At 45.6% G+C, this 112,904-nt stretch overlaps 1 protein-coding gene across 1 annotated transcript; it reads left to right on the forward strand.

Moving 5' to 3' along the window:
• Window positions 1-13,695: 13,695 nt before the first annotated feature.
• NID1 (nidogen 1) lies at window positions 13,696-88,705 on the forward strand. The gene is made up of 20 exons (XM_040968091.1): window positions 13,696-13,899; window positions 30,475-30,774; window positions 34,232-34,458; window positions 37,121-37,506; window positions 39,620-39,769; window positions 44,181-44,432; window positions 46,469-46,669; window positions 48,791-49,036; window positions 50,003-50,146; window positions 55,132-55,257; window positions 61,675-61,824; window positions 62,638-62,760; window positions 72,718-72,945; window positions 74,923-75,095; window positions 78,201-78,327; window positions 83,274-83,445; window positions 84,330-84,487; window positions 85,618-85,741; window positions 86,363-86,475; window positions 87,201-88,705. Exons 1-20 carry the CDS (start codon window positions 13,696-13,698, stop codon window positions 87,320-87,322), a joined length of 3,726 nt encoding a protein of 1,241 aa, XP_040824025.1. The 3' UTR covers window positions 87,323-88,705.
• Window positions 88,706-112,904: the final 24,199 nt, after the last annotated feature.

Raw genomic sequence — 112,904 nt, forward strand, 5'->3', positions numbered from 1 at the left:
AAGAGAGGCCCAGACACAGGTAGGGAACCACAGTCCCTGGACAGCCCCAGAAGGGCTCCAGTGCGATATGGATTTAATTAGACCTCAAAGACCCAAGGCGTCTTCAACAAAACTGAGAGAAGGTTGGATCAGCGTTCCAAGTCGTTATTAGTATCAGATGGCTGGAGAATGGGGTAGAGTAAGTGGGTCAAACAGGAGTCACACAATTGGCAGGACTTCCAGCTGGGGTTTGTGTGGCTTAGCGTCAAAGCCTTCAAGGCCATGCAAGCTTGAGGACTCTGTTTCTAGACCTCCATTCTCCCCCCCCACCTCGCATTCCTTCTTAAAAATGATCTGCCTACTTACTTTTTGCTGCATTTTAAACTATGGCAAAATGAAAAGTCATTTTTAAAAGTGGGGAAAGTCACACAACTATGTTTCAGACTTTTTAAACAGAGAAGATAAAATACATTTCTAACTCAACTATCCTAGCACATAAATTATTAACATGTGGCTGTGTTGCCTTCCAGTCTTTTCCTCCATTTGTGTGTGTGTGTGTCCTTACGTAGTCATGAACATAAGGCACAGACTGAAAAAAAAATGGGACTAGCCTTAGACCGCTAGGAACCTGGAGCCTTCTTGCATTGTTTGGTGGGAGTTGCCAGAATAAAGCACTCTAACTTTGCTGGCTTCAATAACAGGAATTCATTTCCCTAGGTTCTGGAAGCTGGGAGTCTGAGACCGAGGCCTTTGAATGATGGCTTTCAATTAAGATGTCCCTTCTTTTTTTTTTTTTTTAAAGATTTATTTTATTTTTATTGGAAAGGCGGATATATAGAGAGGAGAGACAGAGAGGAAGATCTTCCATCTGATGATTCACTCCCCAAACAGCTGCAGTGGCTGGAGCTGAGCCAATCCGAAGCCAGGAGCCTGGAGCCTCTTCTGGATCTCCCATGTGGGTACAGGGACCCAAGGCTTTGGGCCATCCTCTACTGCTTTCCCAGGCCACAAGCCAGGAGCTCGATGGGAAGTAGGGCTGCTGGGATTAGAACCAGTGCCCATATGGGATCCTGGTGAGTATAATGTGAGAACTTTAGCCACTAGGCTAACATGCCAGGCCTAAGACTTCCCTTCTTGCCTTGTAAATGACTGCCCTCTTGCCTGCTGTTCTGGTGGTTGTTTGCTGGGGTGTGTGTGTGTGTGTGTGTGTGTGTGTGTGTGTGTGTGTGTGTGTACGTGCATGCAGTCATGTATTTATGATCAAATCTACTCTTATAAGCACATCAGTCAATCATCTTACATTTTGGGCCCATGTGCGAACAACTCATCCTAGGGTATTAAGGATTAGGGCTTCAGTGGGGGCTGTGCAGGGATACCAGTCAGCCCCCAAAGCTACCAGCATTTCCCTTTCCTCATAGTCTTTTCCCATGCTTGCCACTGTTCATTGGCATGGGGTTGGGGGTAGGGCAGACATCTTCTAGGCTATCATGTAAAGGGACAGTTCTGAGCACTGGGCAGCATGGAGAGTGCCTGAGTTCTGCAGGCAGGTGGTAAATTCACATGAGCAGTCCGTGGGGCTTCAGGCAACATGATCAGGAGTGGAGGAAGCTTATCACAGTCCTTCCAGGCTTTTCAGTGACATGCACATTTGTACTTTCCCTGAACAAGCAGAACACCTCTGTCCCTAGCCTAAGAGGCGTCCTGAGAGGTAGGAGGGAGATCTGGGAAGTCAGGTTCACCGAATGTTTGCCAACCAATCATGCCCCAAGGAGTTCTCTTCTGTGCTTGCTTCTGGGAACTCTCACTTCCTTAAGAGCTCTGAGCCCAAACCCTCACTTCATTACCCTGCCCTCCACAGGTCCTTGTGGACTTTCAGGGCTTGGAGAGTCCATTCCTCATTTCCCCATTCTAAGTGACCTCCTCACTGCCACTTCCAGCTGCCCACCCTGTAATGCGTCCCTAGGCTCTGTGGTCAGCATCTGAAGGGGAGCTGTGCTTCCGGCCAGAAGACAGTCTGTTTTCGCAGAAGGCAAGAAGGCATGGGCCAGAGTGCCTCAGTAATGGAATGTGGAGCAGGCTAGCACCGCCCCATGAGAGAGGCCTGGGAGAGGTCTTTGGGGCTTCCTCAGCGACCCCAAGGTAGCTCTATGGGAAGTCCTTCGGTGCCTTTTCTGTCAAGAGTGGCTTGGGCAGATACTTTTCTCCTAGCTCAGATGACATCAGTGAGCCACACGCAGACCTGAGCCCTGCTGAGCCTCCCTACCCCACTGTGCTGTGTTCTGCTGGATCATGACACGACATTCCTGAAAAGTCACCACAGAAATGAAACCTCCGGGCTCATGGGGAAAACAGGAGCTCAACACTCGAAGAACTTGCTCAGTGACCTTCAGAACAACAACAAAGGAATCTGAGAAAAATGGCAGCGCAGGACTGGGCGTTTGACCTGGGTATTAAAATGAGAATGTTCATATGTGAAATCTCTGGGTTTAATACCCAGCTCTGGCTCCTGTCTCTAGCTTCCTGCTAATGCAGACCCTGCGAGGCAGCAGTGATGGTTTGAGGGAGTTCCTGCCACCCACATGGGGGACCTGGATTGAGTTCTCACTTCCTGGCTTTGAACTAGGCCCGGCCTGAGTTGTGGCATGCATTTGAAGAGTGACCCTGCAAAGAGTGTGCCTGTTTATCTCTCTCTGAAATAATAAATGGAAAAGATTTCATCAGTGGTGGCACAGTTTAATATGTGTTCATTGATGACGAAGTACACATTGTACTACAATTCTGGTTCTTTAGCTGAGAAGAGAGCTGAAGTTCTCGTACGGAAGTGCTTGCACATTGCCCCGACCCAGTGGTCTGTCAGCTTCCAGGTGCCAAACAGTACAAAACAGGGAGACACCACTGCAGGAGGAGGAGAGAGCTTGAGGCCACACAGCCAGGGTGGCCTTTGGATGGATGACTGCTGGTGTGCTCTGGTGAAAGGGTGGGAGGAGGAACATGTGAAATCACAGGGGCAGTTGAGACTCCTGGGGATGGCTATAACAACCCACCCCCAATTCTACCCAGGGCTGTGTGTGTATGCATTTTGTGCATTCCTTCCCAGCTCACGTCAGCCTGGTGCAGTTTTCTGTGCCTATGTAGCACTTCTCCAAGACAAGGTCTCTCTCTCTCCCTGATACACTGCTCCAGAGGAATCCATTTGCATTTCCAAAACAAGCCTGGGAGCACAACAGACTACTTAAAGTCAGCAAGAAGACCGCTGCAGGTTGTACCTCTCCCCTGCCCACTGACCAGCCCCTGTGGCGTCTCACATGTGAAGGAGACTTTTGGTTGTCTCCTGTGTGGGGTGTACTGCCTTCAGTGCTTCCCATCAAACCCAGTCATGAAAACACTAGTACGTGTTCTGGTAACTTAGTGGATTTCCTTCTGCACTTCACTGTGCCCATTGAAGTGTCTACTAGCTGCTCAGGGTTTGCACACACAGTGACCCGCCAGATTACAACTCACTTCCCCCAACTTGTCCCTCCAGCCATCCTTGAACATCCTTAAACAATGCTTGAACATTTTTTCTTAGGAATTTTGCACCCGCAGTCCCCAGGCCTGAACACAGCCCTGTGCACGACTCGGCCTGGCTTACCCCCTGGCCAGGCCTGGGACCTGGCTCACTCCCTCACTTCCCACTTCTCTGCTCCAAACAGGTGTCTTTGAAGAGGATTTCCCTGACATTCTTAAATAAAATTGCACCCCTCATGCCCATCCATGTCACTCATCAACTTCCACTGTAATTCGTTTTTACTCCTAGCACTTTTCTTCTTTGTCACATGACAGATACATTGCATGTTCATTCGTTGTTATCCATCTTCTCCCCAATGTCCTATTACCTCAGATTCCAAAATCCAAGTTATCAGGGATTATATTTTGTTCTCAGATGTGTCTACAAGGCCTAGTAGAGTGCCAGGTGCATAGTATATATAGTAAATATTAATTAGTGAAAGTGATCAGTATCATTTAGCTTAGTTTTATATAAGTTGATTAAAGTATCATAAAGAAGCCTGTTGTGGGTCTGGTACAGTAGTCTGGCAACTAAAGTCCTCACCTTATACTCTCTGGGTCCCATATGGGTTCCAGTTGTAATCCCAGCAGCCCTGCATTCCATCCAGCTCCCTGCTTGTGGCCTGGGAAAGCAGTAGATGTGGCCCAAAGCCTTGGGTCCCTGTACCCACATGGGAGACCCAGAAGAATCTCTTGCTTCCTGGCTTTGGATTGGCTCAACTTCAGCCGTTGCAGTCACTTGGGGAGTGAATCAGCAGATGGAAGATCTCCCTGTCTGTATCTCCTCCTCTCTGTATATCTAACTTTGCAATAAAAATAAATAAATCTTAAAAAAAAAAGAAATTTCTTGCTAAATAGAGAAGCCATCAATGTAAGTTTTTAAATTCCCTGGTAATTTCTTATAAGTTTGTTTTGGAAAATAACACATTTATTAAAAATATTCTGTTTTGCAAATGGTTTTGGAATGAATGAATACAGAAGAAAGCCAATGTTAAATTTAAAAATTGGAAAAAAACCAGATTTGAAGTATAATAAGCAATAAGCAAATGTATTAAAACTCTAAGAAAGTGAAAGAGAATGTCTTTGTTGTCAGTAATGGCAGTAATAATTCTTGAAAGAAACATTACTAAGTAAATTTACTTTCTAAAAAAGTCCAAATAGGCAAATCTGAAATGTATCATTTTATCTTTTTTCCATTTTTTATTATATTTTTGACAATCTTTACATAGTTAATTAGAGTACAAAGGTTCAAGGGCTACAGGAAAGTGGGTAAGACTATAATTTCCACACATTTTTTTTTTTATATATATCTGGGTTAAGGGGGGAGATAAAGGGAGAAGCCACACCCAGCCTCCCACCCATCCCAGGGTCCCTGACATGCAGTATGCTCTGAGGGTCTTGCTCAAGTGGTTTTGATAGTTCACCAGTTCTGAATTGCTGTCAATCTTGTCATTCCAAGCACGATGAGGTCACTGCAGAATCCACTGGTTGACATAGTCCATCTTAGAGTCTCCGTTTGCCCTGTTTTTCACTGCCAACATATGGCTGAGGTAGTTGATTGACTTGTTTTGTCCTCTGTCTTTTCAGGGTTAGGGTTCTGAGTCCGGCAATTTGATTGGGGAGATCCCAAAGAAACTTTATCTGAGGTGAACCCAGACCAGATTCTTGTGTGTACTTGGAAGTACAGGACCCCGTACAGTCCATTGTCCTGATCAGCTGGTGGTTGCAATTGCTGGGTTGGTTCTGTTTCCAGCCCTGTCTTCCACTGGAACCAATAGGTGTTGCAGTCCATCCTGGTTCTGCCTAGCACATACTCAGCCCTCACATAAACCAGTGGGAGCTGCAGCCTAGTCAGAGCGACCCACAATAACCCCCACCAGGTCCGTTCTCTATCCTGGTTTGCCAATATGTGCAGCAGACTAGTCCAGTCTGTCCCACATCCCATTCAGCTCTCATACATGTCAATGAACATTGAAGCCTAGTTCAACCCAATGGGCCCGACTATCCAGCCCACATACATGCTATTGGGTGCCTTTCTGTCTAGCCACCCCTGCCACTGTCCTGGTTTTTGTGCTCTCCATTGGGGGTGGTAATCCAAGAGGAAGGAGCCCACTATTTCCCTTCTAGGCCACTCCCACTCCTTGATTATGCACTCTCCAGGTGGTTCTGCAGTTTAACTTGACAGAATTAGCCCCCTGTGCCAGTATCTGCCAGTTGATAATGCGGCAAAGCCCAACCAACCTTCACCCACTGATTTTATGCTTGCACCAGGAGGAACCATCAGCCCAGCCTGGCTTTTCCCTGATCTAATGCACATGAGGCCAACAGGTGTTGTAGCCCTTCCTAGTTTGGTCTGCCCCCATCCCAGCTTGCTCTCTCTCCAGTGGGAATAGCCATCCAGCAGGGGAGCCCCTGTTATTTCTCCTGCCGGCTCCGTCCTCTTCCTGCTGGTTCTCACGTGTGCTGTTGGGTGCTGTGGCCACATCTGGTACAGGTTACCTCACCTTGACATTCCGTATTGTGCACTGGTTTTTGTCGCGACCGAACCTGACTCGACCCACGCTCTGTTCTGGTGCTCAGATTCACCGTGGATGACGTGAACTGATTCAGCCTGTTCTGCCCATACCAAATGTATGCCAGTGGGAAACTTTCCATGGCCTGTTCTGGGCTGTTTCCTATCATGCTTCTTGTGCTTACCTGCAGGGACTGTGTCCTGCCAGAGGAGTTATCCAGGTTCCTCCGTCAGAACTTCTCCCATTGCCAGATTTTGCACATACCAGGGGGTCCATGAGCCAGCCCTACTCAGTTCACCTCCTGTCCTAGTAGGAACAGTGGCCTTTCCTGACTGGCCTTCAACCCAATCTGGTTCTTACTGTTGGATGTTTCAGCCCAGCCATGGCTTGTCCATACCCACATACAGCTCACACATGGCTCAGTAGGGGCTGAGACCTAGCCTAATCCATCCCACATCTATCCTGGTCCTCCAGAGCACCAAGCGGTATTGGAATCTAGTCCGGTTTGGTGCATCCAGTCCTAGTCCACACTTGTGCCAAGGGAGACTACAACCTTATCCTGATCAGAACACAGCCCCCATTCCAGCCCCCACGTTCCTCGGTGGGAATCTCAACCCAGCTAGGGTGTCCCCTTAGCTCCCCAACTGGGCCTGTTCCCAGTCATAGATTGCGCACATGCCAGTTATTACTCTGACTCAACTTGTCTCAGCCCCTCACCTGTCCTGGCTCCTGCCTTACACACTGTGGCTTAGCGTCCCTGGCTCACGCAGACCGATGGATGCAAGAGCCTAGCTTGGCATGACCTGTGCTCCATCCTGATTTCTTATTTTGCTTGTGGGCTAAGATTTGCTCAGTCCTGCCCAGTCTACCCCATTCCATTACCAACCCACACATTAGCCACCCATTGGAGCTACTTTGCCCAGCTTCTCCGATCCCCAGACCTGAACCATGTGTTCACCAGCAGAAGCTTTGACCCGCCAGGGGAGTTTCCTAAGTTCCTCCACTTGACCCACTCCCTGACCTAGTTCTCATACCTGGCAGTGTGTTTTAGGCCAGTGCCCAGCATAGTCTAGCATTCTGTCTGGCCTTGTATGAGCTGGTGAATGTTGCAGCCCAACCCACCCCACACCCTATTCAGGATGCACATTCGGGTCCTGCAGCCTTGACCAGTCCAGACTGTTGTGGGTTCCTTTACCCAAAAGTGATGGCAGGATCCTTGGTCACAGCTAGCTTAGTTCATCACCACCCCAACTTTTGAGCTAACCATTGGGGTTAGTATTTCCACAGGTTTTGGCCCACATATCCCCTACAGAACCTACCCCTGGATATGGTTCTCTCGTGTGTGCTAGTTAATGTCATAGTCCTGCCTAATGTGACCTGTCTCCTGATCCATCATCATGTCAGGTAATAGGATATGATCCTTCTGGACAATCCCAGAGCCTTAGCTTTTGCATGGACTGGTGTTCGGTGGTCAGCATTGTTCAGTGATTACAAGTTCTACACAGGATTTAAAGGAGTTTGGTATATCAGTCTTATCCATAAAGATCATCTGGTCCTTCTCCAACCTCCCAGGTTTTATTACCCTCCCTTACCTTCAAAGGGAAAGCTACTTTGTCATTGGGAGTCTTTAGGATTGATTCACATCCCAGAAGCACAGTGGGCTCAACATGGAGCTACCTAAGCAGCAATTCTACGAACCAAAGCTCCAGAGCTGGCCGCCAGGCAGCCAGCAGGCAGAGCCTGGCGCCAAATGGCACACTGGTCCCCTGGGGACGGCTCAGCGAGTGTACATGGTGGCTGGAATCAGGGCTCCGAGCATGGAGACGGCCCCAGCCTGGCACCCACCGCAGCCAGCAGGCTGCTAGAAGTTTTAACCCCCAGGTCCCAAGGTCACCCCCTCCTCAGTCCTGAAATGTACCGTTTTAATCAGTTGATCAAAATTATCTTCACCAGTATTGGGATAATATTGGTGGGTCTCTGGCAAGCACATTAGATGTCAGTTTTGTGGTATTCCTGTGAAACTCAATTAATCTTCAACTAATCACAAGAAAACAGTGAATCATACCTAAGTTGAAAGATACTATACAAAATAATTTTTCATTCTCTTAACCTGTGTCAATAACATGAAAGAGAAAGCCTGGGGAACTATCCCAGATTAAAGAAAATTGATGAGACAGAACAATCAAAAAATGCAAGGCGTGATTTTAGATTAGATCAAGGATGACAAACCACTGTTACTACAAAGAGGATTTTTGGAACAGTTGGTAAAATTTGAATATGGGTTGTATGTTAGACCTCCAAAATGAGGCTCATACATACAATGGAATTTTTTTCAGTCTTGAAAAGGAAGGAAATTCTGATATGTGTTTCAATGTGAGTGAAACTTAGGAACATTGCGCCAAGTCAAATAAGCCAGGCACTACAGCAGCCAGGGACTGAGAGAGGGAGGAAGGAGGAGCTGTTGCTGAATTGGGACAGAGTTCATGTTTTGTTAGATGAAAGGAATTCCAGAGATGGATGGTGGTGATGGGTACCCAACATATGTATGTACTTAATGCCACTGCATGTGGACTAAGAAATGGTAAATATTATAATATGAATTTTACTACAGTAATAAATCTTTAATGACCAGGGAAGAAAAAAAAATGTTTGGCAATAACGATTGAATTTTGGCAAGGTCATTAAAGAGGTTAAAACTAGAGGATCAACACTTAGTGAAGAGAAAGATATAAATAGTGTGAAATTATCTTTGTCCAATTATTTAGTTATTAATTATAGAAGAAAATCCAGAAACTTTAAAGCGGAGAAGGCTAGGAGATGTGGATGTCCTAAATAATTAAAGTTAACACCAACATTAAAATGTTCTAACATCATGTACTTCCTAGTATGTTACCCCCGGAAGGACACAACATCACTTCCGTGGGACGCCTGCCAAAATGTACAGAAAACTCTGACCTAATTGTAAAGGAAACATCAGACAAACCCAAGTGGAGGGTCAGCCTACAAAATAAGTGGTCAGTCCTCTTGAAATATGTTGTTGGGCCCGGCGCGGTGGCGCAAGTGGTTAAAGGTCCTCGCCTTGCACTCCCGGGATCCCATATGGGCGCCGGTTCTAATCCCGGCAGCCCCGCTTCCCTTCCAGCTCCCTGCCTGTGGCCCGGGAAAGCAGTGGAGGACGGCCCAAAGCTTTGGGAACCTGCACCCGCGTGGGAGACCCAGAAGAGGCTCCTGGCTTCGGATCGGCATAGTATTGGCCGTTGCGCTCACTTGGGGAGTGAATCATCGGACGGAAGATCTTCCTCTCTGTCTCTCCTCTCTGTATATCCGCCTTTCCAATGAAAAAAAATAATAAAAATAAATCTTTTAAAAAAAAAAGATGTTGTTGCCTTGGAAGATGAAGGATGATTGAGGAACTCTTGTAAGTTAAAGAAGGGACACATCAAAATCGAATGCAACTTTATTTTGCAATTGATTGGCTTTTGGTAAATTAGGGATAAGATCTGTAAATTAGGTCATAGTATTACATCAGTATTAATTTCTTGACCGTATTGACTGTGAAAGAGTGTGCTTCAGTTTTTAGGATGCATACACCAAAATATGCAGAGTGAAAGGAATATCATGCTTGCATGGCCCAGATAAATCTGTGTGTGTGCATGGGTGGAGAAAGAGAGAAATTATGCAAATATTGTAGCATTGCAAACATTTGGGGAAAACTGGATGAAGGATATATGGAAATTTTTTCTGTTATTCTTGAAACTTTTATGTATGTCTCAAAATTACATGAATCAAGATTAAAAATTAAAACAGTAAAAAAGGCAAGTGGGACCCAGGAAAGTTTACAGCAGAGGTCTGCTGATAATGAATTAGCAAAATGTCCAGAGGAAAACAGCGTGTAGAAACAAAGATTAAACTTTATCCTGAAACCTGGGCATCTTCCAAATCAAACATGCAAACATAACTGCTTGCCCAAAGTACCTTTCTTTCAAACCTCCTTGGAAAATGCAATACTTGAACATCAAATCCTGCTTGAATATCATCCTTTGTCAGGGTGTGGTTAATTTGTTTCTCCTTATCTGAGATCAGAGCTGAGCTTAGGTTGGAGTCATGAGTTCAGTGGGTTCTCCTTGAATTAAAACAGTGACACCTTTAATTCTACATGGTATCTGGAAAATACCAGAAGCCCCCGGAACCATGTGTGCTCAGTGGCCCAAACTAGCTTACAACGCAGTGAAAGACCAGCTGAGCTATTTTCCTACTCACTTGCCTAGATTTTTGTCTTAATAATGAGATGATATCAGACATAGCTTGTAACCTAAACGTTGTTCTCTTACCTCATCAGGACGTCATAAGTCAAAGGAAGTACAACTCTCAAAAGAGCAGTTTTATTTAAAACACACAACCACACATTATGAAAATATAGGTACAGTTGGTACTGCAGAAATCAAATGATTTTACAAGTATCGCTGAGTTCTTAGATGGGCAACCTTTATTAAAGAGCATGCAACATTGGACTTAACTGAAAATTCAGAAAAACAAATAGAAGACATGGTCCTTTTCCCAAGAGCTTGTTTCTGGGGAAAAACCCCACATGAAACAACTAGAGAAAAAGATCAAATTATTATGCATGCTTAGAAATCAATCTAAAGCACAGTGTGGAGTATTCTGTGATACACACTAAACTTGTTTTGAACTGTGAATTCAGTGGAGTGACAGGGACACAACACACAGTCCTGGGAGTAGACAACAGCCTCAATATCATGCCCCATCAGTTTTGTGCAGTGTGAATTGAGTACAGGGTTATAAATAGTAACAGTAGAGAATCCACAGTACATACTAGGCTTATGCAGGCCAGACGGTACTGATGGAAAATGAGAACATAAGCAGACATAAATAGAGCATGGACATTCTGTATAAACAATGGAGCAAATATATCTCATGGGTGGAGATGGAGGGGGAAAGAGTTTCTCCCATAGAAAGGCAAAATTATGTGGCAGAAGAGCTTTGGTGTCAGAGAAACTAAGATTCTTCTGGCCCTGCTTCTGCCTTTGTTCCCTAAATTCTGCAACCTTCATTTCCTCTCTGTCTATATTGGGGAGGCTACTAGCTTGCCCTCTTGCCAGTAATAAGTTCAGTGCTACCACAAGCATCAAGCACCAAGCAGAAGCAAGTGAACCTCTGGCTGCTTTCCCCCAATCTAGCAAAGCACTAGATCATGTTAGCACTGTGTTTGTCTCCCCTAAGAGACTGAACTTCTCAGAGAAGGGCTTCTGCCTTAGTGGTCTTGGTCTTTGCAAGACCTAACAGTATCTGACTCTGTGGTACATTCTCAGGAAATGCTGACATAATAAGAATCATCAAAACTATACTTACTGATAATGATGGTTTAATCTTAACTATTTACTTGATGTCTAGCTCTATGCTAGAATCTTCTCATGAATATAATCTTCCCAACAAAACCTTGATTGTCAGCATGCAAACCTGGACACATGAGATGACTGTAGTTTCAAAACAGGTAGAGAGCTAACAAACAGGGAGTCCAGGCTCAGCCGGGCTGGACTCCCAGGGCTGTGCTGAACCAACATGCACCAGGAAATTCCGCGGACCAATAGGAATGTCAGCAGCTGTCTGAGTACCAAAAAGGGAGAGAATTTGTGAGAGGGGCGAGGACATTGTAGGCATAGATGACACAGCTTCGGAGAGAACTGTAACTCTGATGGGGAACAGAGGGTAGGTGGAGGTTGTGAACAGGGAGCATGTGATGGGCTGGCAGGGAAAGGCTCAGTGAGCCTGGTTCTGTCACATCCACCAGGCACAGAGGACTTGTGGAGTTACACCGAGTGCTGCCGAACACCAAAAAAGCTTCCATGTGGGTTCTTAGGACGGTGCTGGGGCACAGAAGTGCAGACAGGCACGGGACAGCATTTGGGGCTGCTCCAGCTGGCATGCACTAGGGCCAGGAAGTGCTTCTAGGCAGGGGGAAGGGCCTGTGAGTTTTGCAGAAGAAGATGGAAGAAAAGCCCTGCGAGTTGACAACAGACTGCAGACAGCATTAGTCACTCCTAAACAACGGGGATGTGGGGGTGGAGGGAGGTAGAGGCCACTTAATGTAAGGGTTGAAAGTGGGACCCCTGTGAAGTGGCACTCCCCTGTACCACAGGGAGGGTGTCTGCATCCTAGAGTTATGGCACACAGGTGACATTCTCTCTAATGGCCAAGGAATTTAAAAGAGGACAGGTGCTATGAGTAGATCAGAAAACTCATGCTCAAGCATTTCATTTTTTTCTTCATTGTGTTCAGCTGGAGCAAGACTCACATCCACAAAACACTATATAAAATTTGGCTCTTTACTGGGGAAATTACTACAAGATAGGCTCCAGGTCCTTAATTTCAGCTGCCGACAGCAACAGGGATGTCCCATTGACATCAAACACATGGCCCACTCCAGCTGGCCCAGTTCCTGGTCCCAGCCATCAAAGGCAGCTTTAGTTTTTCAGTCCTCCAAGCACAAAAACTTGAGTCCAATTTTAATGGCATTCATTCTCCTCCAAACACAGGTCTTGCTCCTTCTTTCATTTGAAATACTTTCCGGATTCCTTTCTTCTGCGTTGGCCTCTCCTCCTTTCTTGTCCGTGCCCCGCTACCTTTCTAAAGACTTACACCTGTCCTTAACTTTCAACCTTTTGCCAAACTAATCGTCAACCGATATTTAGGTTTACCTCTTAAATCGCTTATCTTGCCTTTCCTCAAGGATTTTCTATAGTTTTTCTGAGCGCTAGGGCGAGTTTAAATTCCTGGATTTATCATTCAAGGCTTGGCTTTGCGCAATCCTCCCCAGATTCTTTGCCGGGGGCGGGGCAGGCAGGGGTTTGCCTTGCACCCACCCAGCGTCCGCGCTCCACCTCCCGCTGCTGCTGCTGCTGGAACGCCGGCTTTGAGTTCACCATCAGTCTTCCCTGACCCATTATTCCAACCCTGCTGAGTTTTACCACTTGGGATCCCACCCAAGCCAGCACTGAACGTGTCACACACTCATGATTTGGTCTCAAAACGTGAGACCTTGATTCGTGCTGAACCTGCCCATCCGAGAGGCTGGATCAGGCACCCCCAAACTGTTGAATGGACGGGTGGATTGATGTGCGAAGGAACATGCTCCTGGCCCAGGCTCTTCTCTGCTAATTCGCAACGCCCCACTTGGTACTGAGGCTCGCGAGGCTAATCCCCGGCCCACCGGCTGCCCTGTGGTGCGCTCAGGGTTCTGACTTCAGAGCGCGCCCTGACCGGAGGACGGCGGTGCAGAGTCCGACCCTTTGCTCCCACTGTGGCTCCACTCAGTGGGAACCGAGTGGGTGCCCGGTATCACGCATTCCAACGACCACTCCCGGCTGCGTGGAGCGAGGGCGCCGCGACCGGACGCTGGGATTCGGGGTCGCCCCTCGCCCTCCCCCTCGCAGCCATTGGGCCGCTCGGCGCAGCACGGGTGCTTGGGGCGGGGCCCTCCCCATCTCCCCTCGGCTCCCCTCCCCTATTTCCCGGGGTGGGGACGGCTGGAGGCGGAGGCGTGCAGGGGCTGCCGAGGGGCGTCCGGTTACATCTCCGCCTTCTGCAGCGGCCGGCCGCCTTCTGCAGCGCCGGGTTTGCGGGAATTGCAGTTGGGACCATGCGGGCTTCGTGGATGCGGGCGCTGCTGCTGCAGCTGCTGCTGGCGGGACTCGGAGGCTGCTTGAGCCGCCAAGAGCTCTTCCCTTTCGGGCCGGGCCAGGGAGACCTGGAGCTGGAGGATGGGGATGACCTCGTCTCCCCTGCCCTGGAGCTCACCGAGGCGCTCCGATTCTACGACAGATCCGACATCGAATCGGTCTATGTGAGTGCGACCCAGGGCGGTCAGGCACAGGGAGGGGTGGCAGGTCGGCATCGGAAGGAAGGCGGGCACGTCGGGGACACCCGGGGAGTTGCACGGGCGTGGGTGTCGAGGGCGCAATCCCTGACCGCTGGCCTCACGCCCACTGGGTTCCCGCCTCTCCCCGGCCCGCCGAAGGCTACGCGGCGTCGGGTGTCCGTCACCCAGGGGTCACTCGCCAAGTCAGCCCGGCCTCGCGCGCCCTGCTGGAACGCTGGGTCGCTAACAGCCCCAGAATCCAGGGCGGAGTTTCCTCCCCGAGGACTGTACAAGTCGGGTCCCCTCCTCGCCTGTGGCCGGTGCCTTTTGGTGGCCAGGACCCGGCCCAAGTCGGGACTAGGTGCGGGCGCAAAACCTCCGCGGGAGAACGTCCCAAGTTACAGAGCCAGGAAGGACAGCCGAAGTTGGCTCTCTGCTCGCAGAATTTAGCCGACAGCCCCCGCAAATGCGTGTGTGTGTGTATACACATGCCGGATGTGCCTTGGCAGTGATTCTGTTCTCCAGTCCAGCTGGTTCCAGAGTCCAGAGTTCAGGGCTGGGACTGCAGGGCGCCCTGGGGATTCAATTTCCTGTCACCATGGGGTGGGTGGGGGGGAGATGCGCAGATGATGGGGGAGCCTGGAGACCTTTAACTCTCTGGAACCTCCCTAGACCTGGGCGCCTTCACCCCGGTGAAATCCGTTCGTGCCTCTGCCTTCCGCAGCCGCCCACCATGTGGCTTTCATATAAAGTGTGTGTGCATTCCAGAAGTGGGGGAGGCTGCCCTGCCTCAGAAATGGCCGTGCTCCCGGCCCGCCTGGCACACCGCCTCTTGAACAACCCTCACGTAGAGCCCCCAGCTTAGCCTGACCAACAAAGAGCTTTTAAAACCTACAGACCCTGTTTCACCTTAATGCGATTTGATGCATCAAATAAAATCCACAAGATTGCCAGAGAAGCTATAGATGTTGAAAAATCCGGTAAGCGGAGTTAGGACATCCATGTGCTGCAGTGTGTTGCCTGGATTCAATACCCAGTTGTGGTTCCTAACTGCATCTCTCTGCTAAGGCAGATCCTGAGCGGCAGCTGGGATCATTCAAGTGATTGGGTCCCTGCCACCCATATGGGAGACCTTGATTGAGTACCTGGCTGCTGGCCATGATTGGTGTCATTTAGAAAATAAACCAGCTGGTGGCAGTTCTGTCTCTCAAATATATTGTTTAAAACCACATATTTTATAGAGTAGTATGTATGCTTCCTTTCAACTTCATTAAATAGCAAGGTATAACTGTGAATCAGGAAACTATTGACCTTTGAAGGTCATAAGGCCTATGAAATTAGGAAACACTTGCAGCAATTGCAGTGTGATATCAAAATACCTGTAAATTGTGCTGGTGACAAAATCAAGATAGCTTCTGGTATGGCTTTGTTACCATATTCATAATTGAAGAAAAATCTAAATAGTAAGTATGAAAAAGTGAAATTTCTAGAGTTGGCACTAGGATATAGTAGGTAAAGCCATTGTCAACATCCCATATGGTTGCTGGTTTGAATCCTAACTGCTCACTTCTGATCTGGCTCCTTGATAAGGCCGGGGAAAAGCAGAAGAAGATGGCCCAAGTGTTTGGGTTCCTGCCACCTATTTGAGAGATCCCAAGGAAGCTCCTGGTTTCTGCTGGGCGCAGCCCTGACTGTTGCAGCCATTTGAGGAATGAACCAGAGGATGGAAAATCGGTGTCATTCCCTCTCTATATAACTCTGACTTTCAAATAAAATAAACAGTCTTAAAAATCCTGAAATTTCTTTTTCCCATCTGAATTAAGAGAATCATGAAATTCTACTCATGAACCCTTATGAAGGTCACACTGACCCCATCATTAATAAAGATTAAGAACCCCTTTATTAATTTTGAGACCTTCTGGTTGCCTTTACTTGGAGCTTCAACTAACCATGCTACATTTTCAAGACCTAGACAATCTGTCCCTAAAAAAAAGAAGATTCTTTCAAAGTACTCTTCCAGTCTATTCAAATTTCATTTGCGTTTGGGAATCCCAGAGTACCTCTCAGATTTTGTATCTGTGCTGCCAGTTGAGTTTTCCAGGAGACTGATCCTGAGATGGAGGCTAGAAGGAGATTATTTCATTAGGGTGAGCTTGCCAGATGTGCATCCGTGGAAGGAGGACAAGAGGAAAGATTGAGCAAAGGGAGAAAACTCTGGTACAGTATGGTCCCAACAAGGCACCCAGCCAGCTCCCAGGAGCCCTGCAGCTGTCTCAGTTCTCTTGTGTGGATTAATGAATCAGAGAATCCCCCAGTATGGAGGAGTTCACTGAAGTGAGGCAGTCATGGGGTTTGACTAAAAACTGAGGGCTACAATCCCAGGAGCTGAAGGGGCTTCTGTTGACAGTACTGTGTCCACCCCTACGTGTTGCTGTGTAGATGCTCCTTTGAACTGATGGAAGCCTTCATATAACCCTGCATGGGAAGGTGCATTGGTAGGGAGTGTGGTCAAACATTGGATGTTCTGTGCAGTCCAGTTGTTGGCCCAGCGAATGGGATACCCACCAAAGGAAGAAAGCAGTTACTGGTTGGGTAGGCTTATATGTGTCAGGTCCTTTTTCAGATGAAGGCATCATGACCATCTCCATTCCATTATGGGATGCCCAAAGCTGTCCCACCAGCTAAATTCCAAAGCTTGGATTTCAATCCTGATCTGTGTCTTGACTCTTGGCTCTTTCCAGTATTGAGGCTAACATGTGGTAATGGACATGAAGGGTTGTTGGCAATCATAACAGTGAGGGAGGACTTCACTTGGGACCCCTTTTCAGTAGGCAGAGAGGAAAAGGTACAAAGTGCATCGGCAATAATTTCCTCTGGGAATGAGCCTGGCCTATGCTGAGAAAGTTGGTAGTCTGAACTGACCACGACAAGGGCTATTCAGGTAAGGCCAGAAGATAGAATGTATCAGTTAGATTGTGTAATTTAACAATCTGGAAACCATATAGTGGGAATAGCTGGTAGTGGGCTGCTCCAAGGTGGCTATGGTAGAGGCAGTTATGATGATTTGGCTCCTGGCACTCAACCTCTACAGCTCTTCCTTCTAATTCAGTAGCCACCAACCAAACGCAGGTACCTTAATTTAAATAAGTACAATTAAAGATATGGAATTTTCAACTTTTCAGTCACACTAGCCATGTGTCAAGTGCTCAGTAATCTCCTGTGGCTCATGGTTAGACTAAAGAAGTAGTGCTTGCTGCTATAGGACATTTCCATCACTGCTACAAATTTTATTGCCTTCTAGGGTCAGCTTAGAAGGGTCCTTCTCAGGAATATGGGAAAGCCAGCAGCATACCTCTGAGCTTTCACAAACCTCTACTTGATTCATGTCTGCTACTATCTCACATGCTAAAGCAAGTTGTTTGGCTAAGCCCAGAGTCAGTGGTAAGGTAGAGGAAAGGATCGGGTCCAAGTGATGCCATGCACCACATGGAAGGTCAGGAAAGGCTAATGGTGGACTAAGCTACCTGTGTGTGCTCACAAAACCTTCTCATCTCTGATAAGGTGAGTCTAGCAGTTGTTTGCAAAAATTATAAGGATAAGGGAGCCGTTGAAAGCAGGGAAACAGTTTCATAAGTTACTGGATTTTCCAGATAGAAAGCTATTGGGGCCTACTGAAAGAGGGCAAGAGAGAAAAGATCTGAGAGGTGATCAGATATATCGACAGAATCTTGGTCGCTTGTGGGACATCAAGGAGAAGGTGGGCAGCAGTGGGATTGCTGAAAGACTGATTCAAGTCATGAGCTCAGATTTGACCTTGACATTGGGACCCAAAAAGACCAGAAGTAGGGGATGATGTGTAGCCAATAAATCCTCCAGTAAACAGAACAGTCAGTCTTGGGAGGAAAGCGGAAGCCTGGAGGCATAGGTTTACAAGAGGAAACAGGATAGGTAAATGAACATCCGGATTTGGGGTCCTGGAAGATGCGTGCTCTATTGATGCTCAAAATGAGGCAGTTTTCAAAGTGTGCTCCAAAGAACCCTGGGTGTCCTAGAACTCAGGAATCTACAAAGTCAAAACTTTTTCATCACTACCATGATGCTTGCTTTTTAGACTCCCATGCTCTCTCACACTCTGTGAGACTCATTTGAGTTTACATGATGTGTGTGATGCTAATAAAAACAGGTTGAATGCAGAAGCAGGTAAGAGAGTCTAGCTGTGTTCTATTAAGCTAGACAGCAAACTGATTTGCTAAAATGTAAAACAGTGGCAATTCTGTTCTCACCCTGAATAGTCTTAGCTTGGAGAATATGTTTGTTTTCATTTTTAAAAGTTATTTATGTTAACATGTAGTGAGTTATTTAAATAATAGGAATATTACAGTATCTCTCAGCTTTAACTTCTCATATGACAAATGTCAATTGAGATAGCCTTCATAAAGACAAGCAGGGTAAGCACTAGGCATGGCAACTAAAGATACTAGTTTGGACATTCATATGCTATGTCAATATGCTCCAGGCTAGCCTGACTTTCCTCTGGGCTCAGCTTCCTGCTGTCACACTTTGGAATGCTGCAGTGATCACTCCAGTAGTCAGGTCCTTACCACTATTATAGGAGACCTGGATTGAGTTCCTGGCACATTCATGTACTTGCTCACATTCTCCTCCTCCCTCCTGCTCCCTCCCTTCATCAAGTAATAAGTCAATATTACAATCACAAACATTTGGGGATCTTTAATAATTTTTAAAGCGTAGAGAGTGACCCAGTGTTGTGGTGCAATGGGTTAAGCCACTGTTTGCAACGCCAACATCCCATTTGGGTGCCAGTTCAAGTTCTGGGGGTTTTATTTCGATCCAGTTCCCTCCCTGCATTAGAGCCTGGGAAAGTAACAGAAGATAATCCAAGTCCCTGGTCCCCTAAACTCACACAGGAGACTCAAATGGAATTCCTGGCTTTGACCTGCCTTTGTGGCTATTTGGGGAGTGAACTAGCAGATGGAAGATTCAGTCTCTCTCTCTTTCTTTCTCTCTCTCTCTCTTTCTCTAACTGTGCCTTTCAGATCCATAAAACCAATCTTGAAAAGTATAGAGAAGGTCCTGAGACCAAAACCTTGGAGAGCTGCTGGTCAGGTACCATCCAAATATCACAAACTGCAGACTCAGTTTGACAGATGTGCACAGGTAGACAAGGGCACAGTGAAAGTATCCCCTGGGTTACCAGATTTCCCTCTTATGGGCTGCAGTGGACTCCCTATATGATAAGGTCTGAGTCCCCCATAGAATATCCTCTTTTTTGTTTTTTGAGTGGTAAATCAGTGTAGTTCCACCAGTAAAACCAGCTGTAGCATGGCCTCCATAGCAGGACTGATTGGCCAACTCTATAAGCCACTGGACATTTCATGTGAGAAGTCTGTTGCCTTGACCAGTGTACTTTGAACTCCCTCATTGTGGTTCTTCAAAATTGTGATGAGGTAGCCCAGAATATTAAACAGTGTGGTCTCCCTTTGGAATTTTATCATCTCAGTGTATTAATGTGGGTTGGCTCACACTGACGACTGGAAATCTCTGGGTGAGTAGATCAACTGAAAAATTTCTGGGACATGCTTCTGTTGCATAGAAAATTATTTGTCTTTGATTCATAAAAATAGAATAATGGTTATTTAACAAGTTCTGTGTGTTCTTCCATGCCATGGGAAAATAATAAAAGGATATCCTTGCTAGCAAAAAGATTGAATACCCTTATCTTGACTCATCTCCCTGCCGCTGGTCTCTTTTCCTTCCTCTTTCTTCCTCTCTCTGGTTCCCAGCATCCTATAAATGTTCATTCATAGAACTGCTACAGTTGGGGTGGAAATCTGGCACAGAGCTTAAATCACTATTTGGGATGCCTGTATCCTGTACCAGATTGCTTATATTTAAGACCTAGTTCCACACTGCACTCCAGCTTCCTGTTAATGTGTTCCCTGGGAGGCAACAGGTGATGGCTCATGCACTTGGGTTCCTGACAATCATTGGAGGACTTGGATTGAATTCCTAGCTCCTGACTCCAGCCTGAGCCATCCTTAACTATTTTTTTTTTATAAAGATTTATTTATTTATTGGAAAGGCAGATATACAGAGAGGAGGAGAGTCAGAGAGGAAGATCTCCCGGCCAATGATTCACTCCCCAAGTGAGTGCAACGGCCAATGCTATGCCTGGATCCGAAGCCAGGATCCAGGAACTTCTTCCGGGTATCCCACATGGGTGCAGGGTCCCAAGGCTTTGGGCTGTCCTCGACTGCTTTCCCAGGCCACAAGCAGGGAGCTGGATGGGAAGTGGAGCTGCTGGGATGAGAACCGGCACCCATATGGGATCCCAGGGCGTTCAAGGCGAGGACTTAAGCTGCTAGGCCATTGTGCCAGGCCCCCATCCTAACTATTGAGGGCTTTGGAAGAATGAACCAGTGAATGGAAGATCTGCCTCTTTCAATCTGTCTCTGCCTTTCAAATAAATAGTCATGTTTAGCAACTCCAGTAATCCTCTTAAAATGTTATTAGTTAAAAGGCAGAGTTAGCGGAGATTTTCCATCCACTGGCTCATTCCTCAAATGGCCTCAAAAGTCCAAGTTAGGATAGGCCAAAGCCAGGAGCCGGGAACTCCATTTAGGTCTCCTACGTAGGTAACAGGGCTGCTAGTACTTGGGATGTCTTCCAGGTACTAGTACCTCGAAGCACGTGGATGCACTACACAGTGCAAAAACAGGAAACCGAATGGGCGACAGAGCAGTCAGGGCTTGAACTGGTTCTCAGATGGAATGCTGGATTCACAGGCAGTGATTTAACATGCTGTACCACAAGGCCAGTCCCCTCTTCTAATAAGAAGAACAAAAAAGAAATGGCACAAGGGAAATTTGCGAATTTGCTGGTGGAGCTCACAGCCATCCTCTGTGGCTATGCAGCCTGTTCCCAGCACAAAAGCTCTGATCCTGGAGACAAAGGGTGGTGACACCTAGCCCCCATTCCCCTCCCTAAACCCTGAGCCTCAGCATGGGGCTGGGACAGCAGCTTCCAGTTTGCCCAAATTGCCCTGTGGTCTTGCCGTGACCCTGGTGGAATCACAGAATGTGTGATATTATTGATTCCCCATGGAGGCTACAATGGAATCCACTAATCATGATGCCCAAGTGATAATCCAGGTAAAATGATTTCATTTTCAGTCTACTGTTACTTTGGCCCTTTATTTACAAAATGAAGATAATCTACAGCATTATCTCTTAAGGTCCATCATATACTAGAGTGACTAGATGATGGGTAAATCTCATTGACTTTTCCAGGGCACTAAATGTCAGGTGCTTTTTTTTTTCTTTTTAAGATTTATTTTTATTGGAAAGGCAGATCAGAGTTACAGAGAAAAGGAGAAACAGAAAGCTCTTGCACCTGATGGTTCACTCCCCAGTGGCTACAATGGTCTGGAAGCTGAGCTGATCTGAAGCCAGAAGCCAGGAGCTTCTTCTAGGTCTTCCACACAGGTGCAGGGTTCCCAGGTTTTGGCCATCTTCTACTGCTTTCCCAGGCTGTAATCAGGGAGCTAGATGGGAAGTGGAGCAGCTGGGACATGAACCCGTATGAGTTCCTGGTGTTTGCAAGGTGCTTGCTATCGCACCAGTTCCAAGTATCACTTTTTTTTTTAAAGATTTATTTTTATTATTTTTTCATTGGAAAGGTGGATATACAGAGAGGAGAGACAGAGAGGAAGTTCTTCCGTCCGATGATTCACTCCTCAAGTGACCGCAATGGCCGATACTATGCCGATCCGAAGCCAGGAGCCTCTTCCGGGTCTCCCACGCGGGTGCAGGTTCCCAAAGCTTTGGGCCGTCCTCGACTGCCTTCCCAGGCCACAAGCAGGGAGCTGGAAGGGAAGCGGGGCTGCCGGGATTAGAACTGGCGCCCATATGGGATCCCGGGAGTGCAAGGCGAGGACCTTTAACCACTTGCGCCACCGCGCCGGGCCCCCAAGTATCACTTTTTGTAAAATGCAGTCCAGTGTGGAAATCCATCATTTATTCACTCCATAGGTATTTAATGTGTTACCTGGTATGCCAGGTACAGTGTTAGGCTTTGGAGATTAGAGCTTGAAAATCAGATCAGTGTGGTTTCTGCCCTTACCGGGTATGTGGTCTAGTGAGGAACATGGACAGTAAGCCAATGATTATACCAGCTGCCCTTGCGGTGTGCCCTGAAGAAGAGACCCAGAGAGAGCATATATTGTGGTGGAAAGGGTCTGGAGAACCTTCTTCAACAGAGCTGGAGCAATGTGATGACTCCAGATTAGCTGTGTGGGAAGAGGAGGAGGCATAGCTGTGTGTGAGACCCTGTGGAGTGTAAATAGCAGGAACTTGGCCTATGCTAGGGTAGGTAAGCCAAGGGGAACATAAGCCAGATGAACTTGGTGAGCTACACAGTGCTGGAAATAACTTGTAACTCAGATCTCATCTGCCAGCCTGCAACCTTCCAAGGGTTTTCCTTGGTGCTTAATGGATTCCCAACTCCTCTGCAAATCCTAATGTGACCCAGTCCCTCCACCCTCATGTCTTGCTGCACAACTACCTGGCTTCAGCTCCCTAAGTCCCAGCCAGCATGTCCTTCCAGGTCTTGGTGCTTCTCTTGCCTCTGCCAGGGTTGCACACCCCATCTTCCCAGGGCTGTGACTTCATCAGGCCTCTGTGCTCTGCCAGCCTCTTGAGTTGCACAGTGACTCCTTTGCATCGCAGAGTTGACAAAACCCTGCTGCTGCTTTGCTCCTTTGTTTATGTGTTTGTTGCCTCTCTTCCTCTGAGGAGTCTGAGCCCATAAGAGTTGGTCACACTCAGGGAAGTGCCTGTGGACATGCTGGGTGCTTTCGTTGAGCAAAGGAAGACTGCCAGGGTTTTTAACTTGATTCTGTGAAACAGTGGGTAGCCATTAAGAGATTCTTAATATCTCACCTGAGTCATGCAGCAGCCCTGGGAAGTAGTTCAGGTGGGAGATATGATGAGCCTTGTTACAGGGAAGGGAACTGACACTGAGCTGAGAGGCTTGTCAGAATCCTTTCATGGAAGGGCATTGTGGCACAGCAGCTTGAGTAACTGCTTTGTGAGACCCACATCCCATACTGGGGTGCCTAAGTTTGAGTTCCACTTCCCCCCCCTCAGCTTCTGCTAATGCATGTCCTGGGAGGCAGCAAATGATGGCTTAAGCACCCTGCCACTACACCGGAGGCCTGGATGGAGCTCCTGGCTTTGACCTGGCATTTGGAGAGTGAGCCAGTAGATGGGAGATGCCTCTGTCACTCTCACTTTTGCACATCTTTCACATGGGTGAAAGTAAATAACTAAAACTTTTTTATATATATACACTCAGCATCAGTGCTATTACAGCCATGTGCGGAGTGAATTAGCAGATAGAAAAATTCTCTCTGTAATTCTGCCTTTGAAATAAATAAATCTTAAAAAAGAAAAAAAAAACAAGGCCAAGGTTTGAGGGTAAAGGAAAAAGTTAAGTCTTTGAGAAGATGAGGAGGCAGAAGTCTCACATCTACAAAGCTGCTGTCCTGTGGAATGAGGCTGCTGTCAAGTTTTTCAGGAGGGTGTAGCTGTGATAAGTTGGAAGATGGCCAGGTGCTGAAGCTTGTCACTAAGTTGGTACATTCCTTCTCTGTTTAGTCATGGTGGTCATTGAGGTCCACGGGTGATGAGATTAGTCCTAGCCTGACCAGGTCATCCCACCGTGATAAGGGACAAGGCCAAGTGCACTCTAGGACTTGGGCAAGCAAGAGGTATCCCTGAGATGCTGTGCATAAGCTGCCTGCAGAGCATCCCCTGGTTGGAATCTGATCTTTAAAAGCAGAGTAGCCTCCCTGCTTTTACATTTAATGACAATAAGAACCATTCATTTCTATGAACTCAATATGTAATTAAAATTGTTTTGTTATCTTACACCTGGTTATAAAAGTAGGTCTTGCTTATGATTCTTGAAATCTTGCAGAGAGATTCTCAAGTATGCAGACATGTATTTCTCTTTCTTATTTACCTGTTTTAATTCCCTGATTCTTAAGTAAAAGCTTTATTGAGCAGTAATTTCTACATCATAAAATTCACTCTTTTAAAGATCATAACTTGGTGATTATTAATCTGTTCAGAGCTGTGAAATTATCATCACTACTAATTCCAGAAAATTTTTATTACATCCAATACAAATCCCAGATCCATTCCCTCTCAACTTCCCACGCCTCCCTCCTCACCTCAGGCTCACTAGCTTATTTGTGTCTAGCTGTGCCCATTCTGCACATTTCATATGTCTGGCATTATATAACATGTGATCTTTTGGGACTAGACATGTGATCCACCTTGTAGCACACATCAGGACTTCATTCTTTTATGGCTGAATAATATTCCATTGTGGCTAGTCCCATTTTGTTCGTTGGTAAGTTAATGATCATCTGGGCTGTTTCTACTTTTTGACTGTTACAGAAAATGCTGCTGTGAACACTTTACATACAAGCTGCTGTGTGGACATTTGCTTTTAGTTATTTTGTACTGTTTATATCTAGAGGTGGAATTGCTAGGCCAACAGTAACTCTGTGTTTAGCATTTTGAGGAACTGTCTGGCTGTTTTCCAAAGTGACTGTGCCTTCCTAACTCATGCCAACAATGTGTGAGGATCCCAATTTCTCTACATCTTTACAAACACTTGTTATTTCCCACTTTTTAGAAGTATCATGGTGAATGTGGAGTAGCGTCTTATAGCTTTGATTTGAATTCTTTAGTGTGGCTATTGATGTTGAATATCTTCAAATGGATTCTTTGTATATTTTCTTTCAAGACATGTCTATTCAAATCCTTGTTTTCTTTTTAATTGACCCATTTGTCCTTTCATATTTTAATAGGTTATGCACTCACTAATAAGGATACTTCATGATGTAAACATGAGGAGGCAAGTGATGTCTGTTTACTGCTTTGTCTATTAACCATGCTGTGATTAATAATTGGTGTTAAGATGTTGGCAGCCAGATTGTGTCTGTTAAGCTGTTTTTTCCCCTTATTTTGCTCAACATGCAAGCATTGGAGTTGTACTTGGCTCTATCAACGATTTCCTTGCCTACCAACCTTTCATCAAATGGTTTTAGCATCCATTGATGACCTTTGTCCAAATCAATGATGAATTTAAGTGTTGCAAAATGATGTTTCCTTTTGTTTGTGTGATTGCTTATTTCATTCTACGGTCATTAGCTGGTGTATTCCTTAAACAAAAGCCTGTCATCTGTGGCTTTTAGGTTACAAGGAGCTGTGGTTCCTTCTGGAAAGGAAGATACATGCTTGATTTTTCTGTGATTTCTGATACTGACCAGTTCCCTAGGAACTGGTGTGCTTTTGGGTTCTGGCTGCCAGAGCTAACTTCTGAAATCTACACCTAAGCTGTTCTGAGGCAGCATGTCTTTCCCAGAGGTTGAGGGTTGGGATAAAGTCCTTTTCCTCTCTTTCCTGATCTCAAAGTGTGGAACACTCAAGGATACTTTTACCTTTTCTTTGATAGACACACTGGTAATTAAAATTCAAAGACCTCAGTAATTTTCAAATGTTAGGAGGTAATATCAAGTAGATGTTTCATGCAGAAGAGATGGGTAACTAATCCAGTCTCTCACTAAACATTAACTAGATTAAGGTGAAAATGTTGACTTATTTCTAATTATTATCCTGAGGTCATTCTAACATCTTTATTTGCTAATTCCTTTGTATCTATTTCTAATTCAAGTCAGCTACTTCTCAGACATTGTGGGGTTAAAACATTTGCAGTGTGGATTTGGGGTTTGTTCTGGCACTTAATCTTAGTGATATAAACTGAAATTCTTTTTCTGAAAGAATGAAGATGGTATCAGTGCACACTCTGCCAGGTTTAGTGAGATAACTGGAGTTAAAATGCTTTTCAAGTCCCATGCAAGTAGATTGGATCCCACCTCCACATTTGGGATCTAAGCTGAAGTTAATCAATTCCCACTTTGATTGTGTCGTGGATTCAGCTATTAACTAGATTTCTTTTTCAAGTTTCCCTTTTCTTAACTCCTTTTTTTTTTTTCCATGTGTCTAATTACCTACCATGAAGAAGTTGCATAGAAGTTTGCAGCTTTCATGACTACCTCACTCCTTTTCCTAAAGTTATATAATCAAATAGAACATAAAGAGTCTGGCCCACTGCTGACAATGTGACATTAAGCTAAACTAAGTTTCTTGTCATGTCCTTGTCTGTTTCATGTATGTGAGCTGGGGGATGATTGTGTTAAGTGTCTGTCGCATTAAATTTAAAAAAAATGCAAACAGCCTCAGTAAATCATCTTAAGCTTAGCCAAAGCGGAGTAAATGTTTGTTGCTTTTCCATTGTTTACTCTAAATTACTTTACAGTAAGTTCCCACTGCTCCCACCCATGGAGTCTGCTTTTTAAGTTTCATTGTCTTCTCAGCACAGCTGTTTATGTTTCTTAAGCCCTGCTTGTTTCTTATTTGTGTGTGCCTCCAGCGTTCTCCAGCCGCATGCGTTTTGGAGGAATGCTTTCTCCGACTATTGCAGACTGCTTTCTGCTTATTTCTGCCTTCGAAAAAGAGACGGCTGCTGCTTGACTTTTTTGGTGTGCTTTGGAATATCAGAGATGCTAACGGAAGTTTTAATTCACTGCATATCTGTGTTTAGACAGTAATTCAGGTTGTCGTGAGTTCCCACTACAGATGAAACGGAGACACAAGTGATTTCTGTGGAGAAACACCCCTCCATTGTGAGTTAGCTGCTCTGTTCATCTCCGGCTTGTCAGCTGGGTTGAAACAATCGTGCCTAAGTGGTTCCAGCTGTTGACCACGTGGTGCTTGGCATTTTCACCCCTGTCTTTTGTGATATAATTGACATGTTCTGCCCTAAGGCAGCCAGATGAAAAGCTGAATTGTTTACTGTCGTGCCTGGGGTGAGTGGGTGGACATGTTCGGTGTTCGGTAGAAAAGCTTTAAGTCATACTAGTAACAGACTGAACTGAAGTTTAACTTTGCCAAATGAACTTTTTCCACTGGCGTTGTACATGAGCTTTCAATATTTGCATTGATTGACAGGGTGGAATTAGCTGCTCCTCAAAAAAGAGGTTTTGATTGCCTATGCGGAATCAACGAGAACCTCACAAAGGCAATAAGTAGTTAGTGTGTGTCATGGTAAAATGATTAGGGTTAGTTCTCTTAACAAATTATTCTCCTAACTAATTATTATCCTTAGGTCATTCATGAAGAAGATGGACTTCTTCATGAGCACATTCAGTCCAGGATGGGTTTTGCAAAATGACTTATAGCAAGGAACATACTGACACCCTTGGGATTTAGGGTTCTAAGATGCTAACTCTAAAAGTTGGAGAGAAGGACAGATGTAAAGGAATGAGCGATAAATATCCCATAGGAAATCAGGAGGACATCACAAGGAGAAATGAAACTTTGCCAAGGGTTGAAGCCAATAAATTGTTTTCAAAGCAGTGTGCACCGTAGTATCAAGAGCATGTAACAATTTCATAAGTGAAACACCGTGATAAAGCTGGAGACATTTGTTCTAGTGCACGTGGTTCTGCTCTAGCCTTACCAACATTCATATAAAAATTAAAGGTTGGCCAATTGTGACATTCCTTAACCAGCACAAGTGTGGGGATCACTGGTGATCGCTGTGCAATCCTTATGAATACACATTGGTTCTTTCTGGACCCTTGACACTGTAAGGGGGCAGGCACCTCAAGGCTCTGTAATTTTTGATAAGTTGTTAAATCTGTGTTTGCCAGCATCCTCCGCTCATCAATGCAGCCAAGTGTGGCCTGTGCAGCTGATGGCCTTGGATCCTCACAAAGGGCGTGGCAAGGATGGAGCAAGGAGCAGTGGGCGAGTCTGAGGAAGGAGGGGGGATGCAAAAACAACCATGGAGCCTTGCTGGTTTGTTGTTGCTTTTGTTGCCTGGGTGTTTGATGTTGTGTCCAAAGCATCATTGCCAAGACCAGTGCTGAGGAACTTTCTCCCTATGCCTTCTTCTGTGAGCATTATGGTTTCAGAGCTTACATTTAAGTCTTTAAGCCATTTTGTGGTTAATTTTTGTGGGTGCTATGCAATAGCAGTCTGTCTTCAGATACTTTCAGAAAATGGAGACAAGGAGCAAGGCTCATCAGGAGCATCATGCACTTGAGAGGTCTTACAAATGAATCTCAAATGCAAGGGGATGTTCTTCATTAAGTTTGATATTTTTGGTTCACCTGGGGTGGAGAGGGGAGAGTTTGTCAAGGAAAAGTTTAAAGCTAAGAATCCAGCAGAACTGGTGACTATTCTGCTATGTATTACTTTTATCCAAGTAGTTCTGTTTCTTTGTGACCACATGCAATCAGTTATTGTGTAGTGAAATTGGCTGAGAAGTTTTTCCCAGCAATTCTACTACCACTGTGGGTTGCAAGATCTTTGTCCAAAGCATGGGGTGGATGGGGAGGCAGGGGGGCGGGGCGGTGTCATGATGCCTGTCAAAACTTGGTTCTTACGGCCTTCCCTGTGAAAACAGAAGCATTTCAGTGCCCAGATCTTAAAGCCTAGCAGACACTGGGAGCATGTTCAAATTTGTTGGACCAATTTAAGTTTCACTGACAAATGGCTATTAGGCTCAGTCGTCTCTACGTGGCCTCTGTGTGCTCGCTTCCCGCTAGCAGCCACTTGCTGCCAACACCACAGGCTTGAGAAAGTGAGCCGTTCCCACGCTCCCACACACCAGCCCGGTTGGGATGTTTGGCACTAAGACCAGCTCCGTGAAGCTCCTTGCCTGCCTCCCGTCTCTGTAGCCTGTCCCAGGAAGTCTTACTGGTGTGAGGTGATGATGGAAAAATCTGCCACCTAAACAGTTAACAGCCCCTGAAGTTTGGTCAAGAGATTTTTGTTGAGTACATGTTTGATTCTCAAAGCTTGGTTTCTTTTCCTGTGCCCTCCTCCCACCAATCTCCAACCTCACTGGACCATTTTGCCAGGTTCTCTTAAAGTCACCAAATGGTGTCCTGACCCATCCTTTGGTAATGAGGTGTGAAGTGACTGAAGGGTTGAAGGCTGTGGGAGGAGGAGAGGCAAAAATCATGGGACTGGAAAACCCACAGCCCTTTTCATCAACTCTGGATAGCTGAGTGAAGAGTCACTCTCAGCTCTTTGTGTTTCCAGGTTACAGCCTTTCAAAGAGTAGCATTAGGTGCCATTCCATTTGATTAGGGCCTTTTTTTCCTTCAACTTCATGAATTCTCTAAGTGTTAAGGATCACTGCAGTGAAATCTGGGTCATCAGTGGATTGCACAGTAACAAGAAAGTGGGGCTGGGGTCAAGCTTCACTCATTAACATGAACTTGTTGCAGGTCCAAGGGCCCTGACAGCTATGGGGCCACCATCCTTCAATGGCCCCTTTCTTCAGGAGGCATGGGTTTTAGCTGAGTAACAGCAGTAGCACTAATTTTTTTGTAGGCATTTGTAACTGATTTCTAGAAAGTTGTCCAAGCAGTAAATAAGCCAACTTTGGGGTCAGGCTCTCTGGTCTCAATGACCTGTGTTGTCACATTTTAATTAGATAAGTTAGGCCAAAATTAATGATTTAATCAATTTTCCCCATCATAAAAAATGTGTATATTAACAGTCCCTAGTCTTTTTCTTTTTTAAAGATTTATTTATTTATTTTGGAAAGTCAGATATACAGAGAGGAGGAGAGACAGGAAAAACATCTTCCATCGTGATTCACTCCCCACATGGTCACAGTGGCTGGGGGTAGGCCAGTCTGAAGCCAGGAGCTTGGAACGTCACCCAGGTCTTTCACGTGGGTTCAGGGGCCCAAGTACCTGGGCCGTCCTTTGCAGCTTTCCCAAGCATACTAATAGGGAGATGGTTTGAAAGTGGATTTACTGGGAATCATACCGTGCCCATGTGAGATGTTGACATTGCAGATGGCTGCTTAACTGGCTGTGCCATAACACTGGCCCCACCTTTGTTTCTTGACATTTCTTTGTATCATCATTTGTGTGAGCCTTTCTCCTTACCTGGATTGTGGGTTCTTTAAAGAAAGGAACTGAGTTCGACATGTTTTTGTACCTTTAGTACCTAGCATATTCCCTGATATGGAATGATTGATTCCTTCTGTTTATAATGTAAATTAATTAAGGCTTTTATAATGACTTATGTTTTAATAATGCATGGCAACAAACAAAGCACTCTTATTCTTACTATTTTATTTTACCATTTTATTTATTTTATTTTATTTGAGGTTAGGAGGGCAGAGATGAAGAAATGTGATGTGAGTACTAGCTCAAGGTTTCCCCAACCAGCACATGTCCAAATGACATTGTCTTGCTTCTTCAACCAGCCCATCTTGCATAGACAAAGACTGGTTTTGCAGTGTGGGCCCCAAGACTGTCTGATCCCACTGTACTTTGCATCCATGGGCACCTGTGGCAGCACCTGCAAGTGGGTGCCCAGGACTTCTGAGAAAGAAGTTATTTCTGCATTGTCTTTAACCACACTTGGTTTCGTACAGGTCACCACAAATGGCATCATCGCCATGAGTGAACCCCCAACCAAGGAATCCCAGCCTGGGCTCTTCCCACCAACCTTTGGCGCAGTTGCACCCTTCCTGGCAGACTTGGACACTACAGATGGCCTCGGGAAGGTTTATTATCGTGAAGACTTATCCCCCTCCGTCATTCAGCTGGCAGCGGAATGTATCCAGAGAGGGTTCCCAGAGGTTGTTTTCCAGCCCAATAGTGTGGTGGTTGTCACCTGGGAATCTGTGGCTGCCTACCAAGGGCCCAACAAAGACCCTATCCAAGAAGGCAAGGTAAGCACTTGCTCAGGTTCAAGTTCCTCTGAACTTGAACTGGCGTTGTACTCTTTTTTCTTTTGGTTTGATGTATTCTTGTGTACTTTATGCCTGAATTATTGATTAACACAGGAAGCCCAAAGCAAAATCTAGCAGGATGGTCATTACAGGTCTATAGCTTCCAAAAGCTTTTTGGCAAGGCTGTAGAAATCTGAGTTTCCATGATAGAAAAAAAAAAATTCCCCATAGTCAGAATGGTGTTAGTAAATGTGGCATCTCTGACTGTCCTTACTTGAGATGGCAGTTAGTGAAAAGATAGCTTCTAAATAAATAGAGAAATTCTTACTATTAAATGATGGGTTAAAAATGAGGTACTCTGAAAGAGTGGGGACATAAAGACAAGGTCCAGAATGTATTAAGGAGACTAGAGCAGGTTTGTATTATGTGAGTGGTTCAAAACACAAGCATTAACATGGCCCAGGGGTAAGGACCTCTGGGGGACACATGGTCAGGAAAGGCCTGACAGACCAGGCTGTAGAGCTTGAACTTGCCCTTAAAGAAAAGAGGACAGTCATATACCACATAGCAGTGTTTCAGTCAGTTGTGGACCACACACACACCACTTGACCCACGAGCTTAAATCACCTCATGAAATCACTGTGATGTTTACACAATGGCAGAATTACTTGACATACTTACTAAAATGTATCCTTCTTGTTAGGTGATGCGTGATTGTATTTGGGTACGTCAGGAAGCCATCATCAGATCTGACATGGGTTTTTAGGATAGGCCTTAATCTTTCCTTGGCAAAGTACTTTCTCTCCAACATTTGATGTTTGTAGTATATAAAGTAGAGAAACTTGAAAGATCCCAAAGCACCCCACATAAATAGGGAATGTTCCAGACTGGTGGCTCCCCAAAGAGTGTGCCACAGAGCATAGTACTATAAGACAGATCTTAGGGAAAGGCTTCCCTGGCCAAATGAGTCTGGAAAATGCTAAGACCTCCCCCTGACACCACAAATAGGACACCTCCTGTCCCACAGAACGTATTTTGGGAAGGTCTGTTATAGACCAGTGTCAAACATTTTGTTTTGTCCTCTGTTAATTGGCTGAGCACTTTAATAGAAAAACTGTTTCATTTCTTATTTTTCTTGAATGCCTTTTTGTCTTGTGAGTGTGGTGGCAGGAGAAGAGGGAGTTAATCTGTTACACTTCTGCATACCCGTTTCTTCTTTTTTTTCTTTTTCCATTTTTTAAATTATATTTTTGACAATCTTTACATAGCTAATTAGAGTACAAAGGTTCAAGGGCTACAGGAAAGTGGGTAAGACTATTATTTCCACATTGTTTCCTTCGTGTATCTGAGGGAAAGGGGGAGATAAAGGGAGAAGCCACACCCAGTTTCCCACTCACCCCAGGTCTCCAATGTGGGGCATGCTCCAAGGGTCTTGCTCAAGTGGTTTTGATAGTTCACCAGTTCTGAATTGCTGTCAGTCTCGTCATTCCAAGCACGATGAGGTCACTGCAGAATTCACTGGTTGACATAGTCCATCTTAGAGTCTCCGTTTGCCCTGTTTTTCACTGCCAACATATGGCTGAGGTAGTTGATTGACTTGTTTTGTCCTCTGTCTTTTCAGGGTTAGGGTTCTGAGTCTGGCAATTTGATTGGGGAGATCCCCAAAGAAACTTTATCTGAGGTGAACCCAGACCAGATTCTTGTGTGTACTTGGAAGTACAGGACCCCATACAGTCAGCTGGTGGTTGCAATTGCTGGGTTGGTTCTGTTTCCAGCCCTGTCTTCCACTGGAACCAATAGGTGTTGCAGTCCATCCTGGTTCTGCCTAGCACATACTCAGCCCTCACATAAACCAGTGGGAGCTGCAGCCTAGTCAGAGCGACCCACAATAACCCCCACCAGGTCCGTTCCCTATCCTGGTTTGCCGGTGTGTGCAGCAGACTAGTCCAGTCTGTCCCACATCCCATTCAGTTCTCATACATGTCAATGGACATTGAAGCCTAGTTCAACCCAATGGGCCCGACTATCCAGCCCACATACATGCTATTGGGTGCCTTTCTGTCTAGCCACCCCTGCCACTGTCCTGGTTTTTGTGCTCTCCATTGGGGGTGGTAATCCAAGAGGAAGGAGCCCACTATTTCCCTTCTAGGCCACTCCCACTCCTTGATTATGCACTCTCCAGGTGGTTCTGCAGTTTAACTTGACAGAATTAGCCCCCTGTGCCAGTATCTGCCAGTTGATAATGCGGCAAAGCCCAACCAACCCTCACCCACTGATTTAGTGCATACCCTTTTCAACCACTGTATAGAATTATTTGCAGTGCCCTGATGGTACCTTTTTGTGTGTAGCCAGCCATATGTTATACTTGCCGTCCATTCTCCTTGGGCATTCCTCTCCCTGACTCTGCAGGTGACAGACTCCTGCCTGTTCCTTCATCCTCACCCTTCTGTGAGGGCTGGATCCACTGGCTTCACTCCTGTGGCTCCTATATCACTTTGCACATAACTGCTGTAGAGTTGTGCAGTTTGTTCATATGTCAATCTTCCATCCTGGACTATAGGTTCTCCAGGGCAGGGACCATGGGTTTTTCATATTCATATCCACAGAACTCAGAGCAATGCATGGTATGTAGTAAAGATACTGCCATTTGAGGAATATGTCTTTGTGCCTAGCGCCTTGCGTATTAACTTTTCATGGTCTTCCCAACATTACTACTAAGTAGGTGATTTTATCTCTATTTCACAAAGAGAAAAACTTAAGATTGGCGAGTTCAGTGGCATGCCCAGGGCCACCTGTGTAGAACACAGGTGTGAACTCTGCTCTGTTTTCTCTCAGTCTCATTTGGGGGCGGGGAGGTTGTGTTTTGGTGGTACTCAATAAATATTTGCTTTATGGTGAATGTGGATATATGTATCTAATGGCCATGGAAACAGATTCTATTGGTTAGAATTTTCCGAGTTGCATGAGAGTTAGGCTACCATCTAGAAGGGATGAAGAACATCCAGCTCATGGACCATATAAGGCATGCATGTAAAGTGAGACTCCACCCAGGCAATCGCAGGTGGCTCAAAATTCAGCAATCTGTAGCAGGCTAATTTTAAGTTGATAATTTTGTGTGGCCTCTGAATGATATTATAAATATCCACATTTCTCTTGGCAGAAAAAAGATTCCCCATCCATGGGAGGAGCCATCTGTATTATTTTTGGTTAACCATAGTTCCAGTTATGCAGAGGATTTTCATTCATTAATCAGCAAATTTCATGTTGACCTAGCTTTAAGGGACTTAAGTGGGCGCTGTCCTGGAGCATATTAGCCATGCTGCACAGGTGTTTCTTTTAGAGCTGGGTGAGACTTGCTGTGTCTGTAGAGCACTTCCAGGAGGTAGTGTGCTGTGCAACACAGTTTAGGATCTGCAGCTGTTTTCCTTAGTAATTGACTTTTAACTCATCTTCACAGAGAAACACGTTCCAGGCTGTTCTGGCCTCCTCCGAATCTAGTTCCTACGCCATTTTCCTTTATCCTGAAGACGGCCTGCAGTTCTATACGACATTCTCAAAGAAGGAAGAGAACCAAGTCCCTGCAGTGGTGGCATTCAGTCAAGGTTTAGTGGGATTCTTGTGGAAGAGCAATGGAACATATAATATATTTGCTAATGACAGAGAATCAATTGAGAATTTGGTCAAGTATGCTTCTTTTTAAATAATTTTAATAGTGTCTCCTCTTAATGTTATTCTTTTGTTATCAAGGATTATGTAATAGATTTTATAGATCATGTCTTAAGTGTTCCTATAGATTTAAATCTTATATATAGCTGTTGTAATTATGAAGTACTTTTTTTTTTCTGATGTGTTTAAGGCTATATATTCCTAGAATGAACAGGTATGCTATTTTTTAGATATCCTCATTTAAGACTATCTAATATACATAAGAGATAAAGGTTAGTGAATTATCTCTCCTGCTTGTGAACCCAAGGCTAAGGAAGCCATTTCGCCCTGCACTAAGTATTGACTAGTGTTCAATCAAACAGTGCTAACAGGCTATTCTGTAGATTTTGTCAAAAGGGGAAACAGCTAAATCTAGGGTTTTTTTTAAAAACCTTTCATCTCTCATTCTTTTCAAAATAAGGAATTAAATCTACCCTCCCAATTTCCTATCAGCAAATCTAGCATAAGGCTTCCTCTGTCAGTTGCTTATTGATGTATAGATAAACTTTTAATGAGTAGTTTTACAGAGCCCTGATGTATAACATTTGCCTATTTCTACTCTTACTGTGGTCATGTTAGTCAGTGAAGAGTAAAGAAAAGATGCCCCAGTATATACATTCTCACTATAAAGGTACAGTAACCTTCAAGGATATGATAGTGAAATATTTCGGACATGGTGAATTTTATTTCTCACCCTTGAAAATATAATTGATTTGCTTATGTTTAATAACATAACTATGTTTAACTCTGACTTTTAAATTTCCTAAAAATGTAATAACTAACTCTGATGAACTGGTCCAGTTTCCCATGCCACAGTACCTGAGTTCTTGAGAGACAGATTTCCTGTCTCCTAGACCACTGTAGATTTTGACCCAGCAGCTTCCACGGAGTGGTGACCCCATCATTGTACATAACTGTGTGACAACACTTCCAGCCACATACTCATGAAAACAGTAAAAATGATACAGGAAGAAGTAGAGATCAGGAGTATTGTGATTTTGTTGTTGTGAATTTTTTTCATTTTGCTTTAGAATTTGCTTTTTGCCATTCTCTTTTGTCACAATAAGGTAAACTGAGACCTAGCCAAGATTCTGCAGTCCTTGGCGATGGGATTTCTAATAAGCCATGTTTGCACTGGTCACAAAGCATTTCTGAAACCAAAGATGTGGTTTCTTATGCTTACACACACAAATTTTCCAACTTGAATTCAGCTGGGTGTCTGACTACTCCCTTAGTCCTGGCACTGACTTCTGGACTTAGTGCAGACCCCACAGATCAAGGACTCAGCCCTACAAGCCCAACTCTATTTCACGTGCCAGTTGCAAGCTCTGTAGTTCAACCTGTGTTTCAGACTAACCAGTTACAAACCCTGGGGGTTTCCATGACCCAGTCCTCCTATTTGATAATTTGCTAAGACAGCTCACCAAACTCAGGAACGTGCCTTACATGCTGTTGCCAACTCAATATAAAGATATAACTCAGGAACAACTGACAGACAGGGTGACTAGGGCAAAGTATGAGGGGAAGAGTAGCACTTCCATGCCAGTCCAGAGGCTCCATCCTCTCAGTTGTTTTTTATGGATTTATTTTTATTTATTTGAAAGGCACAGTTACAGAGAAAGGGAGAGAGAGATGTTCCATCTGCTGATTCACTCTCGAAAATGACTGCAATAGCTGAGGCTGTAGCTAGTAATCCAGAGCTTGTCCCAGGTCTCCCACATGTGTGCAGGGCTCCATGCACACGGGCCATCTTCTGATGCTTCTCCAGGTACCTTAGCAGGGACTGGATCGCCTGGGATCATATAGAACTCTGATTTTATACAGAACTCTGATGTCTCAGGTGGTGGCTTTACCGGCTACACCATGATGCCCACCCCACAGATCCTCCCTCTTAGTGCCTCTATGTGTTCACCGTCCTAGCAGCTCTTGAAGCCCTGTCATTTGTGGTGTTTATGGAGATCTCATTACACAGAATCATTGGCATTAGGGATGGCCTCCATCTTCATTCAGCACCTCTTTCCTCCTTGGAGGTGGGAGGTAGAGGTCTTGAACCATGTAACTTTACAATCCTGGCTTGGTCTATCTGTCCAACAGGCTTTATCCTGAAGCTTTCCAGGGGCTCCCAGTCACCAGCCAAATCATTAGTATACAAAAGTCACTCTGATCAGTTTGCAAATTGCAAGGGTTTAAGGAGTACTTGGAATGCTTTGTCAGGAACCTGGACAAAATCATTGTATTGTTTCTCACATCACATCTTGTCATGGAAAGAATAGTGGAGAACATAAATGACTTCAGTCCAAAGTCACCTTCAGTCCTGTGAGCTACCTTAACTCCTAAGATGGAGAATATAACCAGTGATCAGTGCAAGTAACATTTTAAGTTCTGACGTGGCCCTCGAGCAGAGCTCTGGAGTGGTTGTAGGTGAACCCTTGCTGGTGTTGTGCCCATTGAACACTGCCCCTCCTCCTCCTCCCCCAAAAAAGCCTTGAACCAACTTTCCCAGTCTCCAGCCCTTGCTACATTTAGAAGCAGGTGATGGCTTTCAGATCAGTGTGAATTTCCCAGGGCTGACTTTATCTTGGTTAACTGTGGCCATTTGTGACTGCTGGCCTGTTTCTAAAAAGCCTACTCTTCTCCCTAGGAGCAGCAACTCTGGGCAGAAGGGTATCTGGGTGTTTGAGATTGGGAGTCCTGCAACGGCCAATGGCGTGGTCCCTGCAGATGTGAACCTCGGACCCAGCAATGGAGAAGAGTATGATGAGGAGGAGGATGAAGATTATGACCTAGTCACCACTCATCTGGGCTTGGAGGATGCTACCACCCAATCCTTCCCTTATGAGACTGCGAGAAGGGGAGACAGTGATGCGCACAGTGTGCCCAGTGTCCTCTCCCCACGTCATGTGGTTACTGAGAGATCCCCTGGGCCTCCCACAGAGAGGACCAGATCTTTCCAGTTGCCAGTGGAGAAGTTTTCCCAGCAGCACCCACAGGTCATAGACGTGGATGAAGTCGAGGAAACAGGAGTCGGTAAGACCATGGATCTGGTAAGGTTCTCAGGCACTTGGGTGTTAAGGTGCAGGAGTACTGCGAGGGGCTGTCAGTTGTGTGCATCATATGGTGGTTGGTAAGGACGAGAACTTGGGAAGTAGAGGCTGACCTCTCGCAGTCAGCCAACATTGGTGTGTCAGCCTGATGATTTCAGAGAAACAGTGATGTTTGGGGAGCTGGCCTGTGGTTGTCCATTTTCCGGTTTCTCAGTTCTCCATTCTGACTGTCTGAAACAGAATTGTGCTTCAAAGTTATTGTGGAAGTCAGATTTCTTATTTGAAACATCTAAGATCAGAAACATGGTCACCCACCTGAAACAACACATTAGAAGTTCTTTTGGCTCCTAACACAGCTTATCTTTGGCATTTATTTCCCTTTGTTTGGGAACAAGACTGGTTGATTATTTTTCCTCCCAGGCTAGGTCAGTTTTAGAGTTTGTTTCTAAAGCCTCAAAAATACAAAATAAGCAGTTCCCCTTTTCTGAAAGATAGCTTTTGAGTGTATCTTCTAAGATAATCATATCCTATTATTTGAACTCCAGCATACTTTAATTGTCCTTATAAGAGAGAATCACACTAAACTGTGCTTACTATTTTTTTTTTCTCTTTGGGTTGCCATATAACCTCATAAGAATCATGTAAGCGGGTTTGTGTAGATCTGTAGCTAGGCTCACCACGAGCCTACTATTTCTCCCGGGAAGTGATCTCAAGAGCCCCACTGCACCCTGTATTATTCACCCATTTTCTTTCTTCCCTACTTGTTTTGTTTGATCTCTCAGCAGTACCCACACCATGTTTGTTCTTACTGAGCATTCAGAGGACAAGCTGGATGGTTACTGAGTCATGTGCTCATGTCTGAGGTGCAGAATCGGAGAAGAACGGGGATGTGGGTCACATCATTCACCCTGCCTCCTGGAGTGGTGCCGACATCTGTCAGCCATTGGTACTCTGCCTTGGCTTTCAGAGTCATCTCCCCCAGATGTGCTGGACATTGTCACTTGCAGATGCTGAGCTTTGAGTCTTACCCTGTTCCCACCCATCCTTAGGTGTCTCTGACATTCTCACCTGTGAAATTATTCACATATCAGTAACCATAACAACTTCATGGTGATGCTGAGGCTGAAGAAACCCAAACTTGAGCCCACATGTATCTGTAATAGATGTGCTTCTGTCCCTCTGTTCCAGGCTTCACTGTTTTCTGGAAAGATCAGTCTTCTGTAGTGAGTGGCGTTGAAATAGTCCCTCACAGCCCCAGCTGGGCCCACAGCTGAGGCTTATGCGATCAGGAGTGTCAAGCAAGTTCAGTTTTGAGCCCCTCGAGTGCCTCTTCATACACACAGGGTGTTCTCTTTGGTGTCTGCAGCACTACCAGAATCTACCTAGGCTAAGATTTGCTTTTACATTGGCTCTTCATAGCCGGTTATGAACAGAATTACTCTTCTCTCTCTGATTCGCCCGCTCTTGTGCTTGGTAATTTCCTTCTAGGTGAATTTGCTCTAGAATTGAGATTCTGTGAGTAAGTTCATGATTTTAGTAAGTGAATTTGAGAGGTAAATTTTAAATAGGCAAAACTTCTCTTTGTGTCTTGGGTTAAAGCTTTTTAGGGCAGGTGTGACTCAGAGATTCATTTTGATGAGCTGGAATGTAAGAGCTTAACCTGAGGGGAAAGAAATGAAAAGGTTGTTAAAATGGCAAATGTTCTGTTACTACATGTGTTCTAACCACAAAAGAGATCATTAAAAAATATATTTCAAGCTCCCCAGAAGCGTGAAGCTGATTGTGCTGACTATGTTGTGGGGACACCATTGCATGCATGCTGTTGAGTGACAGTCGTTCAGGTTGCTGGATCACAGCAGATTTTAAGAACTCCCCGCTTTGATTCCTCTGCCCCCTGTAGTCCTCTCTGCCTCAGAGGTTTGGGTGATGGAGGCACATCGGTAGCTAAGCAGTTCCATGTGATAGATTTCAATGTGTTGTGGTGAGTCTGGACCCGTGGCTTGCCTAGCAGAGCTAGACTTCCTGCAGAGCTAAAGGGCACCAAGGCCCAAGGTATCAGAGTGCTCACCAGTGTGTCGTTGTGTTTTGGAAAACAGTCTTCAGCTACAACACGGACTCTCGCCAGACGTGTGCCAACAACCGACACCAATGCTCGGTGCATGCAGAGTGCAGGGACTACACTACCGGCTTCTGCTGCAGCTGCGTGGCTGGCTACACAGGCAATGGCAGGCAGTGTGTTGCAGAAGGTAAACTGCTGGTTTGTGTTCCATCTGTGGGAGCTGGGGGACTGGGTGACTGGTGCTTTAAATTTTTGGATTACTTTAGAGACATCTGCTGGCTTACCAAAAGGCTGTGGGTCAAGGGTATTCCAGTTACCATGCTTCTCTGTTTTCCCTCTCCCGCGCCTCTGAAATCCATTAGAGGATGGATTTCATAGATCATAAGGGGTGTTGCACCAGACTCCTTCCGTTGCTAACTCCAAAGTGCATTTGATAGTGCACACACCTTTGTTCTAAACTATGTCCTCAAAAGACCTAGGTCCTGGATGGAGTTTTGGCATAGTGATTAAGACACTGCTGGGGATGCCTGCATCTCATCTGAGTGCCTGGGTTCGAGTCCCAGCTCTACTCCTGGTTCCAGTTTTCTGCTGATACAAATCCCAGGAGACAGCAGGTGTTGGCCCAAGACCTTGTGTTCCTGTCACTCATGTGGAGAGCCATAGAGTGTTCCCAGTTTGGGCTTCAGCTGGCTCAGTGCCTACTGCTGCAGGGATTTGAGAGAGCCACGCTTTGGAGGGAGCTAGCACTCTCTTGACTTCTGCCTTTTAAGTAAAACAAAATAACTTTATGAATACCTAAATAATTTTAAAGCATCAGGTTTTATGTTCTCAGAAGGTGAGAATAATCCTTTCTGTGCAGGTTTAGAGAGTTTCCTGTGCAAGATCAGAAGCACATACTAGAATGAAAACAAAGCAAAAACAAAAATGAAGCAACTCAAGCCCCATTATATTGGACATCTTCACCTTCATATTCAGAAAAATTGTCTCACACATCATAGGTCGTTTATCTTGTGTGTTTAAAGGCAAACTTCCCATGACTGTACATAGTTTAACTCAATAAAACACCATTGGAGGACCCTTTGCTGTTTCTGAGATTCCCTGCCATTGTAACAGTTAAGTCATTATCATTTTAATTAGCTAAAAACAAAAACTTGCTTCCTTCTGGGCAGATTCCTTCAGGCAGATAAAGTGAGTATTTTTTAAATCTTGGCTTTAACAATGAATGAAAATTGAGCATGCTCCTTCTATTTGGGGGGATGATTTCAACATCTTTAAAGTGTTTTCTGTTTTCTTCCAAAGTGCATCACCCCAGGGAGAGTGTGCCTTTGTGTCTTTGGGCCTTGGCTTTCTCTCCCTCTCCCACCCTGTGCAGACCTTCCAAAAATTCATAGCAAACGCTTATTCTTAAGGAATCATCTCATTACCTCCTTCCATGCCAGAGAAAAGAGTTCTCAAAACATGAACAGATTGTGTTTGGAGTTAGCTCAGCTATGACCAACTGGTCAGTCACATATTTAGACATTATACCTGCACTCTGTAATTGTTTTGTGGTTTAAATATTTGTTGGATGTTTGATACCAAAAAAAAATTTTTTTTTCTAGCTCAATATTTGGTGAAAAAAAATTGTTTAGTTTCCTCCACTTGGCTCGCCTGCCTATTTCTGCATTGGTTCCCAAGATGCATTCTTTTGCTATTAACTTGCTGGTTACGAACACAGCATTCCCAAGTGTAATGACACAATATGCAGGGCTTCCAGTAATTCCATTTAGCAGCCTGAGTGTATGAAGACAGCAAAAAGCCATCAGGCCTTGGGCAACCCCCTCAGCTACCAGTCCATCTGTCTAGGGTTATTAAGAAAATTTGCTAGGCGAAGAGAACTTTCAAGAGTAAGTGAAAGCCATGTTCCTGACAACTTGGAGTCTGTGAAAATGAGTAAGTGTGATAACGGCAGAGGTTCCACAGCAAGCATAAATAATCCAAGATCACTTTTGTTGTACTGCTTCCTTCAGGTTTTGTTTTTATGAGATCTGATTCACATACCCTGAAAATTTTGATTTCTTTGAGAGGCAGACAGAGAGAGACCTGACATTTATACCAACAAGGTCCACAGTTTTAGGTTTAAACCTGGCTGAAGCTGGAATCGGGAAACTCAATCCAGGTCTCCCATGTGTGTGGCAGGAATTGCCTGAGCCACCACTGCTGTCTTGTGGGTTGGTGTTATCAGGAAGCTGGACATCAGACCCCAGGACTCCAATATGGCACATCTTCACCAGTGTCTTAGCTTTTTTAAAGTAGTCAATTGTGTGGGTTTTGTTATACCCATTAGATTGTTCAGCCATCATTTCTGATTCTCAGCCATTTCTTTTCATCACTCCGAAAGGAAATGCTGTGCCCACTAGCATTGTTCAGTCCCCGAAATTCCCCAGCCTCTGTTTTCCTATTGTGGACATTTCACACAAATAGAATCATACCATATGCAACCCTTTGCATCTGGCTTGTGTCATTTAGCATATTTTCAAAGTTCATGCATGTTTTAGCATGTGTCAGTGTTACTTTTTAAAAATATTTATTTATTGTTTTTGAGAGGCAAATTTACAAAGAGAGAAGGGGAGACATAGATAAAGGTCTTATTTCTGCTGTTTCAGTCTTCAAATGGCCATAGCAGCCACAGCTGGATGACTTCAAAGCCAGGAGCCTAGAGCTTCTTCCAGTTCTCCCACGCGGGTTCAGGAGCACAAGGACTTGGCCCATCTTTCACTGCTTTTCCAAGCACATTAACAGGGAGCTGGATCAGAAGTAGAGCAGCTGAAACTCAAACCAGCACCCATATGGAATGTCAGCACCCCATGTAGATTGGCATAAGCTACTATGCTACTATGGTCCCAGCATGTGTCAATATTTCATTCTTTCCTGCTACCCAAATAATATCCCTGTAGTTGTATATTCCATATCTTGATAATCTACTCATCAGTTGATAAACACCCTAAGTTAATTCTGTTTTTAGTTATTAATAATACTGTGTAGAACATTTGTATACAGTTTCTGTGTGGTTTTGTGTTCCATTTTCTTGACTCAGAATTTGACTCGGAATTTCTGAGTCATATATACAATAAGAGCTAATTCATTTTTTTCCTGACTAGATAATAATGAATACATTTGTTTATAGCCAAACATAATAGATATGCATAGGTTAGAAGAGACACGCTCACCATACTGCCTTGAGTAGCAGTTTGCCCCCAAGTGTGTGTAAATGTATATTATGAACATAATTTGCAAGCATAAGTTGTCTCCTGTGTAGGATTATGCTGTTAGTTTATTAGGAAAACTTTTTAAATTGTTATTTTCACCTTATTTGAAGGCGAGGGATAAAGAAACAGATCTTCAGTCAACTGTTTTACTCAAGTGCCCACAACAGCAAGGTGGGGACCAGGTCAAAGTCAAAATCGCAGAACTACATCCAGGTCTCCCATATAGGCTGGGATCCATGCTCCTGAGCTATTATCGCTGCTTCCAAGGGTGCACATTAGCAGGAAGCTGGATGAGAAGCAGGGTAGCCTGGACCTGAACAGGCCTTCCAATATGAGACTTTGGTGTCTCAAATAGCCACTTAACATGTTGCGCCTCAACGGCCTCCTCTGAAGAAATTATTCACATTTACCATAGCAGTCCTCAGCCACATCATTCCCAGTTCTTATAAGCAGAACAATCCGTGACAGAAAAGCCCACCTTCACCAAGCTGGTCCTGGCTCAGAGCACCTGCCTGTGATGTCTTCCCTGCCCACGTGTGGTCTGGTTCCCATAAGGTTCCAGGATGCCCCCTGCCAGGCCTAGCCCCAGGGAGTCTGACTGTTTTAGACCCTGAGGCATGTCACAGAAAGGGGCCATCCGGTTGACCCTGCTCTCCCAGCAAAACGATTCATTCTATCCTTTTCACATAAGTGACCAGCTACGTGGCCCTTTTCATTCTAGATCCCCTGTGATCTTGCCCTCTCCTGAGATTACTTCTTATACCACTCTCTGCCTCCCCGCACAATTCCCCAGTCACATAGTGGCTCCCCATTGAGACAGCTTTTGGTTTTTTTTGTTTTGTTTTTAAGACTTATTTTTAATTTTTTACTGGAAAGTTAGATATGCAGAGAGAAGGAGAGGAGGATCTTCCATTTGCTGATTCACTCCCCAAGTGACTGCAATGGCTGGAGCTGAGCCAATCTGAAGCCAAGAGCCTGGAGCTTCTTCTGGTTCTCCCATGCCGGTGCAGGGTCCCAAGACTTTGGGCCATCCTCAACTGCTTTCCCAGGCCACAAGCAGGGAGCTGGATGGGAAGTGGGGCTGCCGTATGGGATCCCGGTGCATACAAGGCAAGGATTTTAGCTGGTAGGCCACTGTGCCAGGTCCTGAGCCGGCTTTTATACCATCTTGTTCCAGACATGTGGAATAGAGTAGCAGGGTTGGAATATCCAAGGCTTGTGGCACATGCTCACAAGTCTTTCAGGAAGGACAGCTGCTTTTTTTTTTTTTTGCTTTGCTCCGTCCACCAATAGGTGTAGGTCCTTCCAGATGTTGAAAGTGACTGATACCTTCCTCTGTTTGTGGTTCAGGCTCTCCACAGCGAGTCAACGGCAAAGTTAAAGGAAGGATCTTTGTGGGTACAAGCCAGGTCCCCGTTGTCTTTGAGAACACTGATCTGCACTCTTATGTGGTGATGAACCACGGGCGTTCCTACACGGCCATCAGCACCATTCCCGAGCCTGTGGGCTACTCTCTGCTTCCTCTGGCGCCCATTGGAGGCATCATTGGCTGGATGTTTGCGGTGGAGCAGGATGGATTCAAGAATGGGTTCAGCATCACTGGTAATTTCCATCCAACATTAAAATCAGTGGGAACACAGTGGTATTTGGGGCCAGGAGTGGCTGGGGGAGGGCCTGGGAATGGATGGAAATGCAGCTGCTTGCTTGCAAGTGGATTATTGAGAGGTATTTGAAATATTTGGTGAGTTCTTTTTGACCATAGAAAGGATGACCTGTAGTTTTGCCCTGGCAATAGAATAAGGAGGTAAAATTCATACGAAGATGTCATTGCTGTACACACTGAGACTGACTGGAAATGTGTTTTTGGTCAAGGAGTGACTTCACAGTAGAGATTTTGAAGTCTCCAGCAAATCAGGCGACATGGGCTGCACCATCCTCACAGCCAAAAGTGTCTGACTGGCAACTTGCCTCCCGACCTCTGTGGAGCTTGTCCCTCAACCTCCCTTTCCAACATATCTGACATGGCTGCAAGACATCCTTAGCATCTGCTTAGAGAAGGGCAACTTGCCATTTTGTGGCTGATAAATGAGGCCCAGTGAATGCGCATGAATCTTAGGGACACTCCTGAAAATGGCCTTGAAGTTTCTTAGACACTGTGCCCTGCCAGGGAAGTTTCAGTCTGCAGCAGCCGTGTGGTAAACTCCTTTGGGGGACAATTCCTTGGAGCGGTGGTGGCTTTTTGCTCCACCAGGATGAGCCCCTCTTGTACACATTAGGACCCCATTCTTGGAAACAGCTCTGATGGAGGTACATATTTGACAAAGGCTGAATCCCCACCCTGTGGCCCAGTTCCTGAGGCACTCAGTACATGCTGAGTATCATAACCCTATCTGTACTACAAAACAAGATGCTTTTTTGTTTGCTGCAGTTCCTGATTTTCTGCAGGCTTCACATGCTGGGGTTGCTGGTGCTAATTGCTCTTGGTGACACCTGGTGATGTGCGCCAGCTCCAGCAGATCCCAGAGAGAGGAAATCTTCCCAGATCCCATGCCACAGCGAATCCTAGTTAATACACTGAGCCTTCTTAATCCCTCCAGGGCCTGTTGTCCCAGCTCACCATCTGCATGGGACTTGGGTGGCTGTTTACAAAGGTTGTCAAAGGGTTGGCAGGACCAGATAGTAAATGCTTTGCCTGAATGTTTTAGGCTGTATGATCTCTGTTAAAGCCACTCAGCTGGATCCTGGTAGGATGAACGCAATCATAGATAATATGCAAATGAGCACATGTGACTGTGTTCTGATAAAACTTTATTCATGGATACCAATATTTAAATTTGACATAATTTTCACATATTATGAGACAAAATTCTTAAAAATCTGAAGACCATGCTTAACTCCAAGGCTGTACAGAAATGGGGTGGACCAGGGTTAGCACTTGGTGCTGTGGTTTCCCAGCCGCTCCTGCTGTAAAAGGAATACAGTACTACTGTAGGAGAGAGAGAGATGGAAGGGGGTGGGGTGGGGAGTAGCTCTTGTTTTTTCCGTGTATCTGTGGCTGCTGCTTCACCCAAACCCAGGGGAACTCCTGAACCCACATCCCACATGTGATCCTAGGGTGGTTTCTAGAAGTGTTGATGGCTTGTTCCAAGCAACTTGTTCATACTGAGCAGCACTGACCTGTCACAATAATTATTACCTCACTATACTTGTGGAGCACCCAACAACACATTTCAGCATACTGTGTCTCATCTAACAGCCACAAGATAGACGCAATCCCTCTTTAATCACCAGCAGATAGCGAGCTTAGAGGATTAATTTGTTCACAATCACTCATTCAGTAGTTAGCAAAGCTGGCAGCCCAGCAAGAAGTTGCCTACTTTTTCTAGCACAACCACTGGCTATCTCTCTGAGATGCTGATATGTGGCTGGGAATTAGTTCCTCTCCTCTGTGCCTGGCTCAATTGTACCACATGGGTGTCCACCCTTTGTCCTCACTGTTGCCAGCCTAGTGGTCATCTGTTAAATGGAATTTCCTTTGGAAGCTGCCTGCTCACGGCTGCACTGGGGGTCTAGGGAGGGTAGGAAGGCACGTTCACTGGATGAATGACAGAGTGGCAGAGGATAATGTTGTTTTCCAGGGGGCGAGTTCAGCCGCCAGGCAGAGGTGACCTTTGTAGGATACCCAGGTAAACTGGTCATCAAGCAGCGGTTCAGCGGCATCGACGAACATGGACATCTGACCATCGACACAGAGCTGGAGGGCCGCGTACCCCAGATCCCAGCCGGCTCCTCTGTGCACATCGAACCGTACACAGAGCTCTACCACTATTCCAGCAATGGTGAGCCGCAGCCCTCAGCCCAGGGTCTGCCTGCATGACTACATTCTGCTTATCTGCCACTGCGGACAACCCTCTGGGGTTTGCAGAGGGAAACACCCAGGACCTTTGTTGCAGTCATTCCTCTCCCCGCCCTTCCCCACAACTATAGACATAGCAGATGCTTGTAGAGAATTTAACAGAAAAAAGAAAATGGGCATAACTTGAGAATTGTAAAACATGGGTGGATATAAATATTAGTAAACTCTATTACCTTTCAGCCATCTCCCAACAAAGACACACCTCAATCTATATCAAATATCCCAACATACTATATCATTTCAAGACAAAATAATCCTACCATGATATACACTCTATGTAGTTTTTACAAACTGTGTTTATTCTCCATTTGGTATTAGTTTTAAGCAATTTAAAGCTTAATGAAATGTTTCAAACTGCCTGAAGAATTTCTTTGTGCCATCTACCCAGCTTTGTTCCTTAGTATTTTGCCGCATTTATCAACTCTCAATATATTCTTTATAAATTTTCCACCCAATCAATTGAAATTGCTATATTTAGATATCAGTAGAGTTCATCCGCTAAATATTTCATGCATTTTTTTCATAAGAACAAGGATATTCTCTTACATGGCCATAGACTCATTATCTAAATCAAGATATTAAACATTGATATAAAAAATATACATACATAAAAAGAAAAAATGATACAATACTGTTATGCAATGTATAGTCAGACAGGTAGTTTTTATTTCAGTAAAATTTTGATCATCCCACTTTGTTATGGCTTAGCCCTTTCTGTTAACATCAAATTGTGACTAACAATTTTCATGAACTAGACTCCAGTAATCTTTTTTTTTTTTTAAGGATCTATACAATTCTGTTCAATAACTCTTATTGGACTGTTATTTTCTAAAACTTATGTTATTCCCAGCCTTCCCCCATCATAATGAGTTGAAATGACAATCTTTGCCATAGACCTTGGCCACATTTCTGTCTGGTTCTCTTCTAAGTCTCAATTCCTAGAAGTACTGGTTCAAATGATAGAGCCTTTTTAAAAGCTCTTGTTAATGTAATTGCTGCCCCAGAAGGTTGTACCAATGACTAGGGCTTTGTGACTTGGTTAAGCTCTCCTTCTAGGGAGAGGAGAGCCAGGGAATGGGGTGGGAATAAGCAGCCAGACCCCAGTGTGCAGAGGCTGCCTGCAGCCAGATGGTCTTTCTGGCAGCCAGCATGTGGGAGCTGGACAGGAACAGCCTACACTGAGCTTTTATTTATCCTTTGGCTTTAATCCTTCTATGGTGGAGCTAACTGCAGCAAAGTACAAAAATATAAAGAGTCCTTTATACTTTGTTTTTAACAAAATAGGAAGTTGGGAGTTTTGTTGCATGAGTAAATAGCAGCTTTCTTGTGAGTGCAGCGGTCTGTCTCTCCCCTCTGTTGAGGTTTGCACTGGTGGATTTCCCAAAATTGGCTACTGAAACCCATTTAATGCCCTGATTTTAAATACCATGGAGCTGCTGGATCCAGGCTGGTATGCAGCAGGCACTGTGTGTTGAATCCTTTGTGAGATAACCTACATCCAGCAGTAAGCACACTGCTGACCGTCTGGTACTTGCTCAGTCAGTGGCAGCTTATCTTTAACAACATTAATCTGCTTTATTCTAGAGACATTTCATGTATTTCCCCATGTAATCCCATGCCTTTACCCCAACCCATTTTTAAAAGAAGCTGAGGCTGAAGATGCTAGTAAGTGACTCATGGTCATACAGGTTGGGAGGAATATGAGGTGTAAATTCAAGCAGATCACCTCCCGGAAGTATGCTGTTTCTCCCCATCTCATGCTGCTTCTTGGAGTCTGACCAACTTATGGGGAACCCCTTGGGAAGAGAAGCAGCAAGTATTAATATAAATGCTACCAGTGGTAGTATGGGACTCGAGATGGCACAGTGAGTCTGGACACAGTGAACCTGTCTTACTGAAGCTGTTCTACCTGACCTGTCATCTGGTAGCAGCTTGAGCAAAGGATGCCACAGATGACTTTTATGCCCAGGATTAAACTTCTTGCATCTGTAAAGATCTCTTCTTTCTCTCCCTGCCTGATTTCCCTCATCCTGCTGTACACCAGTGATCACATCCTCCTCCACCCGGGAGTACACGGTGACTGAGCCCCAGCGGGATGGCACCAGCCCATCGCACACCTACACTTACCAGTGGCGCCAGACCATCACCTTCCAAGATTGCGTGCACGATGACTCGCGGCCAGCCCTGGCCAACACCCAGCAGCTCTCCGTGGACAGTGTGTTTGTCTTGTACAACCAAGAGGAACGAATCCTTCGCTATGCACTCAGCAACTCCATTGGGCCTGTGAGGGGTAAGGTTACCCCAGGCATTGTGTGGGTTCCTGCACCTGCTCCTGTTTGGGTTTGTGTGTTCTAAATAACCCTGCTTTTTACAGGTTGTCTGTGATCTTTTACTGTTGAGCAGTGGAAGAAAATTGTGCTGACATACTTTCTGATAAAGGCTAACTGCAAGTCTTACAAAAGCTTTCCTGCCTCTGGCCTTGTACCCGAAGACCTGTCTCTGACCCTGTCTGGGGTCAAGTGCAGAATGCTCACCTATTGAGTAACCTGATGGAGTGTTCCATCCCAAGAATGCTGAATAGGCTTCTGAACACTCTGCTGCTGATTTTTAAATTATGTGCTTAGGGTCTAAGAAAGTCTTAAGTAGAACCAGACCAGGAGCCTGAAATACACCCTCCCTGGGACAGCATGTGCCTGGGGATATGGGAGGAGCTGACTTTTGAGGTGTTGTGGCATCTTGGTGGCCGGGTTCAGGTGATGCACACCCAGGGTTTCCTGCCTAGCTGGGCCCTGGGCCTGAAGGTCTTTTCCTTTTCCCATTTTTCTTGTTCCTTCTCCATTCCTCGGTCACTTCTCCAGTGACATGATTATAACACAAAAGCAGAATAAAAGTGGTATTCTCCCATCTTTGACAACAGTGGGTCTGGGTGTCAGGAGTCAGCACATTCATTCCCAGAAGACCAGATAGTGAGCATTCTAGACTTTGCCTGCCACCCAGGCTCTGCCATGTCTTAGCTGTACCATCACAATATGAAAGCAGCAACAGACCACACAAAAACAAGTGGATATGACCGGTTGCTGGTCCCGCGCCAGGGCCATAGGAATAAGCCGGTTTTATGTTCCTCTCTGCTCTTCTGTCCTCCAGTTCTTGGCCATAGTTTGTACATTAACTTCCTGTGCAGATTAACTTCCTATGCAAGGAAGAGGCCTGCCAGGTTTCCTGAAGACCCACTTGGTTCCAATGTCTCTCCTCACAGATGATTCCCCCGATGCCCTTCAGAATCCCTGCTACATTGGCACTCATGGCTGTGACACCAATGCTGCCTGTCGCCCTGGCCCTGGGACCCAGTTCACCTGCGAGTGCTCCATTGGCTTCCGAGGCGACGGACGGACCTGCTATGGTACATCCTTTGATTCTGGCTTATGGGGGTGTTGGGGTGATCCAGATTCTATAAACCAGAGCTCCGGGGTAAGGAAGCAGTGACTAGTGGATGTGCCATGCCTGTCTGTGCCAGGTGCTTTCAGTTTCCTCTGTACAGTTAGAGCATTCCCCCTTTCTTTCTTCTGATTTAACATATCGATTCTAATCAGCATAGTATAGCTTCTACATGTTCCACCCCATTGTGGCTGTGATTTATCCAGATACTTTTTGCGCTAAATGTTTACAAATATTATCTCATCTAATTTTCCAGCAACTTTAATGCTATTGATTCTCTTATGTTTTCTTAAAAAAATTAGGCTTTGGTCAAATGCACGTAACAAATTTTACCATCTTACCTGTTAGAAATGTTGGGTTCAGTGGTGTTAAGTGTGTTCACATTGTTGTGCAACCATCATTACCATCCATCTCTAGAACTGTTTCAGAAAACAAACTCTGACCCATTTAACAGTAACTCCTTCTTCCCTCCCCCACCTCCTGGAAACCATCATTCTACTTCCTATTTCTGTGAATTTGACCATCCTAAATCACATAGTCACTCAGCACTTCTCTTTTCATACCTTAATGATGCATGTAACATCATGTCATCAAGATGCTCCCATGTTTTGATGTGTCTCAGAATTCCCTTTCCTTTATGAGGTTTGATGATTGACTACATTTTGTTTAGCCATTCATTGATGGCCATGTGGCATGCTTCCATCTTTTGACTATGTCAGATAATATTGCTAAGAATGTGGATATACAAATATCTGTTGAAATATCTACTTTGTATTCTTGTGTATTTACCCAAAATTGGGATTTTTGTATCAAACTCTTTAATTTCCGAAGAACCACTATACTGTTTTCTGAAGTGACTATACCATATTATATTCTAGCACAGTGTACAGGATTCTGATTTCTTCATAACATTGGCATTATTCTATTATTTTTTAAAGGGGGTTTATTTGAAAGAGTAATGGAGGGAGATGGGATATACAACAGGTACAGATTTTGCACCCATTGGTTCACTCTTCAAATGACCACAGCAGCCTGGTCTGGACCAGGCTAAACCAGGGAGCCAGGAACACCATCATGGTTTACCACATGGGTGGCAGGAGCCAACCCACGTGGGTCATCTTCTACTTCCTTCCCAGACACAGAATCAGAAAGCTGGACAGGAAGCAGAGCAGTCAGGACTTCATTTGGCGCTCTGATCTGGGTTGCCTGGATTCATTACAACTCACTGCATCACAATGCTGGCCCCTCTGGTCATGTTCTGTTCTTTTTGATGGCAGCCACCCTAAGGCGTGAGATGATGATCTCTCTCTTTATATTTGGGAAAACTGAGTCTCACGGAAGTGAGTGCATGATACATAGCATTTGAACTCAAGTCTGATTCAACATTGATTGATATTACTCTGCTTTATTCTGGCTCTTATTTTTTATACTTTAATTTAAAATACTCCATGTAGATGGCTTGATACTATGCTTATTACTACAAAGAAGTAAAGGGCAGTTAGTACTACCTAATCTGTACCCAGTTTGAAGCAATGTGACACTGTGTGTGTGTGTACACATGTGTACATGTACATTAAACTTGCCCAGGCTGTGTAGATGGTGATAGACATCATTTAGGAGTGGGGCTCCTCCTCAGTCAAGATGCATCTCCACTTCACTTGCTGGGCCACCTGAATACTGGTAACATGGAGCTGCCCTGAACTGCTGAACTGTGACCTTCAGAACAGCACTGATCTCTTAGTATGTCAAGTGAGAGCACTTTACAGTGGGAAAGTTTCACTTCAGAAAGCATGGGCAGCCAGGCCCTTACGTAACCCATTGTTGTCATAGAGAAATCATCAGATACTGTTGTCCGGGAAGACAAGTGGTCATACATGGACTTGCTTTTGTTCTGGAGTTAGTGAATGTTCTGGCATGTTAGCTCTCTGGAATGTGTGGATGCCCTGTCAGCCCATTTATTGTTCTTGGCCGCTGATACATACTCCAAAGTGTTAATGCATTGAGACATGAAGCTTTTAATAGGAAATTGCATTAAACAGATCACTTCATGTGTTCTTTTGACTGGGGAAATATCTTACGGGAGAGTAAGGATGAGCCTTTTGTGAATCATTGTGTGCAGCTCTGATATAATAACATGTGACAGTCAAGACGAGGATGACCTTGGATAAACATCCCCCAGCAAATCCCTGGGGTTGTTTGGAGATGATGTTGAAGTGAAAACTCTGTGATTAAGACTGTGGTGAACAGGAGTCTGTGGGGATGATTTTAGTTAATCCCTCATTGAATGATTTTCAAGTTTGTAGAAAGCATTTAATAAGTTTCCAATGAGAAGATCTTGGGCCTTTTGAAAAGGGGAAACATTGGAGAAACTTAGGAATTGTTGAAAATATATGCAGAGTAAGCCTTCTGGAAACAATAAAAAAAGGAAGAAGTAATTATGAAAATACTCCTGGATTTTTCTATTGAATTAGAGAGTGGTGATATGGAAGGAAATCTCATGCTAGATAAGAGGTTGCCCAGATGTTGATAACAAAACTAATCATCCTTAAGCAAATGTTGTGGCTTGTTAAATATCGCCAGTTCACTATTTTCACTAAAGAAAGGGTTAAGTTCCTCATCCCAGTATCTACAGAAAAGAAGTTAAATTACATGTGAGGAGGAATTTCCAAACTGCAAGTACTATGTGATGTATTAGCAGGGAAGTTTCTAGGATCTTGTCCCTAAAGAAATGCTTGTGTTTGCATTTCTCATCTCATCTCATCTCAGCTCTAGGTCCTCATTCCAGCTTTCTGCCAGTGCAGACCTTTGCATTGGTGATAGCCTAAGTAACTGAGTTCTATCACTCACATTGGACATCTGGATTGAGTCTCTAGATTCTGGCTATGTTGGCATTTGGGGAGTGAACCGGTAGATGAGTGCTCTGTCTGTCATTCTCTGTGTCAGTCTTCCTATTGAATAAATTTTAAAAAATTGATAAAGGGGTATCCTCTAGGCTGGCTTCTGTGTATAGGCCTGCATGGAGGTGGTGATGATGCTCAGGGGCCAGCCATTGGCTCATTCCTTGGCCCTGAGTTCTTACTTGCCAATGGTTGTCCAAGTCAGCTCTCAGAATCTTTTTACCTTAGAAGATTTCTTGGAGCCCATGGGATGCCTTTCTTTAAATGCTGCCAGGACAGAGGAGAACTTAGATTCCATTTCCTGGTGATTGTGCTCTGTCTTCATGATTGAAAACTGCTACTCCAAGTTGTAGAGTGCTGGCAGTTTGTCTAAACTTCCATTTCCTGCAGTCTGAGTGACACATGCAGCCGTCGGGTGGGGAGTGTCTGCTGAGAGCCCCAGTGCAGACAGCGGGCACAGGAATGATCTTTCTTCTCCTGTGTTGGTGCCATCCTCAGCTGGCAGATGGGGCTATGAAGTCCACACATGGCGAACATGCCCCCTCCCTACTCCAAACACACACCGTTCCCACTGCTGGCTCTAGCTTGTGCCCGAAGCGGCTTTGGGAAAGCTTGGCTCTAGAACATTCCAGCTGTACCAGATGCAGTCCTCTTGGTTGAGATCTAAAGTATCTTAAATATATACATATACACACAATCATTCTCTCTCCCCTCTCTCTCCCCCCTCCCTCCTCTCCCCCTCTCTTCCTCCTTCCCTCTCTCCAGTGTATTTTCAAAATGTTGAATATGATTTGGTTTGGGTTTTTGACCTGGTACATAGAAGAAACTATGTGGTTAATGTGACAAGAATGCTTGTCTTATACAGTGATGTCCAAGAGGCCAGCAGGGCATTTACCTCACCTTTGAAGGGAGTGGTTCAGCTGACCGTCCAGGTGGACACATGAGACTTTGTTTCTCCTAAATGCCGAAGACCCACCTTAGGGTAACAGGCAGGGGATGAAGGCAAGGGGGAGAACTTGTATGGTCATGGCCCTTTTGAAATTCGTCTTACTCAACCTCAGAGTTTTAGAAATGCTAGAAGGAACTGTATATACTGGGAGTAGATGGTTTATATGGAGAAGACCTGTATTTTGTTCGTTTCAAGCTGTCAGTGGACAGGTACCCATGTTAATGATGAGGCTAGCTCTGGTCTTGTCTGCTTTACCCAGGCTTTGACCAGTGGTATCCACTGAATGACCCCCCCCCCAAAGCTTAATAATCATTAGAGGGCGGTATTCTCAGAATCAGAAAGCGCCATCACCATAGCTGGGGTGTAGGAGGGATCCCTAGTCACTATAATAGGCATGTGTCTCGAGCATGCTAGGTGATCCACTTTCTGGAATCTTCAGAAGGACTGTCGAGATGAGGACCATTTGCCAATGGGGAAACTAAGGCTGGGTAGTTAGATAGCATGTCCAAGATTCAAGTTAGTAACTGAAGGAGGCAAGATTTAGACTCCACTGTGTCCACCAATGGGGCTCCTGGTTCTTGCATTGCAGTTCCCCGTGGTGACGGCTGCAGGGTTATGATGTGAAGGACATCCTACTGGTTAGTTCATTTACAGAATAACACACAAGCAGTTTCCTACAAGTCCATCAAACTTAAGAGAACACTCAGAACTTCACAGTTAGACTTTAAACAGGACAACTTTTCCTTGTGACTTCAAGAAAGGTAACCTTTATGAACAATCACAAATTTGAATTATTGCTCAGAATCCAGACACTTGTCTCTGGTGACCTTCTCACATGTTTGCTAGGCTGATGTGATTGCCTCATTTGCCTGGGCCCTAGCCTCACTAGCAACTCCAAGAGGGGCTGGGGAGAAGACACCTTCACTCAGAAGAAAGACCTGGATCTCACTCTCCAAGGTGGTGCACAGGAAGCCAGCCTGTTTTACACTTCCTTTATAATCAGGAAACATTTGCTCAAACATTGACCTGTTCTCAGACAAAAATACTTTGTTATATCCAAATCTTTGATGTTTGAAGAGGAGTTTTTAAAATGTTTTTTTGCAGACATTGATGAATGTACAGAGCAGCCGTCAGTGTGTGGGAGCCACGCCATCTGTAACAACCACCCAGGCACCTTCCGCTGTGAGTGTGTGGAGGGCTACCAGTTTTCCGACCAGGGAACGTGTGTAGGTAAGTTTCCCAGGTGACTGGTCAAAACTTTTGTTCCTATGCTGTGTGATGGCCCCAATGCAAACACAGGATGTTGTTGCAGATGATGGCCTTGGCCAGGATGCAAGGATCCCCATGTGGCAACAGGAAGGGGAATTTATAAAGACGAATCAGACTGAGCCCAATCCTCCAGTTAGCTAGGGAAGTCACAACTACAAGGGGTAGACAGTGATGCTGTTCATCCTAGGAGCCACCATCAGGTTGCCTGTCACAAGCTTCTGCCTCATCCTTGTTTCTTTGAAAAAATATTTATTTATTTGAAAGCCAGAATTGCTGCAAGTGGAGCTGGGAGAGACAGAGAAAGGGAGAGAGAAGAGAGAGACGTTTCATTCACTGGTTCACTCCCCCAGATTGTTGAAACATCCAGAGCTGGGCCATACCAAAGCCTGGGACTCAATCTGGGTTTCTCACATGGGTGGCAAGGGCCTAGGCACTTATGCCCTCGTTACCCATGACCTTTCCAGATGCATTAGAGAGGAATTGGATCAGAAGAGCAGCAGCCATGACTTGAACTGGAACTCTGATATGGGATGCTGGGCCTTGCAATGCAGCGGCTAAACTCACTGTAGCACAGCAATGGCCCCTATCTTTGGAACTTCTTGTGACTGGTTCAATATGATTCCAGTAGCTGTTGTCGTTATATTCACATGGAAGGACCACCTTCTAGACATTGTTTTGTTACTACCTTAGGCTGAATTCTACTTGAGTTATATGCAAAATTCCCCTTTGAGACCATTATATTTATGGATTTTAATTTTTAAAATTATGATGCCCAGCCTAATTCCTTAGCCTTCTTGAAGTAACTCGGTGCTATTCCTTAATCTGCTGGTGCTTATGGCTAAGGATAATTTAAGTGATGGTGATGATGATAGGCCAACCACCGGGTGCCAGGTTGTTTCCATTTGTCCACCTTTTTTTTCCTGCTGTGTTTTGACATGTTAATTTCAAGAATGTTAAACTCAAAGAGTCTCAGATATTTTCAGGTCTGTAGGGCCAAACACTGAGGGGCCCTGTGTGCTCAACAACATCATTCCCAATTGAAAACAAATTCCTCTTGCGCTGGGTCAGCAACCATCTCTGGCCCCTGCTTTGCTGTTTGCTGAACTCTATAAACTTGCTCTTTGCCCTGTCTTAAAACTCAGGAGACAGGGTGGCTGTGGTCCCAGGATGCGGTGGCGTCTTGAGGGCGGGAGAGAACACGCCGTGCTCATGTATTGAGTGTGACCCAAACATCTGTGCTCTTGGCCAGGCCAATTCCCTTTGCACAGAGAGCTGAGATTACAGCTCAATTAAAGGCACTTTTTTTTCTTCTTTCTTATTTTCTCTGTATTTTCCCTGACTTCCATCCCTGTTTTTCAGACTTTAGTGTTAACAGCATTTCCGTTATGCTTTGTCCCTGGGGTGGTGACATGCTCAGTCAGTAAGCCATCCTGGGTCAGGTGCTTGTGAGACAGGATGGCCTGCCTCTCTGAGTCCAACCACTGTTGATGTCTCTGGTCACTGGAGGGATGGGCAGGGTGCAGGACAGGTGCTGTGTTAATGTCCCTTGAGTAAGACAGCTTATGCCCTCTGCCCCCTGACCTCAGCCCCTGGTCTGTAAAATGATATGATTAGTTTACTTCCTATGAAGTCCTGGGGCAGACACAGGGAAGCTGTGAGCAGGCTTTTTGTTCCTTCCTGATGCCCACCAGCTTGCCCTTTCTCTAGACATCAAATTCTCAGTAAAATTTAACTTGCATAGTTGGTTGCATTGCTCATCTATAAGCATAAATGCCCCCGGATGATCACTATATCTTGCTAAGGCCTGGCCTCATGAGGTTTTGTAATTCCCACCTGACTGCAACAGGCCTATTCTGCTATGCTGTTCACTCCTTTACATGTGAGACTGTGTAGGCAGATCGCTCACTGTGAGAGTCCAATTCTGTCTGGATGTATTTGAATACTGGTTCTGGCTTGCCTTTGAGACAGTTGTTTAATCTCTCTTGGAATTGCTTGTTATGGTGGTCTCCTAGGCTAGAAACTCAGGGCTGGGGAAGTTTCTCCACCAGTCAGAATAGAGAAGGGTAAAGGAAGAATTCTGGCATTTGGGGAGCCTTTCTTTGTACCCAACCAGCTGTGTGACGTTGGGGGCTCAGGCAAGCATGTGGTCTGCCAGAGGGAACTCTATGAGCTAGTGTCTCCATCATGGAAGAACTATTTGGTGCACTGCTCTGGCTGGCACTTTCCATAAACCTGGGATCTCCCATTTTCTGAAATCTGCAAAGTATGTTTGTAATGGAGGAAAAGATAGGCTTTAGCTTGGCCATAAGTCACTTTACCCTGAAAGCACACTGCCAATCTGCATGAACATGGCCCTGTGATACTAGCCGGATATGTGTGGCTACCATGATCTAACTTGGAATTTCACTTGCTGCGCACATGAGTATCTGTGGAGTGTGCCACGGTGCCGTATGCTTTCTGTCATGGCAGGAAGAGGGTTGGGTTTAAGCAAAAAGCTCTGTCGAGTCTGGCCTCACACAGTGCTCCCACTCTTGCTGCCTCATTGGTCATACCATCAGAAAACGCTGTGGTGGTCTTATTTTTAGACTTAATAGTAACAAAGCTGTGTGAAATCACTGTGGACTTCTCGCCTGTTCTTTTCCTCATTTGTAAATACCTTTGCTTCCTTGATTTGTCTTTCTTCCTCTTTTTTTTTTAAACATATATTTTTATTATTTATTTATTGGAAAGGCGGACATACAGAGAGGAGAGACAGAGAGGAAGAACTTCCATCCGATGATTCACTCCCCAAGTGAGCGCAACGGCCAATACTATGCCGATCTGAAGCCAGGAGCCTCTTCCGGGTCTCCCACGCAGGTGCAGGGTCCCAAAGCTTTGGGCTGTCCTCGACTGCTTTCCCGGGCCACAGGCAGGGAGCTGGAAGGGAAGCGGGGCTGCCGGGATTAGAACTGGCGCCCATATGGGATCCCGAGCGTGCAAGGCGAGGACCTTAACCACTTGCGCCACCACGCCGGGCCCGTCTTTCTTCCTCTTGACATGTCCTTCCTTCTCTTATGCGTCCCATCTCCAAGCCCTCACCTGCCTGCAGGTGTCTCTCAGGAACCTGTCAACATCTCCAGGCTGGCCACCCCTCATCTGAACATTCTGGATCAGGGCAGGGTCCTTTTCCAGTGTTCAGAAATGGAGAAGGTTCAATTGGCTAATCCTACACCTCCAGATGCCAGGATTCCATCTGGGTACCAGCTCATGTTACTGCTGCTCCATTCCCCATCCTGTTTCCTGCTTATGGCATGAGAAAGCAATTGAGGATAGCCTTAGGACCCTGCATCCGTGTGGGAAATCCAGAAGAAGCTTCTGGCTCCTGGCTATGGATCAGCTTAGCTCCAGCCATTGTGACTATTTAGGGAGTGAACCAACAGATGGGAGATCTTTCTGTCTTTCTTCTTTCTGTAAATCTTTCCAATTAAAAAAAAAAAAACTTTTTTAAGAAGAAAGAAATGGAAGAACCAGGAAAGTAAAACTCCAAAAACTGACCATCTTTCTGATTTCCACTGTAAGTTTTCTCTGTTTTCTCAGACTTTCCTCTCCGTCTTTCTTGCAGGATCCCATTACAGGGAAATTGCAAGTTACGAGCCTCAAGGAATACGGAGCTGCACATTCTGACATCTCCTCTTGTGTGGTAGATCCCCTTGAGGTTGATGGAGCAGCAGCTTCTTTTTTGTGCTGATAAGTCACTGGCTGTCCTGGTTTCCCATGGCTCCTTTTCAGATGATTGTCATGAGTAGCATGACTGTCTCCGTGAAGACTGGAGAGCAACTAACCAGGGCTATGAAAAGTGCCATGGCCAAAGAGAGCCCTTCGGAAATGCTTTCCTATCCCAAGCTGAGAACACATCAGCTTATTTATTTTTCTTTAAAATTTGTTTATTTGAAAGGTGAGGTTATGAAAGAGAGGCCTGGCACAATGGCTCAATTGGTTATTCTTCTCTCTCCCCCTACTCACCCACAAGTGCCTAGATTCCATATGGGTACCAGTTTGTATCCCAGCTGCTCCACTTCCCATCCAGCTCCCTGATTATAGCCTGGGAAGGTAGTGGAGGATGGCCTTTAGCCTTGGGAGCCTGCACCTATGTGAGAGACCCAGAAGAATCTCTTGGCTCCTGACTTTGGATTGGCTCTAGACATTGCAACAATGTGGAGAATGAACCAGTGGGTAGAAGACCTTGTTCTCTCTCACTCCTTCTCTGTGTAAAGCTCTTTCTAATAAAAATAAATAAATCTTTAAAAAGGAAGGAATTGATCCTCTATTCATTAGTTCACTCCACCAGCTGGCTGCAGTGGCTGGAGTTGGACCAGGCTGAAGCTAGAAGCCAGAAATTCCTTCCTGGTTTTCCATATGTGTGGCAGGGATTCAAGCATTTGGGACATCTGCTGCTTGCTAGGCATGTTGTTAGCAGGGAGCTGGGTCAGAAGCAGAGCAGAGGGCATAAAAACTGGGTTCCATATGGGATGCCAGCATCACAGACAGTGGCTTAACCTAGTATGCATCAGTGCCAGCCATTGCTTTATTTATTTTTAAAATAAAAAAAATATAGCTGTTTTTATTAGAATCGCAAAGCTGACACTAACACTTCTGTGAGAATACAATTGCACTGTTGCAAAAAACTATCTTACATAAATGATAATCTAACCTTAAAAAATTCAGTTACAAACTGCTTGTTTCTATAAATGATGTGAGGATTCAAGAAAAAAACAACAGATGTGATCATGAAGACCAAGTGGGTAAAGATCAAACCTGCATGTGCCTGCAATAAGACTGTCCCTGCCAGCAGAGCGGAAGCATGGAGAGACACCTAGGCTGTGCAGTGGACGATGGGGGACCTGCTGGAAGCCGTGCACATGCTTGATGGAAGACCCACTGCTGGTTATAGTGTTTGTGGTAGGAATTTATTCTTCCTACCTCTTATTGGTAGAGGCATTGGGTCCCAAATCTCTAGTAGTTTTAGCTGTCACCTCTTGCTAGCTAAGGGGTTGGGAAGAAGGAAACCCCAGAGAAAAGCTTGCCAGAAGTGGTGGGTTTGAGAGGGCGTTTGGTACAGTTGGTAAGCCAGCCCTCAGAAACTCTACATGTGCTATTTGAGTATTTGAGATTGAGTCCCCGTTCCACTCCCTATGCCTGCTGTCTGCTGAGATGCCTGCTGGAAGGCAGCAGGTGACAACCAAGTACTTAGTCTCTAGTGGAGTTCCAGGCTCCTAGTTTTGGCCTAACCCAGCTATGCCTATTGTGGGTATCTGGAGAGTAAACCAGTGGATGGGGGGCTTTGTCTCTCTGTCTTTCAAATAAAAAAGTATATTTTTAAATTAAAAAATAAGAAACAGGTGGAAGTGAGGGGTGGCAAGAGGAGAAGGGGCCAAGGAAATTGGAGTGTGTTCTTGGACTGGGTTCCTGTGTTGTGGGTTACTATTGTCTGTCCAGAAGTTTGGGCCACTGGTTGCAGTTACCTGGCCAACTTTCATTTTGTAAGATTCTGTTTAGTGGGGCCAGTCCCACAGAAGTCAGCTTAAGTTTTTGACCTCAGGAATCAAAGACACCAGGTACCAAGTGCATAGTGGAGACCTCCAGTTGTTTGGTAACCTTGTACTTGGCCCAGGCATTTGAAGAGCCTCCTCCTTGCTGTCGTCTTAGATCTCTCTCTCTCTCTCCACACCTCCTATTTCCCTCTCTCTTGCCCTCTCCTTCCTTCATTACTTAAGGTAGGATAAGTTGGAATGAATTTGGGGAAGACTACTCATCAGGAAGCAAGATAAATCCTCTTATATCTGAAAGAACCCTATACTGAGGAACAAGGAGTTTATTCTGACATTGCGAGGGGTGGGCCCCTGTTGTGGGTTTCAGTGCTTTTTTAGAAAATCACAAGAAAAAATAATGGCCTGAAGAGCACCAAAGTAATAATCCAGTCTTTGGAAATCACCCTCTGGACCTCAGCCATTAATGCCCAACTGGAGACAGCAGCCCAGGGCCTCTGTGTCACTTGCCTACCTTCTTAATCCTTATTCTATAAGTGCTATCATTAGAGCATGTTAGAAAGTTATAGTTACCGGCAGGCATCCCTGTACTTTGCATGCTAAAAGTCATTCCTGCCCTGCAGAAGAAGTGCATGCGACTCTGAGTAGTTGCGTGATTTACCCAAGACCATGAGATTAGTCTGTGTGTGCCTTGCATAAACTCAAGGCCATGGACCGAGAGCCTGGGGTCCAGGCAACTTCCTCTTTATGATGTCCCGTTGGACTAACACATTTGTTTGGAGGGAGGTTGGAAGAGCAGTGGACCTGCTCAGGGACCTTGTTCTAATGGTGTGTGTCAACTTTGATTCTGAAGCTGTTGTAGACCAGCGTTCCATCAACTACTGTGTAACCGGCCTTCATGACTGTGACATACCCCAGCGTGCCCAGTGTGTCTACACAGGAGGTTCTTCCTACACCTGTTCCTGCTTGCCAGGCTTCTCTGGGGATGGCCGAGCCTGCCATGGTACGTGATTGGTGTGATTCTTCCTTGAGGAGCCTGTTCCCTGGGTGACATTTACTCTGTATGAGTTACTAACTCGCCTTCTATCCCCACCAGTGGAATGTGAGAGAGAATTACTCAGTAGCTCTGTTGGGCAGATGGGCTGCTTGCCTGATGTCTTTTCTGGGGCTTGTTTTCATTGGTGAAGATGTTTGGGCTCCCCCAAAACTGTTGTGTTCTATGTGACTTGCTCATTCAAGCAACAATTAGACACCTGCTCTCTACTAGGAACAGAGGATGTTATTTGAATTTCACAAGAAGACAAACAATTCTGGCATGCATGGAGCTTAAAGTCCAATCTTTGATTTAATAAGCTCTCTCTGTTTATTCACTTGGCCTGCTCTGTCTGTAAAAGCAAAGTTCACTTATTTAATAAATGAAGGACTGCACCTTACTGGTTGTCAGGGTGCTCCTACAGGTAACTTTAGAGAAGACAACCAATGAACAGGGTACCTGGATCTCATGGTTTGCAGAATTACTGGATAATATGTCATATTTTTTTTTTGAAAAAGCCAAACTTCCTTAGAAGATAATTTCTAATATACCTTCCCATCATTATTGAAACTCTTATCAGTGATGGGGGCCATTTTGCAATGCAAAGAAATCCTCTCTTCCTTTTTGCAAGTTGGTTCTTAATGAACAAATGTTGTTATCAATGGGCAGCATGCTTATAAAAGCACAAGATAGAATTTGGGGAGTTAGTGTTTTGAGCATTCATGTTCAATGAGCTATAAACCACTTCTGAAAGAATCTCATTGTCCCTGGGCTGTCTTGCAGATGTGGATGAATGCCAGCCAAGCCGGTGCCACCCCGATGCCTTCTGCTACAACACTCCAGGCTCCTTCACATGCCAGTGCAAACCTGGTTACCAGGGTGATGGCTTTCGTTGTGTGCCCGGAGGTAAGGTGATGGGACATTTGGTGTTGGTAGCTCATGGTTACCTCCATGAGTGCTGTGTTCACGGCTCTGGGGGAACTGGAGAGGTGCAAAGTGGATAGTTCTGCAGAACATTCTAAGATGGGGAGGTGACAGATCATAGGGGAATGAGGATTGATGTCACCCATGTGGACCATGCCCATGGCAGCCCTGGGCGATAATCGTCCTTGTGTCCTGAGCCAGCAGTTCAGCCAATGTGACCTGAGTTGTTTGTCAGGTTCTCCAAAGAAACAACCACAGGAATCCATTAAGCCATAAATGGTTGCATCTACATACAAGTATATCCGTAGGTATGTATATGTATGTATATATGCAAAGGTAAAGGAAGTGGAAAGCCCCAAGTATCTGCATACATCAAGAAGCAGATCCAGGGAAGCTGAAGGTTTCACCTAGTTCAAGTGGGAGGACCTCAGAACCAGGAGAGCTACTGCTGACTGACAGACTTGAGGACCAGGAAATGTGAATGGTTCCATTCTAGCCTGCAAGTGCAGAAAAAATGATGTCCTAGCTCAGAGGCCATCAGAAGGAATCCTCTCTTTTACCCAGGGGGAGGTCAGTCTTTTTGTTCTATTCAGGCCTTCAGCTCATTGGACGAGCTGAAGGAGCTAAATCTGCTGGCCTGAGTCTGTCCAGTGAAATGTTCATCTCATCCAAATCAGCCTCACAGAAACACATAGAATGATGTTAGACCAAATAGCTGGGCACCTTGTGGCCCATTCAAATTGACACAGTTAGCCAGCACAGGTGCCTGTGTGTCCTGGAGGACAGGGTTGTAGTTGTGGCATGGGGTGCAGGTGTAGGCTGAGGCCTCCATGACATGGTCTGTGTTCTCAAGATGGCAGTGTCCTGAGACTCAAAGACATTTTGTCAGAGCCTAAGGATCGTGCTGCCTGCAGTGCACTCCCCTGCCTACATCAGGGAACTTGGGAGACACTCGACACATGCTGTTGAACAGCTGCACACACCGCTGGCTGCTCCTCTGTGAAGATCTTGCTGTGTGCCTGGTCCTTCACGGGTGCTGGTTCATGTCATGCTCAGAGCTGTCTTTTTAAAGTAAGGACAAGGACTCTCCAGGCTCACAGAAGATGCCAAAATGGGAAAGGAAAAAGGTATAGCCAAGATCACCCGGGCAGGAGATGCCAGAGCTGGGACTGAAACCCAGTGTGTTGGGTGCACTCTGAGTCCTGCTTCAGCTTTCTTCACCTCACCACGTTCTGACCTGAGATGGATGGAGAAAATGTGTGACATATTAAACTGGAGTTTGCCAGTTGTGTTTATTTTTAGTTACCACAGCTAGTGCTGGTCAGATATAGTCATGCCACTAAACATGTGTTCAATAAAAAAACAGTGGAATTTTCTTCCTCTCACATTCTGAAGTGGTTAATTATAAGTTAGATGTCCGTGTGCATCACTGGTCCGGGGCCACATGGAGGCCAGGAGACAGCTGAATTTTTATCTCTATATTCTCGGTGCCCAGTGGAGGACACGGCGATGGTGGAGCTCACAGCTGTTAGAAGTTGGTGAAGAAATAATTGAACACGCCCATTTCCATTCTTCCCGATAGTTTATGAAAGTATTTATTTACCTGTGCTCTCACTAGGACTGTTTTTTAGAAGCGGTGCTGATGTAAAAGGAGGAAATATTAGATTATAGTCTTAACTTTGACACATCATCCTACATGTTGCTAATCTATGCTGCTTTCTTCTGCTTAGAACAAAGGTCATCATGCTGTACATCTGGCCTGTGGTCTGTTTTTGTAAATGAAGTTTTATTGGAACACAGCCACACATATGGCTACTGTCATGTTACAAAGGCAGAGTTTGGTGCTTATGTCAAAGACTATAAAACCCACAAAGCTTAAAAAGTCTGAAAAGCCACCTGGCTGGCCCCTGACAGAAACATGCCAACCCCCTGGCTTAGATGAGCCTAGACAGGGATCACGACACTGCAGCACTGCTCGTGGCTTTGGATAGCCAGATTTCACAAAGTCAAGTTCATAATCATGTGAGTGAAGACATTCCAGAAGCTATTAAAAATGACTGACATTCATTGTTTCCTTAGGCTTGCTTCACAACTCTAATTCAAAGAAAATCAGATGTTTTGTTTTATCAGTTTTGCTTGTTTGTTTTTTAAAATCTGACTCCATGTCCCCTTGTTAAAGCTCTGTTGACAAAATAGAAACAAATCCAGTCCTGTGGACTTGCATACAAAGAGAGGACAAGAACAAGCCCAATGAGAGCTGTTTTCTAGGGTTGTCTATCTTGCTAATCTCATTTCCTTCAGAAGTTCATCATCCACTTATTAACTCGAGAGAGCAGCATGCATAGCATGCACTAGAGGTGCCCAGTCCTGTTGTGACCACAAAAACCTCAGTGGCTATCAGCCATGCGCAGAGGCCTTGGAGCAAAAGCCTATTCCATAACATTCAGCAGGTAGTCTGACCAGCCTGACCAGACTGACCAGGCAATGAGAAAAACCACCAACGTGTATGTACAGGATGATAAAATCCATAGAAAATCTAAACCTGTAGATAGACACATGTCAGAAAACTACACAGTGCATGAGAATGAGAAACAAAATGTCCGTGTGACTGCTACCTCTGATGGAGGGAACTGATTGTGAGTAGGGAGGGCTTGTCTTGGTGTTCAGGCTGCTCTAATAAACACTCCTGCCTGGGTAACCTGTAAACAACAGGAATTTGTTTCTTACAGTAGCAGAGGCTGAGAACTCCAAGATCAGGGTGCTGGCAAGTTTAGGGTGTGGCAGGGGTCTGCTTCTAAGTACCTAGATAGCCAGAGGGCCACACATGGCAGCATCGGGAGAGTCTTTCTCGGACCGCTTGTATAGGGACACAGCTCCACCTGCAAGATCTCTCACCTTCCAGAGACCCATCTCCTGTGAGTGAGGACACAGGCATTCAGACCAAAGTGCAGGAGCTAAGGAGCTACATTTGTATCTCTAACGTGGAGCTAGACTGAAATACAGAGATTTTCATTGTATTCTAAGTTTTGTATGCCTGAAATATTGTGTGAAGCATTCCTGAGGGACAAATAATTTATAGAATCATCTGGGCTCCTGATGCTCAATGTAACAAAGGCTAAACAGCACTTATTTATACTTATTCTGTAGAGGAGGGCCTAGTTAAAAAAAAAAACGAAACCAAAAACAAAAAGCTGAATTGATCATTTTACAGATCAGCTAAGATCCTGGCTGCTGCAGTGTTGATTGATGACAAAACAAATCACCACAGCTTGTTCCCCTCTAAACTTCTATACTGTTTCCCACAGCCCAGGTAGGGGTTGTGAAAGCAGTTTAGTGGGTTACTCTAAACTCTTATCACTTTCTTTTGAATCAAATAAGTGCAAATAATGACTAGAAAATACTAGTACATAGAGCACAGGCAGCAGAATTAGGTATTGTTTCATGAAACAGTACTTGTAGATAAACTTGCAAATGTGTATAGGGTGTGCATAATTGTGGATGCATGTATGTGTCTGTGTACATTGAAATGCTAAATGTATTTCTTAAGTTATAGCTAGAAAGGTTGGAAGCCATCATATTGGCTAGATGATGTTTTATAACAAGCTCAGGTTGAATATCCCTAATCCAAAAATCTGAAAAGCTCCAAAGTCCAAAATTTTTAGAGTACCAATTTGTCAGAAAAATTTTAGATTTTGCAGCATTTCACCTTTTTCAAATTAACGATGCCCAGCTGGTAACGTTTATGCAAATACCCCCAAATCCAAAATCTGAAACAGTTCTATCTCCAGACATTTCAGATAAGGAACACTCAGCCCGTATCCCTAAAACTAACCCACTTAACAGTATCACCATTTATTTTCTCCCTGTGTTTGTGGTCAGGAATTTAGGAGCAGCTCACCAGGCCTGTCCTGGTTCAGAACCTCGCCTGAGGTTGTTGTCAATATGATAGGCAGGGCCAGAGCATCTCTGAAGGCAGAGCAGGATTCCCACCGCAGGACCCATGGGGTTGTGGACCAGCCCCCAGGTCTTTTCGAGGCCTGATAGCTGGCTGTTTCCAGAGCAAATGATGACAGACAGAGGGGGTGGAGGGATGCAGGAGGGTCTAGCATGTGTTGGAAGCCAGGGTCTTTTGTAGCCTACTGTTGAGGAGTCGCTTTAGCTGATCCTGTTAATCTCGGGCCTGCACTCTTACAGCGGTGGGGGTGATGGGGTAACTACCCAAAAGTGTGAGTTCCAGGAGGTGGGGAGAAGGGAGCCCATCTTAAAGAGTGAGGGAGATACTGACCTTGACTAGACAATATCTGGGAGCTACCAGTGACTCGAATTTTGTACTGTAGAGGAGTTTGTTAGTAGGACATTAAATATCTTGAGCTGGAGATTAAAGCCTGCTCCTGCAAGGCAGACACTGAGCCTATAGTAGTTCCATGTCTGTGTCTACCAGCACATTTCCTCTAGATCCGTACCACACGTCTTTAGTGAGAAGGGAGATGGAAGAGTTCAGATGTTAGGGCCCACACATTAGTGGGTAGCTGGATTGAGAGTGGGGCAGCCAGGATTCACAAGATGCTGGCATCTCCAGCGGTGCCTTAACCAGCTGTACCACACTGCTTGCCCTTTGATTGCTTTTCTAAGAGCAAAACAGATGTACATATTAAATACAATTAACAGTTTGGGACAACCATGAAGACAACATTTTAGGATGCCTGCGTCCCCTCGTGGAGGGCCTAAGTTTAAATTGTGGCTCCACCTGATTCCAGCTTCCTGTATGTGTACACTCTGGGAGGCTGTAGTGATGGCTCAATTAGTTGGATCCCTAAAACCCCTGTGGGGGACCCAGGTTTTGTTCTGGGCTCCTGGCTTCAGCGTGACCCAGCCCCAGATGTTATAGGCATTCAGGGCATGAATCAGTGAATGGGAGATCCCTTTTTATCACTTTGCCTTTCAAATAAAAGTAAAATTGAGGTCTTTCCTCAACTCACTACCCCTTTCTTGCTGATATCCCATCCCTCTCGTTGCCTTTATAATTTATTTTCTCATCATAGTCATCTGGAATGGTTGCCTTCCCTTCTCCTTTTCTTTTTCATTCCCTTCCCACCTTTTAATCATAAAACATAGATACAGAAAGGCATATAGAACAAATGTGTAGTTCAAGGATTATGCCTAGCACCCAGGTCAAGAATTAGAACTTCAGGGCCCAGCTGAGAGGCTAGTGGCTAAAATTCTCACCTTGCATGCACTGGGATCCCATATGAGCACCCGCTTCCCATCCAGCTCCCTGCTTGTGGCCTGAGAAAGCAGTTGAGGATGGCCCAAAGCTTTGGGACCCTGCACCCTCGTAGGAGACCCAGAAAAAATTTGTGGCTCTTGACTTCTGATCAGCTCAGCTCCGGCCTTGTGGTCACTTGGGGAGTGAATCTGTCGATGGAAGATCTTTCTCTCTGTCTCTCCTCCTCTCTGTATATATGCCTTTCCAATAAAAAGAAAGAAAGAATTAGAGCTTCAGCAGCAGCCATTTCAATCCTGCTCTCCCTCTCCAAAAGTGACCACTAACCCAGCTTTTGTACTAATCCATTCCTGCATTTCCTTGTGTTTTTAACTACACTTGTGTAGGTTCATTGCTATTCATTTGTCTACCAAAAGCTTCTTCCTCCATCCCTTCTTTTCCTTTGGATTTGAGCTACTCAAGAACTAGCATCTGATGGTAGTGTTGTGGCATAGTGGGTAAAGTCACCACCTATGATGCCAGCATCCCATATGGGCACTGGTTTATGTCTCCGTTGCTCCACCTCTTATCCAGTTCCCTGCTCACATGCCTGAGAAAAGCAATGGAAGATGGCCACCCAAGTGTTTGGATCCATGTGGGAGACCCAGCTGAAGCTTCTTGCCTTGATCTGGGAATGTGGCCATCTGGAGAGTGGACCAGAGGATGGAAGATTCTTTCATTCATATTCTCTCTCTCTCTTTCTCTCTCTCAGATTCAGTGTGGGAAGGCATTGGATAAACAGCCCCACTTCATACAGATTCCATTCTTAAGTAGCCTCTAAGTCCTGGCATGGCTTCCCATCATTTCTTCCCAGAGCAACTCCACATTTCTTGAACAAATACCGCCCCTCCCAACTTCCCACCCCACTGAGTATACCAGAGACTGCAATAGCCACTACTAACTGAACACACAGAAACAGATCTAATCAGACAAGGGAAAGGAATGCAAACCTGGAGTTCAGCAATGTGCATTCTTCTTACTTTTCTTCCTCATTCTCTTTGGCCCTTACCTTGCAAGAAAAGTCACCCCAGGCTTCCTGCCTTTCATCAGATAAGGATCAGGTCTTAAGTGCTTCCTCCCACTTCAGACCAGGCTAGATGGTAAGCTTATCATTTTATCAGCCAGAAACAAGCCTAGAACCTGTGTCTGTGTGACTGCTCGCCTCTATATCCATCCAGCCCTTGATGGAAAATCCCCTGTGCTGGTCTGGAGCCCACAGCAAGAGGCTCCCACCAGAGCCCCTGGGCTGCTCCCAATTCCTCGCTGGCCAGGCTAAGAAACCATCCCAGGAAACTCTCTAAAATCACAGCTTTCCATAAACATGCCTGAAATTCCTTTTCCTGACTCAGACTTGAGGCTTCCTCCTCCTCCTCATAAGTTCTAGATACCACCCTTGAGAATTCCACTGAAAAACGCCTGATCACTTGAGATTCTGTGTACTGGCTGAACACCATGTGAACGCAAAGCTGTCAGCCACATGGCAATGGAATAATCTGTACTCCCTTAAAAGCTCTGCTTGGTTAACATCAAGTCCTGTTTTCTAGTTGGGAAAGCAGCTCTTTGTCCAGATGTCAATGAGAGAAAATTGCAGTTAGTAGGTTAAACGCACATGTGCGTGAGCTTTAAGGGGCACTGAAAATGTGGACCCAGAGAGGTCTGAGGTCAGTGTGCGTTGGGAGCTGGATCAGAAGTCCAGAGTTGGAGCTGTGGCTTCAGGGTAGTCCTGAGCATCTGTTTTCTCCACTGGCCTGGACCACACCTATCAATCACATAGAATGATAATGACAATTCAGTGAAGTCTCTGTGTGAATGGGGATAGCTTATATGGGAACTTTAAACCCCTGTACCAATGGAAGATCTTGAAAAAGTCCACAAACTTTGTGTCCCGAAGTGTACAAAAGCTGGCATTTTTTTTTCTGTAAACATGTTTAATGATCTTTTAGTACAAAAGTATCACTTCAATGAGTCAGATGTATGAGTTTAAGAACAAATTACTATAACAAAGTAACTGTTGGGGCCAGCACCATGGCTCAATGGTCTAATCTTCCACCCTGTGGTGCCTGCATTCCCAATGGTTTGTGTCCTGCTTCTCATCCAGCTCCCTGTTTGTGGCCTAGGAAAGCAGACTAGGATGGCCCCCTCTGCCCACCAAAGCCTTGGGACCTTACACCTGCATGGAAGACCCTTCTCTCCAATATATCCTCTCTAAACTTTCCTTATAAGTAAAAATAAACAAATCTTTAAAAAAGAAAAAGAACTGTTATAAACGATCATGTACCTCCACTTATCTTGAGACTAATTATTTTATATAAATTTTATCACACCTCGTATGCTAATAGTTTAATGTGGTCTGTGTCTCTCTCTTAAGTTCTTTTTATCTTGGAACTAGCTTTTCTCCATGCTGCCTAATGTATAATCACACACCAGGCACTGTGCAACCTACAATCGGTAGCCCAACTGCTTACTCGCAGCTTGGATTTTGGGATTGCAAGTCATGCCACCAAGATAGAGTAAACAAAAAATTTCCAGATTGGTCCCTCAGTCTTTGAATAAATTCAGAATTAAGGATCGGCATCAGCCAGCAATTCCTTGCATGCCTCCTAAAGTTTCAGAGTTAACCATTTCAGTGGAAGGGCTCATGCTTATTCAAAATACCACAGGATGTTTCGTGGCTTTCTGTATTAGGGTGCAAAGGAGAGGAGGTGACATTCCTGCAAGGTCTCCCTGTAGTAAGCCCATTCACCACACTACCAGGAAACATTGCAAGGAAGAAACCGGAGGGTGGGCAGCCAACAGGCCCCTCTTTCCCCGGGCATCACCACGTTTGCGCAGGAGCCTGTAAGCCCCTTTCCTAGAGTGTCCCTGCTGCCTCAGTGGGTCGGTTCTGGGGGTGAGGGTGGGTGGCTTCGATGGTGAGGCGGAGCCTTCAGCACCCATTCACTGCCTGGGAGGGAAGGAAGACTTTCAGACCCCTGCAATCCTCCCACAGGCTGAGGAACGGAATCCACACGCAGGCAACTGACCTGATGAGGTCTGGCCCACCTTCCGCCGGCAGCTCCAGCGAACGCTGGAGGGCGGAAGGCCTGAAAATGTGGGTACCCAAGTCCCACTTCAAGTCTGCGCCTCAGGTCGGAGAGCCGTCTTCCTCCAAAAGCTGGCATTTTTATCCTAACCAGGTGGTTCATTCATTTTTGGCTCTTCCTCATATCATATGTTTTTAGACTAGAAAAGCACACCCAGGTTTCCTTTGCCAAGTCAACAAACATTTTTCTCTGGCATGCTAGGTGCTGCTAATCAAGGAAGCCATCACAGTCTGCATGCCAACATGTGACCTGGCAACACACAGGGCACTTGACTCACTGACCGGCAGCTCACCTGTTGGGTGTTGCTGGGTCTGCCTGCTGTGGAGAAGGACACTGAGGAACTCTTGAGCAGATCCTAGCCCATGGGTGTGCATGGTCTGGTCATAGACCACCTTACTCCTCCGAATTAAATTCCATGAGACTTGTTGCTTTTGTCATCCCCATTGAGCAGATGGAGGCATAAGTGCCACCAGCATTGTTGATGGGTCCAAGAAGGCACCAGATTGAGAAGAACCAGAAAGCCTTTCAGGCACAGAATTCCAAGAAATATGTAACCTTGTGTAATTACAACATATTTTATAATGAACTAAAGTATGTTAATATTGACTAACACAAGTACATGATAAAACTGCAACTAATAAAGCCCTAAATCGGATTGTCAACTATAATCCCTGTAAGCCAAATCTGGCCCCCTTCTTTGCTTTGGCAAATAAAGTTTTATTGGAACATCGCCACACTTGGACATTGGCAACTTTCACAGTACAGCCACTGGACTGGGTAGACATGACAGGAAATTCTGTGGTCCACAGAGTGAAATTATTTTCTCTCTATCTCTAAACAGAGTGAGTCAATTATTTAACCACAATCTTACAGTCATTTAAAAAAGAAGATGGTAGGCAGCTGTGTGTCCTCCATGCTCTGTCCTCCCTGCTCCACGGAAGCCCAGTTCTGCATGCCTGCCACATCCTGTGACTTTCTGCTCAGGCTCTCACTGATTGGCGGTCAGACTATGAGCAGCAACATGCCCTGCTCTCCCTGTGTACACCCCTAGCCCAACCCAGCCCAGCCCAGTCCCAACACAGTCCAGGAGGTGCTCCTTGAGGGAGGGGCACAGAGAGTCTGGCCCACTCAGAGCCCAGAATGTGCCAAGGGAGACCCTCTCAGAGTCCTCAGGGCGTGCAGGTTGGCAGTTGCTGGCATCTGGGCAAACGGGGCATTTCCTTCCTGCCAGAGTGATGGAGATATGTCAAAGCTGGATCAAGGTCTTCCATCCAAGTACTAACCAGGCCCAACTCTGCTTAGCTTCCGAGATCAGATGAGATTGGGCGTGTTCAGGGTGGTATGGCCATAGACTGGATCAAGGTCACACAGCATCGTGAGTGTACTGAATGCCACAGAATTGCTTGTTTCAAAAGTATTTCATTTTACAGTATGTTATGCCAAATGTTCCTCAATAGTTAAGGTTTTTCCTAAAGAAAATTGCTTAGGAGAGTAAAGGAAAATACGTACTGAGTAAGGTGTGGCCCCCTCTCCCCTGGCCCGAGGATGGGAGGATGACATGGTCTATGGTTCTCATCTGTTTGTCTCTGACAGAGGTGGAGAAGACCCGGTGCCAGCAGGAGCGGGAGCACATTCTTGAATCTGTGGGGGCAGCAGACACACAACGGCCCCGCCCACCAGGCCTGTTTGTCCCCGAGTGTGATGAGCATGGCCACTACGTGCCCACCCAGTGCCATGGCAGCACAGGCTACTGCTGGTGCGTGGATCGTGATGGCCGTGAGATAGAAGGCACCAGGACCAGACCGGGACTGAGACCCCCATGTAAGTGGAGGACAACCAGAGCCACAGCAAGCCTTGGGCCTAATGGGTGCTCCCCTTCCCCTCACCCCTTCTCTGCACGGCCTCTCTCTGCTCCTCTCCAGCCTCTTACCTTCTCCCTTCTTTTCCATGTGCCAGCGTGTTCTGTGGCAGTCTCTTGTGGGACCTGTTACACTGCCACTGTGATGGTGGTGGCAGGGTGGGGATGGTGGGACAACCCTTCCCCAGATCCTCATTCAGATGGCGGGGTCCACGCATTCACCTCCTTCACAGTCAGGGTCCTTGAATTTCTCTCGTTACTTTTCACATCCCAGCTATAGACAGTCAAAAAGATAGCAGTGGGCAGGTGCCGTGCTGAGGGCTGGGAACCCTGGTCTGAGGCCAAGCAGGACTGTATGGCTGTGTATGTGCCCTCTTCCAGCCTTGGCCTCAATAAAAGATATGAGCAAAGTCATCTTGGAGTGTTCTTCCAGCTCTGAAATGCTGCTTCTGTCGCAGAATGGGAAGTGGGCACTGTTACAAGTTGCCAAAAGCTGACTTAAGTCATCCTTGAGACTTTGCTCTCAGGTTACCTAGTAATATATCATAAATGGACCCATTCCATGTTTCCCTAAAGCTGCTAAGAAATAGTGAAGTGCTTACTCACAGCCTGCATGAATTCACATGGCTGGCCAACCTTGGCTGAGCATCAGGACTGTGAATATCTGAAGGAAAGTCATCATGCCTACTGCCTGGATTCCCCGGGGACAAGCACACAGCTGGGAGGATGCAGGGTGCTAGCTGGCCACAGCACAGGGAGTGGGTTTGTAAGCAGGGTACGGAATGAGCCATGGGAAAGGCAGGTGTTTCAGGTAGCCACACAAGCTGAGAAGTGCAGGTTGGCAATGTCATGGGGGAGGTGCCCATCAGATGCCAGGCTGTGAAGCCTAGGCAGTTTTCCTGAGAGCAACAAGGGACCCAGTGAATTTGGAAGGGTTTTGAGTGATCACTGACAACATGAAGCAGATAGCACTTTTAGCAGTGTCACTGCTGGGGGGCAGGAATTGAAATGCAGACGTAAGAGCCCTTAGCATCTCTTGCTGTGCTCACACTTAATCCAGGTAAGAAATGGGAAGTATGGGCAGTGAGTCTGAAGAAGACAGATGCAATCTGGGGATTCTAAAGAGGTTGACTAGACTAGTTCAGGTATAATAGGCAAGGTAAACAAGGGATTGAACTAGAAATGACCTTGGCAGTGACCTGACTCAGCTCCCTCACTTCAAGAGGAAGAGGATGCAGCCCAGGGAGGTGCATGTGAGAGTGACAAACCCAGGTCTTAGGCTCCCTGGTACCTGTCCAGTACTCCCTCTCTGCAGCACAGGCTGTCCAGGCCCTCCTGGGGCCATTCTGGTCAGCTGAGTCCGAAAGCAATGCCAGGGATCAAGATCAGCCGTTGGGAGGGCAAGGCTAAAGTTGAAGGAGGGGGCATCCTTCACCGTCCCTTTGTTCTTCAAAGCCCAGAAGGGGCATGTTCCTGCTTGTCACGTCCAAGGCAGATGCGACCTTTGGCTGTGGCACAGGACACACAGGGCAAACTTTGCGCTAGGCTTCTCCAGCAAAGCTTCTGCTAGAAGGTAATTCCCCTGAGGCAGGCATTCAGGCTGCTGCTGCTAGTGTGGGCTTCACTAATGACCAGCCCCAGTGCCCAAAGCATGGTGTGAAGAGCCAAGTTACTTTAGATAAGAGGGAGGCTATGCACTTTTCCCCAACTGGACCTTGAATGTGAGGCCCATAGTCCTCTTTGCAAATGTCCTTTGGTTGAGCACTTTCTGCTGCTGGGTGTGAGTTGAGCATGTTGTGGCTGTGTGGTTTGTGATACTGTGAAGGTTATGCTACTGAGTGTGTGGATGTGTTTGCACACTGTGCGTGTACATGTATGTGAATGTGTGCACTTGTGTGCATATGTGCAGGCCTTGCTCACTGACCTCTCCTGTGACCTAGGTCTGAGTACAGTGGCTCCACCAATTCACCCTGGACCCCAATTGCCTACTGCTGTGATCCCCCTGCCCCCGGGAACCCACTTGCTCTTTGCCCAGGCTGGAAAGATAGAACGTCTCCCGCTGGATGGAAACACCATGAAGAAGACAGAAGCCAAGGCGTTACTTCACATGCCGGTGAGTGCTGGCTGATTGTACGTGGCGACTGTTCCTACTCAGTGACCTGGAAAAATAAACAGGGTGCTGAGCTCAAACTCTGGAACCAGAGTTCTCATGGTTCTGGGTGGCCTGAGTTCCTGACTGGACACGAGAAGGCTGTACGGAGATGACCAGGTGGGGCCTTTACAGTTTGGTATCTCACCTACATGCATGCACCTGTTGACTGTCACCTTCCATTCCTGCGAAGTTCATCATGACTCATCTCAAAGGCTTTCTGTCAGCCCTGTGGTAGTAACAAGCTCCGGCTTAGAGGTTTTTGAAAGCTTCAGGCAGAGCTGCATTTAGTAAAGTGGGGGGGTTTCTGTGCATTTGAGGAAGTGTAGGGCATTCTGTTTATCTGGGTCTCTGACTTCTGCCAAGACCTCACATGTGAGACAGGGTGGGGAGTTCCCTGGCAGTGAGTGTTAAGGCGCAGCCAGAGGGATGTGAGGGTCTTGTAGTGAGGCAGAGCCAGGGGCCAGGTTCTTCAGCCCCCATGAGGACTGGTTCTGTGTTCCTAAAAACATCCAGGAAAAGACTCCTGTATGCCATATTGCCTGTCTCAGGCCAAGCTTCCGGCTTGGCTTTTCTTCTTCCTTCCTTTACACCACTGCTTCCTGCTGCTCCCCCTACGTTCTCTTGTCACCTGGGTCTCCACGTCACAGTTGCACACACAGATGCCATGTCTCTTCTTTTTCTTTCTTTTTTTTTTTTAATTGCAAAGTCAGATATACAGAGAGGAGGAGAGACAGAGGAAGATCTTCCATCTCTTGATTCACTCCCCAAGCAGCCACAAAAGACAGAACTGTGCTGATCCAAAGCCAGGAGTCAGGAGCTTCTTCCAGGCCTCCTGCATGGGTGCATGTCCCAAGGCCCTGGGCCATTCTCAGCTGCTTTCTCAGGTCACAAGCAAGGAGCTAGATAGGAAGTGGGGCCACAGGAACAAGAACTGGTGCCCATATGGGATCCCAGCACATGCAAGGTGAGGACTTTAGTTATCATGCAACAGCCCTGGACCCACTAAATCCCTTCTTCTTTAGGGGAAGGAAGAAACGTCAGCCCAAAGATATAATAGTAAAGAAGGCGTCAAAGACCACTTGCAAAGCAACACATGTCCTTCCCCTGCACAAACCCCTCCAGTGGGTTCCCACTCCCCTTAGGATAAAATACAGCCTTTATCAGATCTTCAAAACTGCACACGAGGTGGTCATCAGAATGTAGTAGTTCAGTTATCACTTGGGATACCCACTTCCCATATTAGATGCCTGTTTGGAGTCCTGGATACTTCCCTTTCTATCAAGCTTCCTGCTGATGTGTGCCCTGGGAGGTAACAGATAAATGAAGTACTTGGGGCCTTGCCCCCGACATCAGAGACCCAGGTGAGATCAGGGCTCCTGGCTTGATGGGCATTGAACCAGTAGATGGAGAATTTATTTGTACATGTCTGTTTGTCTCTCTGAATTTCAAAAAAAATGAAAATAAATAAATGGGTTAATAATTTTATAGGTAATATTTCTGAATCTGTAAATCTGCTTATGGAGGTCTGGTATCATATCAGTGTTAAATACTATGCCAGTACCCTAACTTACCTCTTCATTTAGTTGGACTAACTTTAATCTTCCTCTACAGTGTTTTCTTATATTCAGTTTGGAGTCATGCACCTTTTTTTTTTAAGGATTTATTTTATTTTTATTGCAAAATCAGATATAGAGAGGAAGATCTTCCATCCCATGATTCACTCCCCCAGTGACCGCAACAGCCAGTGCTGCATCAATCTGAAGCCAGGAGCCAGGAGCTTCCTCTGGGTCTCCCACACGGGTGCAGGTTCCCAAGGCCTTTGGGCCATCCTCAACTGTTTTCCCAGGCCACAAGCAGGGAGCTGGATGGGAAGCGGAGCTGCTGGGATTAGAACCAGCGCCCATATGGGATCCCAGTGCGTTCAAGGCAAGGACTTGAGCCACTAGGCCACGGCACTGGGCCCAGAGTCATGCACCTTTAAAAATGTTTATTATTAATTATCTTATGTTTTTTGATGCTAAAAGTTTGCTTTTAAATTATTCTTTGTGTTAGCATATTCAAATATGATTTTATATTGGCCTTATATTTAGCAACATCGCCAGATCCAGGTATAGTTGTGATAGTTTTTAAGAGTTTCAAGGACTTTCACTGTAAACAATTTTATTCTTTTAGAATGGAGTGATTTTACTTCTCCCTTTCCAGTATTTTTGCTTTGCTTCTTTTTCTTTACAAACTTTGGATAGGCTGAGATTTCCCAGAAGGAGTATAAACAGCAGTAGTCTTGAGAGCAACAAATAACAAGTTTGATTTAATAAAAATTTAAAACTTTTGCTGTTTTAGAGACATCATTAAGAAAATGAAATAGCAAGCTATATGTGAGAAAGTAAACGTGGATATAATATTTCTATGTGTATGTGTACCTGTAATGTCTATTATAGAGGAAGGGGATTTATATAAAATAAAGAACTCCTACAATTCAATAATAATAAAAAAAACTTTAATGGGAAAAAGATTTGAATATGCTCATTCAGAAGATCTGTTGTGGTGAAGCATGCAGAACCGCTACCTGCAGCACTGGCATCCTGTACGAGCACGGGTTTTGTCCCAGCTGCTCTACTTCAGGCCATCTGCCTGCTAATACACCTGGGAAAGCAGTGGAAGACCCAAGTGTTTGGGTCCCTGCCATCTGAGTGAGAGACCTAGATAAGAGCTCTTAATTGCCGGCTTCAGCCTAACCAGGCACTGGGCATTTGTCTTCTGGGGAGTGAAGTAGCAGATGGAAGATCTCTCCTTCTCTATCTGTAACTCTGCCATTCAAATAAATAATCTTTAAAATATATATAACAGGAAGATATCCAAGTGTCTGTAAGCACATGCAGATTCTTATTATTAGGCACAGAGATGGGCCAGGTCCACTACCTCAAAGCACCACACTTTCCAGATCCTCTGGTTCCAAAGGTCCATAATTAAATCATGAGCCTCTGGTTTTTTTAGCCTAAGAAGCTTTAATATTAGGATGGTTGTGGTATACATTTCTCATCATTCATCAGTGGTCTTCTTTTGAAGGAGAAAGTCATCATTGGACTGGCCTTTGACTGTGTGGACAAGATGATTTACTGGACAGACATCAGTGAGCCTTCCATTGGGAGGGCCAGTCTGCATGGTGGGGAGCCATCTACCATCATTCGGCATGGTGAGTATGTTAGATTTTGTTACTCTAAAGAAAATACCTGAGACAACCTAGTTAGGAATGAAGTGGGGTTATTTTGGCTCAAGGATCTGAAGTTCAAGTCCAGAATCAGGCAGTCCCATTGGTTTGTCCTCCCAGGAGGGTGGTGGCTGGGAATGGCAGAACACCAGCAGAGGTAGACCAGAAAGCAGAGAATGGTGGGGACCAACTTGGCTTTTATGATCAATTCCGCAGGCAGTGACCTAAGGACCTCCCACTCTGCCTACTTCCTCAGTACCATAAGTTCCCACGTTCTTACTACCATGAGCTACAACTTATGTGAAGTCCATAATGAGTTTGGAGGATAAGTCACATTCAGGCCATAATATTAGGCAAGCAAACATCATTTTTCCTTTCTTGTTTTACTTCTAGCAGCTAAAGTGGCTGTTGGCAGAATGTGCAGGGGTGGAATATATGGCTGGTTATAGGGGCTGGTGGTGTGAGAAGGGTCAGTTCTGCCTCAAAACACCACCATTTCTAGCTTCCCTGAAGAGTTCTCCAAGGGCTCATATTTAAATCATGAACCTTTTTGTTGCTAGCCTAAGAAGAATAAAACTGTAGCAAAGCTAGTGTCTTTCTTGTAAAGCTTCATGTTATGAAAATTTCCTGAACAATACACAGAACACACACAGAAACTAAAAACTCTACAAGGGAGATTAGCAAACTGGGAAATAATGGGTGTATATAGCATGTGGCTTTACTCCCAAATAGTGGTAGGATTCCCATTATTATTTTTAATTATGCACTTAGATTGTGTTACTTTACATTATTCCTTTTCCTTGTCATGTTATGCTACATTTATAAAGCAGAAAACCAGTCCTGTAATGGTGAAATGAATGACTATGCCATTGTAATAACTTGGGAAGAAATAATAGAAGATGTGATATGAAAATAATAGGGATGTGGGGAGGGAGTATTGAGTGCAAGTGGGATGATCCCACATGCATGTAAATTTATACCATGGGAAAAAGTGTGTTTAAAAAAAAGTCAGGCCCTTCATCTGGATTTAATATCCATTTTCCCTCTGGCTTCTGGGCCTAGAGCTAGTTCTCTAAGCATTTGTGCCACGCTGTGCTCCCTTGGCGTTTTCCCTAAGGCCATAGGCACATGAGTTATACAGTACAGATGGGTCACAAGCATGTTAGCAAATACTAACTTTCATGGTCACATCTACTCCTAACACAGTTTTCAGGTTAAAGGGCTGTCACTGCAGCTGCCACATGGTGAGCAAGAGGTTTTTCTTCTTGACCTTGCCCCTACTGAGCACGCTCTGATTGCCTACACCACAGGAGTCCAGCAGATCAGGCTGACTGCTGACCGCTGACCGCTAGTTCTCAGTTTTCTGTGGCATGACTGATGAGAAAGTGTGTGGGATGCTTTGGCATAGCCTGCCCTTCCTCATTTTACCCAAGTCACTTAAAGATCCTGCTTGAAATCAAGAACTGCATTGTTTATTTTATTTATTTATTTTTGCCCTACACTAAACAAGTTAGGACCATTTTGTAATGGGTGTGCTTTGTCTCATTTAAATACTATTACAACGAAAATCCAAGCATCTGTAAAATTGGCCATGTACTGAAAAGGTCAAGGCTTGCGTGTTGCTTAATAGTCAGTGACTCATAAGCTTAGCTGCGAATGTTTGTGCTCAGAAGGCCTGGTCAGGCTGATGACATTTTTTGTAAAGTTACCTCTTTGTAAAATGTGCAAGCTGGGGGCTCATTGTAAAATCTCTGAGTCTTATTTCATGTTTCTTTTTCTTTTGTAATTACTTGTAAGGTTCATTTTATTTATTTTAAAGGCAGAATGACAAAGAGGGGTGGGGGTGGGAGGGAGATAGAGATCTTCCATCTGCTGCTTCATTCCCCAGATGACCATAATGATTGATGCTGGGCTGGGCTGAAACCAAGAGTCTGGAGTTTCCTCCAGGTCTCCCACGTGGGTGGCAGATCACCTTCATCTGCTGCCTCCCCAGGCACGTTTGCAGGGAGCTGGGTCAGAGGTAGAACAGCCAGGGCTAGAATGGGCATGCATATTGATTTCTAGAGTCACAGGCTATGTCTTAACTCACTATACCACACCGCCACCTCCCTCAAGTTTCTTTTCAGTTGGGAATGAATGTAGCCTTTTCAGATTCCAGCTGAAGAGTTCTTGAACTATCCCTATCCCTGAGGAATAGCCCCTGGGGCATGCTTTCCCTTCTTTGGCTCCTTCACAAGAGATGACCCAGCAGAAACTAAGCTAAGGATGAATTCATCGCATCTACCTTTGGACATAGACCCAAGTCCTTTTCTGCAAACCAGTAGACAGTAAATAATGTCTGTGAGTTTCATGCTGTGATTTTATGTACAGACATTTAAAAATGCCTTTTGTGCTTTCTTTTTTTTGTTGTTAAAAATGTTGTTACTCTTATCTGCTATTTTATTTCAAATCCCAAATGGAAATGGGGATTGTGTCATTTATTGCTATTTCCTGTTGTTTTTGGAGCTAATCATCATCCAAGAAAGCTTTAAACACAGTGAGAAGCATTCCAAGCACAAAGCCTATTTGCTGGGAAAATGCAGAATTTAACCAAAATAGGCCTTTTGTGAAGAAAAATCACTGGGAATATCTGTAAGAGAGATAGGAACTTGCCTGGTAAGCGAGAATGGCAGTGATTATCTTTTCTTCCTTATTTCAGTCCAAAGCTTGGACTTCTCTTTCCTTGATGTAAAGTCCCAGCAAAATGTGTTTTTGCAAAGATTATTTTTTTGAAAGGCAGAGTTACAGAGAGAGAGAAGGAAAGACAGAGGGCGAGATCTTCCATCTGGTGGCTTATCCCCACAAAAGGCTACAGCGGCCAAAGCTGGGAGCCTGGAACTTCCTCTGGGACTCCCACTTGGATTCAGGAACCCAAGCACTTGGGCTGTTTTCTGCTGCTTTCCCATAGCAGCTGGCTGAATCGGAAGTAGAACACCTGGGACTCAAACCTACACCCATATGGGATACTGGTACTGCAAGCAGCACCCTAGCCCCACAATACCACAGTAAGCCCCATACCCCCAGCTAAATATTTTAATGGGAATCATAATCTGTTTCTTTGTAACACAAGCAATCTCATCTTCTTTCTCCTGCTGCACAGCATAGGGCGAGGTTCCCCAGTATGCCCACGAGGGAGCACTTTTGGTCCTGAGAATCGGAGGCTTGATTGCCCCTGGGTCTGCCCTCAGGACCAGAGCTATATATTTCTAATATATAGTCCTCTGGGGCTTCCCAGGAATCTCATAGATTTTATTGCTGATCAGCCTTTTCCCACCTCTCTGTCTGTTTGGGCAGCTCATGGGGTGTGCTTGCTCCAAATGTACCCTCGGATTTATTCTGGTTCTGTCTAAAAGTGACAGGGTCCTTGGGAGGTCAGTGTCATGGTGCCATTGCCTTTAGGGAGGTGTTAATATTTTATGTAGCTCCACTTTGGTTTAGATTACAGAGACCTTTTCCAAGTCTGGCTTCTGATTGTTAATAAAGTTTTCTGAGGGTGACCTTTCAGGGACTTTGTTGCTTCTGTCTTAGGGGTCCAGTGAAGTCAGAACCCAGGGGACAGAGGGTCTGTAGTCTGTTTTGATGCAAGATTTCAGTGTTATGATGGTTTCCCCACAGCACAGATTCCTCAGACAGGGCCTCCTCTTATACTTCCTACTCACATGGTAGCCATCCTCAGTGACTTTCAGTACAGACCTTTATACAAGGAAAAGAATCCTGAATGGGACCACTAAAGCCCAAAGTGCCACTTTTAAAAACATGATGATGATGATGATTGGAAAGGCAGATTTACAGAGAGAATCTTCTACCTGCTGGTTCTCTTCCCAAATGGTTGCAACAGCTAGAGCTGAACCAATCTGAAGCCAACAGCCAGGAGCTGCTTCTAGTTCTCCCACATGGGTGTAGGGTCCCAGAGATCTGATCCATCCTAACCCCTATTTTTACTTAAAAAAAAAAAAAGCCAGGAAAGCCATTGCTCACCTAAACTAATGAAAGTTAAATGGAAGCCCAGTAGTCACATGTAAAATTCCCAGTGGCAATCCTTGGCCTAAAAATCAGTTGCTGTGATACAGTGGAGCCTTTCTGGGAATTTATTTATTATTATTGATACTCCATATGTGTACCCCTTTTACTTCTAGGAAATATCAGATACGATTTCCTAGAAACATTCTTCCCTAAGCATTTTTGCCTCACAAACTAGTTATTCCTTCAGAAGCCACCTTCAAGAAGCTGTTTTCAGGCCCAGCGCAGTGGCCTAGTGGCTCAAGTCCTCACCTTGAATGCGCCGAGATCCCATATGGGCACTGGTTCCAATCCCAGTGGCTCCACTTCCCATCCAGCTCCCTGCTTGTCGCCTGGGAAAACAGTAGAGGATGGCCCAAAGCCTTGGGATCCTGCACCCGTGTGGGAGACCTAAAGGAAGCTCCTGGTTTCGGATTGACATAGCACTGGCTATTGCAGTCACTGGGGAAATAAAACAGCAGATGGAAGATTTTCCTCTATGTCTCTCCTCCTCTCAGTATATCTGACTTTGCAATAAAAATAAATCTTTTTTTTTTTAAAGCTGCTTCCTCCAGAAATCTTTACCTGGATTCCAACTCCAGTCTCTTGCAGTCTGCCACACAACCTGGAGCTCAGCATTGGGACTGGGCCCTAGGCCACAGTTTAGACATCATTACACTTCTGTTCCCAGGCCTAGAGCATCATGGGTACTACAGGAGCAAATGAGTGGCATTTTTAATTTATTGCTCTGAGGATTGCTTGTCTTACAAACAGGAAGCATTTTCAATCCCCATCTGGCTTCTCAGAGCCACAGGAGTGGATATTGTGTGGGAGAGTCTGGTGAGCACCTATTTAGACAAAAACAGTGAGAGGAGACGCGTGTTTGGTTCCAGATCTCGGGAGCCCAGAAGGCATTGCCATTGACCATCTCGGCCGCAACATCTTCTGGACGGATTCTCAGCGGGACCGGATAGAGGTCGCCAAGCTGGATGGCACCCAGCGCCGGGTGCTGTTTGAGACTGACTTGGTGAACCCCCGAGGCATTGTGACGGACTCCGTGAGAGGGTATCCTTGCCTAAACCTGGGTGTGTCTCTGTCCCCCTCCCCTCCCGCCTCTCAGTTGCAGACTGCGGGCTGGCTCTCCCAAGGTGAATGTGTACAGGCTAAAGCAGGTGATGGTTGGTGGCTTAGCGATATCCACCATGAATTCCCTGGGCCCACACTGCAATGTGGGCTTGATCCCGTGTTCCCCTTGCAAATCATTTACCAAGAGACTCTGCAGGCTGACAGCTCAGAAACTGGGCATTTTCCCTGTGGCTTCAGTGAAGATCAACAGTCAAGCTGCATGAACCCCAGAAGAGCACAAAGGAGGGTGGTATTAGAGTGCCCTGTGGCTCCTCCCTTGGGCAGACCCCACTTGAATACACTGGAGCCTCGCCTGTGGCATTCTCTAGCTCATCCTGGCCATTTCCATCTGGCCCTCATTGCAAACCCTGACTCTCCCAGCCCAGGCCTGTGCCTCTCTCACACTTTGGTTCTGTCCTTTTGAGGAAATCCCTTGTTCTGTGACCCCTAAGCCACCTCCTCAGGGGAAGGTGCTTTTACCGCCAGCTCTGCCACCTTAGTCTGGTCCCCTGGGTCTGCAATGCCTCCCTGCCTGATGGTGTCATACAGGGAATTTCTGTCAGTTACAGGTTTTCTTGTTTGATGAGCAGCTTTGTGAAGGCATAGTCTATCAGTTAAGGGAAAAGGGAATTGGATTTTGAAGGTAACAGAAAAAGCATACTTCAGGGACTGCTGAAGAACTCGTGTTACAGCTGCCTCCAAATCCTTGGCAGCCATTGTGTGCTTGTATCTCTGCTGATTTCTCGGGAAGGTTTGTTTCATCAACTTTTCCTCATAAGTCTTTGTTGTTTCTCTTCTTCTCACCTCTTCTTGTCCTCCTCCAGGAATCTTTACTGGACAGATTGGAACAGAGATAATCCCAAAATTGAGACTTCCTATATGGATGGCACCAACCGCAGGATTCTTGTGCAAGATGACCTGGGCTTGCCCAATGGGCTGACCTTCGATGCGTTCTCATCTCAGCTCTGCTGGGTGGATGCAGGTGATGCAAGGCTTGGCCATGTCCAGGGAGAATTCTCAATTGTTTGAGCCGGGGATTGGCAAACTATAGCCTTTAGGCCCAATCCAACTGCCACCTGCTTTCAGATAACCCAGAAGTTATGTGGTTTTATATTTTAACATGCTACACTTTTAAGTTGCTGCTTAAAATACCTGCAGACTATTCTTGCTTTTGTCTCACTGTGCACAAAACACAAGGTAATGACTGGGTGGCCCTTTAAGGAAAAGCAGGGTGACTTCTGTCCTAAGTAGTAGTAGTTGGACAGACCTGTAATCATCTTGATATCTGTTAAGGAATTCACAACTTAGATTTTCTGTAGCTCCCCATTGTCTCCCAAAGGCCCAGTCAGCACTTGGAGCCAAGCAGGATCAAGTAAGAACAACCCACATGTAGTCTGTTCTTTGTGCTCATACCTGGCAGGTGTGGGTATCCCTCTAGCTAGGAATGCAGGGAGCCTGCCAGATACTGGAGGAACATCAGGCTCTCTCCATGAAAATCTGTTGAGCACTTTTCTGTTGCAGACACTATGTTGGGTTCCATGGGAGATGAATGGGAGGCTGTGAGTCATGGTCTCCTTCTAGTTGGGACAGAGCAAGGCATGGACACTTGAATGAACACATGGGCCTGAAGTGGTAGCCATCATGAAGGTGTTGATGGGAGCTGTTTGCTGTTAACAAGGGGTACAGATGAACAATCCTTAAAGGCTCTGAATTCAAAGGGCAGGAAGATTTGGAGAAGCTACAGGAAAGAATTTGGGCAAGAGCTAGAAGATGATGTATTTCCTTCTAAGAGAACCTGGGCAATGGAGTTGACTCAGACACCAGCTACTTCCAAAATAGCTGGAGCAAGTTGCAGTTTCTCTGCCCCATCTCCTGCTTCTCAGCTGAAGCAGGTATGGGAATAGACATAGGTGTTGATCCTGGAAAGGCGCAAAGCACAGGATGAGAAAAACAGCTCTCCGGTTTTTAAAAGCAAGCCACATGTATTGTTTAGGACCTGGAATGTCAATGCAATGCCAAATTCCCCACCTCTGCTCTGGGTACCCTTGAGTTTTGATACAAAGGCCCCATTTCTGGCATGAACAATGTGTGACTTGTGTTTGCTCCACACAGGCACCAATCAGGCAGAGTGCCTGAACCCCAGTCAGCCAAGCAGACGCAAGGTCCTTGAAGGACTTCAGTATCCTTTCGCTGTGACAAGCTATGGGAAAAATCTGTATTACACAGACTGGAAGACGTAAGTTGACTACTGCTGGCGGCTGGGCAGGCTGATGCTCCCACTCTGTCTCTGCAAAGCCATACCCTTCCCCTCTGGCCCCTTATCTTGGCCTTGACATCCAAAGATATCCTTTCTTCCTCATCTTTTGGCCGTCAGGAGAGAGGTTAGAGGGTGTGTAGGAGATGGGGAACACCATCATTTGTTAGCTGGCTACTTCTGGCTGCACAGTCTCAAGGATGTAATCTTGGACTTCCTGTGCGTGTCTGTCCCTTCCCCAGGAGCTGGCCCAAGGATAGCTTCATACACATTTCATGTCCCTGCTTGAACCCCCACAGCCCCTCTTGAACCCCCTTTCTGCCAAAGAGGGGTTAAACCAAGTAGGCAGCTGGCCAAGTATGTCTAATGGGAAAGCTCATTTCCTGCCTGGAATTTAATGTGGGAGGGGAGCAACAGCTTCTGTTTGCCTTTCCTTGTGAAGCCAAAAAAATGCAGTAAGAAAAGGACAGCTAAGGAGTAAGGCCACATTGTCTGCTTATGGCCTCCGACTTATGCCCCAAAATGCCAAAAAGTTTCCCCAGTGAAGAAAAGTTCAGGCCATCTAGACGTGCTTTTGACTTTCTACCCTTTGGTACTTTGAAGGAATTCTGTGGTGGCTGTTGATCTTGCTATTTCCAAAGAAACGGATTCCTTCCACCCGCACAAGCAGACCCGGCTGTATGGCATCACCACTGCCCTGTCTCAGTGTCCCCAAGGTAACTCACCTGTACTGTTGAGGCTGGGGGAAATGCTGGTCACACTGGATAGGATGTGCAGTCCTGTCCACCCAGGGTATTAATTACTGAGTGGAGGAGCCTTGTGAGTGCAAAGAGCACACCAAGGCATGAAGTAGACAATAACCTATGGCACTTCCTGTGGTTGATATCAACTCAGAATTCCAGGTGCTTTGTATTTAGTAGTTGATTTCACTCTCATAGCAGCCTTGTGAACTGGGCACTGCTCTGCCCATTTTGTAAAGCAGGAAAATGGAAACAAGTGACTCAAAGTCATAGCACTCACAGTGGCAGAGCCCCAGGTGAGTTCAGACAGCCTGGCCCTGTAGTCTATCGGATGCTGCCTCTCAAAGGCCTGTCCCCTTCCCCTTTTTCCAGTTAAATGAAACCAGGAGTGTAAACTGGATAGAAAGTACCCTGTGCATTAAAAGTCTACCTCCATGTTCTATTGGGAGCTAGAGAATCCTTTCTGAGATCTGTTTCATAGCTTTAGAGGTAAATCTGCATAGCTTCCAAACTGAGAATCAGTGTTTTGGCAGGTCTGGCTTATAGACAGCAGAGTAGCTTAGCTGAGTGCCCAGTACAGTGTTCTTTTCCCCTGGAGAATGCCTCACAGAAGCTGAACTAAGGTTATAAGATATCCAATCTCTCAGTGACTATTGAATCAGACCAGAGAAGACTGTTGAACTGATTTCTGCCTTTTCTAGGCCATAACTACTGCTCAGTGAACAACGGCGGCTGTACTCACCTCTGCTTGGCCACCCCAGGAAGCAGGACCTGTCGTTGCCCTGACAACACCATAGGAGTTGACTGTATTGAGCGGAACTGAAGATAAGAATGCTTTGTTTTCTCTCCAAGTATTTCACAGCAACATCCTACTTGAATCTACTTGGTCAGACTGAAAACTGTCCTCTGCCTGAGTGACCACTAGGCTCAGGTCCAGCCCAGCCTGAGCCCCAAGAACTTTCCTCTCTCACTGGTCCCCTAAAAATACACTTCTATAGTGGGAAAATTTCTCCCCTCTACATGAGGACAGAAGCTCTCACTTTATCCCAGCCCTCATGTAAAAGCCTTATAAGAGCCTGGGTGATGACTGTCCACCCCATCCCAGTTCCCTGGGACCTTTCCCCAATCTTAGAACCCCAAGTGGTAAGTAGAACTACTCCAATCCTGAGTTGGCCCCTTCTTTGAGTCCTTAAAAGCTCAGCCTCATTCAGAGGCAGCCGTCATCCTGTCAACTGCTCAGCACACCAGCCAGGGTCTACCTGGGCAAGGCTGTGAGTGAAGGAGGGAGTTAGCCCTCCCATACTTTTTATCTTGGTGCTCTGATGTCCCTGTTTATAGTCCCATTTCTTTTATTCCCCATTTCCTCATTACCTTCATCCCAAGGCCCCCAGTGTAATGTGTATGTTCTGCCTTTTGATCAGAACCCATCCTATCCTAGGGAAAACAGGGGTACTTTGTGAATGAAAATGAGCACCCCTTCCCAGATAAAATATTGGCATTATGGTAGTAGCCTTTGATACCCAAAGGCATAAGTTAAAGAAGCATCCTATGTAGAGCCAGATGTTTGAGACTGAGGAATTATTTTGATGTGCCTTAAGTGATACCAAAGATTATCAGACTCACCTTATTTTACTGAACATTATATCCTAGCATCTGGTCTCTGGTGCTGTGAACTCATGGCACTACTGTCCTAGCTACTAATACAGACTTGTCAGGCACAGATTAGTGGTGGGACAAGATGAGGACTCTTCAGTCCATCAATTTTGGCCTTTACTCCAGAGAACCAATTTATACTTATCCATGAGTTTGCTTGCTCTTTTTTTTCCCCCTATCTTTGAATACTAGTGACTATATATATAGCCTTCTAAAGATAATAGGAAGACCAAATTGGCTAATTATATGAATGGTCCAAATTCCGTATTGTTTGTTTGTCCAGTTAAATGGACCACTGCTGCATTTCATGTTTATATTTCTAAAATTTGTTTAGAGAGCATCTGCTTTAAGTAGCTAGTGCTATCTTTTCATCACCCACTCCCCAGAATCCTAAAGCAATGGACATGTTGGACTGAAATTTGAACATAAGGCATTTGAGTCAATAAAGGGTAGGGTAAAGAGAACTCAAAGAAATATTTTGAGGAGATTAACTCACAGCAGGAATGGAAAATCCAAGAGGAATGGGTAGGAAAGAGGATTTATAAATGATGATGATTTAAAAAAAAAACTTTAAATAACTTCAAAGATAAAATTATATGTTTTGGTAAAGAATACTTGTACTTGAGGACATAGAAGAATTTTCTTAATATTCCCTTTGGGGAAGAGAGCTCTCTCCTTTTCTTTAAATCCCAGTATATTCAATCCCTCTACCTACTTTTTCCTCCTACCTTGTGCAGTACATCGGAACCTAAATTGGGAGAAAGTCCTTCCTTAAATAATCAGTTTATTTTCAGAGAAAACTCTATCCCCCAAATCATAAGATTTAGGGAACATATGAAACCTTTATATAGTCCAGGCCCATAAATTAGTCTCTTTTTGTATTTATCATTCCGTATCAAGTCTTCTATATCCAGTGTTTATTATGATTTTTATATAGTCTTATAACAGTGCTATTCATTTTATTATATTCATTTTCTAAAATTTTTTGAATGGTAATTCTTAAACTGTGGAAACACTGAAGGTGCTTATTAACTGTTGCCCCAGATTTATACAAGTGTTTGATGTCTTGAGTTTATCACCGTACAAATACTAGTACATAAAAAATTGTTAAAAGTATTAAACATTTTCCTCTGCCTTTTTTTAAATAAAAAGATTTGATGTTAGGAGGGTAATTTGTGATGGAAAGACAAACAACAGGGTGCCAGTGTTGTGGCACCGCAGGGTAAGTTGCCACCTGTGATGCCGACGTTGAACACTGGCTGAAGTCCTGAAAGCTCCACTCTGACCCAGCTCCTTGCCAGTGGTCCTGGGAAAGCAATGGAAGATGGCCCAGATGCTTGGTTCGGTCCCTGTCAGTCAACATGGAAGACCCAGATGGAATTCCAGGCCCTGGCTTCAGCCAGGGGAGTGAACCAGTTGATAGAATATCCTTGTCTCCATAATTCTTCAAACTAGTAAATAAACCTTTTTTTAAAACATTCATTTGGGGGCCCAGCGTGGTGGCGTAAGTGGTTAAGGTCCTCACCTTGCACGCCCGGGATCCCATATGGGTGCCAGTTCTAATCCCGGCAGCCCCGCTTCCCTTCCAGCTCCCTGCCTGTGGCCTGGGAAAGCAGTCGAGGACGGCCCAAAGCTTTGGGACCCTGCACCCATGTGGGAGACCTGGAAGAGGCTCCTGGCTTCGGATCGGCATAGCATCAACCGTTGCGCTCACTTGGGGAGTGAATCATCGGATGGAAGATCTTCCTCTCTGTCTCTCCTCTCTGTATATCCGCCTTCCCAATAAAAAAAAAAAAAATTCATTTGGGGCCAGCATGGTAGCCTTGCATGCACTGGGATCCCATATGGGTGCCAGTTCATGTCCCGGCTACTTCACTTCACATCCAGCTCCCTACTTTTGGTCTGTGAAACAGTAAAGAATGGTCCAAGGCCTTTGGACCTTGCATCCACATGGGAGACCCGGAAGAAGCTCCTGGTTTCTGGCTTCAGTTCAAATTGGCTCAGCTCTAACCATTGTGGCCACTTGAACCAGCAGACAGAAGATCTTTGTCTCTCTTTCTCTCTGTAAATCTTTCTAATAAATAAATAAGTCTTTAAAAAAAATGCTTTCTAACTGTGAGCAATGAAGTTTTCTAATTCATTTCTTCTTAAGATGCGCCTATTTCTTTCCCTCCTTACTTTAGAAGGTGACGTTGACCATCAAGTGAGACCTCTGGTGTATTCTAAGCTGCCATCAGTGAGCAGTGCCACCCGTGCTGGTCCCTGGGTGGGATTGTGAAGAGGCAGGAAGGCTAATAGGCAGTTAGGTTATTCCTGGCCAGAATGAGGAAAGGGGGAAATCTCTTTAGGAGGGTACAAAATTCATGCTTCTCCCCAAAAGCTGTCTTTAGCAAGATAAAAGTGCTGATACCACACCTCAAGAATTTCCATGTTTTTCTGGAGAATAGCGAAGTAGCCATTCAACCCTTCTGAGTTCTTAGCTTAGCATGAGGATAGAAAAAAGTTGCCTGTGTCACCTCTCTAATGCTTTTTTGTTTTACCATGAGCATGCTAAACAGCACTGCCATTCTGTCCTTCTCTAATTGGTTGTTATCTGCTGTCCTAATTTTTTCCCCAAAATTGTGTTTTTCCTTCCTGGATGCTGTGGCAGGAGGTTTCTGACCTGAGTAAATCCTGCTTTACTACTGTCTTGTTTGTGTGAAATTTCTTCTTTCACCTCTGACAGAAACCAAAGTTGCCCTCCTTTGTGCCATTTTCCCTGTAACAGGATGAGAATGGCGTCTGACGCAGAGTTCAGGGAGGTAAGAAGCCATAGGAATGAGGTGCCCAGAGCTCAGCTGACTTCAGTGTGAAAGGTGCCATCACAGAATCAGTGTGCAGCCTGCCAGTGCCCATTAAGTGGAAGGGACAAGTTACATTGGGACTAAAATAACCAATGTTACATCCTGGTCAAAAAAATCTAGTTATCTAAACATGACATCAGGGAAGATGGTAGGGTAGGAAGTACCAAGAATTCAGCCCCTCTATCAGAACAATCGAACTGGCAAGAGCTGTCTGAAACAATGGCATTGGAAGTCTGGGCTCAATTAGAACACTTGTAGCACCAGCAGAGAGCTTAGAAGAAACTGCTGAAGTTGAGTCGATTTCAGCATTTGCTAACAAGTGGCACTATCATCAGCCAGCCACATTCCTGGTGTGCCTTGCTGGAGTCAGAGTGGGCAGTAAGGATTCCATTCTCCAAAAATCAGGATTATGGTACATATTACCAATTGCTGCTTTTGATCGTTGGTGGTCCAGCTTATAAAAAAATTTTTTTTCATGATATCAGATTTGGCCATGCATTCTTGGAAATAATACCAAAAGCATGAACATCATAAGTGAAGCAGATAAATTGAACTTTAAAATATTTGTACTTCAAAGAATACTATCAACATTGTGGAAAGAACAATTCGGAGAAAACACCTTCAAGTCTTGTATATGATAACATCCAGGATGTGTGAAAAGCTCCTTCCTGCAATAAACCATTCAATAGTAACTAGAGGATATAAATGCACTTGTTTCCACAGAGGAAAAAGGCATAGGAAAAGAGGGTGCATATCATTAGTCATTAAGGAAACAAATTAAAACCACAGCTTGATACCACTTTACACACTTTGGAATGGCAATTGTCAAAAAGCTTTTGAGGAGGATGTGGAAACATTGGAACCCTTGAGCATTGCTGGGAATTGATCCTGGTGGAAATGTGATCCTGGTGCATTCAAGGCAGGGACTTTAGCCACTAGGTCACTGCGCTGGACTCCCATACGGGCACCAGTTCTAATCCCGGCAGCCCTGCTTCCCATCCAGCTCTCTGCCTGTGGCCTGGGAAAGCAGCGGAGGACGGCCCAAAGCTCTGGGACCTGTACCTGCGTGGACAGCTTGGAAGAAGCTCCTGACTCCTGGCTTTGGATTTGCTCAGCTCCGGCCATTGCAGCCGCTTGGGGAGTGAATCAGTGTACGCAAGATTTTCCTCTTTGTCTCTCCTCCTCTATATGTACATCTGACTTTGCAATAAAAATAAATAAATCTTTTTTAAAAATGTAAACTGGGGCAAACCCTGTGGAAAACAATTTGGTGGTTCCTCAAATGTTGCATATGGAATTGCCACATAATTCGGCAATTCTACTCCAAGCTGTCTAGTCAGAAGAATTGAAGGCAAGGACTGGGACAGATCCTCGCAGCTCTGCTCACTGTGACCAGAAGGTAGACACAAACCAAGTGTCCAACTGAGGAAATGTAACTTCACCAAGTTCACTGAGAATGAAAGTAGATTGGATACCTGGGAGACGGATCTAGGGTATTGTCTCTCAAATATCACACAATTTTTTTAAGATTTATTTTTATTACAAAGTCAGATATACAAAGAGGAGGAGAGACAGAGAAGATCTTCTGTCCAATGATTCACTCCCCAAGTGAGCACAACGGCCGGTACTGCACCAATCCAAAGCCGGGAACCAGGAACCTCTTCCAGGTCTCCCACATGGGTGCAGGGTCCCAAAGCTTTGGGCCATCCTCTACTGCCTTCCCAGACCAGAAGCAGGGAGCTGGATGGGAAGTGGAGCTGCCGGGATTAGAACCGGCGCCCATATGGGATCCTGGCGCATTCAAGGCGAGGACTTTAGCCGCAAGGCCATGGCGCCAGGCCCACACACAATTTTTGTTTGGGGTGATAAGATTTTGGAAATAGTGGTGATGGTTATGTAACAGTGTAAATGTTAGCACTGAATTGTGCATTTAAAATGCCAAATTATGATTTGCAACAATTTAAAAATAATACAATCTGCCAAAAAAAAATCTTTGCATGTACACCTTAGTGGTGAATTGCAAGGAAAGCCTGTGTGTCATATCTCAATTAAGCTTTTTTCTTTTAATTATTGTAATTGAAAGCAAAACCCCTAGTTACCTATGATTGGCTTTTTAAATCAAGACTATATGAAAGAGAGTTCAAGAGGGAGAAATCTCTTAAGAGAGATCTCCCATCCATTGATTCACTTCCCAAATGGCCACAGTGGCTGGGGCAGACTGAAGCCAGGAGCCTGGAACTCCATTTGGATCTCCCATGTGCTAGCAGGGATACAAGTACTTGAGCCATGATCTGCTGCTTCCTGTGCCAGATGGCAGGGAGCTGGATCAGAAGCAGAGTAGCCGAGGCTCAAATCAGCACTCTCATGTGGAATGCCAGTGCTCCCAGTGCTGGCTTAACCCGATTACCACAGCGTCTACCCTCCACTCTTTTCCTCACCTATTCATGGGTATAGTTTTAAAACAATCACCACAAGGCCCCCGGCATGAAGCCTAGTGGTTGAAGTCCTCTCCTTGCAACTGTTGGGATCCCATATGAGTGCTGGTTCATATCCTGGTTGCTCCACTTCCCTTCCAGCTCCCTGGTTGTGGCCTGGGAAAGCAGTAGAGAATGGCCCAAGGCCTTGGAACCCTACGTTGGGCACTCAGGAGAAACTCCTGGCTCTGGTTTCGGATAGGCTCAGCTCGTGCCATTGGGAAGTGAACCAATGGATGGAAGATCTTTGTCTCTCCTCTCTCTGTAAATCTGAGTTTCCAATAATAAAAATAGAGCTTAAAACAAAATCACCATGAGCACTGAGTATGTGTCACACACACTCCTGTGACCTGGCCTAAGTGCTGCACTTGGAATCTCTGATGCTAAAGCAGGCAGGAAATGAATGAGTGTCTCAACTTTTCCCTTCAGAGAACAAGAGAGAGTGAAGCCTGAATAAGTTCATTACATATGTTCCTCTTACGATGGATCTATGTGCTGGTGAATCTATTCTAAGAAATACCTCAAATGGAAAATGCATTCAGTGACCTACCTCCGCACCACCACAGCTCAGCCATAGCCCCTGTCACTGCCTGAGAGTGTCACCTGACAAGAAGGAACCACATTCTATTAGCTTGAAAAAGATCAAAGTTCTGAATGCATATCCCTTTCATGTCATCCAAAAGTTGACCTCTTGCAAGTTGAGTCAATGCTAATTGGACCTGCAGCACTGTCTATACCACCTCATAGGCCACTTTGCCCTTCCCACAGCCCACCACTCGCTTCAGGATCCACTTCTTCCCTCCAGTCTAACTCACACAGTCCAGGTGAGCAACAGACTCGAGGTCAGGAACACAATCAGGTGATAGCAACAGTCACGGGGAGTGGGAGAGCAGCTTGCCTTGAAACACATGGGAGACGCCAATGCACTATGGGATTTGGGTTCAGCTGTAATAGTGCTGTAGCACTTTGCTTTTTAATTATTTCTATAGGAATTATTTTGCTTTTTCACTTTTTGTTTTGGTTTATTTGAAAGGCTGAAAGAGGCACACACACACAGAGAAAGAGAGAGATCTACCCACTGGTTCACTCTCTAGATGCCCACCGTACTCGGGGCTGGCCAGGCTAAAGTCACAGCCCAGAACTCAAAGCAGGTCTGCTGTGTGCCTGGCAAGGACCTCAGCACTGGAGCTATCACCTGCTTCATCCCGGGCTGAACCTTAACAGGAAGCTGGGAGCAGAACCCACGTCAGAACTCCAAGCCAAGCACTCTGATGTGGCATGAGCTCCCCAACAGCCATGTTCACTGCTGCACTGGATGCCCACCCCACCTTGCACTACTTAAATGCTAAGTTTTAAAAGATTTGTTTATTTGTATTGGAAAATCAGATTTACAAAAAGGAGGCACAGAGAGAAAGATCTACTACCCACTGGTTCACTCCCCAAGTTGCTGCAACAGCTGGAGCTGAGCTGATCCAAAGCCAGAAGCTAGGAGCTTCTTCCAGGTCTTCCAGATAGGTGCAAGGCCCCAGGACTTTGGGCCATTCTCTACTGCTTTCCAGGCACAAGCAGGGAACTGGAAGGGAAGTGGAGCGACCAGGATATGAACTGATATCCACATAGGATCCCAGTGGTTGCAAGGCGAGGACTTAGTCACTAAGCCACAGTGATGGGCCCTAGATGCTAATTTCTATCATGCACATTTTTCCAGGACTACACAAATGTAAAGATAATCGTTGCTATTGCAGAAGTTCATTTGCAGGATCCGTGAGCAAACAGATTTGAAGAGCACAGGCATAGCAAGAGGAGGGGACAAAGCCCAGAGCCCTCCCGGTTATGAGAGGTTTTGCCCAGCCTGGCATTGCCCTTCTCCTTCCCTGCGGGGATGTGGGCGCTGTAGAAAGCTGCCTGGGAGAGTGTTAGTGGAAAAGGATCTCTTTGAGGGGCCCTTGTTAAAACAGCAAGGGAATTAAGGGAAGGGAGAACCAAAACGTCCTGTAAGTCGGCCTTTTAAGAGCGGCTCGGTCTGACGTGCGATTTGAGGCGGGCGGGGGAGGTTGGGCGTGGGAGCTCAGAGGACAGCCTGAGCTCTCCAGCTCCAGAGACCAGTTCGAGCTGGGTGGGTCTTTCCAGAAGCAGTTCCAGAACAGACCACGCGAGGGCACTAAGAGCCTCTCAATGCCTTTGCTGTGGTTGGAAAGAGGGAAGCCAGAACTCTGCTGCCTAGAGAATTGTCTGGAAAGGAGAGCTGTGCCCAGGCTTTCCCACTGCCCTGATCAAGAACTTTTATGGTCACCTGCCCAGCCTGCTATCAAAGGAAAGGCCAGATGAGGATGTTCAAGCGTCTGCATTGGAAGTCAGAGTCACCACACTAAAGCTTAGCATCTTTTCTCCCAAAGTCATCTTTCCCTTCGGTAAACATTTGGAGGTGCGACAGGCTAGGGCCACAGCCATGTGCTGAGCACCGCGAGGAATGCACAGAAGTATTCCCAGGATGTATTCCACAGGTGTTAGGTGCTACATCTAAGACACATCTTACATCCCACTCTCCAGTGTCTGGGTTCCAGTTACTGGTTCTAATTGCCTGCTAATGAGTACCCCAGTCAGATCCCTGGCACTGCCGTGGAGACCTGGATTGACTTCTGGCCAAGGCTCCAGCGGTGGGCATTGGAGAAGTGAACCAGTAGATGGAAACGTTCTCTCTCTCTCTCTTTCTCTCTCTCTCATTCTTTCTCTTTCCATTCCCCTTTCAAAAAGAAAATAAATAAACCTAGGACAAAGAAGTATGTCTTATGGACACATAAATACATATATTTTTTTTTCATGGAAAAGTTATGAGTAAATCCAAATGGAGAATTCACACAGAATAGTAAACTAAATCCAGAAATTTCAGGAGTTAGTTAAAAAAAAAAAGCGCATGTCCAGTTACTAACTGGGGATTAATAGGGGTTGGCGTTCATCTGCTGACCGTAAGGAGCAATGAGTACCTCACTCAGAATAGTCGTGTGAAGAAAGTTCTATCTTGTGAGGAAGGCTCTATCATGTGAGGAAGGTCCTAGCCTGTCTGTTGTGTCAGCAGGATACTGAGTCCCCATGAGGCACAGGAAGCTGGCGGGGTCATGCCATTTGCAAGCATCTAGGGGCAACCCAAATCCAGATCTGCTTTATTCTTCACATCCCTTCCTAACTTCCTTTCCTTCTCACAAAAGACTATAAGGAAGATTTGTTTTCACTTGATCTCACTCTATTATCTGTATTTAACTCATTTATGATTAGAAAATCTTTATAAGGTGCCAGAAAGAAATTACAAAAATCACAGGAAAAAATACATATATTTTTGCAAAATATATATGTGATAAAAATGGTTCTTACTATACTTTCAAGTACTTTTGTTTCCCATGTAAATGAATTTATTTAGGGAGTTGGCAGGCCTTGGGGGGCCTTGAGGCAGGAAATCCTTATATAACTGTTTTCATTTCTCTTGTGGATTGCCCTTTAAGTCCTTAATTATTTATTTCACATTTATTGATTTGGAAGGCAAATTGAATGAGAGAGAAATAGAGAAAGATCCTCTTTCTGCACATTCATTCTCCAAATTCCCACTCAGCCAGGGCTGGGCCAAGCTGAAGGCAAGAGCAGGGAACTCTATCCGGGTCTTCCGTGTGGGTGGAAGAGGCCCAAGGACTTGAGGTGTCATCTGCTATAATTCAAGTGTATAGGCAAGAAGCTATGATCAGGCCCCGGACTGATGACCCAGTGGTTAAGTCCTTGCCTTGCGTGTGCCAGGATCTCATATGGGCACTGGTTCTAATCCCGGCAGTCCTGCTTCCCATCCAGCTCTCTGCTTGTTGCCTGAGAGAGCAGTTGAGGATGGTCCAAGACCTTGGGACCCTGCACCCATGTGGGAGACCCAGAAGAAGCTTCTGGCTCCTGGCTTTGGATCAGTTCAGCTCCAGCCATTGTGGCAACTTGGGGAGTGAACCAGTGGACAGAAGATCTTATTATCTGTCTCTCCTTCTGTCAATCTGACTTTCCATTAGAAATAAATCTTAAAAATTAATAATAAAAATCAGTTTAAAAATAAATCTTTTTTTTTTTTTTAAAAAAAAAGCTGTATCAGAGGAGGACTCGAGCTGAGACACTCCAACACACAATGCAGGTAGGTGCCCCACAGCTTAGCCTGCTGTGCCACCCTGCCCCTTTTCTTCTTAATTGGAATAGTAGTACTGACTTATAAGGGCCTTTAACATTTTGAAGATAATTAGCCATATGTCATATATGTCACAAATTACTTTGTTTTGTTTTTCTATTGGGTTTTGGTTTTTGACATACAGATTTTATGTCGCATGTGGTCAATTCCTGTGGACAGCAGAGTGCAGTAAAATAAAAGCATCATGTCTGGGCTCCACCCTGTGGCACATGGCGTTTTCCAAGAAGGCCTCAACACCACCCCTCATCTGCATCCACAGTCCTACAGTACTAATGTGAAGTTGACCTACCTCCTGTCAGGAGTCAGGCCATGGCCCCTCTCCTTGAATCTGGGTGGGGGCTGTGGCAAGAGCCATGGTGGTTTCCGAGACATAGGGAAGGTGAGAGTGCTTCCTCTTGGTCCTCTCGATGGCCTCTCTCTAGAATCCTGGACTCTGTGATGGCCATGTAAGGAGACTGCTCACAGGGATCTCCGTCTACTTCAGGCAGCAACCACTAGCTCTGCAGGTAAAGAAGACCTGCAGGTGCCAACACAGCAGACTCTGCAGAACAGTCCAGGAGATCCTAGTCACCCCCACATCCTAAGAGATAATAAAATGACATTATTTTCAGCTCTAAGCCGGGGAGACGATTTTTCATGACACAGTCTTGGGCACTTGCTTGGGACAACTGACATTAAAAGTCCAGAAACCAGCACCGCCCTGGGCCCTGCACTGTTCTCTCATTTGAAAAATGCAAACTGACAAAGCAAGCACGACAATCCTCTCTAAGCAGCATGTCACAACCTCTAGCACTTGTAACCCTGGCTCTGTGAGCCACATGCGGCCATTCCACTCCTGACCATCAGCTGTGGATCCATCCACTCAGCAAGAAAAGCAAGAAGAGGGAGCAAATGACTGCTCAGTCTCTGTTCAGTCACGAAATGTGTTTTAGCAATTCCACAGATTCAAAAATGGCCTTTTGCCCAGGTTCTCTTCATCCTGTTGGGAAATAACCCAAGGATTGGAGTAGGAAACACCTTTGTGGCTCTGAGAGACACATGGAGTCCTTTAAGCGCAGAAACCAGAGGCTGTGTGAAGTCTGAGATCAACAGCGACATCTGGCGTGTTTAGGAATCCAGGGGAAGTTAGGGCTGAAATGATTTGCTGAGCACGGGTTATTTTGCCAGCCAGCTGAGGAGCCACGGTCTTGGAGGCTGGGGGTGGCTTCCCACAGGGCTCATTTGCTCCACTTAGTCCTGAGGCTGAGCCCCGCACCTACCACCTGCTGGGTAAATTCTCCACCCAACTCTCTGAATCTCGCTTTGCTTCTTTGCAAGTCACTTTCTAGTCCATAAACAACTGAGTTAATGGAAGGAAATGCCAGACCAGGGACTGCCAACGCAGTAACTGCGACTTGTTTCTGATGTTTGTGCTGCACTGGAATGTTCACAAAATACTTGCACCTTTATGACACCTGTGGCCAATGCAGGGTAAATATTGCCATCTCCATTGTGTGTGTGTGTGTGATTGGCCAGAAGGATGGAGAGAAGAAGCTGCTAGTATAAGGTCTCCCAGGGATCAAATCATGGGATTCAGCTCAGCTTTTTCCAGTTGCCACACCCAGGCTTTTATCTACCACACTGGTTTCCCTGAAAGCACACAGGTGTCATCACCAGGCAGGTGATGATCTGGACCAGGCAGAAGTAAACAGGAGCATAGGGAAGGCTATTCATGGGCGAGTCTTTACGGGGAAGAGCAGTTGCCTAAGCGGATAGAAGATAGGGCATCCAGACAAAGCAATAAATAGCTGGGGAAGCTAGGGGCTGTGAATCATGGGCCAGAAGACAGAGGGTCTCCTAGAAGTCCAACCATCAAGAGCTGTGCTTTATACCTCTGCCAAGGCTGTGGGAAAGCGAGGGGGCAATTCAAGGAGGGATGTCTGGCTCAGGGGTTACTGCATGAGCTCCAGTGCCAGTTCTACCTCCAGCTCCCTGCCAACACCACGCTGGGGTTCCAGGAGCCGAGTTCCTGCCACCCACGTGGAAGGCCTGGATTGAGTTCCATCTTCCTGGCTTCTGCCTTAGCTAACTGAAGTATGTGGGGGAGTGGACCAGGGTACGAAGACCTCTGTCTCGCTCTGCCTTTCAAGATAGAATTTTTACAGAATGGGGGAGTTTTGGACACAGACGTACAGATGCCGTGGGACGATGAAGGCAGAGAGCCGACCAATGCTGTCATCAGCGACTGCCCAGTCACCCCCAGTAACCAGGAAGCAGACCCAACACAGACTCCCCTGCGCAGCCGCAGAACAATCCACTCCCCACCCTGCCCACGCCTCCATATCGGACTCCCGCTGTGACACCAGATCACCGTGTGTCGGTAAGCAACCGGGGTTTATGCTTGTCATGGCTGTCCTAGCTGATATCAAAACTGGCAGGTGAATCACCTTTAACTCCTTGTCCCCCACCCCGCCCTGTCCTAGCCAGGGAAACACAGTGAAGCTGCCTGGACCCCCATGGGGTGGACAGAGACCCAGGAAAGCACTTTACAGCGTCTTCAGGACTGTGGAAATGCCAACTGTGTGTTGTGAGGGGTGGGAAGAAAATGACGCTCTCAACCCGGGTAACGTCAACTGAGCCCGGAAGCCCCATTTATCTAGAAAGCTACCCACACACTCCAGGAAATTACTGCAAGTCTCCATCTGCTCAAAGGTGTGGAAAATGTACACAATTGCCTCTTTGATTGTTCCAACTGACGAGTTCCAAGCACAGGCTGCCTCAGGTGGTGTTAATACAGCCTCGTCTTAAATGACTAGCATTCCTGCCAACATCCTTATTTGAGCTTTCAAATCCACTATGTTACGTGAACATGCTGTGTCTGTAAGGAAAAGACAAAAGACGTGCAGAAAATGACGTCCCTTAACATGCGTTTTGTATGAAGTATCTCCAAGGGAGATGACGTTTGTGCCAGTATGTTGTTCCGCGGCAGAAAAAAAGAAAGCCAGACCTGGGCTGTAGTACCAACACCAGAAGCCATTTGAGGCAGTCTGTGTGAAATACCAGGAACAGTTTGTATTCATCATTACCTCAGGAAGCTTGTACTCTAGCTTTTGTTGTTGTTTTGTTTCCTTTGAGACAGAGAGAAAGATAAAGAGTGGGAGCTCCTAGCTGCTGGCAGACTGAGCCAAATACATGCTTGCAACAACCAGGGCTGGGTTGGGGCCAGGTCTGGGAGTTCAATCCAAGTCCCCACGCACAAGTGGCAGGGATCCACACAGTGCACTCATCAGCACTGCCTTCCAGGTGGTGCACTTGCAGGAAACTGGAAATGGGGAGTGGTGCCAGGATCAGAACCCAGACACTCCAGTGTGGAGGGACTGCTAGGCCATAAGCCTGCCGGGTCAGATGCCTAGCCCCACTCTAGCTTTTCAGCAGATACTGCAATGATGCCAAAGAAGCAAGTGACTCTTCCTACCTGAGGGAACATGGGAACTGTTTGTAGTAATCCACATAAACACAGAACACATAAACACAAGTGCCAGCTGGGGGCAGCACCAAATTAGCTCCTTCATTCCTCAGTAAGAAACAGCAACAAACCAGTCAATGAATGAACAGTTTTCCTTCTGTTACTTTTCTACATGTAAATCCTGATATATCAGGTTTAAAGCAAGTGTGTAGGATGAAAACAAGTAGTTGGACATCCTTAACCCTGACACCACCTAGTGGCCTGTGATGAGCAAAGTGGGCAGCTAGGTGGAACAGTCAGCACTATGACAATCAAGAGAGTTAGTGAGCCTGAATTTCTTTCCTCCCCCCTTTTTGCAAGTCTGCAGCCTTCCCTTTTCATACAGATACTGAAAAGAACAAGCACAGGGCAGTGGTTTCTAACCAACACTTTCAAGTAGATTTCCTTTTTCATGCAAGGGAACTGGATTTGTTTCATCCCTCATGATAGTGGCCATGGATACGATGAAGAGCCCTGACAAGGTCTGCTTTTAATTGCTGTAGTTTGAGGACACTGCCATTGAGAAGACAGGTGGTAACAAAATGATTACCACGAACTCAGTGGCCACTAGAGACAGTTACTAATCGCTGATCAGAATGGTTTCTAGACACATTGCACAAAGGGTCCCTCACGTAAGTGCTGGACATGTTACTCATCATTCTAGGCAAGACCTGGTGTCCATAAAGCATCCCCCACCACCCTTTGCAACAGCATCAAGGTATGTCCCAAAATTGGGGGTCTCTGGCAAGGGAACTGGATTTGTTACACCCCTCATAGTGGCCACGGAAATGGTGAAGAGCCCTGACAAGGTCTGCAGGAACCTGGGTTGTTTTCCAACAGACCATCAATCTCCTAGGGCTTCCTTTTGTCTTCCGAAAACACTTTGCAGAGCAGCAATCTAGGCCAGTAAGGTTCAATTCCTATTTTTCCCTTGTATAGACAAGGTGACAAATGACAAGGCTGCCTTTCACTCCATCTGGTCTCTCGCTAGTAACCGAGTTCCTAGGAATCAGAAAGCACTTGGGTTCCTTTATGTTAGCTGCAAGTGTACAAGACCCTGAACTAGGAGCCTCCTCCTATTAATGTACTCAGGGCTACTCCCCACCCTGTGAATTAGGCCATTTCAAGCTTGAGCCCTGAGGCCAGAGTCAGGCCTCCACAAGTATATTCCAGTGTGTAATGAAATTGAGAACAACTGGGAAAAAAATCAAAGAAAGCGCAAACAGGATTTTGATGATTTTGGGGGGAAACTGGCATCTCTAAAACAAAGCTTTTAACCTGTGAACAGGAAATGCCTCTGTATCTATGCAAGAAGGGCTTTAATTCTAGAACAAATGTCAACCTCTGGCCTTTGGTCTATATCCTGTATAATCTACATTGTCCTGGTATGACATCTGACTCTGGAGACATTATGAAACATTTGAAAATGACATATAAGGAATCCTCAAAAAGTTCATGGAAAATGAAATGAACTATTTCTATAAGATTCTGTAATATTTTTAAGATTCCCAAGAAGAGCTAGCAGGTTAGGGGTCAATGCCCAATGTCTAGGTTGCTGTAGTTTCTTCTCACCATCAAGGTGGTCAGCAGCACCTTAGTCAGCTCTAAGGGCATGTCAGCGGTATCATTAGCTGCCTTTTAGAAGAGGTGAACGACTACAAATAAAAGGGAGATTCGGGCATCTAATAATGATATGGAAATATATCCAAGATTCAAAGATAAGCAAGCAGGAAGCCTCTAATTGTATTTATTCTATGATCTATCTGTATACGACAGTGACATAGGTGTAATTTGCACTCAAGGAAGGCCTGGCAAAAATTCCTCACAGTGGTTCTTTTTCGGGAAGCAAAGGGTGGTGCTGGTAGTGAGAATGGCTTCCAATTTTCATCTTATAATGTTCCCTACTGCCACCAGAATCTTTTACTGTAAGGATGCATTGTAGTAAATTTAGTGGCTTGAGGGGAGGTGGGGTAAGATCTCCCACCTTATTGGTAATGGCAGTGCCTGAAAATGGGAAGTTGCACGGGTCTTCTACACAACTGTAGTAACTGGAGTAATTGTGTCCTCCTGAGGATGCACCTTGCAGGGAGTGAGGGGCGGAAGGGGATGCAAACAGACCCAAAAGTTTGGGGAAACAAACATGCACCTGTCACTTCTCAGAGTCCTCTGTTAGGCAGATGGTGAGTATAGCCATAACAGGTGCTCTGAAACTAAGCTGAAAGTTTCCCCCAGGGTTCTTAGGCCACTCAACCTCATCCCCAGAGCCACTTCACCCATGGCTGTTTTGGGCCTCTCAGCAGTTCCTGTTTGGGTACAAAGATACCATGTGAAACTGACAAAGAGGAAGCTGTGGCTGAGACAGCAAGAACAGAGCGATGGGAGGGCTCCCTGCCCTCAACCCTGTGGGGCTAAGAAGCCCCTGTGCTCAGCAGGTCAGGGGATGCTCTCCCATGCTGCCTGCCATGAGAGTCCTTGGAGATCTTGGAGTAGCCGAGGTCTTCATTCTGTTCCTCCTTCTGTCTTCCAACCATGCTCCGTACTAATAGCCGTCCTCAACATTCACTCCAACCCCCTGGGTCCTTCTTCAGGGTATTTCTCAAATGATGAATTTCCAAACTGGCCTCTGAGTGTTTTGAAGGCAGGAACTCTGTTTCATTGATTTATTTCCTAATGCCTACAATCAAACAAGGTCCTGTAGAGGGCACTCCATGAATCTCAGAAAGATGAATGGATGATAGACTGATGGACAGAAGGAGAAAGCAAACAAGGGAGGGAGGAAGGGATAGAGTTAATACTGTAGAAACTGACATATTTTTATCCAAAACAAATGTTCCTCCTGCCCAGATTCAATCCTACTGCTTAGATGTGGCACATGTCAGGCTGCTACCTGGGCACATGTGGCACTGTGGCACATGTCAGGCGCCTGGGCTCCATGAGATGTGTGTTTCTACACACACTGATATCCATCTTCACCAGCCATTCTCAGTGTCTGAAAAGAGAGCAGCCTAATGAGATAAGAAGAAAAGTCACCAGCTGAGACTTACATGGGAATAGTCTGGTATCCAAAATATCCTAAGATGTCATACTAAAAAAGAAGACCCTAATTAAGAAATAGAAAAAAGCTCTGAATAGATATGTCACCAAAGAAGATGCGAAGATGGCAAAGTAAGCAAATAAACAGAGGCTTGATATGAGATCATTTAGGGATTATGAATAAAATAAGATACCACTGCACACCCACTAGGATGGCTAAAATCCAGAACACTGACAATGCTGAGAGCATGTGGGTGGAAGTGCAACAGGAACTCTTACTGCTGGTGGAATGCAATACGGTCGGTCCAGCCACTTTGGAAGGTAGTTGGGCGGTTTCTTACAAAACTAGTCATACTCTTACCATAAGGTTCAGCAGTTGTATTCCTTAGTATTTACTCAAATGAGCTGAAAATTAATGCCTGCACAAAAACACTGGTTGGAGACGTTTATAGCAGCTTTCTTCATAGCTGCCAAAGTGTGGAAGGAATAGATAGCTTTTGGCAGGTAACTGGATAAAGAAACTATGGCACACCCAGACCATGGAATATTATTCAGTGCTAAAAGCAAATGAGCTGTCAAACCACAAAATGACACAGAGAGGAAGCAGCAGTGCTTATTAAGAAGTCAAAGAAGCCATTCTGAATGGCCACTTACTATGTAATTCCAAACAGGTGGCTTTCTGGCAAAGGTAAAAACATGGGGTGAGAGGAGAAGGATGAATTGGTGGAACACACGGGACGGGGGCCGGTGAAGGTATTCTGTACAGCACAGTGGTATGTGTGTCGTGGAACATTTACCCAAACCCATAGGCTGTGCAACCCCATAATCTAAACTGAGTTTCTAGTTAAGAATGATCTAACAATATGTGTTCATCAGTTAGTGCCAATCTCCCATACTAACACAGATACTAAGAAGAGAAGTAGTGAGGGTGGTAAAAGGAGTATCTGAGAGTTCCATGTACTTTCAGCTTTATTACTATCATCATTATTATTTTCTATTGGCTTGGGACAGTTAAAATCAAGTTTCTTAGAGAGTAACAAGCTAGTTACTGGCCTATCAAAGCGTGAAGGTAGTCACAGCAAACTTGCTGCTGCCATTACATAATTATGTCAGTTTGATGGTTTCAAACCAAGGTCTCCTCTGGGCCAGAATCACAGAGTGGGAGCACAGAGGTGTCATGGGCCAGGCTGCTAGGAGCGCCATTTCCTATCAACACTGTGTTCACAGTGTCCGCTCAGGGTTCTGCTGTTGGTCCTATCTGATGAGGAGGTCCCAGAAATGCAGTGGTCTCAGCCCTGCCCTTCTGAGGGTCTTGCCTGTCTTTGGCAATCCAGGTGATGAATTCAGTTCCCCTCTGCTTTTACTGGGACATTCCGGGGCTGCTCACAAAGCAGCTCCCAGGATGGAAAGCGTGTCTGGGCTCTGAGGTACCAGTCCCGGAGAGCTCAAAGCAGGAATGAGGAATACCTCTGGGTGGCAGGAGGGGGCTGCAGAGTCAAGAGACTGCCTTTTTAAAGAAACCCTTATGGACGAACCGACTTTGAAACCCTATGCATTTCAATGCCTTCAGTGGTTTAAAACAAGGTGAAATAGAGGAGAAACTCAAAGGCTTTGTTGGGGGTGGGGGGAAGAGGCTAAATATAAAAGTGCTGACATTGTCACGGAGATATAGGACTGTGCAGGTCTGGTAGCGAATCCTCCTGGGCTGCAACACGTATACAGGCGGCTTCAGAAAGTTGCTTGAAGATGGAATCGAAAGACACTCTCTTGTTAGTGTCAAAACATGTCAAAATCCAGTTTTTTATATATTTTCCGTGTGGAAGAGTCCTTCAAGGAGTCTGCAGGGGCAGCTAGAACAAAGGAACATAGGCTGTCCAGATTCATCCTCGGAAATGATTCCCCCACAGCACTGAAATCAGCGTGGGTAAGTGTGTGAGAGGGTAGGCAGGGACAGAACACGTTCCTTTGAGAGTGTCGGGAAGAGTGCAGATGCACCTTCTTGGCTTAGTACACGACCAGTTTTACCTCTATGTGGCAATTCTCACTGTATGCTTTTAGCCCCCAATTTTTTCCCTTTTTTAAAAAAAGATTTTTTTTTTTTTTATCGCAAAGTCAGATATCCAGAGAGCAGAGACAGAGAGGAAGATCTTCCGTCTGATGAGTCACTACCCAAGTGACCTCAATGGCCGGTGCTGTGCCAATCCAAAGCCAGGAGCCAGGAATTTCCTCTAGGTCTCCCACATGGGTGCAGGGTCCCAAGGCTTTAGGCTGTACTCGACTGCTTTCCCAGGTCACTAGTAGGGAGCTGGATGGGAAGTAGAGCATCCGGGATTAGAACCAGCACCCATATAGGATCCTGGTGCTTTCAAGGTAAGGACTTTAGCCGCAAGGCCATGGTGCCGGGCCCAATTTTTTCCCTTTTTAAAAAAAGGGAGGGGAGTGTGTTTTTGTTTTATTTATTTGAAAGAAACAGAACCAGCCAGAGACTCCTCACCCACTAGCTCATTCCCAAAATGCCTTCAGTGGCTGGGCTGGGTCCAGGCCAAAACTAGTAGCTAGGAATTCAGTCCAGGTCTCCCACATCAGTGGGAGAGACCCAAGTACCCAAGCTGTCACCTGCTGACTCCCAGGATGCGTTAACAGGAAACAGGGATTGGGAGCAGAGCTGAACCTGGAACCCAGGCACTCTGATATGGAATGGGGGCATCCCACATGGTGTCTTTGTAACCAGTTACTGTACCAAATTACTGTACCTTCTCCTTTTCTAAAAAGAAGGGCCCAAGTCAGATCTGAATAGGGAAATTAAAATTGCTTCATTTTAACATTATCATGCTGAAAAGATCCTGTTTCTCAATACAGTGGTATTCCAAGGTCCAAATAAGACTTCAACATGATTGTGGCGGTTCACAACTCAACCCACAGCACCAGAGTGCCCCACTCGGGTTCCACTGAAGGATGTTGCAAGATGCCAATCATCCTGGGGAAGTAAGGAACATAGAGACCCTCCAGTTGCCCTGGGAGAAAGGTTCCTGGGCGCAGGAGCTGAGGAAGGTGACAGCAGAGCCCAGCTCTGGACCATGGGCTCAGAAGCTGCTGCTGCCAGCCAAGGCCTGCTCCAAGGCCCTGTCACTCGGCTCTCTCTGTCTGCTCACCAGCAACTCCTGTAGGTTCCATCTGCTTGCTGCCCCAGGACCCTGGCTTGCTTCCTTGGGTCATTCCTCACCTGTCTGCTCTGGACAGAAGTGGCTGGGGTTGGGGGACAGGACAGGAGGGAAGACATACTGTAACAAGAAACAGTTTTAAGTATCTTCTCTGGAACTCTCGATAGCTTCTCCCAGTCAGAGAACTCTTTTAAAATAGAGTTCCGGGAGAAGTGAAACCTAGCAGTTATGGCATATGAACAAAAAAAAAAAGCCAGGAAAAGGTGGATGTTGACAGCTTTGTGTGTCCAGGTTGTTCACTGCACATCTCAGGATAATTTATAATGCTGGGAAAGCTGGGACATAGGTCTTCAGTTTAATGGATGGGTTTCATGATAATGACCATTTGTTCCTCTCAGGGTTTTAATTCAAACTGGGTTGCTACATGGACTTGTCATTTGCTAATTTCTAGTGGACCCTGTCATCACCATGCTTGGTTAATGAAGACTCCTTAATACATCCTAGACTTGTGGGACATGATCTCTCTCACATTGCACAACAGAAGAAAGCTGGCTGATACTTGGAATTCAGGAACTTTCGCTCAAGTGACTGAGTCCAGAGGGAAGAATGGGGCTTCTGCCTGGTTCCCCCCAGGGTGTATTCTGTGTGGAAGACCCAGTGGTCCTGAGTTTTCCACAGGCAAGCTTTTTGTTTGCAAATGAAACTTTCTGCCCAGACATGCCTCAAGTGCTTTTTTCTCGGGACAAATAATTCTATATAAGGACTAGATGTGTTTTCTACCTCACCAGTTCACAAGAGGAATTTGCCAAAACAGCCCATATCATAGCGGAAATTGATGTTCTGTGTGGTCAGTAAGTCTAGGTTCTGGAATACTTTGTGTGTAACCATTTTTGCCTTTGGTTCCCTTTACCAGATCTTAAAAAGGAAAGCAGAGAGTGAAACGAGACAGCCTTCAACAAAGAACACTGCCCCAGAGAGGACCTGAGGTACTCGAAATGTTTGGGACAAAAGGGTCACCACACACATCTCTCCCAAGTGGGCCCCTTCACTCTGGAGACAGAGCAGGACGGGGAACTCTCCCTTTCACAAGCCAGCAGCAGGGCCATCCCACACCACACTCAGACCTTGAATGTTTTGATTTCTTAAGCTGCTCTGCTGTTATTACATGCCAGTGATACAACTGTGAATGATTGCTATACTTAAGGAACAAGAAGTTGGTCATGCATTCAATTTTTGACATATCCATTTTACTTTAAAAATAGAGCAGTGGGAGTGGGAAGGAATGTAGGGAGACAGACTGAGTTCTCCTGTCTGCTGGTTCACTCCCCAAATGGCCCCAACAGCCACAGCTGGGCCAGACCAGAGCCAGGAGCTAGGAACTCCATGCAGGTCTTGGATGGGAGTGGCAGGGACCCACATCTCTGCACCATTTTCCTCTGTTTTGCCAAGCATAGTAGAAGGAAGCTGGATGGGAGGTGGAGTAGATAGGACTTGAGTTTGCACTCCAACATGGGATGTGGGCATTGCAAGTGGCACCTTAACCCATTGTACCACAATGCTGGCCACTGCATTTCATTTTTATAGAATTTACATTCACACTTGGAATTTAAGCAAAGAAGAAACCTGCATGCTTCTAACTTCTTCCCTCAGTGTATTATCCGCTATAATCAGCTCACTGTTAGAAAGGCCTACCAAGCAGGCATTTGACATAGAAGTGAAAACTCTGCTTAGGACACTGCATTCTATGTCAGAGTACCTGCCGTCCAGTCCCATCACTGGGCTACTTGCACTTCCTGATTGAATTCTGGAATTACATGCTGCCATTTACAACAGGGCACTGGCCTTTGGTCCTCAGGGCTCTGTCCCTCCTCCTTTCTAAATGTCCGCCTCTCCCTCTATGGATGGAGAACCACAGCTTTGAAGGAATTTCTCATGGGGAACAGCTCACAGGCTGTGAGGCCTGTGGAGTGCCCTCAGGAGACATCTACTTGTCAATCCCAATATGCGATATTATTATTGCAGAGGAGCTCACAGATGGATAGTCTTGGTGAAAGATTTTTGTCCTCAGTGTGCGTATCTGGAAGCTGCTTCAGTGACCAAGATGTAGTTGGTTGTGGAGGGCAGTAGTGACACATCCATGTGATTCAAAATGACCAGACCCATGGTATGGTCCTTTCAGAAGACTATGCCAGGCAGCACAGAAAGGGAAAATGAGTTGAGCTGCTCTGCTCACTTCTGGTTACAGAGTTAACAGCTGAAGTTTTGCATCCAAGGGTCAAGCTCATGTGCACTGCAGGAGCCTAGGGGCAGAAGAATCAGTTGTGTCCCAGACAAGGGCAGTACGGAGTCCCAGCCCACTCATGGTGCAATGAAACCTTATGCAAGATAACCTGGAACATTGCACAAAACTGCTCCTACATGAAAAACTACAAAGGACTTCCCTCCAGACAGAAAATGGAAGCAAACCTAGTATCGCTTCTGGTTCAAGTTCTGCCCACAAAAACCTTCTTGGTGCCCTTCTGGATGCTACCAAAATAGTCCTTCCACACAGCAGCCCTGCAACCAGCTCTGAGTACACACTGCTGGCAAGTTCCTGAGCTTGTGGCCATTGGTATCCACATCAGTGCCCACTCTGCACACAATATAAATATATTTTTATACTTGAGTTTTACTTACCAACCTTTCTGAAACATGCTAAAATTCATATTGGCTGATGAAATGTCCTGTGCTAAAATGTTCCACATTATTGCTACATAAAGTGTATTAGTGTAGTTAGTACCTTCGTTTCACTTTTTTTGGAATCAACATCTGAACATTCCATTTTAGGTGGTAATATCAGGCTACAGATCTAAGGTAAATACCAAATATCATACTGGTTTCAAATTGTATCATAATGGTTCCAGTCCATTAAAGCAATTCTTACTCTGTTCTTGTATTCAAACAACTGCTCCTCTTTTGATCGGTGGAAACAGTCACTGCTTAATAAGCAGATAATGATACTCAAATCCCAAACATTTGAAGAAATAATAATTTTTTTGGCAAATAGACTACATTCATAGTTTGAAGGTCATCCCCTATCAGGTTTCAGGCCAGATGTCCAATTTTTGGTACTTGTCCTTTAGCATCAGCTTTATTTCTTCTTCTTCTTTTTTTAGTGTTTTTTTAAAGAGAGATAGAAAGACAAAAATCTCCTATCCTCTGGTTGTCTCCTGAAATGCGAGCAACAGTTGGGACTATACCAAGCCAAAACCAACTCTAGAGTATTAGATTGAGCATGTGTGGAATGTGTGTGTGTAAAAGGCTGCTGCTGAGGTAGAATCTGGCAGGTGGAACAATAATTCATTTATTCATTCAACCAACAAATGTCAACTAGGCACTTGCATTATGGGAGACCAGGGATACAACAGTGGAAACACAAACTCCCAGCCTGCTAGCCTGCAGGGGCCCAACAGCACACTGCCCCAAAGGCCAAGGCAATGGCTTTGGGAGAGCATCTAGGCCACCTCTACAGAGCCAGAGAGAAAAGTATGTTTCTGGATGGCCCAACTTCCGCACTCATGTCCATCCCATGGCTGCACGGGCTGCTTCCTCTCAGCTTCTTAGGGGAGAGCACAAGGAAGCTTGCTTTCTTCCTCCAGCATTTGCCTCCTGAGACTCTGTGAGAAGAGAAGCCTGAGGAAATCTCAGTGTCTCCTGCAGATTTCTCATTTGGAGGAAGAGAGGATCTGTTTTTCCTAAATTTTGGATTGGCCTTATCTCGTTAGCAGGTGCACAATGGGGGCCAGATCCAAGAAGTGAGGCTTTCCTATTCACAGTCTGGATGCAGGGGTCTCGAGAAGGTGAACGAGTGGAGGCTGGCATTGGTCTGGCACCAGGAGGAGGCAGAGCTGAAAGATGCTGGCAGTCAAGGCAGGCAGTGATGGAGACCATGGGATTGGTTAAGATGGCAGAAGCAGGTTCCCTGAGGTCACAGAGCTATAAGAAAATGCCTTGACTGAGCACTGCACTACATTGGACACTTGTTACTGTGGGAGCCCTTGTGGTAGAGAGGGCACCTTGAGCTGGTCCCATTCAAACCCTCCCTGTGCTCTTCTCAAGCGGAGTGACTCAGCTTCTCTGGGTCTCCTTTCCCACACTAGAGAAGATGTTGAGCATTTTCCTACTTTGGGAGAAGGTTCTGGAGATGAGGAGCGGGAAAGACAGGACACACTGGAGTGGTTTCTCCCCCAACACCCATCGTGTTGTGGCACTTCGTCTTCTCAGCATGTCAGGGAGATGGCGGGACTTCTGGAGGTCTAGCTCAGTGGTCCTCAAATGTGGGTCTGCATCAGAAACCCCGGGGGCATGTGTGTAAGAACACAGATTCCTGGGCTGTTCTGATCCTGCCCATCTCAGGCAGGGCCTGAGAATGTATTCCAAGTTCTAAGGGGATGCCGAGGATGCTTCTTGGGGAAACATACTTTCTTATATATATATATATATATATATATATATATATATATATATATATATATATAAGATTCATTTATTTATTTTCTATTGGAAAGGGAGATTTAGATCCTACATCTACCAGTTTTCTCCCCAAGTGGCTGTAATGGCCAGTGCTGAGCCGATCCAAAGCCAGGAGCCAGGAGTTTCTACCAGGATAGGAATCAACACCTGCAAGGTGAGGACTTTAGCCACTAGACTATGGTGCCATGCCCAGGGAACATACTTTGACAAACACCCTGATGGCTGACATTGCTGATTCAGAGCTGAAGATCACAAGAGTCAGTGTCGGCCCCTTGCCCAAGGTCAGTAGAATCTCTCCCTTCCAGCTCTTGGACCAGTCTAAGTTCAGGAAGTCCATGCTCGGAGACAGGAGAGAACCAAACACCAGGCACACAGCCGATGTCAGGAGGCACCAAGTCAGACTCAAGGCCAAGAAGTCCCACAGACAGAGTTAAGGTTCCCACAAGAGGAATGAACTTGACAGAGAACAAAGTTCCTGCTGTGTCCAGGAAAAGAACCGAGAAGGGCCAGTGGTGGTGGTAGTGGTGGCGGCTAAGACTCTGGCAGTGGGTGTACAAGAGTGTGAACATGGGGGAAGAAGGACACAGTGGGTATGTGATGGGTGAGCAGGAGGGCTGGAGGTGTGTGTGTGTGTGAGTGCCAGTGTCTGTGTAATACTGACTGTGTCTAACAGCTCAGGCTGCAATCACAGCGGACTGCAGACTCTGTGTCTGTAACAACAGAACTTGCTTCCTTCCTGGCATGGTGGGAGTCTGGAAGTCCAAGATTTGGTTCTTTCTGAGACCTCTCTCTGTGGCTTGTGGGGAATGTCTTCTCCCAGGGCCTTCCCCTGGTAGTCCCTGTGGGCGTGGCTGCATCCTCATCTCCTGTGTGAGGATTCCAGTCTGACTGGATCCGGCTGGCTTTCATGGCCTCATTTGAATTCGATAACCTCTTCAAGGCCTTAAATTTCAGTGAGGCTACATTCTGATGTGCTGGAGCTCAGGGCTTCTGCAAGTGTATTGGGATGGGAAAGTCACAGGTAGTCCAGCCCAGTGA

This window comes from Ochotona curzoniae, unplaced genomic scaffold (assembly GCF_017591425.1).
Source record: "Ochotona curzoniae isolate NIBS_2020 unplaced genomic scaffold, NIBS_Ocur_1.0 scaffold_4683, whole genome shotgun sequence".
Taxonomy (NCBI): domain Eukaryota; kingdom Metazoa; phylum Chordata; class Mammalia; order Lagomorpha; family Ochotonidae; genus Ochotona; species Ochotona curzoniae.

Bases quoted from the DNA above. Each gene is read 5' to 3' on its own strand.
- NID1 (XM_040968091.1), top strand. From the start codon at position 13,696: ATGCGGGCTTCGTGGATGCGGGCGCTGCTGCTGCAGCTGCTGCTGGCG. The intron at 83,446-84,329 runs GTATCCTTGCCT...GTCCTCCTCCAG, and splicing joins GTGACGGACTCCGTGAGAGG to GAATCTTTACTGGACAGATT. The intron at 86,476-87,200 runs GTAACTCACCTG...TGCCTTTTCTAG, and splicing joins CCTGTCTCAGTGTCCCCAAG to GCCATAACTACTGCTCAGTG.